At 37.4% G+C, this 144,179-nt stretch overlaps 2 protein-coding genes across 8 annotated transcripts; both read left to right on the top strand.

Annotated features, from left to right (window-relative positions):
• The first annotated feature begins 43,970 nt into the window (after positions 1-43,970).
• Positions 43,971-52,502, top strand: LOC132306130 (pleiotropic drug resistance protein 2-like). The gene is made up of 20 exons (XM_059803376.1): positions 43,971-44,598; positions 44,964-45,084; positions 45,340-45,428; positions 45,686-45,770; positions 46,001-46,291; positions 46,364-46,454; positions 46,779-47,679; positions 47,771-47,931; positions 48,057-48,160; positions 48,282-48,432; positions 48,523-48,603; positions 49,012-49,112; positions 49,381-49,713; positions 49,800-50,090; positions 50,177-50,260; positions 50,520-50,653; positions 50,748-50,975; positions 51,141-51,312; positions 51,409-51,663; positions 51,974-52,502. Exons 1-20 carry the CDS (start codon positions 44,225-44,227, stop codon positions 52,241-52,243), a joined length of 4,317 nt encoding a protein of 1,438 aa, XP_059659359.1. The 5' UTR covers positions 43,971-44,224; the 3' UTR covers positions 52,244-52,502.
• Positions 52,503-60,605: 8,103 nt separating this feature from the next.
• On the top strand, positions 60,606-134,111 carry LOC132306128 (tRNA dimethylallyltransferase 2). 7 transcript variants are annotated; one of them, XM_059803369.1, is made up of 12 exons: positions 60,610-60,956; positions 61,061-61,115; positions 61,229-61,308; positions 88,041-88,205; positions 96,727-96,795; positions 110,062-110,176; positions 110,265-110,386; positions 113,420-113,494; positions 114,119-114,541; positions 133,279-133,354; positions 133,473-133,639; positions 133,807-134,111. In XM_059803369.1, exons 1-12 carry the CDS (start codon positions 60,765-60,767, stop codon positions 133,924-133,926), a joined length of 1,659 nt encoding a protein of 552 aa, XP_059659352.1. In that variant the 5' UTR covers positions 60,610-60,764; the 3' UTR covers positions 133,927-134,111. The 7 variants fall into 7 exon arrangements, 6 of the variants coding, with proteins under 6 accessions (XP_059659352.1, XP_059659356.1, XP_059659353.1 ...); XM_059803370.1 differs by having other exon boundaries at positions 60,611-60,956; positions 110,104-110,176; XR_009481830.1 differs by lacking the exon at positions 133,279-133,354 and having other exon boundaries at positions 60,606-60,956; positions 133,807-133,944.
• Positions 134,112-144,179: the final 10,068 nt, after the last annotated feature.

The raw sequence follows: 144,179 nt of genomic DNA, 5'->3' as shown, positions 1-144,179 counted from the left end.
TAAGCCCCAAGTTTGTAATCTAAGCCTCTATCTTTTTCATACTTTTTGGGGAATATATCTTGTGATTAGTGCTTTGGCCTTGTGAATTTAATGAATCTTGGGTTCTCCTTTGATTTCTATGGATTAATTCTTTCTATTGATTCTCTATATGATTATATGTTGTCTTATGTGTGGTTATTTAGGAATTGATCTCTACACTAGTTTTTCTACATTAATTGCATGTCTATGTATAGTTGATTGAGAGTCTAGTGATGGCTAAACATGGTTTTTATTAGATGGGTTTGTCAATTAATTTGATGGATTATGTTTATACTTGATAGGTTGTTCTACAACTTAATTCATACTTGTAGGTAGGTAGACAATCTTTACTTGATTTGATATTCCATGACTTATTATTGCAAATTCCATGATTCTCTAGATTGATGTGTGCTACAATTGTGACTAGTTTGATGAGTCATGCTTAGAATTGATGGGTTGTGCTACACTTAGTTTATTTGTCGGTTAGGTAGACAATTCATATATAAATTTGATGGTCCATGTGTTGGGATTTATATGCCCTGTCATAGCAAATTCCTATTTGGATTATAGTAACATATGTTTCTGACATATCTGAAATATATATGATTTATAAAATTGGTGAATTCAATGTATTATGTTTCAATTCATTAAGGAATTGATAGTGTCCATTTGATTACAAGAGATATTTATATATATATGTGATGGCAATCAATATATGAATATAAATAGTAATCATAAAATTGTTCATAGTCAGTAATTTTGGATGGATTCATTATTAACTAAGACTTGAACTGGATCCGTGTTAAGTTGAGACATATTGCGAGAGCCGTCGTATGCAATTGCTCCCTATCACCGTCATGGCATTTGACTCTTAAGCATGAGAGAAGTATAGATCATTTTATTAATTAGTAATTATTTTGATTTGTTCGGCGGAATCTTCAAAATCCTTAGACCGACACTTTGGGTAATTATGTAATTAATAGTTAGAGGGTTATATTTTCAATATTTGTATCATTGCTACTTGTATTTATTTTGTATTGATTATGGTTGATCACAAAGTAAATTCGAAGGCCTTCGTGTGTTTTTAGACAAAATGATCTATTATATATTTATTTATTTAAATTATTATTTTTGTCAAACAAATGTTTTATTGTGATCGAGCCAGAAATAATCAATGGTACCAAAATAAATATATTAATTAAGTAGTCGGATTGATGGCTTTATTTATCCGATAACTAATTATGCATAAAGGGGTTAAAGTGCAATATTGACTTAGAGGTTATTTATTATTTAATTGGAGTTCAATTAATTTCTTTTAGTAGAGTAGAAATTAATTAATAAATTAATTGAATTGGGTCCATGGACCGGGCCAATTATTAATTCATTGTAACCAATAATATAATAAGCCCAAAGGATTCTCACTCATAGCCCAACTTGATATTGGAATCCTATTAGATTTGAGACATGTGAATTAGAGATTGAGAAGGATTTGTTGTTTCCTTTTCTTTATCTTTATGTTACCTATAAATATACATAGTCGATGTATATTTTAAAGGGAACTTTTTGGAAGAAGGAAAAAAGAATATATTTTCTCTCTCTAGAAAATTAGGGTTAATGTTCTCATCTAATGGAGGCTCCCACAAGCCTAGTTTTTCAAGGTCATTCATGGAGGCTTATGGGTGATTCCTAAAGGCAAAATTATTACCAAGAAGATGGAGATCCATGGAGATAGCATCTTGCTAAGGGATCTACAATAAGTGAGAACATTCACTTTAGATGAAAGATTTAAAGGTTTCCTCAGACCTTTGATGTAAGTATTCAATCTGTTAATTGAATGATACATCATATTTTATTTTTGCATAAAACTTGTCTCTATGTGATGAATCAAGATTTATAAATCAAAATCTCTCGAAAAGTTTTTAAAACTAGCACGTTTCCCAACAGTGGTATCAGAGCATGGTTTGATTCATTACTAGAGATCATGTTTTATCAAAATCATCATCATTGATCCAAATTATATATATATATTGATGTATGTTAATGTATGATTTAATATATTGATACATGATGATGTATGTTTGAGCCATGGATGAAGCTTATAGGTCAATTAAATGTAATTTTATCTTTGAATGAATGTAATTAAGACTTTGATTTAGCCGTTTGAAATTTCAATGATGTAATTTAATTTTTTCCGTTGTATTTCAAATTGTAAATGTTTTTAAAGCCATGTAATCTTTATCAAAGGATGCTATGAAGCTTTAAGAAGGTTCAAAAGGGTTAAATTAGGCTTCAGGAATTTTCTGGAATTTTTCTAGAATTTTTTGGGCTTAATTTATATTTTCTGGAATTTTTAAATGATTTTCTGGAATATTCGGCGATTTCTCGGCGACCGAAGTCTCGCTGGCGGCGAGGGCAGTGCCGGAAAAGAGGACAGCCGATCCCATGCATCACGGTGCACCATCAAACAATGCAACCGGATCCAAGACTGAAGGATCAAATCAGATTGTGGGTGCAGATCAGGCGCTTCGCACCAAAAGGTGAGCCTAGCGCGTGTGGAACACATACCAGGAGGTGCAGCTTTAGGAGACTTGCTGGCGCGTTCATCTCACGTGCCAGCCAAGGTAATTATCCCCTCCACGCGCGTGAAGGCGCGTGGAGGCGCGTCCCAGCGCGTGGGGCGTGTGTCTTGCACTGTTGCATGCCCCATGCGTGTGCAAGCGCGTATGGGGCCCTCCAGGCGCGTTCCAAGCGGTGTTTTGCTTCTCCAGACGCGTACCAGTTTCCTATACGTGTTTGCAAGTCGTTGGAGGACGCCCGTACAATAGTTAGAGCAATTAAATGTTAAAAGCTGAATCCATTAGCCATTTAAATTGCTTCTGTCTGTTATTTATTTATTTATTTGATACATGGAATAATTAATTGTTTATTATTATTATTCATGCATTGGATGCATGATATTTAATTAAATGACTTGATTTATATTAATTATATTATGAAAATTAATTGGATTTGATTACTAACTAATTTGAGAGCATTTATTGGGAAACGAAAAATTATTTTTGTAAATTATTTTTAAAGTGTGTCTCGAATTAAATATTAGTGAATCATTTAAAAGTCCAGTTATTTTCTAAATTTAATTAGATTAAAATCAAGACGTTTTGCATGCATTATATCATGTAAATGAATAAAATGAAAATCCTAATTATGAATGATTAAAAATTGAGTGGGAGCGGGGATTTTTATGCATTTCCCCATAGCATTCGTTTTTAAAACCATTGTAATTAGATCTCCAAAAATAAGGCCCCACGCATGATTTGAAGAGTCTTAATATTACAAGAATGGTTGTCTCATGAAAATAAAAATATTAAATGTTCATTGTAATTAGATATTTAAAAACAAGGCCCTACGCATGATTTAAAGAGTCTAGATTATAATGACAAGATATTTAATGTTTTATTTTTTCATTAGAGCATTAATAACGTTATACACTCAATCTAAAATCAATAGTGTTAGCTCCCTTACAGAGTGGTCTACACTAGGTAATTTTAGAAAGGCTAAATATAATCGGGAATCATTTCATATAGATAGACAAGGCATTGTCTTAAGAGATATGGAGATGATGGGATTTGCCCGCCAATAGCAATAATGAACCTCGCCAACCGAATAAGTTATTGACGTATTGGTTATCCGATTTTTCATGCAGTGGTTAAGGGACCTACATATTATTTTAATGGAAGTACTCGCCTAATAGCAAATGAATCTAAGTAATAGTAATAATGAACTCCTCCATCAGGATAAGTTATTGACGTCATCAGGATAAGTTATTGACGTATTGATTGTGTGATTTATTATACTACATAATTGAGGGACCCGCATTAATTAAAAGGGATTGTTCACCAATAATGATAATGATATCTTATTTTATTTGAGATTTATTATATTATGTGGTTAACAAACTCATTTTAATTTTAAATATGTATGATAGTATTAATAATTCACCTTGCATATTGTATGAATGCATTTATATTTAGATTAATTATGTTTAATCCAGTTTATCTGCTTGCTTACATATTCAACGTGACTAGACCTCATTTATATTGACTGAAAAATGAATTTAGATATTTTATTCACAACGTGGTGCTACAAAATGTATTTACTACTCCTAAACCTAATCTTTTTACTTTAAGATACCCAAAAAACATTAATGCTTTTAATAAGTGAAATAAGGCAAATGATATGACTTGGTGCAATATTCTAGAGTTTATCTCGAATACGCTCCAAAGCTAACATTTACATTATTTTCTTTTCTTCAAGCATCATGTTAAATATCAATAAGATGTTTTGGTAAGATTAGATAAAGAGTATGCCAAAGTACTATGTCAGACTTGAATACCATCAAGATAACCTAAGGAACTCCAGTATGAGATCGAATTTTGGAAAATGATTGTTTATTACTTAAAAATTAGTTGGAGATCAATAGGGCTAACTTGGGTGGTAAGTTTCAAGTTGACATGATTATTGCCTTGTTACCAAACTCGTTTGACTATTTTAGAATGAACTAAATAAGGAATCAGTTTGAGTTCACACTCGCTGATATTCTTATAGAATTGGTAACAAATGAAGGGATAATAAAAAATATAGGCATTCTATCAATCTAACCTAGTCTATACCGTCTTCTTCTAGGCCCAAGTGGAAGGGCAAAGGAAAGAGGAAGGATGATAATAGGACTAGGCTAGCACAAAACATGGGTATTCAAAAATGTTAAAGGGAATAAGGTAGTGTATGTTGAGGGCGAATGATACTGTTTCTTTTGCCGCTAACTAAGACACTAAAGGACGAACTGTCTAAGTAATGACGTGGCATAGGAAAATATATATTTAATCATTGAGCCATGTTATGTGGTTGTATCCATTAATTCCTGATGGATAGATTCTGGAGCCACTAAACATGTTTGCAATTCGTTGCAAGGATTTCAGGAATCCAGAAGCCTCGATGATATGGATATATTTGTACTTGACCTGATGTCAAAGTTGTAGTTAAGTCAGTGGGAGTATTACATCTGAAATTAGAGAGTATGAGGATATTAGTTTTAGAGAACAATCTTTATGCACAGATATTATATGCAATCTAATTCTTGTTTCACTTTTGGTTTTCTAAAACTGGTTTTATAAAATTGATTAGATGTGTGATTGCTTCTAGTGCATTGAAAGATGGTCAATATACTATAACCACAACCTCTTAATATTTGCAGAATGTAGAAACTAATATTGCATCTTCTAGATTGAATGTTAAGAAAAAATTTGTTATTCCTGACTCGTTGATTTTTAGTGTCTATTTTTGGGTTGTAATCAATCAAAATGAGATTCAAAGATTGGTCAAAGAAGGTTTATAACCTAGTGAGGCGGGGGAGCCTAAATCAACTTGTGAATCTTGTTTTAAAGGATAGATAACCCTAAGGGCTTTAATCAGCCAAATGAAATAGACATAAAGAACAATTGGAGTCGGTACACATTGACACGTGTGGTCTTATGAACATCCAAGCAAGATTACTCACGTTTTGGATAGATTTACCTGTTGCGACACAAGTCTTAAATTTTTGGTATATTCTGAGAGGGTCAAGACTGATGTGGAGCACAGATTAGGTAAACTTATCAAAACACTTCGATCTGATCAAGGATATGATTATTTCTTGGGATAGTGCAAAGACTATATGGTCAATGAGGGTGTTGTGCACCAGTTTTCCGCAATTGACGCTAAATTGATTTAGGTGTTAAATAGGAATAACAGAATTCTGCTTAACATGGTTAGATCTATGAACAGTTATGCTACATTATCTCTTTCATTTAAGAGTTTAGTGTTAATGATATCGATGCGCATTATGAACTGCATTCCATCTTAGTCTATCTCAAAGATATCTTTTGAGCTGTGTTTTTTACTAAATCTTTTGAATCACATGCATATATGGGGTAGTCTTGCATATGTGCGCTTGATATGGACAAGTAAGTTGGAAACAGATTATACGCATGATAGATTTGATAGCTACTCTAAAGTTACTAGGATGAATTATTTTATGATCTCAATGATAAAAGTTGATTGTTTACACTCACTGTTTATTTATAGGAGAATCATATTATGAATCACATACCTAGTAGCATAATGTTAGAGAATTTAGTATGAGTACCAAATGTACCACATGTGAACACACTTATTATAGAGATTGAGAATAATAAATGAATTCCCTATTGATGAGTCAGCATCATCTAGTACATAGATTCCTGCATCGGTACATTATTGTAGTGGGAGGATTATTATCCAAATCTGACAAAATCATGTTTTTAGGTGAAACCTTTACGGACATCCCTGTTAAACATGAGTTGGACCCAGTAAGCTACACGGAAGCGTGAACCGATATGGATACAGATCGTTTTGGCGAGTTGCTATGAAATTAAAGTTGGAATCTATATATTCTAATAAAATCTGGGATCTTGTAGAACTTTTTAGTAGGGTGATACCTATGGAAGGCAAGTTAATCTGCAAAAGGATACCAGAAGATTTTTTAGTAATTAAATCATGAGTGTATAAGGGAATGTCATTATTTTTCCTAATTCTATACATTGATGACATCCTACTCATTTATAATGACATGGAAGTTTTGTCATCAATAAAGAGGGAGTTGTTCAATTACTTTTAAATGGAGGATCTTCAAGATATAAGCTATTCCTAGGATTAAGCTTTTGCAAGATCAGGTTAAAAGGAAAATAGGCTTATTTTAATAATCCTACATTGATAAAGTTTTGACCAGGTTTGGTATACATAACTCAAAGAATGAGTTCTTGCTTGATTGACATGGATTGCTCTCTCTAGTAAGTAGTTTTCCAAGACTGTCAAAGGAGATTGAGCAAATGAGACTGAAACAATATGCTTCAGCATATGGGAGTCTCATATATGCCATGGTCTATACCAAACAGGACATCTGCTACATAATAGGGATAGTCAATAGATATCAGTCCAATCCTAGACTTGATAACTGGTTTGTTGTGAAAAATATCATTAAGTAACTAAGGAGAACCAATGATATCATACTCATTTATGGATGTGATGATATGGTCCACACTCGCTAAGTCAAGTATGCTAGTTCTGATTTTCAATCAGAAGTAGATACTATGAGGTTCATGACTTAGTGTATGTTCACTCAATGGAAGGGAAATTAGTTAGTAGATTATTAAGCAGATTTCAACTGCTGACTCAAACCTGCAGGGGAAGTACATTGCAGCCTTAAAGGTGGTAAAGGAAGCCTTTTGGTTTGATTTCACTGATTTAGAGGTTATGGAGCATATTACCCTACCTATCGAGCTATATTATGACAATAGTGCAGAAGTAATCCAAACCAATGACCCAGGTTCCATAAAGAAACAAGGTACACTGAGAGGAAGTATCATGTTCTACATGATATTGTCCGGCAAGAAAATGTACTCGTGGCTAGAACATTGCATTGGAACACAACTTTGTTAATCCATTAACAAAGGTGTCATTGATCAATAATTTTGATCGTCATCTGGATAACATTGGAGTTAAATGCAATTTGAATTGGCTATGAGGGCAAGTGGGAGCTGTTGGGATTTATATGCCCTGTCATAGCAAATTCCTATTTGGATTATAGTGACATGTGTTTCTGACATATCTGAAATATATATGATTTATATAATTGGTGAATTCAATGTATTATGTTTCAATTCATTAAGGAGGTCCATTTGATTACAAGAGATATTTATATATGTATGTGATGGCAATCAATACATGAATATAAATAGTAATCATAAAATTGTTCATAGTCAGTAATTTTGGATGGACTCATTATTAACTAAGACTTGAACTGGATCCGCGTTAAGTTGAGATATATTGCAAGAGCCGTCGTATGCAATTGCTCTCTATCACCGTCATGGCATTTGACTCTTAAGCATGAGAGAAGTATAGACCCTTTTATTAATTAGTAATTACTTTGATTTGTTCGGCGGAATCTTCGGAATCCTTAGACCGGCACTTTGGGTAATTATGTAATAAATAGTTAGAGAGTTATATTTTCAATATTTACATCATTGCTACTTATATTTATTTTGTATTGATTATGGTTGATCACAAAGTAAATTCGAAGGCCTTCGTGTGTTTTTAGACAAAATGATTTATTATATATTTATTTATTTAAATTATTATTTTTGTCAAACAAATGTTTTATTGTGATCAAGCTAGAAATAATCAATGGTACCAAAATAAATAAATTAATTAAGTAGTCGGATTGATGGTTTTATTTATCCGATAACTAATTATGCATAGAGGGGTCAAAGTGCAATATTGACCTAGAAGTTATTTATTATTAAATTGGAGTTCAATTAATTTCTTTTAGTGGAGTAGAAATTAATTAATGAATTAATTGAATTGGGTTCATGGACCGGACCAACTATTAATTCATTGTAGCCAATAATATAATAAGCCCAAAGGATTCTCACTCATAGCCCAACTTGATATTGGAATCCTATTAGATTTGAGACATGTGAATTAGAGATTGAGAAGGATTTGTTGTTTCCTTTTCTTTATCTTTATATTGCCTATAAATATACATGGTCGATGTATATTTTAAAGGGTGATTTTTGGAAGAAGGAAAAATGAATATATTTTCTCTCTCTAGAAAATTAGGGTTAATATTCTCATCTAATGGAGGCTCCCATAAGCTTAGTTTTTCAAGGTCATTCATGGAGGCTTATGGGTGATTCCGAAAGGCAAAATTATTACCAAGAAGATGGAGATCCATGGAGATAGCATCTTGTTAAGGGATCTACAATAAGTGAGAGCATTCACTTTAGATGAAAGATTTAAAGGTTTCCTCAGACCTTTGATGTAAGTATTCAATCTGTTAATTGAATGATACATCATATTTTATTTTTGCATAAAACTTGTCTCTATGTGATGAATCAAGATCTATAAATCAAAATCCCTCGAAAAGTTTTTAAAACTAGCACGTTTCCCAACACCTGCTTAATATTGCAATTGGTAGTCGCTTTTTTGTTCACAAGAATGTTTTCCCAAATTAGTTAAAAGTGTATGGTTTGGTGAATAAGCTTGGTGGCAATTCTAATGGACCCCAAGACCTCACTTCTCATCTCTTATATCCTTAATTCACCTTAGTTTATTTTAATTGCATTTTAATTAATTATTTTCTAGAGTAATCAATTAACCAACCCTCCTTTGCAATCATTTGGTACATTAGAGTTGAAGTTAAATTACAACACGTATAATCCCTACGGATGATCCCTACTTGCTATACTTCATTAGTTGTAGTAGTGATTTTTATAAATGTAAATTTGACTAGAAATGCTTCATAAACCATATTCATATTTTGACCTTGCGAAGCGACCTCTCATATTTCAAAGTCCGTTTTCTAAACACATAGAAAGGGGGCATCGTCAAATTTTGGCGCCGTTGCTAGGGATTAACGGTTTTGTTGGAATTAAACTAGACAATAGTGTTCATTTGATTGCTTCTATTTTTATTTCATTTTCCATTGTATATTCATTTCTCATTCTATATATTATTGGTCAATTAGGTACTTGACTACAAGAAAAGCAAACTTTAGAACTTGAAGCAATCATTGGAGCTTAAAGTTAACATTAAAATTTGAAGTTGTTTAAGGACCTTTGTGAGCAATTCTTGGAACTCTTGTATTTTAATTGTGCACTTCTTTGCATGCTTGTGATAACCCTTGTTGAGGCTCATTATATTGCTTAAATTTTTGTTCAAGCATCGGCCTGTGTGGAGGCTAAAATATTTTCTTGCATTTGGATTTTTAATTGTGAATGGAGGAATTGTTTGATCCAAGTTTGGGGGGAAATTACATCATTTCACCTTATGCCCCTCCATTTTATTTTAATCCTTATGAGATTGAGTCCAATATTCAACATGCATCATTTTACCATGGACTCGATCACTCTTTTAATCCTTCTTATGACTATTGCCCTCCCCCACCATTTTTTGATGAACCAACTCTACCACCTTCTAGGTACTCACCCAAATTTCAAGAAAAAGTGTTAGTTCTACTTGATGTGCTTAATTCACAAACTCGAGTTATTCTTTCACATTCTCAAATCTTAGCCAAGCTTAAAGCTCAAGTTGAGCAAATTGTAAGTACTCTTTCTCGTCAAGAGGAGGAGGAAGAGGCGAATGAAAAAATGGCAAGAACTTCAATTTATATAGATGAGGATGATGAAAGTGAAGAGGAAGAAGTAGCAAGTGAGCAATTTAAGGAATTAATGAGTCCACCAATGGCTAATCCAATAAAGCACAACATGATTAATGAGGACTTTCCTTGTTTTGATCATGATTTGATCTCAGCCTTTGATTATATAGAGAGTGAGGAGATGTTGACCACTATAGAGGTAGGAGAGGAGGAACTTGTTGAAGAGGGCCTTCCTTCTATTATCTCCAAAGACCCTCTTGAGACATGTCTTTTTGAAATGTACAAAAATTATGGTTTTAACCTTGAAAGCTCAAAAAATGAAATGAACTCTCTAATGGATTCCTTAGCTAACTTGGAAGGTGAGGAGATGGTGATTTTTAAGGAAGAGAAAAAAGATGAAGAGAAGGTGTTTCTTGATATTCCAATTGAGTCTTTGAAAGACATCGCCTTGCCAATTCACAAAGGGAGTGATTATTTGAATACACTTCAAGAGCACAAAAATGAGGCAAGGCCAACCATGATTGATTTTGTTCTCAAGACTGTGGATGAAAAAAACGAAATCATCTCTTTCATTTCTTTTCAAGTCATTCTTTTAGAGGATGATTTCATTGTCATAAGTGAGGCATTAAATAAGAAAATTGAAAAGAGGGTCAATAAGGATGTTTCATATCCGGTTTTTGATTCGTTCGACTAGTGAGTTGACCCAACGTCTTGCTAGACACGTTAAACACTAGCATTCGTAGAGTTTCGCAACTTTATTCTATTAGACCAAGAGAGGGGGGTGAATTGGTCTGATTCAACTTCTTTAAAATTAGTCAATTCAAACAAATCAAACACATATGATGCACATGACACAAGATATACAAGGAAACCCTCTGAATAGGGAAAAACCTTGGTTCTTGGCCTCAGCCAATAAAAGCCTCCACTAGTTGTATGTATCTTGTTACACACTCAGCTGTCTCACTCTCGGCACACACCCTTACACCAGAATAGACACTAGTTTTCGCAACTAATACACACACACTAGCTCATCAACAACACTTGTTGTCTGCAAATAGTTACTCACTCAGCTGCCCCACTTTCCAAACACCTTGTACTCACTAGGACACTGACTTTTACTCTCTCTACACATTCACAAGCTTCAACAATAAGTACATATGCACTCCCCCTGTCCAAAGCAACCCTGCTTGGACTTACAAGCTCTCAACAGCCAAATCAACAATAGAATGAGATGCCAATACACCAAGTACAAACTACTTCAGCTGCAACAATAACAATAAAAGAATGCAATACACAGCCTCAAGTAGAACAATATGAAACCCAAGTCTTCACTTCTCTGTAATCAAAGGATAGAACTATAAAAGTATAATGTAGCTTCACTTGATGCTTAAGCTAGGTTCCCATAGTCGTGTTTCAGTAAAATACACCTGCTTGAATGAATTCCTCAATAAGAAAAGCAAGGTAGAACAATGTAGATCACACTAGGCAAACACCCTAAATTCAAGGGTATAGTAGTCACTGCACAATGCAGCCATTAGAATGGCCTGCAAATGTCTTCCACAGCTGTCACAGGCTTAGATACACTTGCTTTAGAGAGAAACTCAATGAAATCAGCAAGATGAAGCAATAAAGAAATAGAATAGCCTTGACTCCTTTAAAAGCCCCAAATATAGCCTCTCAATAGTAATATTGTAATACAACCTCAATTGCACACCAAACTTTGCACCCTCAGTCAGTAATATATAAAGTACACTTACTCAGTTGATAAGAACAATTAAAACAGCAAGGTATGATATTTAAAATCTCAGAATGAACAAAACCCCAATTAAACCCTTGTTTTATAGCTTCAAAGGGTAATTTAGTAATGTAGCTTCAAGGACAACCCAACCTTCACTCCCCCAGTCTTCAATAGTCAAAATACACTTGTTCACATAATATTCTCAATTTCCACATCAAGATGAACACAATTCAGCACTAAAACAGTAACAAAACTCCTTGATACAGGGTCTGTTTTCAGGCTACTGTGAAGCCACTGTTCTGAGGGTACAGTGGATATCTTGAATTGTTTCAGGCCTGGAATAGACTCTCACATACCCATTTCATCTTCACACAAAAACTCAGGGGCAAAGCACATTAACAAGTATATCAATTACTGCCCTAAAAACTACTCAAAATCAGTTTCTGCAGAATTCTGCTGTCAAAGGGTATTTCTGGAAATTCGTGTATCTACAGCCTTGAACTCCACTCTATTAACCTCAAATCAGTTATATATATATGCTCAGAAGGTTTTCATAGCAGTGCTAGCAATATATATCAACTATAACTCTATGCAGACTGTTTTTGTTTCAATAAGGCTGTTAGGTTTGGTTTGTGAGCTCAAACTCAAATACACTCAAGTTTCAGTCCAAATCTTTGTACACACAGCTTTATAATGATAAATTATACTTGTTCAAAGAGTAGTCTCAACAACTATAACAAGTAATCAGCATTAAATCAGTCCATCAGAAGCTATGCATCAGAAAATCAAGTTTAAGGTAGGTTTGAGATATGAAAACTGATACCAGCCATTATGTGGTTGATTAGATGCCCTCTGCAAATGTGAATACCTCAAAGAAACATGCTCAGCCCTTGTTCTAGCCCCAGACACCACCACAGGTAATTCTCCACCTTCACAGCCTCTTGTTTACACCAGAAAATCAAGCTGCTCACAGGTCCTTATGTTCTTCAGTAAATTAGCACAAACTTCATACTGATTTCAGAGAACAAATTTAGCTCAAAACCTTAAGTATTTCTTTGAAAGTCACTCAAACATTTTTAGCTCTCGAGTCTCTCATACACACCCTCACAATGTAGCTCAAAGGACTCTATTTTTTTGTGCTCTCCTTTTTGCAGCTGCTATAACATCATACTTATACCCTTACACTGTTACCCTAGTATGGATAAGTATATTCCATCATTGGCCAATCATAGATAAGGAAATATTCTGACCTTACATACTGTAAATGGACCAAGATACCCCTTGTACAGCCCTAGCTTGTCACTAAAAGGCAACTTTTCTGCAGCCCTCATCAGACATTTGTACAATGCTGAAACATACAGCTAAGAATTGCAATTTTGTGCACATTCTTCTTTCACTAGGACCACTGTGCACGTGACACACTATAGAGAATTCATCATAGCACACTGAAATTCCAGAATTGCCCTCACAATGGCTATGTAATTGCTGCAGCACTTATCTATGTGTGTAAGTGCTTGAATGTAAACTCTGTAATGTATTTCAGCATATAGAAGGAGAAAAACACATACACACACAAGAGTATAATGACTGAAATACCCCTATGACTAAAATACCCTTGTGATACCAATATAGAGAGAATGGCCATGAACACTTTTGACTTCCATTTGACATTAAAAGGGCAAACCTCAACTAACATATTCTTTCCCTATGTCTTTTTATTTTTTACTTCTTGCAGCGTCTAGATATGTTCCACTGCACTTCATTGTCAAAAATTAGGTTTTTAGACCATAGTCATGCATTTTGGGGGGGCCTTAGAAAAATTTCTGCCTTTGAAATTTTTTTGAAATTTAGTATTTTGTGCCCAGGCAGCGCCCAATTTGATCGATTGAAGACTTTCTCGATCGATCAACGCTTATTCCGATCGATCGAAAATGATCTCAATCGATCGAAAATAATTTTGATCGATCGGAATTGCGTCAGAAATTTTTGTTCCCAGGGCATCATTCTATAAGCTTTTTGATCGATTGTGTCTCATCTCGATCGATTGTAGGAATTTCGATCGATCGAGCACTGTTCATTAAAAAAAAAATTGCATCCCTTATTTCCTTACATTTTCATTCCCTACATGTTTATTTGTTTTATTTTTGAGTGTGTGTTCATACTTGCTATGTCTAAAAAAATAAAAAAATAAATTTTTTTTTTTTTTTTTTTTCATTATGTTGTTCTTGTATCCTTTCTTACTTTTTGTTTTTCATTTCTTGTATTGTACATATTCTTTCATTACATTTTACCTTCTTTATTTTTCTTTTTGTATTTTGTTTACACATTTTATTCTTTGATTTTCTTACATTTTTTATATACTTGCTTTCATTAAATGAAAAATATAAAAAATAAAATAAAATTCACCATTGTGCCCTTATATGTAGTCATGCTACTTTCATATTTTCTATTAGACTTGATCTCATATCTCTCTTTCATCTTGTGCCATATTGCCTTAGAATACTTGATTTGTTTATTCTTATCCCATTTAATATTTGATGTGAGTTTGCTAGTATGGTTATTCAAGTAGGTTGTTGATTCCAAGTTTGGGGGTGCACTCTTTCCCAATTGATCACTACCAGGCTTCATGTCTTTTCCACCACGGTATATTCTTTCCATCTTTTCCATTGTTCTCATTGGACATTGAGGACAATGTGCGATATAAGTTTGGGGGTAAGGTGACTTCGTTGCATTCTACTTAAGTTTGAGACTTAATTGCATAATTGAGATTTGAGATCGATGTTTGCGATGATTTTAATCTTTAAGGACCATGATACTTAGAATTTAAAAATTGATTGACTTGAGAGTCCAACCTTGTATGCCTTGTGGATGTCATTTAGGAGTAAATTTTTCGAAAGATTGATATCTTGTTTGAATTTGTGGTCCACATCATCTTGATCTTGTGATTATTTTGAGATTCACTCTAGGATTTTACACCAGCACAGGCGCACACTAGCATTCATTTGTGGGGTATATGCGTTGTTGACTATTGGTTTGATTATATCCCAATCGAGCTAGTAGTGCATCGAAAGCTTCCATTCTAGACAAAGGTAGATAACAAACCCTTTTCACTAAGTAGCCGGGATTCTGGCCTTATCAATCACTGAATTTCTCGCGTCAAAAGGTGGAGGGCCCGAACTCTAGGTTAAGAAAAAAAAAATTGTAAAAGCAAATAAAAAAGTGAGGACTTCTCCCAAAAGGTGAGACGTGGGAAATGATTAAATGGCACTTGTTTTGGTTTGTAGCCTAGTTGATTTGAGCTTGTAAGTCCTTAGGGGTGTTTAAACACCTAATGCCCTAAAGCCATCCGGTTTGGGAGTCATTGACCTAATGCTCGACCTCATGGATCGCTAGAAAGTTTAATAAATCAACAATGATTCCCGAACCGGGCGGCTTTAGAGCATTAGGTATAAAGACACCCCTAAGGACTTACAAGCTCGAATCAACTAGATTACAAATCAAAACAACTCTCATCTAATCATTTCCTACTTCCACCTTTGGTGAGAAGCGCTCACCTTATTTGCTTTTGCAAATATCATTATCATTATCATTATTATTATTATTATTATTATTATTATTATTATTATTATTATTATCAACTATTATGTGGGCCTTTACTTTTCATATGAGAGTTCGGTGATTAATGAGGCACGAATCTCGGTTACTTGGTAAAAGGTTTGTTATTAAGCATGTAAGGTCATCTTGTTAAGAATGAGAGCTTTCAAAGTAATACTAGCTTAATAGGGATATAACCAAATCAATGATCAACTAAGTATGTACCCCACAAATGAATACTAGTGTGCGTATGTGCAAATGTAGAACTCTAGAGATGAATCTCAAAACAATCTCATAAACATGATAATGTGGACCACAAAAGCAAGCAAAATGTCAAACTTTTGAAAAAAATTTCCCCAAAATGACTTCCAAAAGACATACAAGGAGTATTGAACTCACAAGTCAAGAAATTTTTAAATTCTAAGTATCATGGTTCTCAAAAGATCAAAATCATTGCTAACCATAGACCGAGCAAAATAAATCTCAACCGCACAAGTCATGAATGTAAATAACACATATTACCCCCAAACTTAAACCGCACATTGTCCTCAATGTGCAATGAGAACAAAGGAGAGAAGAAAGAGTATACTATGTAGCTTTGGTGAGGAATGATTGGGACTCAAGGATCCAAAGTGGGTGGTACAAGCCCCCCAAACTTGGGATCAACCGTGGTCTTGAAAAGATGATACTGGGATAAAACCTCATCAAATAACCAATGGGACAAGTAATGGTGCACAGTGGGCATACAAGTGCAAGTGTGAGAATAAATGAAAGAGAATGGTAAAAGTGGTCCTGAAAAATGGAGACCTCTCAAAGAAGTCACTGTAATGTACATGATATTAGAGTCAATATGATTAGACATATATCAAAATATGATCAAAATTCGAAATATCCCTAAAAGTAACAGTATAAGGTACATCACAGAATACCAGGGTAATAGACTGGCCGTAAAAATAGAATACAAATATCACAAGTAACAGTCAAAAGTCACATATATATATCTGAGATAGAGAAAGAGAGAGATCAGGCAGATGATGATGGTCTAGAGGGATGTGAACCCCGGATCTGTCTGGATATGTCTGCCATCGATGCTCTTAGCTCATCATGTAGGCTGCCGATACTCTCCTGTAGTGCGGTCATGACATCCGTACGGAGAGTAGCCATATTGGCATGGAGCGTAAGAACTGAGTCTTAAACAGTAATGAATCTATCATGTAATGCCTGATAGTGCTCCTCTGGCATGTCAGACTAAGCCTGTGTGTCAAGAATGACTGGGTCATCCTGACTCTGCAATCTTGAGTCAACACTAGACTGTTCATCGTCTCGGCTGTTGTGGTCCTGAGAGTGGGATTATGATCCAACTGGGGGATCCTGCTATGAATCAATCCTAACTCCTTATGTTGCTGTTGCCTCAGCCTTTGCCTCCTCTGCTGCTGCTATTGCTACCTCCTCCTGTATACTCTTAATCAGAGCATTGTAGCTCTTTTTCCAATCAGTCCATCTGTACTGGTAATATCCAAGCTCAGTCCTCTCACGTGGATCAATAGTGTAACGCTAATCTCTGAGGAGCTGGGTAATGAGGTGAGCATATGGAAGGAACTTTGGCCGCTTGGGGTTCGCCTTGCTGATGTACTTACCATACAACTTCATCATGACGCTTTAGATAAGCGTAAGAACTGAAAACCACAGCCCTGTATGGATGACAAATAATGCTGCAAGGTAGTCGGCCCGCTGTTGGGTCTTGTGCCCAGCCATATATACATTTCGGTACAAGACCGAATCAAAGAACCATATATGCTCAGAGAGGTGAGTCCAAATAACAAAAGTATATGTGGCTGTAATAGTGCCATGCAAAGCTGTGGCCATGTCTGCAAAAGATGGCCTCTATAAAACTAGGTAATCAACCCCCGGAGGACATGTATATGGGTAGTGTGAGGCTGTCGCTAATGTCTCGACAGTGATAATAATGGTATGCCTGTCAATAGTAGTCCGTAGCTTAGCCAACTTACTTGGACTCGGCCTCAGATTCTGGTAGAACACCCGAACCAATCTCGGCTAAATAGGGTCTGCCACTGGAGTGAAAATGGGAGAGAGACGCCGATAGTAGATCTCGTCACAAGACCACTTGGTCATCTCCTTATGTACGAATGCCTCCTTATCAAATCTGGACTTATGCACCACACTCAGGCGCGTAAACTTGCTAGTGACCCTGTCTCAGACGATAGTGGGGCCAGCAGGCTGTACAGGTGGTGGTCTAGGAGCTGGAGGTGGCTCGGAAGGAGCACTCTCTGAAGAAGAAGAAGTGGAAGGTTCAGGCTGGGCCTAAACTGGCTCCACAATCCTCAGCCTAACCCACCTACCATGAACCCAGTTGGCTGTGGTCTTGAACCTAGTCATGGCCTGCAAAAAGAGAGAACACTTGCATTATAAGTCAATAACATAATAGTGGTATATAAGATTCAGAAATGAACACATAATGGATACAAACATGCTTGTCAAATAAAGATAGACAAAACAACTCTGAAATAATACATGAGGCAAATATCACAGTAGGAAACACATTAATCTATATATGCAAGTGGAGATGCAAGCCACATTTAGACAATTAACAAACAAAAAACATGTTTTTGTAACATCAATACAATATGAAACATGCTAGAGAATATAAGCATAAGATGCATCCAATGTGAAAAACACAGGCATTGGGTATGAATATAATAGTATAAAACACAGGGCAAGGGAAAAAGGCATACATGTGCAATGCAGTGAGGTTCGATCGATCATGAAAAAACTGTGAACGATTATGAATGGTATTGGATCGATCGTGCTCTAATCGATCAGAGCACTGGTGTGATCAATTGAACCTGTTGGAAATTGAAAAGTCACCCATTCATGTCGTGGAAGATACAGGGCAAAGGCAAATGGTCACTTAAAGGCTCGTGACCCCCTATACACCTCAAAATAGCATGAATGGTCACTTAAAATGCGCACATGACCCTCGATCTATATTCGGAAACAAAATCAATATATACATATATCAACATGCTCAAAAGCCAAAAATAGAAACATGAAATCCTATATGTAAATAAATCTAACATGCTAAAATCAAAATCAAAACAAAACAAAACACAAAACGAAAAGAAAAGGGGAGGAACTGACCTCGGCCAAGGAGAGAAGGGAGATGAGAGTGAAGATGGAGGCTCAAAGTTTCGAGATCCTCGCCGGAGACTCGACCAGAGGTGGAGAAGATGGTGGTAAGCTTGGAGAGAAGAGGAGAGGGCTTGGATCGATCGTTAGAACAATCAAAATGACCCTTAGATTAATTTTTAAAAACTGTTCCCGACATTTGTGATCGATCACATAGTCAATTTGATCAATGTAATCTCGATTGATCATGAAGGTGCTCAGATCGATCGAACTGCAAAATGACAAAATGTTTTTGAAATTTTTGAATTTTTGTAATTTGAAAATCTTTTTGAATTTTTCAAAAATTTTTTTTTTTTCGAAAAGTTAAAGTTAACAAAAAGTCAAAATGATACTTTGAATGGTCAGGGCTTGGATCGATCGAAGTTTGATCGATCCAAATGTTTGCACGATGGGACCGAGGCTCAACTTTTAAATCCAAACTTCGCACGATGGTACCGAGGCATGACATTTTTGGGGTTTTCAAAATTTTTCTAAGTATGGAAATGAGATCGATTACAAAGGCACTTGGATTGATCGAATAGGACTTGAAACGATCGAACAGAGATGCTTACACGATGTAATCGAGAGCTGAAATTTTTCAATGAAGTTTGTACGATTGGGCCGAGAGTTGAAATATTGCCACGGGTTGACCATAAGGCACTTCGATCTATCAAAGGCACATTTAGATCGATCAAACTTACCCCAAATGTCTCATTATGAAATGAAAGTGCAAGGAATCTCGTGCAAAGCCTTAAAACAATAATGGGTAACCTTGAACCCTATCTAGAAAATGCAAGAATGAAAATTAAAAAGAAATGAGAAAGATATAGGGTTTGAGAAACCCTACGAATGCTAGTATTTAGCGTCTCTAGCAAGACGTTGGGCTATTTAGCTCAGATCAAAGATCTTATTACACATCCCTTTCTCAATGGGGTAAAATGAACTTTGAACCCCACCTGAACAAATCATTCCTGAAGGAAAGTGTTGGATTTGATTTAAGTATGATTGATGGTTTTTGGTCAAAACTCACAAACGGACTCTTGGGCTTCCATGCCCTTTCAAAATTGGATTTCAAAATAACACATTGAGAAGACTCTTTAGAAGGCAAAACTTTAGATTTTTGAACATCAACAAGAGAAAGACTTTCAATTTTTTCAACATTTCTTTCAACAATTTTATCCACAATAAGAACCTCTTCATGTTTGTCAATTGAATTAGGGATTGGATTGAATATATTCAACTTCACTTTCACATGGCCAAAGGAAATCTTCATTACCACCGTCCTATAATTAATGTTGCCATTAGCGATAACCAAGAGAGTACGGCCAAGGATAATGGGGATTTGGCCTTTCGGATTAGCAACCGGCTCCGTGTTAATTACCATGAAATCAACCGGGAAGAAGAATTTATCAATTTTTATCGAGACATCCTCAATTATACCCCGGAGCTTTTTGATAGATCAGTCAGCTTGTTGTAAAACTACCGATGTTGGCTTTAAATCGCCCAAACCCAATTGGACATACACCGAGTATGGAAGAAGATTTACGCTCGCCCCTAAATCCAAAAAAGCCTGAGTAATGACATGGTCATCTATACTGCAAGATGTAGTGGGTAAACCAGGATCTTTGAACTTAGGTATAGTGTTATGTTACAAAATTGAACAAACTTGTTCAGTGAGAACAACTTTCTTTGGTGCTTGGTGCTTGGCTCTTGTTCTTCCACTTAAGAGTGCATAAGTCTTTTAAAAACTTTACATAAGCCGGAATTTATCTAAGGGCATCTAAGAAAGGAAGATTGATTTTGACTTGCCAAAACACTTCAATCATTTCATTTACTTTCCCTTGTTATTTTTCAAAAAATGAAAAAAACTTTCAAAGCATCTAGGAATGGAGCCTTGGCTCAAAAGATTTTTCAAAAACATTTAATGAAGACTTCTCCACAATGGGGTCCTCTTGCCTAAGTGAATGAGAAATAGAATGTGAAACAGAACGGGTGCCAACATTAAGTTGCACCGGTTCACTCTCTTCATTTGAAATACTCATTTAATTATCAATCACACTTCTACTTCTCAAAATGGTCACCACATTAACTTGTTCATGTTGGGGAGGGCATCCTGATGAAGGAGTTGTCTCCACCACAAATTGTTGCTTAAGTGCGGGATTAAAAGGTATTTTCCCTTTCTCACTTGTATTCAATGTGCTAGCTATTTGCCCTACTTGGGTTTATAGCTTGGCAATTGATTGGGAATGAGAATGAAGCAACTGAGTGTTGACCTCCAAACTTCCCAAAGCCGAAAAAACTTTTTCCTCAAAAGCGGGACTTCTAGATGGACCTTGAGAATATGATGGTTGATTGGAACCTTAGGAATTTGAATATTGATTCACATTTGAAGGGCAAGATGGATGAAAGCCTTGAACATTTTGATTTTGCATGTGGGAAAAAACATATTTAGCGTGGAAACCACATTGGGGAGGGTTTGCACCTTCTCCTTGGCTTTTCTAAGAAAATTTTAGGTTATTTCTCCACCCGGGATTATAATGATTACCATATGGGTTGTTCCCTTGATTCACAAAAGCGGCATTGACTTGTTCATGTTCCTCATTTTGCATATATCCATAAGGACAATTGGAAGTAGTATGAAGCACACTTGAACATGTCATGCAAGACTCACTAGAATGATGATGATGAGGAGAGGAAGATGCTTTTTGAGCCGAATTTTGATTGGCCAAGAATTGGTTAAATCTTTGAGTTAAATTCTTTACCTCGGCAGCTATGTCATTAGAATTCTCCACTTGTCGTAAGTGAGAGCTCTTCTTCTCTCCTATGGAATTTCTACCATTGCGAGAGGATAATGATCGATACATAGAGTTTTCACTCATGCTTTCAAATAATTGCCAAACATCATCCTCATGCTTATCCAAATAAGACCCTCCCACTGAAGCATCTACCATGCCTTTGTGGGTCTCCAATAAACTTTCATAAAAATGTTGAACAATTTGCCACTTAGGAATGTCATGATGAGGACACTTCCTAAGCAAGTCATTTAATCTTTCCCAAGCCTCATGAAGAAGCTCCCTATCCCCATGTGCAAATTCACGAAATAAAGTTCGTATGGAGTTGGTTTTAGAGGTGGGATAATACTTTTTCAAAAACTCTTGTAGCATTTCCATCTAAGAATTTATGGAAAGAGGCCTCAAGTTGGCAAACCAATACTTATCCTTACCTTTGAGAGTAAATGGGAAGAGTTTCAACCTTAGAATCTCTTCCAGCATATCCATGTACTTCACGGTGGAACATACGTCAAGAAACTCATCTAAGTGCTTGTGTGGTTCCTCATTGCTTAAGCCGTAAAAGTTCGGAAGCATTTGGATGGTTTGTTGCTTAATTTCATAATGACAGGCTCTAAATGAAGGAAGACGAATGTATATGGGTGCATTATATTCATTGGGCACATAGTGATCTTTTAAAACCATAGAAGGATTTAGGATTGGTTGCTCTACATGAGCTCCATGATTAACTTGAACGATGGGAGGTGGTGCAAAGAAAGGCCTTGGCATTCCAAGTGGAACTTGGCCAATTGGTGGTTGTGGAGCAAGAGGTGGTTGTGGATCGTGCATATTATCATGTTGTTGCACATTGGGATGTAACATATCTTGTTGGTCTACATAACCAAGGTCTTCAATGTGATCATCCATTGATGAAATGGATGTACTAGAATTACCTCTACCCCTTGGATTATGCAAAATGGATTCAAGATTAAGTTTTAAAGGAAGAAGAGGAGGATTTAAAGACTTACGACCATGCATGCACAAAACAAACCCTTAACAACAAATCAATCAACAATAAGCCTCCACATACAATGTTTCCATACTCTTACGCTTTAAACAATGCAAAAAATTTAAAGGCCTCCACACGGGCATATGATTAATTAAGCAAGAGGAGTTTAGGATACGCTCACAACGGTCCTTAAGCAACTTGAAGAATTTTTATGCCTTGTTGCTTTGTTTTTTTTTTAATATATTTTTTTTATGCTTTGTTTGCTTACTTTAAGGCTCCTTTGCTTGTTTCCTTTAGCTCTAAGTACCTAATCAAAGAGTTGCAAAGTGAGAAACAAAATAAAATAAAACAAAAACAAAGATCGAAAGAGTACTAATTCCTATTCAATTCCAAATGCGACGTTACTAATCCCCGGCAACGGTGCAAAAAAAGTGGTGTGTCCTTGATGGAGTGCTCAAAATTATGTAAGAAGTGTGAGTGTGTGAAGTGGCCACCACGTTTAAAAATTTATAAAGCCACTAAACACTTATACTAATTAGTATGAAGTGAGTAAGGATCGTCCTAAGGTATTTGCAAGGTATTTTGGAATCAAAGTTGGATTAGTATGTCGAATGATCAAAAGAGTAGTTTGTTGGTTGAATTAAACTACAATTCAATTAGAAGCAATATGTGATATCCCTCGGATCCGAGACACGGGTTGATCAGGCCCAAACCCGAGGGAATATCAAACAATCAATATGTAACCGAACACAGAATACAAAGTGAAATAAGAAATAAAAATAATAAACTGAAGGAATGCTTATTTAAAATCCTCAAAATATAATTATTAAAATCCGATACTCCAAAACTCCATAAGTTTAACAACTCGGGAATCCATCCAGTGGACCCCTTATTAAAAATCTCAATAGAAATTAAAACATTAGAAATAGAATCTAAAGCTAAACATAGAAAGGATTCCTACGTAGTCAGAGTAATGATTGTCTGTATCTGCACTGCATATCCAAGCTCTAACCCTGGAACTGACGAACACTTAAAAAATAAGAGAGTGGGTCAGGCCCACATGCAAGTCCTATCCTACTACAATCCATATAGTAATCCGATATGCAGATACATCCTAGATAGCATAACAATATCTAGAGTAGTTCATATGTATATATAGTACACAATATAGGATGCTCGCTAGTCCAATAGGTCTGTCTCAGCCTGAGTAGAGATACCATGCAAATCGCATATTACATGGTCATGTGTACCTAGACCTACCAGGGAACAACACCGATGTCCAGTTATCCATCCTAGGCGATATACGTGCTTAACCATGGTCATGAGACTCAAGCTCATACCATAACACCATATAATAAATATATAAAGTCCGTACTCCTCCTAATACAAAATACCATCCATCTGTGTAGTGGTCTGATATATGTATAATCATCCGTCCTGAAATCACATTAAGTCATTCAACTATTTTGTTGACAAAACACCAGTAGGTGATGGACTTAACCTATATGGTTAATCCATACCTTAATCCAAATTAAGTAGGACTTAGTGTTTGAACTAGTCCATACCTAGTATGTCACCGTCCCATACTGGTACATACAATCCTCCGGTTAACAAAGTTGACAATACAGTAATAGATACTTATCAACCATACTCCAGAATCAGCATAAATATAGTCTAACATGTGTATGATAAATTATGCATCCCATATAAGATTTAGAAATCCTGTTCCAGTTTTTTATATAAATGAAGTAAGACTACACATTTAATTCCTCCAAACAGTACCATAATTGATGCAAACAAACAGTAGAAATAAACATCAATTAAGTCCATCTAAGCATACTTATTTTTTTCTAGATAAATAACTATATGCTTATAACACAACTAAGACATCATTAACAATATTAAATCATGCGAAGAAACTAAATTGCTTTAGAAAAACAGTAAGCAGTTTCAATTGATTATCCAACTTTCCACATAAAGGTTTATTGTTTAACCTTCTAATTTTTCATGCTTTAACATATAAGCATTAACATGCTTCTAAAGAGTTTTTATAAGTCTATAACGGGTCTATCCTTCATTCACAGCATCTGGAAACACTTAGAACCAACCCCTACTGTCCAAACCAAACCCAGAACACGGAAAAACCAAGAAAATAGGGTAGAGTCGCCTCCTAAAACAAAGGATCCGGCTCTATGCCTTGTAGAGCCGGCTCTACAAGCCCTAAAGCCGGCTCCCTCTTTTGGTAAGCCGGCTCTCCTCCTTTGAGAGCCGTATCCCCTAACCTGTTCGTCTTCTTAGCCTCCGGCGAAGTTCAGAGCCACTGTACAGTTTTTATAACTTATTTCAGGGTTCAATTGATGTCCTAGAATTAATTATAAGTATGCATCCAATCCCAAATATACCAAGGTTAAGCAAGATTAAAACCAATGCAAACAGATTCTTAAGCGAGAACAACTTTCAATACAAAACAGATTTATGGAACGATTTAAAAGTTGATTCAAACATGCTTACAAGATTAATATTAACTTCAATTTACTCTGTTTTAATACTTAATTAATCCCTGGAGTCTAACTAGGCATGCACAGAACACGAATTAAAGGGAAGGAATAGAACAGAGACTTGCCTTGAGTTTCAGTTTTGAAACTCTAAACCACCGTCTCTAAAGCTTCTGTCCATGTCCGAGACTCCTGTTTTACACCTCCGGTGCTCTTGGTTCAACCCAAAAGCACTCCGTCCAATTATCCTCGAACCTCTTTGGAAATCTCTCAAAGTTCTCTCTGTCTCACCGTAGTGAATAGGGATTTGTCTGTAACCCTAAACCAACGTATAATACTGTATTTATAGGCTTCAGCACAACCCTCATCTTATACAAAACCAACCCTAAGTCGGCTAAATCCCTCATATGATTAATTAAAAACTAAAACAAAACCCTACATCTAATATACATAGCAACCAAAACACAGACAACAGTTAATTTAGAAAAACAATGTATTTAAATAGCCACATAAGTACATAATTAAACCAGTCACAAATTAAACAAAATGCCAGTTAAATAAAATAAATAAAAACAAATAAAAAAAACACACACAATTCAATTCAATGAAAAATAAACAAATAAACAATTAAACAAATAATTTAGGAAAAACGCACTTAAATAATTAAATTAAATACCAGGATTGTCCTTTTAAAATTAGGAGTATTACATTCTTCCCCCCTAACAAAAGGAATTCCGTCCTCAGAATTCGCTCTGACCTTCTTCCCATAACTCAGGAAACTTCGAGTGAATGCCATCCTCCTGTTCCCAAATGGACTCAGCCTCATTATGATGACTCCACTGAACACGCACCAAAGGGATAACCTTATTACGAAGGATTTGATCCCTATGGTCAATTATACGACATGGTGCCTCCAAATACGTTGCATCCGGCTGCAACTCAATCTCCCCTACATCGATATGCTGATACCGATCATCATCTCGTAAAAATTTCTGCAACATGGAAACATGGAACACATTATGCACACGATCCAAAGTATCCGGAAGTGCCAACTGATAAGCGACAGCTCCAACTCGATCCGTAATCATGAATGGACCGACAAACCGCGGTGACAACTTCCCTTTCTTCCCAAAACGCATTACACCCTTCATAGGCGACACTTTGAGTAAAACCTGATCCCCAACCTGAAACTCCAAAGCACGTGTGCGACGATCCGCATAACTTTTCTGCCTACTCTAGGCGGTATGCATGCGATCCCTAATAAGAAAAATTTTCTCAGAAGTATCCTTGATGAACTCAGGACCCAAGAATCTGCTCTCGCCAACCTCCATCCAACAAACAGGCCATCGACATGGTCGGTAGTATAACACCTCAAATGGTGCCATCCCAATAGTCTTCTGAAAACTATTGTTATAAGCAAATTCCACAAGCAGTAAGTAATCCTCCCAGTGGCCCTTGAAATCAAGAACACACGACCTAAGCATATCATTCATGATCTGATTCACCCTCTCAGTCTGTCTATCAGTCTGAGGATGATAAGCAGTACTAAGGTGTAATTCTGTACCCAAAGCCTGCTGAAAACTCTTCTAAAATCCTGACACAAAGCTCGAATCCCTGTCCGATATAATAGACAATAGAATACCATGCAACTTTACAATCTCTGAAATATAAAGTTTCGCCAACTGCTCCGAAGTGAAGTCAGTGCGAATAGGTAAAAAATGAGCTGATTTCGTCAATCTGTCCATGATACCCCAAATAGAGTTGTGATCCATGAAAGAGTTTGGCAATCCCTCCACAAAATCCATGGAAATGCTCTCCTATTTCCACTCTGGTATCGGCAGTGGCTGAAGAGCTCCTAGCGGCCTCTGATGATCAATCTTGACCATCTGACAAGTACTACATTGAGAGACAAAAATAGCAATGTCCCTCTTCATACCTGCCCACCAAAACTGCCGCTTCATATCCTGATACATCTTGTCACCTCCGGAATGAACAGAAAACTCAGAATGGTGAGTCTCAGTCATCACATCCTTCCTCAAATCATCAGCAGAAGGTACCACTAACCGTCCCTTGTACCGCAAACCTCCATCACTCCCAACATGGTGGAATAGAACCTCTGCGGAAGCTATCTCTGTAATTTTGTCAATGTACTGCTGATCTGTGAGTTGTGCATGCAGAACTTTGCGAATGATGGAAGGTGTAACCACCAAACAAGCCATAAAAGCATCCAACAACTCATCCACATTCCTCAAAGCATTCCACTCAGAGGTGAATAAAGCAGAAAGCTACCAATAGGTCGGCGACTGAGTGCATCTGCCACCACATTCATTTTCCCTGGATGATACTGTATAGAAAAGTGATAGTCTTTTACAAACTCCAACCACCTGCGCTGTCTCATATTCACCTCCCGCTGAGTGAATGTAATGACCCGGTCATTTTCTTCATTTCCTTTTTCCTCAAATTTTGTGGATAAATTTGTTTAATTGTCGTTTCTCTTCCGTGGTTGGTTTTTTCGTCACGTAGTGTCATCTCGGGTGCTTGGAAATGGTTTCTAAGACTCTTTCATTTGGATTGACAACTTCTTTTGAGGACCGAGTCATTTCCGTATTTTCACTTTTCGGATACTATGCACTATTTCGTCCTTTTCCCTATTTCGTTTTTTCCCCGTTTGTCACTTTGTTGGCAAAACCTCACTTCTCATGCTTGGAGTTGGTTTTTGACTTCACGTATCTTTATCGTGAGTGGTTTCCACGAAATACGTATCTTTACTTTTTCAGAAAAGTACTCTGGTTGCTCCCGGTGTCCATAGGGGCATGGATGCATAAATCTTTGGAATTATTTTCTTTTCTTGGGGTGTTTTTCGTAAATATCTTTTGAAGATATTTTATTTCAGGGTTATCTAAGAAAATATCTTTTGGAAGATATTTTCATTCTAGGGCAATTTTGTAGTTAACCCTTTTTGTAGGGGCCATTGTGCAATTAATGAAAGTTATTTCAAATTATCTTGTTTTGACCCTGGATCCTCATACGGGATTCATTTTCACTTTTCGTTGAGTTGTGTACTTATAGAATTTCCTTCTGGTCGATGTTTTCCAGTTTCAGGGTTTCTAGCCCCGGTTGCTGCCGAACTTGTTCAAGGCATAACTTTCTGCTCGGGACTCAGTTTTTGACGTCATTTCCTCCGTTGTCCATATTTTCTCATTTTGAATCTTTTTCATTCACGGAGTTTTGTCATTTGAGCGCTTCTGCTCAAATTTCACTTTTTCGGACCCGGTAGGGCCCATTCGGGGCACTTTTTGAGATTTTCTATAAAAGGGGAATGAGATATTTTAATTTTCATCTTCCCCACTACGCGCTTCTTTCACCCTTATTAGAACCCATTTCTAGCCAAATTTTGAGTTTGGGTTTGAGGTCAAGTTGTGTTTTTCATGGGTCCTTTTTGGAGTTAATCGTTCACGACGTTGTCCCGGACAAAACCCCGAAGTATCGTCGGATTTGGAGCCGTTTCATTTTGGTGGCTTTTGAGATTTTCATGTCAAATTGAGGTAGGGGTGTCTTAGTATTATATTTATGTTGTATTGATTGTTATATGAGCATACACAACTTGTGAGCATGTTTTGTTCAAGATTTAGAATTTAATTTAATTAATTTCTATATTTGAGATTTAATTCATATGGTTGTGTGTAACTTGGAAATTAAATTGTGACATGCTAGGAAATTATGCTTTGGTATGTTGATTAACATATATTAAAATTTGGAGCATTTGGATAAGAATTGCAAAACTTGTTTAATATTTATCTTTGATAAAAGTTTAATTCACATGGTTGTAGTAAGCATAAAATCAAGTTGTAATGTGGTATTTAAATAGGCCTTGGCATGTTCTCTAACATATGTTAATTTGAGGGCATTTGGAATTGTTTGAAAATCTAGAGGAAATTAATTAATTAGCTTAATTAATTTTGTTTTAAGTGTTTTAATCACTTAATTAGTTATTTGGTGATATATATGTGATGACCATGACATGTCATTCAACATATATTAAATTGAGATTATTTGGAATAAAAATTGGAATCTAGGGGAATTTAATTATTTTTTTGTTTAATTAAATTATATCTAATTGTTCCATGGATTTAATTACGTCTTAGAAATTGTTTCTATGTTTAAATCAAGGAATTGGACTTAGCATAATATTGAATGTCATTGACTTGCATGACTTGTTTTAATATATTTTGTGTAGGTATATAACTTGTTAGAACACTACAATTGTTTACCATGGATGCTAGTTACTAAATTGGGACTTATTTAGTACTTGTGGCATAGGATGGTAATGTGGCTCAATTGTTGTAAAATAATCTTGATATGTGTATAAATTGCATATTGAGGGCATGATATGTCATATGTTATTTAGACTTGAACTCTAGGACACGGTTTGTGTGAATTCAACCTTACTTGTGCATGAAACGTGAGAACTTGCATTTGATTTTGTATAAGTTTTGAACTTATTGATTTTGGAAAGCTTGTGAGGACATAAATTATGTGATGGCTAGGGTTTGGCTCTAGTACGTGGACAAGTGTCCTCTAAGTCATAAGTGCGCACTAGGTAGTACCTTGTGGGTCGTAATTACCCGAAAATACTTGCTTGGTCTAATGATCGCATGTCCTAGTCTTTCCACTATTTGATTTCACATTTAATTTCAAGTTGTTAATCATGGATTACTTGTAGCTTAAGAATTGATGCTTACTTTGGGTATTTGAATCCTATTTAGTATACTTGAACTTGTATGCTTGTTTCATGAGTTTAGATTTCATATGGTATACTTGTGCCGTGTATACTTGTCTTATGCATATTTTGTTTAGCTTAGTATACTTATGTTGTATACATGAATTATGAGTACCTTATAATCATATCGAATACTTGTGTATGTATATTGGATATTGCCTTTCTTGTTTAACCTGATTTAGGGTACTTGAACGTGTATGCTTATATGTCGTGTATCACATTTTAATACGGTTTAGTATACCTGAGCATGTATACTTGTATGCCTTTGGTCACTTTAAGTTGCATGAGTAGCTTAGGATGATCCCTGAGTCTCATCTTGACATAGATGTTAGGTGGCATGAGCCACTTTAGCATGTATCACCTTAAGGTAATGAAATTGTAAAACGTAGATCGATGCATGCTCATTTCTTACTAGTAGCTTTATGTTGCCCACCCCTTACTAGGGCATATTTCAGGTACAGGATTCGTGATTGAAGATTTGTACTTGCTTTAGGTGATTTGCAGTATTGAAGTTTCTATAGAAACGTTCTTGTTCACATGCAAGTTCTAGTATACTTGAATTTTGCCTATGAAATGTAATTTTTCTAAATTGGAGGTTTGACATGTCAAATATTGTAAATGAATTGTAATAAGGCCGTAGGCCATTGTAGCATGTTTAAATGTTATTTTTACACTTTTGTGTATGTTCATATCATCATTTAATAGCTTATAATCCATTTTGATCATGCTATGGGGGATTCAAGTATAACTTAGGAAGTTTTCTTCATCTTGATGCATAACAGGTTCATTCTCAGCGTTTCACCTCATTTCGGTCGACCGGTGGGTTGTTTCGGTTGTCCGAACCTCCTCGAATTTCAATTGAACAGTAAATGTTCAATTTCAGTAGCCTTTTTTACTGTAGAGGCTTATTTCAGTCGACCGTTTGGTCATTTCGGTCGACCGAAGTGAAGGCTCCTCTCCTTCTTCTTTTGGTCCATTTCGGTAGATCGATGCTCCATTTCGGTCGACCGAAATGGAGCTGCCTTGTAGGTTTTGTTTGGTTGGTTGTTCTTCAAGCCTTTATCATTTGCTCATTCCTTTTAGCTTTTGTTTAATCTTGTTTGAGCCATTTGATGGTGCTCTTGGTCTAGTTTGAGCTGAATTTTGTTCCCTTGGTTGTCATTGGTACTATGGGGTACCATTTGTCCTTTCATTTTAGTTTTTGCTTCCACATTTTGGATCTGTTCTCGGCTCGACTTCCGATTCGTCACTGACGCACCAGGTTGAAAAACTTGGGCCGTCACAGTTAACAAATACTGCAGACTCTTGTGATTATTGAATAATCTGAAGGACTCACCCAACAGATAATGCCTCCAAATACGTAAAGCAAAGACCACAGCTGCCAACTCCAAATCATGTGTTGGATAATTAAGCTCATGTGGTTTAAGCTTCCGAGATTCATAAGAAATCAGTCACTCCTCCTGCATCAAAACATATCCAAAGCCCTACAAGGAAGCATCTGTGTAAACAAGATACTCTATCCCGTTCTGTGGTGTAGACAGAACAGGTGCAGAAGTCAACTTCCTTTTGAGCTCATCGAAAGCTCGCTGACAATGCTTATCCCACACAAACTGTACTCCCTTTTTAGTTAGGTGCGTGAGTGGTCCAGCTATCTTAAAGAACCCTTGGATGAGTCTCCGATAATATCCTACCAATTCGAGAAAACTCTGAATCTCAGTAGGTGAAGTAGGTTGTCCCTACTCAACCACTGCTGAAACCTTGGCTGGATCCACTGCTATTCCCCTTTCTGACACCACGTGACCCAGAAATTTCACTTCCCGCTGCCAAAATTCACATTTCTCGAACTTGACATACAACTGGTGCTCACGAAGCGTTTGCAACATAATCTGAAGATGTCTAACATGATCATCCTCTGACCTAGAATAGATCAAGATATCATCAATGAAAACAATGACAAACTGATCCAAATAAGCCTTGAAGACTCGGTTCATCAGGTCCATGAAAACTGGTGGTGCGTTAGTCGTCCCAAACGGCATGACACGAAACTCATAAAATCCATTTCTTGTAAGAAATGCTGTCTTAGGAATATCCTGTTCCCTAACCCTCAACTGATGATATCTAGAACGCAGACCAATCTTGGAGAAGTATGTGGCTCCCCTTAACTGATCAAATAGATCATCAATCCTGGGTAAAAGATATTTGTTACGAATAGTAACCTTGTTCAACTCCCTGTAATCTATATACAGGTGAAGCAAACCATCTTTCTTCTTCACAAACAAGACCGGTGTTCCCCAGGGTGACATACTCCTACGAATAAAACCCTGGCTGAGTAATTGCTGAATCTGATCCCTCAGCTCTTTCATTTTCACTGGTGCCATCCTATAAGGTGACTTAGCAATAGGCGTAGTGCCTGGAGCTAAGTCTATCATAAAGTCAATCTCACGACTAGGCGACAACCCTGGAATCTCCTGAAAAACATCCGAAAAATCCTGTACAATCGGTATATGATCCAATGACACAATAACCTCCTCCTCCGTTTCCTCCTCCGCATTGAACAAATAAGTGCTACCACACCCCTTAGAACGAGGCATAGCTACAACGTACATATCTGACCAGGTATGGTAAATATAATAGACCTATCAAAACAATTAACTTAAGCATGGTAGTGATAACCAATCCATCCCAAGTATCACGTCATAAGTGTGCATGTCTAGGACCAATAGATTGGCTAGAAATCTGATTCTGTCGATATCTAGTGTCACAAGCCCATCACTCTCATGTAGAATGGCTGTGTCGCCCAATGGTGTAGAAATACCCTGAGGTCTAGTGCATACCCTCGTCCTCATCCTAAATATAGTAACAAAAGTCCTAACTACAAATGAGTATGTAGCACCCGTATCAAATAAAACACGTCCATGCAAACCATGAATTGGAAACTTACCCTCAACAGCCTGAGGTGCCTGAACATCCTGTGGCATGGGGTTGTACACCCTGCCATAGTGTAGCTGCTGTGGTGTCTGTCCCTGAGGCTGCGGCGGTGCCGGTAAAGCTGGATATGTCTGTCCCTGAATCCGTGGAACCTGTGGAGCTGGTAAAGGCACTGGCGCCCTCTGCCCCTGCTGCATATGCTGACCCTATCCCTGTCTTGCTCTAGGACACTTTTTGGAAGTATGACCATACTTTCCACAAGTGTAGCAATTACCCTGGAAAGTATCAAATGGCCTCCGTTGTCGGTTAGCCTGTAGCTGACCCTGTCCTACCTGTGGTCCCCCATTCTGCTGTCGCTGAATAGGTGCCACATCCCTGGGAACATCTGAACCACCCTTGTGCTTCTTCCAAGGCTGCTGTCCGTGGAACTTGCCTTTGTCATTCTGTCGGTGTCCATTCCCATTCCCTTTCTCAGCTGACTGGTTAACAGAATCTCTATCACCCCGCTTCTCACCCTTGGCATGTCTGAAGTCCACGGTTAACTGATACTGCTGTAGAGCGGCGTCTACCACCTGAGCATACGTAGTATAGGCTGGACTACTTATAATAGCTCTCTTGATAGACCACATCAGTCCCTTGACGAAACTGTTGCGCTTCTTCTCCTCTTTATCCACCTCCTCCGGTGCAAAAAGAGACGAGCGTGTGAACTGCTGCTCATACTCTGCCATTGTCATGTTCCCCTGCTGCAGATTAAGAAACTCAATCCTCATAGCTGCCTGGACTGCATAAGGGAAATACTTCTCATTAAAACGTGCACTGAACTGATCATATGTCAATGCCATCCTCTCCTCTGTGGTGGTAACTGACTCCCACCACTGTAGTGCATCTCCAACTAGCTTGAAGGTAGCAAGGGTCTGCTTCTGCACCTCCGTGCACTGAACAAAGCGAAGATGTCACTCGATGTCCTGTTTCCACTGGTGAGTTGCTTTCGCATTGGTGGAGCCTGTGAACTCAGGTGGGCTCCCCTTTGTGAAAGAACTTCTGGCCTTCTCTGTAATGACCCGGTTTTTTTTTTCTTCCTTTCCTTTCTCAGATTTTTACAGATATTTTTTTTTCGTTGATCTTTTCCTTCTCTGAGTTTGGTTTCTTGTCACTTAGTGTCATCTTGAGTGCTCGGGGATGGTTTCCGAGACTCTTTTCCTTGGATTGACGACTTCCTTTGAGGACTGAGTCATTTTCACATTTTCACTTTTGTGACATTATCCACTTTCGTCATTTTCTCGTTTGTCACTTTGTTGGCACAACCTCACTTTTCGTGTTCGGATTTGACTCCGGTTTTGCATGCATCCATGATATTTAAATTCCATGCTATGTGTATTTTTGTTTTCCTTGAAATGCATGCCATTTGAGTTCTTTCTTCCTTAGGGGTGTGGATGCACACTTCTTTGAAATTTCTCTTTCTTTTGGGCCATTTGTGTAATTACTGTAAAGTAATTATTTTTCGTCTTAGGGACCATTTTGCAATTTAATTTGGAAGATATTTTCAAAAAAGACTTTTTTGAAATTTTCAAAAAGTGTGACAAGTGTCACACTCTCATTGGTCCACTTGTTGACATTTGTGTGGAAACACTTTGATGCCTTGGATAATGACATGTGGAGGGTGGAGATTCAACCACTTGTTGGCTTAGGATTAGTGCACTTGTTGGCTTGGATGGTTGACAAGTGTAGGCTTGAGATTAAGCCTAGGATTGAGCCTTAGATGAGTGACAAGTGTATGCTCCAAATTAAGTCTTGCAATTAATTTTTGGGCCACTTTGGAATTATGTTGTTAAGAGGGGTTTTTGTGCAATTGACCAAAGCATGTGTGTGTTGAACTTGGTGTAAGACCACATAGTGAGTGGAGGATTTATATTTCCTCCACTCACATTCTTTCACACTTAATTTTTATCTCTTCCCTCTCTTGTAAAGAAAACCCTAGCCTCCATGGATGGAGCTTGAAACCTTAGGCCTTGACCTTGATTTTTGATGGTCTTCCACTATTTGATTTCACATTCAATTCCAAGTTGACGATCATGTTTAATTGTGACTTGTGGTTTTGGCTATTGGCGATTGATGTTGTTAAGTACATCCATACTAAATTGTTATATTTAGCAGTTTTCACACTTTTAGATTTCAAGTTGATAACTTTGAGAATCTATGTCTTGATGTGTGGTATTAGAATTCTAATTGTACTAAATTGTTATATTTAGTTATTTTCGTACTTGTAGATTTTAAGTTGATAACTTTGAGAATCTATATCTAGTTGCTTTGTATAGCATGCTTCTATGTTGGTTAAATTGCATAAATGTTGTGATTTGTGATTTATTATTCAAATGTGACTTAGGAATAATCCTATAGATTCATTTGGAACATAGACGTTAGGTGGCATGACCCACTTTGGTTATTCTAGCATTTTAGATTTCAAGTTGATAACCTTGAGAATCTACATTTTGTTGCTTTGTGTAAGCATGTTCTTATGTTACTAGAATTGCATGAATGATGTGATTTGATGCTAGAAATGATCTAGGGTAGCTTAGGATGCTCCCTGAGTCTCATCTTGACATAGACGTTAGGTGGCATGAGCCTCTTCATCATGTTTCACCTTAAGGTGATATAATTGTAAAAAGTTAGGTCAATGCATGCTCATCTCCTACGAGTATCTTTATGTTACTCACCCACATTGTGGGGATATTTTTTAGGTATAGGAATTAAAGATGATACTCTCATTATGCTTGGATGGTTTGTGGACTTAGAGGTTTTTATCTTTGTGAAGTTTGGCTTGGAATGCCATTTGTAACCTTATTTATCAAATGTGTATATTTGACTCTAAACTTCTAGTGTGTGCCTAAGCACACTTTTTGATTCTCATTTTATTTATTTTGCAACGAAGTGTGCACTGTGTATGAGATTCATCCATTAGCATTCATTAATCATGTGTGAAGTGTGGCCAAGGGCCAAACGGTCATTTGAAGTCATTTGTTAACTTTGGTTTTCAAAGTTTCCATTTTAAGTTCATTTTCGCCTTTTTTGGCCGTTGGGGGGTCGGATTTTGACTCGGCCATTTCCGGGAGCCGCAGACCATTCCCGCGTGCTCAAAATCACTATTTACATTTATGTGAATGATCGTTTATATGAAAAACCCTTTCGTTTGTGTTTTGAGCTTCCTATGGACTCATTTCACCTTTTTGTTGAAAAATTCAGCTTAAAGGTATTTTGGGAAATTCCTTTGGGAAATAAATTCCGTTCTCAACTCCGTCACATAGAAAATGTGATTTTAGGGGGAGTTTCTTCACGACATTTTTCTGAAAAATGTCATCTTGACCTCGAAAACCATGTCGCAAACTCATTTTTCTGCTAAAACACTATTTCTACTGCATTTTGGGTGTTCTGTTCAAGTTGAACCGGTTCAAGAATAGTTGAACCGGTTCAAGGTGTCATTTTGTTCAATGTTGAGCATTCTACCAATGTTGACTGGTTCAAGAATGTTGAACTGGTTCAAGTCCTCCAGAGATTTTTCTTCAGGTTCAGTTTTGGACTTCCGACTTTGAATTGTTGTAACTTCTTTATTTTAACTCCGAATTGGTCCATTCTTGAGTCTAAACTGACCGTATCGAAATCAGATTTCCAATGGTACCAATTTTAGTTTCATATTCCTTTCCTAGCTCAAGATATCATTGTTTTAGTGAGAGGGTGTCGGATTTGGTTCAAACCGGGATAGGGTTCGTGTGGGATTTCACTTCCTTTGGCCTTGGGACTTCATGTGAAGTTACCAAAGGATGTTTTTAGATGTTTTTGATCTCATTTGACTTGTTGGAAGTCAAATTCCTTCCTCTTTGGGTAAAATGACCATTTTACCCTTTGGTTCTTCTTTTGTGGCGTTTTGATACCCTTGTCTTCGTTTGCTTCCGTTGAGTCTCGATTTTTGTCGAAGGGCCATTCTTGAGTCTTAGAGATGTCGTACATCTCTAGGAACTTGTTTTTGTTTTGCTCCTGCATTTTGGATCCGCTTCGGGTCATCACAGGACACACTGGGTTAAAAAATCCAAGGTCGTCACATTCTCCCAGGTATCAGTCTGAACAACTGGTACTGGTAATGGTATTGGTTGTACCTATACCTGAGGCTGATTCTGGAGTGCAGCTATTACCCCTGTTTCTATAGCCCGAGCAATAAGGTCATTGATGTGAGGAGGATACTCTGGATCTCCTCCCTGATCCCGAGTTTGTTGAACTTCCTCCTGCTCCTCATAGAACTGACCCTCATCCTCCTGACACTGCCTACGGGCCACCTCCCTTCGTCGCTGATTGTTCCGTCTGGTTCTTACGTTAACCATTCTGTCAACATAGAAAGACAGACATCAATACGATTAAATCGAACCGTAAAGAATATAATGAATCCTAAACTTAAGCTCTAATCAAGAGAAAATGCTACGCGGAAGTCTTATATGATAGAATCCTAGAGACACTTGAACCTGGAGTGCTCTGATACCAACTGTGATACCCCTCGGATCCAATACACGGGTTGATTAGGCCCAAGCGACCCAAACCCGAGGGAATATCAAACAATCAATATGTAACTGAACACAGAATACAAAGTGAAATAAGAAATAAAAATAATAAACTGAAGGAATGCTAATTTAAAATCCTCAAAATATAATTATTAAAATTCGATACTCCAAAACTACGTAAGTTTAACAACTCGGGAATCCATCCAGTGGACGCCTTATTAAAAATCTCAATAAAAACTAAAACATCATAAATAGAATCTAAAGCTGAACATAGGAAGGATTCCAACGTAGTCAGAGGAATGAATGTCTGTATCTGCACTGCACGTCCAAGCTCTGACCCTGGAACTGACGAACACCTGAAAAATAAGAGAGTGGGTCAGGCCCACATGCAAGTCCTATCTTACTACAATCCATACAGTAATCCGATACACAAATACATCCTAGATAGCCCAACAATATCTAGAGTACTCCATATGTATATATAGTACACACTATAGGACGCTCGCTAGTCCAATAGGTCTGTCTCAGCCTGAGTAGAGATACCTTGCAAATCGCACATTACGTGGTCATGTGTACCTAGACCTACCAGGGAACAACACATATGTCTAGTTATCCATCCTAGGTGATATACGTGCCCTAACCATGGTCCTGAGACTCAAGGTCATACCATGGCACCATATAATAAATATATAAAGTCCGTACTCCTCCTAATACAAAATACCATCCATCTGTGTAGTGGTCTGATATATGTATAATCATCCGTCCTGAAATCACATTAAGTCATTCAACTATTTTGTTGACATAACACCAGTAGGTGATGGACTTAACCTATATGATTAATCCATACCTTAATCCAAATTAAGTAGGACTTAGTGTTTGAACTAGTCCATACCTAGTATGTCACCGTCCCATACCGGTACATACAATCCTCCGGTTAACAAAGTTGACAATACAGTAATCGATACTTATCAACCATACTCCAGAATCAGCATAAATATAGTCTAACACGTGTATGACAAATTATGCATCCCATATAAGATTTAGAAATCCTGTTTTAGTCTTTTATATAAATGAAGTAAGATTACACATTTAATTCCTCCAAACAGTACCATAATTGATGCAAACAAATAGTAGAAATAAACATCAATTTATTCCATCTAAGCATACTTATTTTTTTCCAGATAAATAACTATATGCTTATAACACAACTAAGACATGATTAACAATATTAAATTATGCGAAGAAACTAAATTGCTTTAGAAAAACAATAAGCAGTTCCAATTGATTATCTAACTTTCCACATAAAGGTTTATTGTTTAACCTATAAATTTTTCATGCTTCAACATATAAGCATTAACATGTTTCTTAAGAGTTTTTACAAGTCTATAATGGGCCTATCCTTCATTCACAGCATCTGGAAACACTTAGAACCAACCCCTTCTGTCCAAACCAAACCCAGAACACGGAAAAACCAAGAAAATAGGGTAGAGCCACCTCCTAAAACAAAGGAGCCGGCTATCCCCTTGGTGGAGCCACCTCCACCTCATGTGGAGCCGGCTCTACCCCTTGTAGAGCTGGGTCCCCCTTTTGGTGAGCCGGCTCTCCTCCTTTGAGAGCCGTATCCCCTAACCTGTTCGTCTTCTTCGCCTCCGGCAAAGTTCAAAGTCACTGTACAGTTTTTATAACTTATTTTAGGGTTCAATTGATGTCCTAGAATTAATTATAAGCATGCATCCAATCCCAAATATACCAAGGTTAAGCAAGATTAAAAGCAAAGCAAACAGATTCTTAAACGAGAACAACTTTCAATACAAAACAGATTTATGCAACGATTTAAAAGTTGATTAAAACATGCTTACAAGGCATGCACAGAACATGAATTAAAGGGAAGGAATAGAACAGAGACTTGCCTTGAGTTTCAGTTTTGAAACTCTAAACCACTGTCTCTGAAGCTTCCGTCCATGTCCGAGACTCCTGTTCTACACCTCCGGTGCTCTTGGTTCAACCCAGAAGCACTCCGTCCAGTTATCCTTGAACCTCTCTGGAAATCTCTCAAAATTCTCTCTGTCTCACCGTAGTGAATAGGGTTTTGTCTGTAACCCTAAACCAACGTATAATACTGTATTTATAGGCTTCAGCACAACCCTCATTCTAATACAAAACCAACCCTAAGTTGGCTAAATCCGTCATATGATTAATTAAAAACTAAAACATAACCCTACATCTAATATACATAGCAACCAAAACACGGACAACAGTTAATTTAGAAAAACAATTTATTTAAATAGCCACATAAGCACATAATTAAACCAGTCACAAATTAAACAAAATGCCAGTTAAATAAAATAAATAAAAACAAATAAATAAAACACACAATTCAATTCAATGAAAAATAAACAAATAATTTAGGAAAAACAAACTTAAATAATTAAATTAAATACCAGGACTGTCCTTTTAAAATTAGGGGTATTACACAATACAAATGAGAGCAAAGTAAAGTAAATGAGGTGTAGAGAATGAGAGAGAGGTCTTGGGACATAGAGGTTACCACTAAGCTTTACCTTACCAAACAACTAGTATTTGTCAATTAAGGGGGATTTAATGTTGCAAAACAAGTATGTGTGTGCGCGCACGCGCTAACAATTGGAATAATAAACATGGAGGACAAACAAGCATAAATTGTCTGCCTAAACTAATGTGTAGTACAACTCATCAAGTCAATCCATTAATCCATTCAATAAACCAACAATTGTGGCACACAATAATTCTAGAGAAATAAACATTTTGCAATATAAGCATGGATTATCAAACACAAGCATGAATTGTCTACATATCTAGGAATTCAAAGTAATTACACTACAATTATACTAATGAAAAGAAAATTAAACTAATTAAGCTAAGGTTGTAGTACAATCCATCTAGTAATGAGCATAATCTATTAAATAAATCACAAGTGTAGCCAATAAACACCATGCCTTGACCATCGCTAGACCCACACCTCTAATACACATAGACATGTATTAAATGTATAGAATCTAATGGAAAAACATAATCAACCATTCCATCCCACATAGACATGCAAATGAAATTAAAGGATTAATTGGAAGCATTAAATCACACAAATCATGTAGAAATAAAATTTATATAAACATAAGGTCATTACAATATTTACAACATAAATCCCCAATAATTACAAAATATTAGAGTTTAAGAGGCAAACCTAGGGCTATCTCTAGCCCCAAGAGGATGATCTAGACACTCATGGTAGTTGTCTTCCAACCCTCAAGGGCTCTCTTCATGGTTGAATTCATTTTCCTCCTCTTGGTATTCTTAATAGAAACCTTAGAAAAATGGATAGAGAATTCTCCTAAAAATTGTGTCTAATCTCCTCCAATCTCTAGCCAAAAGTCTCCAATTAACTAACCTCTTTTACTAAAAATAGCCAATTTCCTTATATAGGTATCTCAAATGACACCCCAAATGGTCAGACCTCGTGCACTAGGACCTCCAAATGATTGCACCATGAGCAGACCTTTAATTGGGCTTGAAATTTATTCTGCACGGTTTTTGAGACAGTTCGATCAATCACACTGTTGTTTCGATCGATCGAAGCATGGCGGCACATTTATTTGGATAAGGACAAAAGTTGAGATATTTATGAGGAATGGGACAAAAGTGGTTATGAGGATAAGATCAAAGGGTTCGATCAATTGAGGAAAAGGTTGGATCGATCGAAGAGGAAATTTTCCTGAGGATAAGGACAAAAGCTCGATCCATCAAGGCAAGGTTGGAACGATCACAGTGTGCTCGATCATAGCATGGTTCGATCGATTGAATATGGGCGATTTTCATCTTTTTGCTTCCACTTTGCTCCTTCTCTTCGCTAGACTTTAAATTGCTTCCTCCAATGCTCTAATTCAATTGATTTGGCTTATTTTTTTATTAAACACCTATAAAGGAGAAAAACATAAATTAAGACTAATGCGGGAAAATAAGATAAAATAAGGTCCTAGTGTACTCAAGATCAAGGGTTTAAATGCGAACTTTTAGTGCTTATCAATCTTTGGTTTTGACCTATCAAAACACTTATTCTTCATTATGAAGCTCTTGTCAAGGCCTTATTGATATTGTATTGTGATTCACATGCTATACTTATCTTGTTTATCATCTGAGCATGTTTATAATGGTGATATAAGGCTGTGGGATTGATCTCAGAATTTTGGGGACATGAATTTCCAATTTTACCCTTCAAACCCCAGTTTCAGTAGAAAGTGTTCTAGAGGGTACATATTGTTGTTTTGAGTTGCACAACCACTCTTGTCTTTTGTGTATGCTTGAATATTGTTGATATTCATACTTCTTATTATATTTGGTAAGCTATGAGAGCTTACAGGCTCCAAGCAAGGGTGTTTGGGACAAGGGGAGTGTTTGTGAGCATATGTTGAGCTAGTATGTGTGTAGAGGCTGTGAAAAGTAGTTTTTCAACTTGTACAAGGGTGTGTGCAGAGATAGCTGAATGTGTTAACTATTTGCATATAGCTAGTGGATCTTGTATTGGCTAAGGCCAAGAACCAAGGTTTTTCCCTATTGAGAGAGTTTTCCTTGTAAACCTTGTGTTCCATGTATTTGTTGTCAACTGTGTTCATTGATATGTTGAAGAAGGATTTGAAATTGACCAATTCATCCCCCCTCTTGGTCCAACAAGTATTAGAGCTTTGGTCAGCATAAAAAGGTTCTAACAAGCCTATAGTTGATCCTTGCAATGGAAGAAGATCAAGTCACCAACAAGGCACCAGGGTCTGATGGTTCCAACTATGATTCTTGGAAGATTAGGATGAAAGCTTTTCTAATGTCTCAATCCTATGATGTTTGGCACACCACTGTGTTTTGCATTGTTGTTCTTAATTCAATAATCCTTCTGTAGATGACATAACTGTTTTGGCTAATGATGGAAGGGCAAAACATGTCCTCTTTTGTGCTCTTAAACAACAAGAGTTCACAAGGATTAAAAATTGCAAGACAACTAAGAAAATGTGGTATTCTTTTAAGGCTGCTCATGAAGAAAACAATATAATTAAAGAGAACAAGATACAACTTCTAAAAGTTCAATATGAAAGCTGAAAGATGGAGGAGATGGAAGCTTTAACAGATTACCTATTCAGAATCAATAAGATGGTTAACAAAAAGAAGGCTCTTGGTGAAGATATCAAAGATTCTAAATTTTGTAAGAAGATTCTGAGGTCTCTAACCTTGAGATTCAATGCCAAAGTCACCAATCTTGAACACAAAGATCTGTCACTGATGAAGATTGATGATCTTCAAGCCTCTCTCACAGCATATGAGATGAGAATTGGTGCCCTTACTTGATAAGTGTCAAATATTGCATATTCAAGCGCCCTTAATTGTATGGTTCAGTCTATTTAGCATGTTAATAAAGTGTGTTTTATAGGCTTTCTTGTATATTTGTTATTTTTAGGGATTATTTCAATGGCATAAAAATGGATTTTTATGGACTTTTAATGAATAAGATGCATGGCGAGCAATAGAACCCGGCAAAATGGACCTAAGTGTAAAGCATACTCAGCCTGAGAAAGAAATCAAACCCGTGAAGTTGAACAAGAAAGAATAAGTCAACCTTGGAACCTAAGGCTTGGCGTCTGGACGTAATCTCCATGACCAATTCTGGCGTCCGGAAGCCCTTTTGTAATTAAGGACAGCAATAGCAGTTGCAAAGAAATGAAATTCCAGTAGATAAGCAAAATTGCGTTAGGACGCTCAGCCTTGCGTCTGGACGCCAAGTGCCACAAGCCATGCCAACCAGCACCAGTACACACCTTGACAAGCCATCTTGACACCTAGCATTCGGACACCAGTCTTGGCGTCCGGACACCCACAGAACAAACTTTCTTTGTTTGGTAGGGTGAAAAAGGATAATGAGATGAATGAGTCATCCTTTGTCGTTCACAAATTTTCAACCCTCCAAATAAGTTTAAAATTAAAATATCATTCTTCATAAACTACGGTACTTTAGATAGTTGTGGATATAATGATAAAGAAAAATTAAAATTCTTTATTCTTTTTTACTAACAACCACTGTACGTACATTATTAGCTTCTTCTTTACTCTATCATCTAATAAAAAAATAATAATAATAATAAAGAATGACACAACTATAGGGACATTTCACTTCTCCCTCTCCGTCAAAAAAAATTTCGTACGGAATAATAAATAAGTTAATTAAACATGATTTGCATCACTATTTATTGTTGCATTATTATTTGACTTAGGCATCTAGATGATGGTGACCTTCGTAGAAAATTAGTACCATCTTTTAATTTAATTAAACTACTTAAATCCGATGATTAAAAATAAAAGTACTTAAAATCCGATACATGAACAAATTTTGACGGGCACGGCGTACATTAGCTTATGTAAACAGTCAAGCATCATCCGCCGCCACAAGCCCCACAACAACTATTGTTATTCGTCGTACAATACAGCTAATAATAATAATAATGGCATATATAACCCATCTAGACGGTCAACAAGCTTCAACGTTTAAGTAACATTGTTCTGCGCGGGAACAACCACCTCGTTTTTTTTTTTTTTTTTTAATATATTTTCTCAAAGACAACAGCCTCATTTTGACCGACTGACTTTGAAGAGAGAGAAGGAAGTTTAGAGAGAGAGAAAGGTGTACTCAATCTTGGTCCTTCTCTTACTTCTGTACCTCTATATAAACCATCTGCTTTGTCCTCCTCCAAAATATCTAAAGCCAAGCGACTTAAGAGAATCGTTTGGCCATTGAAATTGTCTCTGTATAGATCAATTCATTGATTCAAATTGTGTTCACTTATTGTAGTCCATGATATCTTTTATCATCATCTGAGTGAAGAAGAAATTAAATCGAGGAGGAGAAATTAAGTGAGCCAGAAAATGGCGGTGGCTTTGGCCGGCGGCGATCTTTCTCGGACGGTGAGTACTAGTAGTAGCAAGAGGAGTTGGGGGTCGCACAGTATCCGAGAGGTATGGCAGGGACAGCCGGACGTTTTCCAGCAGACCAGCCGGCGGCAGGTGGTGGACGACGAGGAGGAGCTGAAATGGGCCGCCATAGAGAGGCTGCCCACCTACGACAGGATGAGAAAGGGGATGTTGAAACAAGTGATGAGTAATGGTAGAGTAGTCCATGGTGAAATTGATGTTGCCAACCTCGGAATTGAGGACAAGAAGCAGTTGATGGATAGTATTCTCAAGGTTGTCGAGGAAGATAACGAGAAATTCCTAAGAAGGCTTAGGGATCGAACCGACAGGTTAATTTTCTTGATTCTCATAAAACTTGGAACTAAATTTTCTTTAATTTCAAATCCAAAACACCTATATTTTTTTTTTTCTTCTTCTTCTTCGTTGGTACTCACACACTTGGTTCTTTTAAGACTTTAAACCTAACATTCCTTTGGTAAGAGTTTGATACAGCTAGACCACTGACCTGTTAGTAAAGTGCTCCCAATAATATTTTCATTATTACGAGTTTTAGAATTAAGATGAAAATTTAAGAGTCTAAATCCAATGAAGAGTATAGGTTCAGAATTTTTGATTTATTGTTTTTGGTGTTTTGTTTATTTATTATATTTTTATTTTTGAATGAAAATTGACTGTTGGTTATTCATGGAAACAGGGTTGGAATTGAAATTCCAAAAATTGAAATCAGATTCCAGAATTTATCTGTGGAGGGAGATGCATATGTTGGGACAAGAGCACTTCCCACTCTTCTCAATTCCACCCTTAATACAATTGAGGTAATCTTTTCTGTTTCTTGGCAATGGAAAATGACACACAAGTTTCAATTATTCATTTCAGCAAATTATATAAGATGTTCTTTAACCACAACGCAAATTGTTGAAGCTACTGATTTGGAAATTTTTTATGACACATAACTCTTTTCATTTTTTCTTTCTTTCTTCCTTTTTGTTTAAAAAAAAAATGTTTTTATCTTTTCTTGTTTGCATTATCTAATGGTGGTGCTCTCTCAATTTTGATTTGTATGTGAACAGGGATTTCTTGGAATGATTAAGCTTTCTCCATCAAAGAAAAGGGTTATCAAAATTCTTCAGGATATTAGTGGAATTATAAAACCATCAAGGTATTTAGATTAAAGCCTGTACAATTAACTTTATTCTTACATCAATATTACATGTGCTATATCAAGGAAATCTTTCTTAATAAACAAATCTTTTATTAAAGATCATTATAGGTAGTGGCATTTAACTTATATGTGGATAATGGATTTTCTTGATTAAGCTACTCATGTCACTGCATATGAATTTTTTTTAAATCTTTTAGTCCTTGAACTTCCTTTGTGTTCCATTTATCGATTTACCGACTAATTTGTTCTTTCAGAATGACACTGCTCCTAGGGCCTCCTGCTTCAGGAAAAACAACTTTCCTACAGTCACTTGCAGGGAAGCCTGATGATAATCTAAGGGTTTGTCATCCTATCTTATTTTCTTTTTCCTATGTGTTTCTGTCAGTCTCTCATATACACATGATTATACACCATTTGTTGCTAATGTGCGAAAAGAATAGAATCCTCGGAAGCTCACAATAAACATTTCTAAGCTTTCATTTATTTTCCAATGTCTTCATGGCAATCAAACTGATCATTATTCTATTATTTTTTTCATATACTTATTTATAATTTGGGATTATGAACAGGTAACAGGGAAAATCACCTACTGTGGCCATGAATTCAAGGAATTTGTTCCTCAGAGAACATGTGCTTATATTAGCCAGCATGATCTTCACCACGGTGAGATGACAGTTCGAGAGACATTGGATTTCTCCGGGCGTTCTTTGGGAGTTGGAACCAGGTATGAAATGTTGGCAGAGTTGTCAAGACGGGAGAAAGAAGCAGGTATTAAACCAGATCCTGAGATCGATGCATACATGAAAGCCACAGCCATGGTTGGCCAGGAAACCAGTTTGATCACAGATTATGTTCTCAAGGTATGTTGCTTCCATATCAAGCTCGTATTTTGTGTTCCTTTTAACAAGCCTAACATCTTATGATTCTAACAGCTTCTTGGATTGGATATTTGTGCTGATACTATGGTGGGTGATGATATGAGAAGGGGAATATCTGGAGGACAGAAGAAACGTGTTACTACTGGTATGTGTAAATTACGTATATAATTTTGGGAAATGTTACTGAAGGGAATCATTTTGTTAAAAAAAAAAAATTTAGTATATTATGTTACAACATAAAATTTCTAACCCATGTTTGAGAACAATCCCACACTTGGTAGTGTACGACCTTGCTGCTTTCTTTAACTGTATACAAAAAGCATATGTCAAAAGCTAAATTCTATTTTCTATGATATAAACATACTCTTGTGATTTGTAAGTGTTCAAGAGGGCATCTGCATCCTTGTTTGTACTTTAATTTGTTACCACTTCATGATGTTCTAACTAGTACTAATTTTACTCGATGCAGGGGAAATGTTTGTTGGTCCAGCAAAAGCTTTTTTCATGGATGAAATATCAACAGGGCTGGACAGTTCCACTACTTTTCAGATTGTGAAATATATGAGGCAGATGGTTCATATTATGGATGTAACCATGGTCATCTCTCTATTGCAGCCTGCACCTGAGACATTTGATCTTTTTGACGATGTTATCCTACTTTCGGATAGTCAGATTGTCTATCAGGGTCCGCGAGAGAATATTCTAGAGTTCTTTGAGTACATGGGATTCAAATGCCCAGAAAGGAAAGGAATTGCAGACTTCCTTCAGGAAGTAACTTCCAAGAAGGACCAAGAACAATATTGGTTCAAAAAGAACCAACCTTACCGATATGTCTCAGTACCTGATTTCGCACAGGCCTTCAACTCTTTTCACATTGGTCAACAACTTTTAGAAGAACTTAGAATTCCATACGACAAGTCTAAAGCCCATCCTGCTGCATTGGTGACTGAAAAGTATGGTATCTCCAATATGGAGCTCTTCAAGGCAGGCTTCTCAAGGGAATGGCTGTTGATGAAGCGGAGCTCTTTTGTCTACATATTCAAAACTACCCAGATAACAATCATGGCAACAATTGCCCTTACCGTGTTCCTAAGAACGGAAATGAAAACTGGTGAAACAAAGGATGCTGCAAAATTTTGGGGAGCGTTGTTTTTCAGTCTCATTAATGTGATGTTTAACGGAATGCAGGAGCTTGCGATGACTGTATTTAGACTTCCTGTGTTTTTTAAACAGAGAGATTTCTTGTTCTATCCTGCATGGGCTTTTGCCTTGCCTATTTGGGTCCTCCGTATTCCCGTTTCATTTTTGGAATCTGGGATATGGATAATTCTAACTTATTACACCATTGGATTTGCACCTGCTCCCAGTAGGTAAGTACAAATTCATATACTTCAGTCAAGTTGAATTTGAAGGTCTTTCTGATGAGACTTCTGTTTATTGACATATTTCCAACATGTGCAGGTTTTTCAAACAGTTGTTGGCTTTCTTAGGTATACATCAGATGGCTCTCTCTCTCTTTCGTTTCATTGCAGCAGTTGGAAGAACACAGGTTGTTGCAAATACACTTGGTACCTTCACCTTGTTATTGGTTTTTGTGCTTGGAGGCTTCATCGTTGCCAAAGGTTAGAAATCCACATGTTCTGGGAATTATTACAAATTCAGTTCGATAATTGACAACCTGCCACTTTCGTCCTTCAAGATATTTGTATTAAACGATGAATATAAACATTTGGTTCTCGGTGTGCAGATGCCATTCAATCATGGATGATATGGGGCTACTATATATCTCCTATGATGTATGGCCAAAATGCCATTGCCATGAATGAGTATCTTTCTGAGAGATGGAGCAATGTAAGATCTCCAACTATTTTACAGTGATTTTAGCATTCACTTTAGGAGAAGCAAACTCAATACATATTTGAAATTATTATATCATGTGTGTTTAATATTATTATTCTCTCTTTCGGAACAGCCCTTGGCCAATTCTACAGTTGGAAAGCTTCTTTTAAAGGATAGGGGCCTATATGTGGATGAGTATATGTATTGGGTTTGTGTTGCAGCGCTTTTCGGGTGGTCTGTTCTTTTTAATGTTCTTTTCGTTTTGGCCTTGACATACTTGAACCGTAAGTCAATATTTATCATTTATTCTTTCAAATTTTTATGATGTTAATAAGATCCATTTTCTGATTTTCTATTACCAAATTCAATCTCAGCTCTTGGGGATTCTAAAGCTGTAATCACAGAAGTGGATGATAATAACAATAATAGGCGGCAGAGGACATCGAATGCTGAAGGTTTCTGATTTTTCAACTTAATACTCGGACTCTAATTTGGTTATTGATTCTAATTTGGTTGTTGATTAAACTTGATAAGTGTCAAATGAGGGCACCAGAGAGAGAGAGACTTAAAGAAGCAAGAATACATGACTTGGATCTTCCAAAACGGAACTAGTTATGGATTCATGTACCATTAACAAATATTAAGAAATTGACACTAAAGTTTGATGTTACTTGAGGCACTAAAGTTGAGATCTGACGTGATATAGCTAGATATTAATACTTGAAAAGCCTTCATCTAATACTTTCTATTCGCCAGGAGTATCCTTAGTTCATGTCATCTTGTTTACAACAAACATTGCAACTAACATGGTTTAGTATGCTATCTTGTTAATCTACTTATCTAACATTTGTCAATCATTACAGGTATTAATCCTCAAGGGAATACTGGAAGAGGAATGGTGTTGCCCTTCCAGCCACTCTCACTTTCGTTCAACCATGTGAATTACTATGTCGATATGCCTGTGGTGAGTCTTTCTCTGATGATTTATATTTCAAGTATGTACAAAGCAATGATTCAAGGGATGAAAATAATAATAATAATAATAAATAAATAAATAAGAAAGAAATCCACAGTATTAATTTAGAACTTGTCCCTAATCAAATTGTTTTAGATTTAAGACTACAAAACATAATTTCAATTTAACTATATAATTGGGGACTCATATAAAATTAAGTGTAGATCGTGATTCCAATATAATATTTATATAATATACGTATGGTTTTACATATCAGGAAATGAAGACTCAAGGGGTTGACGAAACCCGATTACAACTGCTACGAGATGTAAGCGGGGCCTTTAGGCCAGGTGTTCTGACGGCATTAGTTGGTGTTAGTGGTGCTGGAAAGACCACTTTGATGGATGTGTTGGCAGGGAGAAAGACCGGTGGTTATATTGAAGGAAGCATAAACATTTCAGGTTACCCAAAGAACCAAGAGACATTTGCTCGAGTCAGTGGTTACTGTGAACAGAATGATATCCATTCTCCATATGTCACTGTTTATGAGTCTGTCTTATACTCTGCCTGGCTGCGTCTTGCTAAGGATGTAAACACAGAAACGCGAAAGGTATGTCACTTGATCGCCAGAAATATGATTTTTTTTCTCTACCATTTCACTATAATTTGACTGGAGTTATTTATTTCTTATTGTAGATGTTTGTTGAGGAAGTTATGGATTTGGTTGAGCTTAATCCTTTGAGGAATGCATTAGTTGGACTTCCAGGTGTAGATGGTCTTTCAACTGAACAAAGAAAAAGACTCACTATCGCCGTTGAGTTGGTTGCTAATCCTTCAATCATCTTTATGGATGAGCCCACATCTGGACTAGATGCCAGAGCTGCTGCAATTGTCATGCGTACTGTGAGGAACACAGTGGATACAGGGAGAACTGTTGTGTGCACAATTCACCAACCGAGCATTGATATTTTTGAAGCTTTTGATGAGGTATGGTCTGTTCCATGTATCTTATTCGTTATAAAGTCATCATTTTATGTGCTCTGTTTGATATTGATATTGTTGTTTCCTTGCAGCTGCTGTTGATGAAGAGAGGAGGACAAGTGATTTATGCTGGATCTCTTGGTCGTCAATCTCACAAACTTGTAGAATATTTTGAGGTGAGAACTATTTTTTGAAATTTTTTTTTTTTGCTGACTACATAAATAAATTTGGACATTAATTAATTCCAATGTGTTTTATAGTAATCCCAATGTCTTTTCCTCCATATCTTTCTATGTAGGATGTACTTTGTTGCTAATAAACTATAATTGATTCCTAAACTGTCACTTCGATTAGAAAATATTGAAAAAAGCAGAATGTGTTAAACTTGCAACCATCAATTATGCAAGTTTGATTAATATACAACTCCTTTTGCAGGCTGTCCCAGGGGTTACTAAGATTAAAGATGGTTATAATCCAGCTACCTGGATGCTTGAGGTCAGCTCTTCTCAAGTCGAGAGTCAACTTGATGTTGATTTTGCACAAATTTACGCCAATTCCAGCCTCTATCAGTAAGCATTATCCTAGACGACATTTATTTCCCTCTCTCTCTCTCTCTTAGTGTGTACTAATCTTTTTATTGTTTTTGACCTTTTCTTTTTCCAGGAGAAATCAGGATCTTATCAAGGAGCTAAGCACTCCAGAACCAGGTTCCAAGGACCTCTACTTCCCCACTAAATACTCACAATCCTTCATAACTCAATGCAAGGCTTGTTTCTGGAAACAACATTGGTCATACTGGAGGAACTCACAGTATAATGCCATTAGATTCTTCATGACAATCGTTATTGGTGTTATCTTTGGTGTTATCTTCTGGGGCAAAGGAGACGAAATGTAAGTATAAAATTTCACTATTATTATTATCTGCATGATTTACCTAGTCATGTAATCAAAACATATAGAAGAGAGATGGGCTAATTGTTGTAAACCTGTTTTACTATTGTAAAATGAAACAAAAATGCTAAAGCGAAGTTCAATTGCATCCTTTTTTGTCAACAGACACAAGCAACAAGACCTGCTTAATCTGCTGGGAGCTACCTACGCGGCTGTCCTTTTCCTTGGAGCCACCAATGCTTCCGCTGTGCAATCTATTGTAGGAATTGAAAGAACAGTCTTCTACCGTGAAAGAGCCGCTGGAATGTATTCAGAGTTGCCTTACGCATTTTCTCAGGTAAAAAAGATAATAGTTACTTCAAATTATTCTTTTCATTGAGAACATAGTATCTTTTAACACTTCTAATATGCTTCTGTTTTTTTTCTGCTGCAGGTGGCCATAGAGACTATTTATGTTTTAGTTCAAACTTTCTTCTATTCTCTTCTTCTTTACTCCATGATTGGATTCCAATGGAAGTTAGATAAAGTTTTGTACTTCTATTACTTCATATTCATGTGCTTTACCTACTTCACAATGTACGGGATGATGGTGGTTGCTTTGACTCCTGGTTATCAAATTGCTGCTATCGTCATGTCCTTCTTCCTGAGCTTCTGGAACTTATTCTCTGGTTTCCTTATCCCCAGGCCGGTATGTATCCTAAATGTTGAATGTATTGAAAAAATTTCGACAAAAATTCCACAATTACTCATAAAAACAGTAGAACACTGGAAAGATTCTTTAACAAATTGTTTCAAAAATATATAGGACTTCATTGGTGTCTCTAGAAATATACTTGATATTCATGATTAAGTAAAATGCATTCAATTTTGAGCATAAAAACATCACATGGGCTTGTCAAATTTATTTCATGTGTTTTGACACAGTGCATGTACATATCACTTGAAAGCATCTCCTTTTGTAATCAAAATTATGACACTTCTGCTCAAAATATTTGCAGCTTATTCCCATCTGGTGGAGGTGGTACTACTGGGCTTCTCCAGTTGCTTGGACAATCTATGGCATCTTCACATCTCAAGTGGGTGACAAGAAGACTCAGATCGAACTAACCGATGGAACTAGGGTGCAAGTGGACGAATTCCTCAAAGATTACTTGGGTTTCGAGCATGACTTCCTTGTACCTGTGGTTTTTGCCCATGTTGGTTGGGTTGCCCTCTTCTTCTTGGTCTTTGCTTATGGCATCAAGTTCCTTAACTTCCAAAGAAGATAGAGAAATTTCATTACACTCTGGAGGATCTTTAGAATGTTCACATTTATTTCCCTGAGATGATTGTATTTTAGCGTAGTTAAACGGAGGAGAGAAAAGAAACTGTTGCCTCTCTAATTTGTATTCTCTTTTTTCTTTTTTTAAATTTGGCTTGGGTTGTTTTTGTTATCAATATGTATAATTAATATTTTGTAATACTTTTTCCACAGTACTTCATGATTACTTCTGTACAATATTAGATCAAGTGCCTTTGGAAACACAACCAATATGCTCTCTTTTATTTGTGAATTGATTAGGCAAATTAAAGTAATCTATACTTTTCTCTCAATAACTCCATTCCATTTTGTTGAGGGTCCTATGTGCCAAATTATACAATTTCTCCTATGTGCCAAAATTATACAATTTCTATATGTCTAGGTTGTAAGACTTTCTATTCCTATAAACTCCCAAGGGACTAAAAATCCTTCTCATTTTGCACCCTCCTACACAATTTAACGAACACCTTGTGTGCCTCATTTTTGTGTGCATGATTTGACAACCAAGTGAATTTAGAGTAATTATCTATAACCCCAAAGACATATGACTTACCTTCTAGACTAGCTACTCTATTAAAACCAAAGAAATCTATATACTCTATAATCCTAAATTTAGTTATATCCTTTTTCTTTTTGAAATAAGACTTAACTTGTTTACTTAGTAGTTAAATTTTATCTTTCCCAGATTTAGAAGTTAAATTATTTGGGAAATTTAGAAATAAAGTCCATACTAGCATGTTCAAGTTTTTTATGCCATAAGAAGTTACTTTCATTCATTAATAACAAAACACCGAGCATGCAAATTATAAAAATCTATAACATAAGCATTTTCATATGAATATGCAACATTAATGTTGCGTTCAATAGGAAGGAAAGATGAGGGGTGGAGAGAAAATAGGAAGGAAGAAACGATTTTTCTTTGTTCGGTAAAGATGATGTAAGGAAAGAAATGAGAATAGGAGAATAGGAAGGATAACCCATCCTCCTTCCTTTACAAATTTTCATCCGCCCAAAAATGGACAAAGAAAGGAGGGAAGACAAAAGGACTATCATACAAGTTTTAAATTAAATATTATCCTAAATTATACCAATTTTAAATTATTGTACTGTTATAAATAGTATTGGATATAATGGTAAAATAATTAAAACTTTGTGTTTCCTTCTCTCCTAACAAGTATAGTAAATTATGAGCTTATTATCTTCTCTTATATCCAACCGAATTAAAAGAAGAAAATACACAATTTGTAATGTTTCCCTTTTTTCATTTTTCATTTTTCATTTTTCAACATGCATAATTGTCTTGGAATGAATTATTACACGTGTTGCTTAGAAAGTAATTAAATCATGTATCTTATACTTGTGATATATTTACTTCAATGAACTCCATGCGTTATATATCTTGGTTGTTGTCTATATAGTTGCATACTATGATTTCTTGACATTTCACATGCCATTATAGTTGAGTACTTAGGGCATGACTTGCGTGTTCCAAAATCTTGGTTGTGTTTGAAACGTGGTTAATGCATTTCTTGTATATTTATACAATCTTGACTTGCACAACTTGTTGATTTTGGGACTTGGGATATCAATCAAGAATAGGGGAAGGTACCCTTGGGTTGATAATCCCTAAAGTGATCCCAAGAATAGGGGAAGGTACCCTTGGGTTGATAATCCCTAAAGTGATCCCAAGACTAGGGGAAGGTACCCTTGGGTTGGTAACCCTAAAGTGATCCCAAGAGTACGGTTTTAATCCGGACGATATCCAAGTTTCCACATTGGTTGATTTCACTCTTTAAATTTCAAGTTGTTATTTCTTGAGGATTTAAACTTCGTCATTTCATGTGAAATGCTTCAATCTTGTCATTTGCATAGATATTATGCCTCATTCGTGATTTCAAGTATACTTACCATCGTGTTATATGGATTATCCCATTCTTGTTGAATTGCATAGATTTTATGCCTTGTCCTTGCTTAGGTTTTATGCCTTGTCCTTGCATAGACATTATGTCTTGTTCTTGATTCATGTTTAACTCTTGTCTTGCTAATGAGAATGTCCCAATCTTGTTTACTTGCATAGATATTATGCCTTGTCTTTGAACTTATGTATAAATCTTGTCTTGTTAAATGGAAATGCTCCAATCGTGCTAAATATTGCATAGATATTATGCCTTGTCCTCGATTCCATATATCACTTCTTGTCGTGTTCCTTGGGTTATCCCAACCTTGACTTGTTTCATATGTGTATACATATCATGATTTTTTTTGTAGATATTACACTACGGTAGCTTAGGATGATCCTTGAGTCAAATCTTGACATAGACGTTAGGTGGCATGATTCATTTGAACTATTGCATGTCAGTCTAAAAATCTTAAAGAAATCAAGTCATGCATGCTCATTCTCTACGAGTAAACTTGTTAGTCTTGTTTACTCACCCCGAAGTTACTGGGGGTTTTGATCAGGTACCAGATTCAAGCTTCGGAGATTTGCACTTGCCTTGGGTGGTTTGGAGATTTGAAGTTTCCTTCAATGCATTCTTGTTCACATGCAAGTGTTAGCATGCTTGATTTTTACTTTTTAAGTTGTAATTCATAGTTAGGTCAAAAATATTATTTTTGCCTTGAGACTTGTAGCATGTGCCTAAGAACACTTTTGATGTCTACTTGATGTATATGAAATGTGGCCAAGGGCCAAACTTCATTTGAAATCCAAGTATATTGAAAAATGTTGAATTTTGCCCTTAATGAGAAAAGTATGAAAATTAGGGTTTTAACATGTCATTTTTGCACCGGCGTGTACATTGTGTATGAAATTCATTATTTGTCATTCATTTACCATGTATGAGGTGTGGCCAAGGGCCAAACACCATTTTGTTTTAGGTTTTACATTTTGGTTTAACATTTTACATTTTGGGCAAAAATAGTGAAATTCTAGCCTTTAAGGGTTCATTTTCAAATTGGGTGGTGCAAAGTGTGTTCCGGCACCTCCACTAGGTCTCATTTATTCTTGTATGAAGTGTGGCCAAGGGCCAAACGGTAATTTGAAACCATTTGTTGATTTTAGTTTTCAAGTTTTCCATTTTAAGTTCATTTTTGCCTTTTTTGCCGTTGGGGGGTCGGATTTTGACTCGGCCATTTCAGGGAGTCACGGACCATTCCCGCGCGCTCAAAATTACTATTTACGTTTGCATGCATGATCGTTTTCACGAAAAACCCTTTCGTATGCTTTTTGAGCCTCCTACGGATTCATTTCACTTATTTGTTGAAAATTCTAGCTTAAGGGCATTTTGGGTATTTCCTTTGGGAAATAAATTCCGTTTTTGACTCTGTTACATAGAAAATGTGATTTTAGGGGGAGTTTCTTCTTCGTGTTTTTCTGAAAAATGTCATCTTGGCCTCGAAAACCGCGTCGCAAACTCGTTTTTCTGCTAAAACACTGTTTCTGCAATTGACCCAGGGTTCTGCCCATTTGAGCGGGCCCCCGCCAAGCACAGGGCTGCTCCGCACCATTTCCCACGGTTCTGCCCATTTGGGCGGGCGCCTGCGGGTTTTGGGCGGGCGCCCGGGAGTACTGTTCCTGCTCCAGACATCTTTCTTCAACAGGTCATATCTCACTCGTTTTAACTCGGAATTGGTCCGTTCTTGTGTCTAAACTGACCGCGTCGAAATAACTCGGAATTGGTCCGTTCTTGAGGGTTTTGGGCGGGCGCCCGGGAGTACTGTTCCTGCTCCAGACATCTTTCTTCAACAGGTCATATCTCACTCGTTTTAACTCGGAATTGGTCCGTTCTTGTGTCTAAACTGACCGCGTTGAAATAAGATTTCCAATGGTACCAATTAGAGATTCAGATTCCATTTTTAGCTCAAGTTATTAAAGTTTTAGTTTGATAATATCGGTTTTTGGTTCGAACCGGGATAGGGTTTCCGTCCCTTCGACTTCAGGACTTGATATCTTTGCCATCCGGACTCCGAATCATGCGATTCTTGAGTCTAACTTTGTTAATTTTTCATTTTCTTTCCAATGGTATGCTTGGTAGCATCCATTTCTCTGTGAAATGACCATTTTGCCCCTGAAGCTTAATTGTTACCTTTCCGATCTCTTACTTCCGCACTTATCCCTTTGGGTTCCGAGACCTCATGGAAGGTCACCTTAGGGTCTTAGAGGTGTGTTATGCCTTGGGAGACAGTTGTCTTATCTTTTGCTTCCGCATCTGGATCTGCTATCGGGTCAATCTTCGGTTCATCACTGTAGTACCGGGTTGAATCAAACCCAGGTCGTTACATCAAGTCCATATGAAAATGGTGATTCTTGTAGCACATTGGACTCAATTTCAAAAGGATCAAAATATGATGGAGGGTCATAAAGAGAAGGGATGTAGTGGTCCCCATAACTTGGTTCTAAAGGCAGACCTATGCTTAGACAACATATGAACAATGTGATAGCCTCAACAAGGACTATCTCGCAAGCATAAAGTAATGAACAATTAAGCTGTAAGAGTTTCAAGAATTGCTTACAAAGGTCACAAGGAATTTAAAGCTCGTTTTCTTTGTAGTCAAGTACCTAATTGAACATAGAAGAGAAAGTGAGAAAGTAATAAAAATAAGAAGCAATCAAATGAACACTATTGTCTAATTTAATTCCAACAAAACCGTTAATCCCCAGCAACGACGCTAAAAACTTGATGGTTCTTTGGCGTGGATTTACGGTTTAATTCAAAACAATGTGATTTAATCCTTGACAACGACGCCAAAAACTTGATGCTTCCTTGTGTGTTGCACAATAACGTGTTAATTTTAGAATATTAAGAAATGTGCTAAATGAGTATCAACTTTTACAATTTATAAAAGCCATTTAACACTTATACAATGAAGTATAGTGAGAAGAGATCGTCCTCAAGGATTAAACACATAGTTGGAATCTAACTTGACTTTAGTGAATCAAAACATTGAAAGAGATGGTTTGGTTTGGGTTGGTTGATTACTCTAAAATTCACTTAATAAAACATGCAATGGAAATTAAACTAAATGAATTGTGTTTAAATGATAAGAAGAGAGGTCTTAGGGCATAAGAATCACCACTAAACTCATTCACTAAACCACATACTTTCAATTAATTGGGGAAAACATTCTTGTAATCTAGATACAACTACGAATTGCAATAATAAGCATGGACCTTCAAATTCAAGTATGAATTGTCTACCTAACTACAATTACTTTAATGTGTAGCACAACCCATCAAGCCTAAGCAAAATCTATCAAACCAATTAACAATTGTAACACACATCAATCTAGAGAATAATGCAATTTACAATAATAAGACATGGACTATCAATTCAAGAATAAATTGTCTACTTAACAAGAAGTAAACTAAGGTGTAGCACAACCTATCAAGTCTAAGCCATAATCCATCAAATTAATTTACAATTGCATCTAATAAAAACCATACATAGCCATCACTAAATACAATGAGTAAAAATATTTAGTGTAGAGAATAATCCTCAAATAATTACACATAAGATAACATGTAATCGCATAGAAAATCAATAGGAAGAATTAATCATAGAAACTATAGGAAAAACCAAGTTTCATTATATACACAAGACTATGGCACAAATCACAAGATATAAATCCCTGAAAAGATGAAAGACAGGGGTTTAGATTACAAGCTTAGGGTCCATCCAAGCCCTAAGGAGAAGTCTAGCCAATTATGGAGGAGGTGGATGTGGTCAATAAGCCCTTAAGAGCAATCCCTAAACATGGCTTCATATTCTTCCTCTTCTTCTTCTTTGTCTTGAAACCCTAGAAAGAGAAAGTGTGTAAATCTAGAGATATTTTCCTTGCCTCCACTTTTCTCTCCTCACAAACCCTAATTCTCTCTTTAACTTTCTCACTCTAAAAATAAAACTATCTATGTAAAATGAAAGCTTAACATTTACAAATGGTTCAATTCCCTTTTTATACAAGACCCTAAGAGCCCAAAATAGGTCAGAAATATATGCCCTAAAATGATGCAATCCCGTGGTCCCTTAGTAGGTGAAGATCCGGCAAAACTGCGCACAAAAATATCTGCTACCAGGCAAGTTGCGATCGATCACAACTTGGCTGCGATCGATCGCAGCTAGCTGGCATATTCATCCTTATCCTGGCAACGTGGCAGCGAACGATAACATGGCAGTGCGAACGATCACGATTTGCATGAATGATCGCAATTTTGGCTGCGAACGATGACGTTGCTTGCCTGACTTGCAAACTATCGCGGATTCGCTACGATCGATCGCAGAACTTGCGAACGATGGGCTGCTTGCTTGACTCTAAAAAGGTTTTAATGAATTGTTTTTAGCTCGTTTAAACCTTATTGACTTGAAATTGATAAAAACAATAAAACGAAAAAATAAAGATAAATTAAGGTCCTAAAATACCGGTTGGAATGTGCATATTTCAACCTTTATCACAAACCAAAAAGGTTTTAATGAATTGTTTTTAACCCATTTGAACTTTATTGACCTGAAATTAATAAAAACACAAATTAGAACTAAAGTAGGGAAATAAAGATAGATTAAGGTCCTAAAATACTAGTTGGAATGTGCATATTTCAGCACTTATCACAAACCACTTCAATTTTAGAGCAGCCACGAAAACGAGAGAGGAAGGGCGAACCAAGCCTCAGATGCAACACCAACCTTCTCCTTCGTTGAGATCCGAGACCTAAAGGGCATGACATCAAACTAGGAGGAAAAATGAAGTAAGGGCTAAATTGATAATTCCAATATTAATCCGTGTCCACCATCTGTATTATTATAACTTATACGGTATTTGTTATATAATGTTTAATGTTTGGGCCTCAACTATTAGTCAGTTGCGAAAAACCCCCTTTATAAATATTTTTGCCAAAAAACTCTCCTCAACTATCCTACGGGGGTGTTTTTAACTGATATCCGTTTAAGTGATTGTTTGAGGGAATTTTTCAGATAAAATTACCCTCTTAACAAGTTATTCTTTAGACAATTTATTTATTTATTTTTTTTCTCTCCGTCAAGCAAGGTATGTGAAGCAGCAAAGAAACATACCTAAAAAAATAAAAAAATGAAAAGCCAATAAAATCATATTTAAGTTATGTATAATTAATAAAATCAAATTGAGTACAACCGTACAGGAGAGAGAATATCCACAATTGCATTGGAATAGAAGATGGAAAAATTAAGCAGCTCAAGAACTCCTTCAGTGTATTTGATCTTTACCAGCCATTATAACAGTTAATTATTTTAAGGAAAATAATTAATAATTTGCCATGTTTCCTTAGTTCAATTTATTTATTTTCCTTAATTGAATTATACTACTGCAAGGTGAGTTGGACTAAAATTGGCAATTAAAAAGTAACATAACTTCTTTTTCAAATCTGATTTTTTTTTTTAATTACTTACTTGGAGAACACAAAATATCCCAATGTAACTTTTTGAAACGAAATTGTTGTAGTCGATGTACTCAAGTTAAAGACCTAAAAATATGAAAGTTTTTAATGTGAAAAGATATCGTTGCCCTCTATTCAATTCACAATAATCTAATTATAAAGGATATTTAAGTAATTTAGTTTAAGAGAAATGCATTTATCATCTCATCATATATTGTTTTGATTCCACCACCTGCTACTTGAAAATTGTTGTGATTTCATAATTGGGTTTCTCAATCTGCTGTTAGTTTTGTGTGTGAAGGAATGAGAAGACTTGCTTGACGCGGAGAGAGAAGAGAGAGAGAGAGAAAAATAAATAAATTGTCTAAAGAATAATACGTTAAGGAGTAATCTCATCCAAAAAATTCATTCAGACAACCACTTAAATGGACATTAGTTAAAAATACCCCTTGGAATTTTTTGCAATTTGCTCTTAAAGTTTTTATGCCAATGTAACGCTGAAAGAGGGTCTTTAAAATTTTGTTTACCCAATATATTTAGTGACATGGACTACTGTAACAAGTGTCATTTGTCTCATATTGAAATCGGATGAGAAAGTGATTGGGTATAAATAGGTGGACATTTAGTACTACTCAATAGTTCGAGCTTTTGGGTAAATAGATAAACACCTACCTGTTACAGTTGGTATTAGAGTCGGACCTAGTTTTTAATCGGTGTCACGCCAAGCGCTAAGTCTAAATACCCCGAGTAGGCAGATGATCCGAGTCATAATGAAGGCGTTGCGAGTTTGAGTGGGGGAAAATGTAATAAGATTTATTTATTTCCATATAAAAGTGATTAAGTATATAAATAAATAAGTGGGTATATATTTGAATTTACGAGTAAATGGTCAAGCGCCCACAGTTACATCTACATCTACCGTGATCCACTTATTACTCGGAGAAAACCAGGCACTGTGCAACAGGAGGGAATTTTGCAGTGGATATAGATTTTGCGACTGCCGGAGTTCACACCACCCCAATTCAGTTTCGCAGTTCGCTTTAGCTACGCCTCACCGGACACCCGTCTAGAAAGAGAGCAAGAGATGGAGAGTGGCAGTGAAACACAGTTTCTCTTAAACCCTAAGAGTGGAAGCGCGGAGGAAGAAAACCCTAAACCAAAAGCAAAGCCGAAGGTAGTGGTCGTCATGGGGCCAACTGGTTCTGGCAAATCTCGACTCTCCGTTGACCTAGCTTCCCACTTCCCAATCGAGATTATCAATTCTGATTCTATGCAGGTTTTGTGTTTCTATAGTTATTATACATATATTTGGGGGCTCACTCTTGTGTCTCGTTGTAGCATCTTCGGCGCTTTCAAAATTTTGTCTGTTTCATTTGATAGGTTTACAAAGGATTAGATGTTCTCACCAATAAAATTCCCCTTGAAGACCAGAAAGGTTACATTTATTTTTCTATCTCCGTCTACGCGCGCACACATATTTATGTATGTATATATGTAAATTTGTGCCATTTATTTGGTCTTATATATATTATGGGGTTTTGACTGTAGGAGTGCCGCATCATCTTTTGGGCATAGTTAGCCCAGACATTGAATTCACAGCAAAGGATTTTAGGGATGCTGCTATTCCTGTGAGTCTCTCTCCCTCTCTCTCTCACATTGAATTCCACATCATCTTTCAACTAGCTAATTTACCTGTCCCTGACTCTAATTAAAATTTTGATGGAATTGCTTCATTGATTGTGAATTTTTGATGTACCAAGCATAACACTTACTTGGATTGGGTTTTGGCCTTTTTGGTTATTGAAGTTCTGGTTATTCATGGTGTTTTGTCTATGTCTGTAATCCGTGTGCTGGGTATCTGTTATATGTTCTTGGCTGCATTTCATTTTGGATGAAACGAGGAATTGGTTTGTAATATTATTTCCTTTGTTGCCTATCGAATGGGTAAGAGAAAGGGATTGGGAAGGATTATAATGGTAAGCCATACAGATTCATAATGGATAGATTTGATGGGAAAAGAGATTTGATTATGGGAGGGGTCCCTACAAATTCTTCATGCTTCTTTCTATCAATCCCTTTTCTTTCTACAATGACTTCCTTCCCCTACAACAGTTCTATTCTTGCTTTGCAGTTGTTCTCTTATCTCCTTCTCTTTCTCTCTCACACACACAGACACACACACTCTTATCTGTTCTCTCTATTTCTCTTATGTGTTTGTATTTAACTGATTTATCTCTTTTCACCCCCATGCTGAAAAGTGATAGCCAATATTGTTGACCTTGGAAGTTTGTAGGATTGGATCTTAGGCTTTTTGATAGAGAGTTGCGCACGGTCCACTGATCTAGACCTAGATATGGTGAAGAGGTCTTGTAGAATTAATTAATTGTTTTAACTGATTTTAAAATTAAAACAAATTTAACAAAAAATTAATCTTAAAATATAGCTTATAATAAAATTTTTAGTAATCCACAATAATAGAAAGGAGTACAAGCATAAGTAGTAGATACCAGATTTTTATGTGAAAAACAGTAACAAAGGGAAAAAACATGGGACCTAGTCCAGACAAACCAAATTCACTATCAACAAAGAAGGTTTGCAGCCTAAGTTAATAGACTCTGTTCCAAGAATCTTCTAGTTACCAACTTACCTCTCGACCAAAAGGACCCCAAACTTTTTCCTCAAAAAGTCTCCAGGCAGTGCCTAAGCTCGTCAACAGTGTTTGCTCCTCACACACCTGATTCTCTATCGATTTGGTCTCAGCCACTAGTCGTCCAGGCATTAATTTGGTTGTGAATTGAACGGCAGTTTTGAACTTGTCTTAGAAGTACACATCAAAGATTGTCAACACAGATAAACTACACTCACCAACTAAATGCAGATGATGAGTGTAAAAGAAAAAAGATGCACTCTTAAAACTCATAAAAGTATGCCTTCAATACCATATTTTGTGTATGTGATTTGTCCTAGTGTTATGTATTTATAGGCAACATAGAGGTAGATTAGGTTTTTTTGGTGAGTTTGAAACTGAGTTGGAAACTACTATTCTGAACAGCTCGATTAACAGAGTTGGTAACCCACTAACACAATAAAGGTCATGCATGATGGATGTGTGGCTGTAGGCTGAACGATTGGTGGAAACATGTGAATTTTCATTTACTGTATGCTTACATCAAGTTTCAACACTAAGCCCATATCTTTTTGCCTTAGTTGTAAATGAACTGAGAAGACACAGCCAGGCTACGATTCAATGGTGTATGTTAATTTCTGATAATATTGTTTTGATCAATGAAACTAGAGAAGTAAAGTGCCAAATTAAAGGTTTGGAAGGAAGCCCTAAAATCACAAGGAATTACACCAAAAAGGGTCTCTAAACACTCAAAAGAGTCCAAAAAAATCAACTATCTCTGCCATGGAATTACAATTTCTCCCTAGAACCCAACAAAAAAAGAGTGGTAATAATGGAGAACTTCAACCCACCAGTAGAATTCTCCTTTCCTTCAAAGGATCTCCAATTTCTTTCAAGCTATAATCACCACCAAACGCACAAAGCTGTAACCTTTAAGAAATCACAGCTTGGGCCCTCACTATACAACCTCTCCAAGCCTTCACCAAGTCTTTGGAGGAGCTAGGTATCAGCCAGAACTCCTACCACGCCCAACAACATGACCTAGCAGTCCCAAGCCATTGGGCAATGCAGAAGAAGGTGATCAACCGTTTCTTCATCTCTCTTATACATGTAGCAACAATTTACCTCCACTTATCTCCTTCTCTTTAGATTATCTTGAGTTAAGATCTTCCCTAACACAGAGGTCCAATAAAAAAAAAGGGGGGGCCTTTGAGCGCCAAATAGTATTCCCCAGGAAAGAATCTCTAAGAACATCTGAAAGACATCTGAAGAAGGATTGAACATCAAAACGTCCCTGGGAAGAGGGAACCCACACCTAGGAGTCAGAGACTCCACCTACAATCTCCTGGTGGTACAAGATCTCCAACAAGCCAATGCGAGTTTATGACACACATTTTGAGAATCATCATCTAGTTGTGTGAATGGGATCTTACTTTATTCCAGAAATCTGAAGAATTCCCATCCCTGGAGGATAACTTGCGGTGAATCAATCAGTTGCTTGTTGAACACACTTAATCATTGTAGAGTATGTCGCATTGGCATAAGGGGTTCCTGGTGTGCCCGTCGCCGACGCGACCAAATTTGTGTGCAAGTGAGTGTGGCCAAGGTTTACATTTATAAATGCCACTATTACCGCTAACTAAAAATATAGCAAGGGTGAATAGGGATCGTCCCAAGGGATGGAGGGTCGTACTAGGTTGTGGAACCGAGATTAGGGTTAGTAGGTCGAGTGATCAAAAGATTGGTTGGTGGTTGAATTATGCTAAGATGTAAGTTAAACTAAACTAGACAATTAAATGCAATAGAGGTAAAATAAGAGAGAGAGAGATCTTGGGGTTTAGAGATCACCACTAAGCATAGCTCTTCTACACTCTTAATGAATGATTAATGAGGGGAAAGGCATGTATTGTAACAATGGTGTGTGTGTGTGGTTGTTTCAATAAGTATGGATGACTAATTAAGCATATATTGTCTAGACAACACAATGAATAGCACAATATATCAAACTAAGCCGTTAATTCCTCTTTAAGCTCATAATCCAAACATATCACAAAATTAGAGAAATATGCCACTTGCATTCATAAGTATGGAACATCAAACAACAAGCATGGATTGTCCTTCCATTTAACATCTAAACTATCACTACACTACAATTAAGCTAATGACATGAAATTAAACTAATTAAACTAAGGGAGAGGTACAATCCATCAAGGAATGAATATGAACCATCAAATAAAGTACAAGAACATTCCATTAAGCACTATGTCTTGACAATCTTTAAATTTATAGCATTAATACACATAGACATGCATTAATAGCACAAGAAATAGAGACAAATACATGAACATCTATTCTAGTATACGTAGACATATGGATAGAATGAAATGATCAATTGGAAGCATTAAACCATACAAATTATTGAATAAACAAGATTTATATATATAAAGGTGTCAAAACATGTATCACAATACAAATCCCCTAAAAAATACATAAATCAAGATGTAGAAAGCATGCTTAGGGCTAACTCTAGCCCCAAGAGGATGTCTAGCCACTCATGGATGATGTCTTCCAACCCTCAAGGGCTAACTCCATGGTAGATATTGCTCCTCTTCTTGGTTGATGGAAGATCTCCAAGCTTGTGTCTCTAGCCTCCTCATCCTCCTCTAATTATCTAAGCCTCCAAGTATATGAGTATATGTCAAAAAGTGGCTCATATTCTTTATATAGGTAGGTCAAAAATCACCCAAAATGAGCTGGGCTCGTACACTAAATATTCCTCCAATGATTGGATATGAGACAACTTTTAATGAGCTGGAATTTGGATTTTCTCAGGATTTGGGAAGTTTGATCGATCGAACTTGTGGTGAGATCGATCGATCATGGATGAGATCTATCGAACTGAAGTTGGATCGATCCTCTATGGCGGCGCCTTTTTGGATAAAAACAAATCTGAGATATTTGGGAAAAGCACAAAAGTGGTTGGTAGGGTGGTATAGTCTGGATAAGATCAATCATTTGGATAAGGACAAGATGGTTCGATTGATCAGAGATTGAAGTTGGATCGATCGAACTTTGAGATCTTTGAATAGGGACAAACATGGCTAAGATCCATCTTGAAGTGCTGAGATCGATGAAAGTTGGATCGATTGAACTTTTCTTGAGATCGATCGAAGTTGATGAAATTCCACCATTTGCTTCCTTTTGCTCTACTTTGCTCATTTCTTTGATTCATCCCATAATTGCTTCATTTCTGCTCTTATTTGGCCGAGTTAGCTTATTTTGGGGATAAGTACCTGAAAATGGAAATAATACGAAATCAATCTAAAGCAGGAATATAAGATAGATAAAGGTCCTAGAACACCTAAGCTTAAGGGGTTTAAATGCGCACTTTTCAGAGCTCATCACATCCCCAAACTTAAATATTGCTAGTCCCTACCAATGAACTAGAAAGTAAAGGAATGAAATGAACAACTATACAAGTATGAACTAGAAAATAATAAATGGATAGCGCCACTTTCGTAGGGAACACGATTGCATTTAGCATATGCAACAAGCCTTTTAAACCCCTAGTGGACGAGTGAAGTCTAGTGAGGGTTTCCAGAAATGATACCCACAAACATTAAGCTCATTCTTTCAAAAGAGGTACCAATATTGCAAACAAGTATTGAGAGAAAACTATCTCAAGTATGCAATTTTTCAACCATTCCCAAGCATTCTCTCAAAATTTCAACATCAAACAAGCAAATATGGTCCTCCACGCATCAAGAAATGATCATGCAAATTAAAACAACACTATAATCCTTTTTGAGTGGACCGGCATCAAGTGTGTTGCTATCTTAGCCAACTAAAGAATTAATCACATCCTTACCCTCAAACTAGTACACAAATCTAGTCCCAATCATCAAAACAAAGAGTGGACCTTTTATTAAAATTTTATTGTTCTAGGTACGCTTATTCTTTTTACTCGATTTTTTATTTTATTTTATTATTTTTATTTATTTATTTATTTTTTTGGGATCAAAGATGGAAGCATAGTGCAATGTGTTGATCTATTAAGCTTTCTAGTGATCCACGAGGTCGAGCGTTAGGTCAATGACTCCCAAACTGGACGACTTTATGGCATTAGGTGTTCAAACACCCCTACGGACTTACAAACTCAAATCAACTAAGTTACAAATCAAGACAACCTCCATCTAATCATTTCCCACTTCTCACCTTTTAGGAGAAGTTCTCACTTTTTATTACTTTTGCAACTTTTTTTTTTTTTTCAATTATTAACCTAGAGTTTGGGCCCTCCACCTTTCGGCGCGAGAAATTCAGTGCTTGATGAGGCTAGAATTCCGGCTACTCAATGAAAAGGGTTTGTTATCCACCTTTATCAAGAATGAAAGCTTTCAATACATTACTAACCTAATTGGGATATAACCAATTCAATAATCAACAAAGCATGCATCCCACAAATAAATGCTAGTGTGCCCCTGTGCTAGTGTAGAATCTTAGAGTGAATCTCAAAACAATCACAAAATCAGGATGATGTGGACCACAAATGTAAGCAAGATATCAATCTTTCAAAAAATTTACTCCTAAATGGCATCCACAAGGCATACAAGGAGTATTGGAATCTCAAGTCAAGCAATTTTTAAATTTTAAGCAATATAGTTCTCAAAAGATCAAAGTCATAGCTAATCATGGACCAATCATAGAAAATCCCTCAAATACACAAGTCATGCTCAAAATTTTGAATTTTAAAACAAAGACTGCAAAACACCATTATCCCCAAACTTAAATGGCACAGTGTTCTCAGTGTGCAAAGAGAACAAGGGAAAGAGTATACCAGTGCAACTATAGCAAAGAATAGCCGGAACAGAAGTATCCAAAGTAGGTGGCATAGCCTCCCCAAACTTGGGATTAACTGTGGTCATGAAATTTTGGCACTTGGATAAAACTCATCAGATAACAAAAGGGATAATCACAGTGCACAGTGGACATGCAAGTGTAAATAGGATAGCAACTGAAAATAGAGAGATGTATAAGGGTGGTCCTGAAAATTTTGGGCAGTACTCTCTCTCACTGAAGTTACTGGGATGCACCTGATGGAGTCAATCACAAATAGATATATCAATAGAAGAATATGACATCCAAAAGAAAGCATAAATAAAACAGGATAAAGTGCATAGTACATCATAAAATCAAAGCCGATAGGCTGGCTATAAAAATAATATACAGTGACAAAAATGTAGCAAGTATCACAAAGATCAAGTATATAAAAGAGGAAGAATTGGGAATATCAGGTGGATGAGGCAGGACGGGCAGGGTGGGCTCCGCGGATGTCTCTGGATAGATCTCTAAATGCGGTCATGACATCCGTGCGGAGAGAAGCAATGTCAGCTCTAATGGAGACAGTCTCTGCTCGGATAGATGCCACTGAGTCCTCCAGAGTTTGAAGACGCTCTCCAAAGCTGAGTATGTGGTCTGGAGCCTCAGGTGATGGATCTAAAGAATAATGATCCTGAGTCTGCTCCTGAAAGTGTATGGGCGACCCAACTAGAGAGTGCTGCTCTGTGGCATCTGCACGCACGGCAGCCGGACCGACTGGTACGTCGTCCGCTGCCGAGTTTGTTGCTGCTACCGCCGCTGCTGCCGCCTCCTCAGCCTCTAACTCCTTCGCTGCCACTACCGTGTCATCCTGTAGTCTGCCAATAATAGCATTGTAGTTCTTAGCCCAGTCCTTCTTCTTGAAGGAACAAGATTCTCTCTCAGGGCGCTCCTGTGGTTGGAAGGGATAGCGCTGATCGCGTAAAATCTGGGTGATGAGGTGGCCGAATGGAAGGAACTTGGCCCGCTCCCTGCTAATATAATCATCATAGAACTTCCTCATCACGCACCGGATAAGGGAAGGAATAGATAGCCAGTGCCCTGAATAGAAGGCGTATAGAGCTGTAAGATAGTCGCCTCTCCGCTGAATCTTGTGGCCGGCCATAAAGACGTTGCGGAACAGGACAGAGTCGAAGAACCACAAGTCGTCTGGCAAATGAGTACGGGTGGCAAAGGTCTCGCCAGCGGCATAGTGACCTGTAAGAAAAACGGCCATGTCGGCATATGTAGGCCTGTAAAGAGTAGGATAGGCCTCTTGAAGATCGGGAGGACAGAGATGTGGACACTGGCAGGATCTGGATAATGTATCCACGGTAATGCTGATCGGGTAGCCGTCAATGGTGGTCCGCAGCTCCTCCGGGTTACGCGGGGCAGGCCGGAGGTTCTGGTAGAACATTCGGACGAGCCTCGGGTATACCGGGTAAGTGACGGGCGAGGATAGCTGAGATGCCCCTGCGGAAGATATCATCATAGGCTGATCGGGTAAGCACAGACTGGGAAAAGTAATCGAGGTCGAAGACCGACTCGTGCGCCACCTGAAGGCGTGAGTATCTCGGCAATGGCCGGTCTAGATCGTGAGTTGGCTGAGCTGGTGGTGGTGATGGAGATGGAATATGTGCAGTCTCAGCATCAACCTGTGGGGAAGGAGATGCCTCAACAGATGAATGTAGTCTGCTGTCAGATATAGGAGACTGAGGTGGAGTGGGCTCATGTGAGGGCTCTGCTGGCTCCTCTGTCCTCTATCGGACTCTCCTCTGAGTGTCCTCAGGAATGGGATCTCGGACACGAGATGGGCCTGCCTGGTCGTCCGATCTCTGTCTAGCTCCGCGGTGATAGTGTCCGCGAGCTACGGTCTTGACTCTAACCATGGTCTGCAAAAAGAAAATTCAAAGGGAAGTCAGTGCTGGGGTAAAGAATTTAAAGCACAGGTTATAGAATCATGCATGTCAAATAAGATAGACAAAACAAATAAGGCACATGAATTTATGCAAGTGACGAGGAATGGTGTGAAGCATGCTAGATAGTATAAGTATGAGATGCGTCCAATGTGGAAAACACAGGCATTGGGCAAGTATGAGATAGCATGGCACACAATAGATGACATATGAAGTATATGAAACAAGTCTATGAGGTTCGATCGGTCACAAAAATGTGAGATCGATCTGACTTCGATTGATCGAACTTGAGTGAGATCGATCTCACTCAGATCGATCTGAGAAAAAGTTCGATCGATCGAACTGAGTGGGATCGTGGACAGTCACAGATTTGTGACGTGGATGGCATGGGGGCCTCACAAATGGGTTTGTGGGTCCCTCTACACAACAAATCATCAAAAATGGTCACTTGATTTGCCCCGTGACCCCCAAAATCGAATCAAAATCAAGAAAAATATAAACATATATATACACACATATACAAAGCTTCAAATCGGCAACAAATCATCATCATAATAGCCTAGATCTAACATTTAACACATGTATTCATGAAATCTAAGCTTGAATAAAAGGAATGAGGTCTCGGATCTTACCTCAAGTCGAGTGAAGATGAGAGGAAGATGGAATGAAGATCCAAGAGGAGAGAGAGTGATTCGGGATGAGTGAGATGTCACCGGAGTCTCGCCGAAGATGGAGAAGAGTGGTGCGGTGGTTAGGGACGAAGGGAGGGTGTTAGACCGATCTTTAGGGATCGATCTAATAACCCTAGATCTATTTTTTAAAACACCCCCGAACCAGTTCGATCGATCGAACTGAAGTCTCAGATCGATCGAACTGAAGTCGATCTCTCCTTTGATTTTTTGATTTTTTTGATTTTTAATATATATATATATATATATATATATATATTTTTTTTTTTGAATAATCAAAATTTAAAAATTAAAAATTAAAAACTAAAAATTTAAAAGTTGAAAATATTTTTGGATTTTTAAAATAATGAAAGTCAAAACAAAGTTAAACTAAGGAATTCCAGAATTGAGATCGATCTGAATAAATGTTCGATTGATCTGACAGAGAGCAAAAATATGTAGGTTTTTGGTTCAAAATTTTTCTTAGTGTTGGCACTGCAGATCGATCCAAGATGAAGTTGGATCGATCAAAGAACTAAAGATCAATCTAGGAATGAGTTCGAATGATGGGACAGAGAGTTGAAATATGCAGGTTGGATGCAGGTCCAAAATTTTTCTAAGTGTTGAGACAGCAGATCGATCCAAGATGAAGTTGGATTGATCGAAGAACTAAAGATCGATCTAGGAATGTCTTCGAACGATTGGACAGAGAGTGATTTGGATGCAGGTTTGGAGTTCGATCGATCGAACCTCCTTGGAGATCGATCGAACTTGGACAAAATTCTCAATTTCAACATGAAAGTGCATGCAATCCTAATCACAATTCCTAGCAATGCATATGAACCTAAAACCAATATCTAGACTTCGCAAGAAATGAAATTAAAGATAGAAATGAGGGAGGAATAGGGTTTTGACACCCTACGAAATGCCTTGCTAGTCTTTAACGTCTCTAGCAAGACGTTGGGCTCTTTTAGCTCGGATCAAACATCTTGTAGTGCATCCCTTCCTTAATGGGGTGATGGATGCCTTGAGCTCCTCCCAACAAATGGTTCTCTAGAGAACTTTCTGGATTAGGCTCAAAGGAACTTCTTGGTCCTTGGTCAAAACAATCTTTGGGCTTCCATGCCCTTTCAAAACAAAACTTTGAAACAACTTTCTTTGGTTTCAAGGTTGAAGATGGACTTTTCGAAACTTTGGTCTCACACAAACACTCAATTCCTTCACATGTATGGTTATGACATTTCTCCTCAACATTAACTTCTTCATGCTTGTCAAATGAATTGGGGGTTGGATTGAAAATATTCAACTTCACCTTCATGTGGCCAAATGAAATCTTCATTATCCTCGTCCTACAATTAATGTTGGCATTTGCGGTTGCCAAGAAAGGACGGCCAAGGATAACGGGAATTTGGCTCTTAGGATTTGGGACCGGTTTTGTGTCAACGACAACAAAATCAACGAGAAAGAAGAATTTATCAATCTTAATCAAAACATCCTCAATGATACCCCAAGGCTTCTTGATGGATCGGTCGGCAAGTTGCAAAACCACCGACGTCGGTTTCAAGTCTCCTAAGCCTAATTTGACATACACCGAGTATGGAAGAAGATTAACACTTGCTTCTAGGTCAAGAAGAGCCCAATTAATGATATGATCACCAATGATGCATGAAGTGGTAGGTGAACCGGGTCCATAAACTTTGGAAGAGTGTTATGTTTCAAAATTGAGCTTACTCGCTCGGTTAAGACCACTTTCCTAGGTGCTTGGCTTTTATTCTTCCTCTTTTGGGTGCATAAGTCTTTTAAGAACTTGGCATAAGCCGGAATTTGCTTGATTGCATCCAAAAGTGGAAGATTGACTTTCACTTGCCTAAACACATCCATAATTTCATTTGCTTTGGCCTTTTGCTTGTCATTTGAAATGGATCATTTTAAGGCATTCGGAAATGGAGCTTTTGGTTCAAAAATCTTTTCAAAATTTTTCTTTGAAGTTTTTTCAACACAAGAAGTTTCGAAATCATGTTGCTAATCTTTCTTTTCAAAATCACTTTTCAAATCACTTTTCAACACCTTCTCATTCGAAAAATCATGCATATGCAATGAAGGAGGAAAAGGGTGTGAAACGGGATGGTGTCAACTTTGGGTTGCACCGGTTCACTCTCTTCATTGGACATACCCACTTGGTTGTCCACAATCTTCCCACTTCTCAAGGTAGTCACCGCATTGATATGCTCTATTGTGTGACCTTCCGATGAGGAATGAGTCTCCACAACACATTGTTGCTTTTGTGGGGCATTCAAAAGCATTTTCCCTTTTTCTCTAGCATTCAAAGTACTAGCTATTTGCCCTACTTGGGTTTCTAGCTTAGCAATAGATTGAGAATGAGAATGAAGCAATTGAGTGTTAGCCTCTAGAGTGCCAAGAGCGGTCAAAACTTTCTCTTCAAAGGCGGGACTCCTAGAATTTCCTTGCGAATATGACGGTTGATTTGGAAAATGAGAATTAGAGAATTGGTTTCCTTGTGATTGAAATGGTCTATATCCTTGGGAACCTTGGCTTTGCATCGGAGGTGGAACATATTTTCCTTGGAAACCGCCTTGGGGAGGGTTTGAGCCTTCCCCTTGGTTTTTCCAAGAAAAGTTCGGGTGATTCCTCCAACTTGGATTATAGTGATTGCCATAAGGATTGTTCCCTTGATTAACAAATGTTGCATTGACTTGTTCATGATGCTCACTTTGCACATGTCCATGGGGACAATTGGAAGTAGAATGTAAAACACTTGAACAAGTCATACATGTCTCATTAGATGCATGATGGGAATGGTTTGGGATGAAAGATACTTGATTTGCCGTGTTTTGGTTGATCAAGAATTGATCAAACCTTTGAGATAAGGATTTCATCTCGGCATCTATTTCATTGGAATGGTCGACTTGATGTAAGCCAACACTCTTTCTTCCACTTGAATTCTTACCATTCTTGGAAGATAAAGTTTGATGCAAAGAATTCTCACTCATGCTCTCATAAAGACGCCACACGTCATCCTCACGCCTATCAATGTAGAGCCACCCATGGAAGCATCAACCATGCCCTTGTGATTGTTCGATAAGCTCTTAAAGAAATATTGAACTAATTGCTATTTGGGCATGTCATGATGTGGACACTTCCTAAGCAATTTATTAAAGCGTTCCCATGCCTCATGGAACGTTTCCCCATTCCCGTGTGAAAACTCTCGAATTAAGGTTCGCATGGCATTGGTCTTAGAAACCGGATAGTACTTTTCAAGAACTCTAGTTGCATTTCCGCCCAAGAAGTTATTGAAAAAGGCCTAAGATTGTTAAATCAATATTTTGCCTTGTCTTTAAGGGTGAATGGAAAAAGTTTAAGCCTTAAGACCTCTTCCGGCATGTCCGTATATCTCACGTTGGAACATACTTCAAGAAACTCATCCAAATGCTTGTAAGATTCTTCACTTGGAAGTCCATGATAGTTAGGAAGCATTTGAATGGTTTGTGGTTTGATTTCATATTGATGTGCTCTAAATGGTGGCAATTGAATGCATGTGGGTGCATTATATTCATTAGGCACATAGTGATCTCTTAAAGCAAGGGGAGGATTAACAATTGGAGGTGCAACATGGGCACCTTGATTGCCTTGAACAATGGGAGATTGTGGAGCATAGATTGGCCTTGGCATTCCCAATGGAACTTGGCCTTGTTGTTGTGGTGGATGAATGAATGGCCTTGGCATGCCTAATGGTACTTGCATGTTATCATGATGCACATTGGGGTGGAGGATACCTTGTTGGTCTATGTGACCAAGGTCCTCCACATAGTCGTCATTCAAATTCTCCATTGGCGAAATGGAGTGATGAGAATTACCTCTTCCCCTAGGATTATGAATAACCGATTCAAGATGCAAATTAGAAGGGACAAGAGTAGGATTTAATGACCTACGACCATGCATGCACAATGCAACACAACAAGCAATAATGACAAACACTTCACCTTCACAACAAATCAACAATCAACAAACTTCTTCCGCATACAATGATCCTATACTCCTAGGCTATCAACAATATGCAAAGAAAAGTAATTTGCCTCCACGTGGGCTCACGATTTATCTGAGAATTGAAATACAAGCCTCCACGCGGGCTGACGATTTAACTAGAGATTGAGTTAGAAAGATCTCACAAAGGTCTTATAGCACTTTAACTCCAATTTTTTTTTAGTTTTTAGCTTAACAATTTTTTTAGAATTTAGCCTTTTTCCTTGCTTTTGCTTAGCTCCTTTGCTTGGATGCTCCTTTGCTCACCTTCTTGCTCAATGTTCCTAGTCAAACAAGAACTAACACAATAAGTAACCAAAATGAAAATGAAAATAAAGTAAAGACACGATCAAAAGAGTACTAATTCCTAATTAATTCCACAAATACGACGTTGCAGTCAATCAATCCCCAGCAATGGCGCCAAAAACTTGGTTTGCCCGTCGCCGATGCGACCAACTTTGTGTGCAAGTGAGTGTGGCCAAGTTTTATATTTATAAATGCCACTACTACCGCTAACTAAAAATATAGCAAGGGTGAGTAGGGATCGTCCCAAGGGATTGGAGGGTCGTATTAGGTTGTGGAACCGAGATTAGGGTTAGTTGGTCGAGTGATCAAAAGATTGGTTTGTGGTTGAATTATGCTAAGACGTAAGTTAAACTAAAGTAGACAATTAAATGCAATAGAGGTAAAATAAGCGAGAGAGAGATCTTGTGGTTTACAGATCACCACTAAGCATAGCTCTTCTACACCCTTAATGAATGATTAATGAGGGGAAAGGCATATATTGTAACAATGGTGTGTGTGTGGTTGTTTCAACAAGCATGGATGGCCAATTAAGCATATATTGTCTAGACAACACAATAAATAGCACAATATATCAAACTAAGCCATTAATTCCTCTTTAAGCCCACAATCCAAACACATCACAAAAGTAGAAAAATATGTCACTTGCATTCATAAGTATGGAACGTCAAACAACAAGCATGGATTGTCCTCCCATTTAACATCTAAACTACCACTACACTACAGTTAAACTAATGACATGAAATTAAACTAATTAAACTAAGGGAGAGGTACAATCCATCAAGGAATGAGTATGACCCATCAAATAAACCACAAGAACATTCCATTAAGCACTATGTCTTGACAATTTCTAGATCTATAACATTAATACACATAGACATGCATCAATAGCACAAGAAATAGAGACAAACACATGAATATCTATTCTAGCATACATAGACATATGGATAGAATGAAATGATCAATTGGAAGCATTAAACCATACAAATCATTGAATAAACAAGATCTATATATATAAAAGTGTCAAAAGATGTATCACAATACAAATCCCCTAAAAAATATATAAATCAAGATGTAGAAAGCATGCTTAGGGCTAACTCTAGCCCTAAGAGGATGTCTAGCCGCTCATGGATGATGTCTTCCAACCCTGAAGGGCTAACTCCATGATAGAGATTGCTCCTCTTTTTGATTGATGGAAGATCTCTAAGCTTGTGTCTCTAGCCTCCTCCTCCTCTAATTATCTAAACCTCCAAGTATATGAGTATATGTCAAAAAGTAACTCATATTCCTTATATAGGTAGGTCAAAAATCACCCAAAATGAGCTGGGCTCGTACACCAAATATTTCTCCAATGATTGGATATGAGACAACTTTTAATAAGCTGGAATTTGGATTTTCTCAGGATTTGGGAAGTTCGATCGATCGAACTTGTGGTGAGATCGATCAAACATGGCTGAGATCTATCAAACTGAAGTTGGATCGATCCTTTATGGCAGCGCCTTTTTGGATAAAAACAAATCTGAGATATTTTGAAGATATTTTGGGAAAAGGACAAAAGTGGTTGGTAGGGTGGTACAGTTTGGATAAGATCAATCATTTGGATAAGGGCAAGATGGTTCGATCGATCAGAGATTGAAGTTGGATCGATCGAACTTTGAGATCTTTGAATAGGGACAAACATGGCTCAGATTCATCTTGAAGTGCTGAGATCAATGAAAGTTGGATCGATCGAATTTTTCTTGAGATCGATCGAAGTTGCTGAAATTCTACCCTTTGTTTCCTTTTGCTCTACTTTGCTCATTTCTTTGATTTATCCCAGAATTGCTTCATTTCTGCTCTTATTTGGCTGAGTTAGCTTATTTTGGAGATAAGTGCCTGAAAATGGAAATAATACGAAATCAATCTAAAGCGAGAAAATAAGATAGATAAAGGTCCTAGAACATCTAAGCTTAAGGGGTTTAAATGCGCACTTTTCAGCGCTCATCAGTTCCTCAATCAACAATAGCAGGGTACAAAGTAGAATGTCTAACATAAGTTAGGATTAGAAATGTCTAGATGATTATATTGGTTTGTAAAATCTAATACCTAAATTTATACACCTTTATTCACAGTGAAGTGGTTTTAATCTGGATGTTGTCCCCTGTGATTGTTGCCTTGCTTTTTGCTAAGGCTTGTCCATGTAAATCCATCGTGTTTGAATGGTTAATTGCATTCACCTAATCGATTTTGTCAGTTCATTGTGTTTATCAAATTGGATAATATTTGTAACCATATAAATTAAATAATACAATTTTTTTTTTTTGATAAGTAATAGTGAAATAAAAAGGCGTTCAAAAGGGGAACGCGTCCCTTATACAATAGTGGAACCGGGGCTAAGGCCCCAAAGAATCCAAAAAAATAATTAAATCATCAGAAGAGGAGCAAGAACTCCTCTTCACATAATTGAAGAGAGAACGAAGAATATTAAGTTTCAGCGTCGCCATAGAGGACTCCTCTCCTTCGAACATTCTATTATTTTTTTCCTTCCAAATGCACCATCAAACGCAATGTGGGACAATTCTCCAATAATCGCGTATATCCCTTCTCACACGACATCCTCTCCAGATATGAATCAAATCCTTAGTAGAACGTGGCATTACCCAACACATACCAAACAACCCAAGAATAAGATTCCAATAGTCATGTGCCACTAGGCAATGCATAAGGAGGGTGATCAACTGACTCCCCATCTTTCTTGCATGGGCAACACCAATTAACAAAACAATAACAACTCTTCCTCAAGTTATCAATTGTCAGTATCTTACCCCATACAACAGTCCATACAAAGAAAGCCACCCTAGTTGGAGCCATGGAACGCCAAATGGTCTTCCACGGGAAGTCACGGTTATCAAAATTAGACAGACATGAGAACTAAGATCTTACTTAGAAACGACCGTGGGAAGAGGGAACCTATGTCAAATCATCATGACCTCTGCTAACTCCCTCATGCCAATACAATTGAACCAGAAAAACATGTACCTTGTCCAACTCCCAATCCCGATATGAACGCCGAAAATGCACGTCCCATGTAATCCCACTACCATCAAGCCGATAATAGTTAGCTACGTAAGCGTGTTTATCAACCGCAATACTATATAATCTAAGAAATGTATGAGATAATGGTTGATCAGCATACCAAAGATCTTCCTAAAAACAAACGCGGCTGCCATCACGAACTTTGAATTTGACATGAGCGGAAAAAAAATCCCATCCCTTCCAAATGAATTTCCGCACCCCGACTCCTCCCACAAGAGAAATCGGACGGGTAGACGAGCCGCCAACCTCTTCCCCAAACCGATATGAGACTAGCCTTCGCCAAGGACGATGCCTTTCCCTCATGTATCTCCATAACCATTTACCTAGGAGAGCTTGATTAAAAGGAACCAATCGTCTAATACCTAGACCACCCAACTTCATGGGCTTACAAACTTGCTCCCATTTGACAAGGTACTTAAACTCGTCACCCCTTCCGCCCCATAGGAAATCCCTTTGAATTTTTTTAATCTTATCAGCAACGGAGCATGGAATTTGAAATATAGATAGAAAATAAGTGGGGAGGCTTGATAAAGTACTCTTAATAAGAGTAACTTTACCCCTCTTAGACAAGTATTGCTTCTTCCATCCTGCCAATCTCTTTGCATACCTGTCAATCACTGAATCCCAGCTCCCCACTATCCTTGAAGAGACCCCTAGGGGCAAACCCAAATAAGGAATAGGAAAAGAACTATCCCTGCACCCAAGAACTGCAGCTAAAGAAGAAATATCCTGAACATTCCCTACCAGGACAAGCACACTCTTAGCCACGTTTACCTTTAGCCCGGAAACCGCCTGAAAACAAGCCAGGATGCACCTCAAATATTGAAGTTGAGACACATCGGCATCACAAAAAATCAGGGTATCGTCTGCAAAAAGTAAATGAGAGATCTCCACCTGATGGACTAGATCTCTATCCACCTGAAGCCCTTAATAAGACCAAGATGCTCTGCCTTGCGCATAAGTCTGCTTAAGCCCTCCATAACAATTAGAAAAAGGAAAGACAACAAAGGATCACCTTGTCTTAAACCCCGAGTACACCCAAAGAAGCCAGCGGGAGATCCATTCACAAGAATTGAAAACTTGACAGACGAAAGACATGTCTTAATCCACTTCCTCCATATACTTCCAAACCCCATTCTTTGTAACAAATAAAGTAGGAAATTCCAGTTCACAGGATCATACGCTTTAATACTCCACGTACACCACTACACAATCTGTAGATCACACATTCGCTTGCAATAAGTATTGAATCAAGAATTTGCCGTCCAGCAAAAGCATTCTAGGAATCCGAGATAATCCCATCCATCACTTCCCTCATCCTTAGAGCAAGCACCTTAGTTATGAGTTTGTAAATACAGCCCACTAAGCTAATTGGACGAAAATCCTTAATGTCAGAAGTGCCTCCTTTCTTAGGGATAAGTGCAATAAATGAAGCATTGAGCGACTTCTCAAAGACACCAGTAGAATGAAACTCTTGAAATGTACCCATCACTTCATTTCTCACTACCGCCCAACTTTCCAACAGAAAACGTATAGTAAACCCATCAGGCCCCAGAGCTTTGTCCCCATTACAACTTGACAAAGCCTTTAGAACTTCGTCTTCAGTAAAAGGACTCTCAAGCCCATCTCTATCCAACTCAGAAATAGCCTAAAAAAGGAGACCATCAAGTTTGGGTCTCCAATCTAATGGCTCGGTATAAAGCTTCTGAAAAAAAGAAATGATCCCATTATGCACCTCTTCCTCCCTCCACAACTCCACATCTTCCACCCGAATTCGTCCTATATGATTACTCCTGTGAGCATTAGCTAGTCTATAAAAGAATTTAGTGTTATGATCTCCTTCTTTTAGCCAAAGAGCCCGGGATTTTTGTCGCCACAAAATCTCCTCCATACTAGCAATCTCGGCAAAAACAGCCTGGCAGGAAACTCTCCTAGAACGTAGAGACTTCACGTCCCCTCCCGCCTCTTCAAGTCGTTCAGCAAGGACTTTATTCTTCCTCCATTCCAGATTCCCAAAAACATCCTTGTTCCACTGCTTAAGATCGAATTTGAGAGCCCTTAGCTTCTTTGTTAATGTGAAGCTGGGCGAGCTTAAAACTATTGCTCCCTCCCACCAAGATCTAACTTTCCTTTGGAAGTCCTCCGCTCTCAATGACATGTTCTCAAATCAAAATGGGGATCTTCGAGAACACAAACCTCCACAATCCAAGACCAAAGGAACATGATCAGAAGTGACCCTTGATAAAACCGCCTGAACGACGTCCGGGAATTTCTCTTCCCACTACCCAGAAATTAAAAATCTGTCCAGTCTTGAAAGAGTGATTGGATCCCTGCCATTTGACCAGGTATAGGTTGCACCTTCCATTGGTAAATCAATAAGAAAATGCTCATCAATAAAATCAAAAAACTGATCCATATCTGAGGACCTCCTTCCCCCTGTAGACCTCTCTTACGGGGACCTTACAGAATTGAAATTCCCACCCAAACACCAAGGGAGAGACCACAATCCTTGATCATGGCGGAGCTCCTCTTATAAAACAGGTCGCTCATTATCAACAACCGGTCTATATACTGCAGAAAAAACCCATATGAAATTGTCCTTTTCTATCTTGAACTCACAGGACACAGAAAATCTCCCCATCCACACGTCCATTCTAGACAACCATCTACTATCCCACATAACTAAGATCCCACTCGAAGTACCTATAGCATTCAAGGCCTCCCATTCCACAAACCTTCCTCCCCACAGACTCTTACCACCCCTTCAGAAATGGATGCCAACTTGGGTTCTTGCAAACAAACAACCTGGGCCCCCCATTTCCTTAAAGTTACCTTTACCACCCTCCTCTTGTTCGGGTCGTTGAGACCACGAACATTCCATGTAATGATTCGTAGCTTCATTAAAAACCAGATAAAATTATCTCCCCTCCTCCCTTCCTTATACTCCTACTTCTGGTCCTTCCCCTTTCCTTCACCACCCCTCTCTTCCCTTCATAATTGACATCAGAGATGAGGTTCTTGACCTCCTGTGCCCCTTTCCAGGACGAGAGGGGTTTAAATAACACATTAACGAGAGGGGTTTAAACTAGGGGTGCGCACAGTTCGGATTGGATCTTCAAATAAATTGAAACAAATCCGATCTCATCAATTTAAAAAAAAATTAAAATCGATTAAACCATCTAAACCGAACAAATCCGAACCATTGGAGAATTGATTGGATCGATAAAGATGCAAAAGTTAACTAAACCAAATACTTTAGTTCAATAGTCAACATACTAACATAAAGATGCAAAAGTCAACTAATGAAATAAAAACTAAAACAACATAGAAATGTTCACTTCTTCCAAGAAGACAAGTAGACAACACCAAAGGATCTAAATATCATCCTCATCATCAATAAGCATAACATCCTCTTCTGTCTCATCTGATTTTGCCTCTTCCTCATCCTTATTTATAAGTTGAACTAAAGAGGAGCTTCCTACTGCCTTCATCGTTGGTCGCAAACTAGATTTTGATCTAGACTGGTGCTTGTTATTCTCTCTAATACCAGTAGCACTAACAATAGCACCCCATGTTAAGGAATCATCACCAAAGATTGGATCATCTTAGCATCCATCCTCCCAATCAACCAATCGTTGCTCTTATTAAATAGAGTAAAATGGGATTAAGAGTGTCAAGTATATTATATCGGCAAATCAATGCCCTATTGTATGTGCTGAGCACTAAATCATTCAATGTTGTTTGAAAGAGCCTATTTCTTTTCTTGCTATATGTTAGAATGTTATATACATATATATGTTGGGCCATTATGTAATTACATACTTGTTTCATTTATATAAGCCTATGTAGGCTTATTTGTTTGTTAGTGTGAAAATATATGAGAAAGAGGGCTGCGCCTCTCTTAGAAGTTTTCTCTCTCTCTCTCTCTCTCTCTCTCTCTCTCTCTCTCTCTCATCTACTCTCTCATCACTCTCTCTATAATCTATAAAGAAAACATGGTATCAGAGCTTAGATCCGGCTATTAACGTTGCTACCACGGTGCGAGGGTGTGTACTAGCTCATGAAGGGATCGTTTTTCGTCGTCAATCTGGCCTCTCGCTGTTCGCTGTTCTCCGTTTCCTGACGCCGGTGGTTGTCGTGAGTAGTCACCGCTGAAACTGAGTGTGGTTCCTTGTTGCAGTCGAGTTTTTTTTTGGTTGGGGCTTCGCCTTGTGGAGGTGAGGATCCTTGCTCGTTGTTGACGGCAGCAGATTATTGCTCTCGCCGGCGTTGATTGAGAAGGAGAAGGTTAGTGTTTGGTTGCAGGCGCAAAGCTATCTCGATCCAGATCCGGTTCAAGATCAACCCAGATCAGTAGATCCGACCCGGTTGACCCAGATCCGGACCGATTGGCCAGATCCGGCCCCGTTTGACCAGATCCGGCCCGTTTTCCAGGTTCGGTCAGAATACAAATTCTGCGTTTTTTTTTCTTTTCTGTTTTTGCTGGGTTCACCATGGCGAGTTCAGATTTATTCTCTCCCACATCTGGTCTTCATTCTCCCATGACTTCAGTTAAACTCAATGGGAAGAATTACATATTGTGGGCTAAATTTGTTAAAATTTTTCTTAAAGGCAGAGGCCTTGGTACTCATCTGACTAAAGAGAAACTAAAGGAAACTGATGCTTCTTTTGATGCATGGGAAAAGGAAGATGCTCAGATCATCTTTGTGATGATAAATAGTATTGAACCCCAAATCAGTTCAACTTTACTTTATTTGGATACTGCCAAGGAGATATGGGACAGATTGCAACAACTGTATTCTGGGACAGGTAATATCACTCGTGTTTATGAGCTTTGTAAGTAGTACTTCAATCTTGAACAAGGTAATCACAGTATAGAAGAGTATTAGTCCAAAGTTATGGGAGTCTGTGAGAAGCTGAATATGTATCAGCCCATTACTGTTGATGTTCGAAGTATGCAACAACAACGTGAAGACTTTAATGTTGTCCGTTTTCTTACTGGTCTGTCATCAGCATATGAGTTTTTTCGTTCACAGATTATGGGCAGTCCCACACTTCCATCTCTTGCTGATGTATTTTCTCGACTTCAGCGTGCTACACTTACAAGGATACCTCAACTTTGAATACTGGGCAAAGTGGTGAGCGTTCAGCATTAATAATTTCAAAGGGTGACAATACTACTTACCATGGAGGTCGTGGGGGACGCTCTACACGTGGCGGTCGTGATTCACGAAGAGGACATGGCCGTGGCAGGGAATCACGGAAATGTACTCACTGTGGCCTTTCTAATCATACAGTGAATTTTTGTTGGGACCTTTATGGCAAACCATCTAGTTATGCAAATCAAGTTTCATCCTCTCCGAATGATGTTGCTTCTGGATCTCATAACGTAGCTGAATCATATACGGTCCCTGTTCCACGTGATGAGTATACTCAGTTTTTGTCTTATAAGCAAGCATCTAATTCATCTTCCAGGGCTACCTTTGCCCAGTCAGCTACTGCACACACATGTCTATTGTCTTCCACTCGCAATCCTTGGATCATAGACACTGGAGCATCCGATCATATGACTGGATGTTCTTATCTTCTATTTGATTTTAATTCTGTACCTCCCTCTCAAAGAGTTACTCTTGCTAATGGTTCATCCACTAAGGTTTCAGGTTTGGGGATAACTCAACTTAGTGATTCCTTGTCTCTCTCGTCTGTTTTATATGTTCCTCAGTTTCCCTTTAATTTAATGTCTATCAGTAAGCTTACTAAAGCTCTTCAGTGCTCTGTTACATTTTATCCTACTTGTGTGTTTTAGGATCTCAAGACGAAGAAGAAGATTGGTACGGGGTATGAAGTTGGTGGCTTATATTACTTTGATGTGGCACCTGATCTCGTGGCTCTTTAGTCTTCTCTGTCTCCATTCCAGTGGCACTGTCGTCTTGGTCACCCGTCACTTCATGTTTTGAAGCGTCAAGTTCCTAGTCTTAGTCATTTGAAATTCTTGTCATGTGAAGTTTGTCAACTTAGTAAGCACCATCGCATGTCTTTCAAGTTTAGGGTTAATAATCGTGTCTCTAGTCTTTTTCATTTGGTTCATTCAGATGTATGGGGTCCAATAAAGCATTCTTCAATCAATCAATTCCATTATTTTGTGACATTTGTGGATGATTATTCTCACCTGACTTGGTTATTTTTGATGAGAGATCGTTCTAAGTTATTTTTAATTTTTCAAAAATTTCGAAAAGAAATCAAAACTCAGTTTGGATGCCCAATTCGTATTCTACGTTCTGATAATGTTAAGGAATATTCTTCAACCCCCTTTGATACATATCTTAGTGATAAAGGAATTATTCATCAAAATTCATGCGTTTATACTCCTCAACAAAATGGAGTTGCAGAACGTAAGAATCGACACCTCTTAGAAGTAACCCTTGCTCTTTTGTTTCATATGCGCATGCCTAAACGGTTTTGGGGTGTTGCTGTTCTTACTGCTTGTCATCTTATTAACCGTATGCTGTCATCTGTGTTAGATGGTAAATCTCCATATTTTATTTTATTTCTTGATTCTCCTTTGTTCTCTTACTCCTAGAGTTTTTGGATGTGTATGTTATGTCCACAATCTTGGTCCTGGTTTTGATAAACTCGACCTACGTGCCACAAAGTGTGTATTTCTTGGATACTCTTGTTCTCATAAAGGTTATCGCTGCTATAGTCCTGTTTCTCAACGGTACTTTATTAGCGTAGATGTCACCTTTTGTGAGTCCATTCCATATTTTTCAGATAGTGATTCAATTCTTGATATTACTCCTGAGTCGCCTCTTCCTGCGATCCCTCTTCCCTCACTTTCTCTTCAACCGAGATCTCCTTTGCCTGCCCCGTTACAGGTGTACACTCGAAGACCAAAGCCATCTGCTGTCGTGCCTCCTCCATTGTCTTCAGAGTCTTTGGATCCAACACAGTCCACTGTGTCTGATTTCTTGCCTATTGCACTTCGTAAAGGTACTTGCTCGTGTGTCACTAATCATCCCATTGCTCATTATGTCTCTTATAATTCTTTATCGCCAACCTTCTCATGTTTTTCCTCTCAGTTGTCTACTACATTTGTTCCTAAGACTGTGCAGGATGCTTTGTTTGATTCGGGCTGGAGGAAAGCAATGCAAGATGTAATGGATGCTTTGCATCAGAATGGTACATGGAATCTTGTTCCATTACCTCCAGGTGTAAAACCTGTTGGTTGTCGCTGGGTATATACTGTGAAGTATCTTCCAGATGGGTCCGTTGAGCATTTAAAAGCCCGTCTTGTTGCCAAAGGTTATACCCTGACTTATGGTGTTGACTATGCTGAGACATTTGCCCTTGTTGCTAAGATTTCTTCTATTTGTGTTTTGATTTCTCTTACTGCTAATAGACATTGGCCTCTGTTTCAGTTAGACGTTAAAAATGCCTTTTTGCATGGTGACTTAGTAGAAGAGGTTTCTATGGAGCAACCACCTGGGTTTGCTGCTCAGGGGGAGTATCTTCACACTGTTTGTCGCCTTAAAAAGGCCTTGTATGGATTGAAACAATTTCCACGGGTTTGGTTTGGAAAATTCTCCGAGGCTGCATTAAAATTTGGTCTTAACAGATGTCAGACCGACTATTCGGTATTTCACCAGCGCACTAAAGCTGGCTTCATATTTCTTGTGGTGTATGTAGATGATATTGTGATTATAGGTGATGATTCTGAAGCATTGCTAAGTTGAAGTTGTTTCTGCAATATCGATTCCACACTAAAGACTTGGGTAAACTTAGGTATTTCTTGGGTATTGAAGTTGCTAGATCCAAGAAGGGTATAAGTTTATCCCAACGAAAATATGTGTTGGACTTATTAGAAGAAACAGGTATGTTGGGTGGTCGCCCAGTTGATGCTCCTATGGATTCGACTACAAAACTTGTGTCTGATGAGGGTGATCTATTTAATGACCCGGGCAGATTTCGTCGCCTTGTTGGAAAATTAATTTATCTCACTATCACTTGACCTGATATTTCATTTGCAGTTAGTGTGGTAAGTCAGTTCATGGGAGCTCCTAGAATGCCACATTAGATTGCTGTTCTTCGAATTATCTGATATCCAAGCAAGCTTCAGGTTTTAGGTTACTATATAAATCAAATGGTCATCTCAGAGTGGAAGGTTTTACAGATGCCGACTGGGCTAGTTCTCCTTCAGATAGGAGATCTACTACAGGCTACTGCACATTTGTAGGAGGAAATCTTGTTACATGGCGAAGTAAAAAGCAAATGGTGGTAGCTCGGTCTAGTGCTGAAGCTGAGTATAGGGCAATGGCTCATACTACTAGTAAGTTGACCTGGATATAACATTTTCTAACAGAACTTGGGTTGACAGTTGAAGCTCCTACTCCATTTTTCTATGATAATCAAGCATCAGTTCACATTGCTTCAAATCCTGTGCTTTATGAGAGAACCAAGCATATTGAAGTTGATTGCCACTTCATTCGGGAAAAAATATTACGTGGGAGCATCTCTACTCCATTGGTGAAGTCTGAAGATCAATTAGCTGATATGTTTACCAAAGCATTGGGTCATAATCGGTTAAGAATTATCTGTTCCAAGTTGGGATTATCTGATATATATTCTCCAGCTTGAGGGGGAATGTTAGAATGTTATATACATATATATGTTGGGCCACTGTGTAATTGCATACAATAGTGGCCCTTGTATTCTTTGGTTGACTTGTTTCATTTATATAAGCCTATGTAGGCTTATTTGTTTGTTAGTGTGAAAATATATGAGAAAGAGGGCTGCGCCTCTCTTAAAAGTTCTCTCTCTCTCTCTCTCTCTCATCTACTCTCTCATCACACTCTCTATAATCTATAAAGAAAACACTATAAAGGTACAATAAATTCAACTTTAACTAGTAAGTAAATAAATTTAAGAATTTAATTTTCAATAATTAGATTACCTGTAATCAGTTCTTTTGATTGTGAGGAGGCTCTTATTAGGGCATTGGAATTCTCTATAATTAGTTCTCTTTTTTGTTTGGTCATTGGGAGGAATTGTAAATCAATAGGGGAAATTGTTGATACCCTGGATATTATTGAGGGCCCCATCTGGACCTTATGTAGCTTTTGCGGGTTGCGTTCCCCGTTTGATGAGGAGCGCAGGAGAGTTGGGCTTTATTTGAGGCTTCTTGGTAGGGAATAGTCCCAATTAGTTGGTTATCTCTCAATTGCTTTTGGCGTAAGACACTATCATTTTTTTGTGATGCGAGGGTGGACCAATTTAGGTTCTTGAGATATGTTCGGGCTTGTTTCCAACTCGTTTCAACAGGGGCTTGCGCACACAGCAGAGGGTAACCTTCTGTTTTGACTCCTTTTTAAAGAGAATTCCCTTAGGTTGTTCATGACCTAAGGGTCCTTCTGGTGTTTTTTTTTCCCTTTGTGGGCTGCCGATGTTTGTTCAACAGCATATTTGGAGGAAAGCGTTGATTTTTTCGGCCTTGTTTTTCTCTTTCCTCCCTGTTTGACGTGTGGACCAGCCTTATTTTGGTACTATGAGTGATTCTAGTAGCCAAAAGGACACTTTATCTTCGGTACAACATACTTCGGTGCAGCGGGTTACTAGTGTGCTCTTTAAATGGGCGCAACTTAGTATCTTGGTCCCGTTCTCTTAAACTCTATATTAGAGGGAAAGGGAAAACTGGTTGGCTTTTGGATCTAGTTAAGGAACCGAAAAAGACGGATACTAAATATATTGTATGGGACATGGACAGATGCATCATTCTGGGTTGGATTTTCAACTCAATAGAGGAGCCTATCTATAATATGTTCATGTTTCACACTTTCGTTTTTCGTCTGTGGTAAGCCCTTAACAAGATGTATGCCCACTCCCATAATGATGCTCGTATCTTTGAACTTTATCAAGAGATTGCTCATGCATCTCAAGAGACACTCAAGCTGTCAATATAGAGTATTTTGGGTACCTCCAGTCTAGGTGGGAAGAATTAGCACAATATAAACCTCTCCCTGATTTCTCTGAAGAAGCTGCAACTCTTTTGGTGGACTGCTAGCATACCTACCAGTTTTTGATGGGTTTACGATTTGAGGATGAAGCTCTTTGAACTCAGATCATAAACACCTCTCCTATGCATGATTTATATGATGCTTTCGCTACTGTTGACCATGAGGAGCATTGACGTCAGATCTCTCAGCCAGTAGCTTTACTAGAGACTCCAAATGGCTCTTGCCGCTAATTCTAGACTTTCAGAGGGAAAGGTTATTTGTCAATATTGTGAAGCCACAGGTCATGTTAAGGATCGCTGTTTTAAGCTTCATCCCGAGCTAAATCAGAAATTTTCTCACAATAGTCCTTCTGGCCGTGGCTGCATTGCCGCAGTAGCCGATACTATTGGTGGGTATACTACTCCACAGATGGTTGCCCCTCCTGCTTTAACTCCTCCCAAACCATCTTTTCAGGACTTCAATTAATTACAGTCCCAGATTGGTCAGCTTCAGGAGCAGTTAGGAGCTTTATCTACTAGGGTTGACTCTTCTACTCCAACAGCTACTATAGCTACATGTACTCCTTCTGCTTTTCATGTTAAAGCAGGAAAACCTACTTGGGTTCTTGATTTCGAAGCCAATAATCACATGACTGGTGAGTTGTCATTATTTTCTACTCCCGTTACCCCTGTTAATTAGGCTATTAGTCTACCTAATGGGTCAACCACCATTATTCGTAGTAAAGGAGATGTTTATCTGTCCCCTAATATTATTTTGCCGTATGTTCGTCATGTTCCTAACTTTGCATTTAATCTTCTATCTGTTAGCAAACTTGCCAAATCACTATACTGCGCAGTGATTTTCTTTCCTCATTATTGTGTTTTACAGGACCTGTGTTCGAAGAGGACTTTTGGCAGGGGATATGAGCACGATGGCCTCTACTACTTTAGGGATCCTCCACCGACACCTCCTCCACTTGCATCAAGCTTCCTTCAAGCCTCTGTTCTTCCAATTTATAGGTCTTATGATTTTTCTTTTCAGACTAAGTTTATGGTATGCTCGCCTTGGGTATGTAAACTTTTAGTATTTATGTTTGCTTTTCTCTTCATTAATAATGGCTTGTAAGGATAATAAGTTTCAATGTGAGATTTGTGAGCTTTCTAAACATACTAAAACTAGTTATATTTCTCATATGCATCATGCACCTAGTATGTTTGATATCATATATTCTGATGTGTGGGGTCCTTCTCCTGTTTTTGCTTTTTCGGGGTATCGTTATTATGTCACATTCATTGATGATTATTCCTGCTGCACATGGGTATATTTACTTAAAAAGAAATTTGAAGTTTTTCACTTGTTCACTCAATTCATCCAAATGATCAAAACTCAATATAAAACTATTGTTAGGAATATTAGGTCTGACAATGGTCGTGAATATGTTTCCAATGAGTTTCGGTCTCAACTTAATCAACAGGTATTCTTCATTAGCTTGTTCATATACCCCTGAACAGAATCGTGTGGCAGAGTGTAAAGACCGCCAACTAATGTCAGTTGTTCGATGTCTTTTAAGTGGTATGAATGTGCCAAAGTTGTACGGCACATGGCGGTTCTTACAACTACTTTTCTCATTAATCGTACCCTTAGTAGTCTTAAATGGTAAGGCCCCCTTACAAGTGCTTCAGCCCGATATTACTCTTTTTCCCATCATGCCTCGGGTGTTTGGATGTATATGTTTTGTTCAGAATCGTAGCCCTTCTTGTACTAAACTCGTTGACAAGGCCAAGCTGGGCTGGATTGATATCTTCACTTCAGCTCGAGGGGGTGTGTTGAAATATATTTATTATTATTATTTTTATTTTTATTAGTTGTTTTAGCCCAGCTTGGTAAGGCCATTAATCGTATCTTTTTAGGACACTCTTCCATGTCAAAAGGTTATCGATGTTATGATCCTGTACACAAATACATGTATCACTTTCGTGATGTCACCTTCCACGAGCATACCCCTTTTTATGGTTCTAACACTATCTTGTATGAATCTTCTACTATCGATCAAGAGGCTTCTCCCCTTGCTCGTCCTCTTCATATTTTTTAAGAAGAGTCTTCTCTTGTGGTTTCCTCACCCCCTTTGCAGGTTTATTCTCGCCGCCCTCATGCTGCGCCTCTATTGCCTTCATCCTCTTCAGATTCAGGTTCAGGTACATCTCTCTCTCCTTTACATTTCCCTAACCCTGTTTCTGAGTACTGATCATCCTATTTCACAGTATATCTCTTATAATGGTCGTTCAGGGTCTTACCGAGCCTTTCTAGGCAAACTTAATTCCATTTCCATTCCCAGAAATGTGTCTGAGGCTCTCCGGAATCCCAATTGAATGTCTACTATGAAGGTAGAAATGGATGCTTTGTAGCATATTAAAACATGGGAGCTTGTATCCCTCCCACCTGGTGAAAAGACTGTTGGTTGCAAATGGGTATTCAGTGTTAAACATCTGGCTGATGGCTCTATTGATCGGTTTAAGGCCCGTTTGGTGGCCAAAGGGTTTACTTGGATTCCTGGTAAAGACTTTAATGTTACCTTCGCTCCAGTGGCTAAATTGACCTCAGTTCGTTTGCTTGTCTCCTTGGTTGCCTCTCACAATTGGCCTCTTCATTAGCTTGATGTGAAAAATGATTTCCTTAACGATGATCTTCTTGAGACTATTTACATGGATCCTCCACCCAGTTTTCGGTTTGAGGGGGAGTATACTGGAAAGGTCTGTCAATTGCGGAAGTCTTTGTATGGATTAAAGCAATCTCCCAGAGCTTGGTTTAGCCGCTTAAGTGATGTAATTCTATCCATAGAGTTAGTTAGATGCCATTCTGACCATACATGTTTTATCCACCGTTCGATGTATCATTCTTCTTGTCTCTGTTGATGATATTATCATTATTGGCAATGACATCCCTGGGATTGCTCAAATAAAGCTTCATTTGGCTAAAGCTTTTGACGTGAAAGACCTTGGACAGCTCAGATATTTCTTGGGAATTGAGGTTGCTAGATCTAAGCAGGTTATCTCTTTGTCGCAAAAGAAGTATGTCTTGGATCTTCTTCGAGACACGGGGATGCTTGGGGGGTGTAACCTGCTTCCACTCCTATGGATCCTACTCTAAAGATCTTGGCTGAGTCTGGAGATCTCCTTTCTGATCCCTCGCAGTATCAACGCTTGGTAGGAAGATTGATTTATCTTAACAACACCCGTCCTGATTTGGCTTTTGCTGTTAGTATTGCGAGCTAGTTTATGCACGCTCCTCGTACAACTCATATGGATGCGGTATATCATATTCTTCGATATCTTAAGTTATGTACTGGACTTGGATTATTCTATTCTTCTAGTAGGCAGGTTGGGCTATCTTGTTTCAGTGATGTAGACTATGCTGGGTCTAAGACTGACAGACGTTCCATATCTGGCTTCTGTACTTTCTATGGAGACCATCTTATATCCTGGAAAAGTAAGAAGCAACCTGTAGTTTCGAGATCTTCAACAGAGGCTGAGTAGCGTGCAATGGCTCAGGGTACTTATGAGATTCTCTGAATTTGATCTTTTTTGGAAGAGCTAGGGCTAGGTGAAAAATAGTCCTCCGACTTGTTTGTGATAAAAGTCAGCCATCATGCTTTCTTCAGATTTTGTTATTCACGAGAGGACTAAACATATGAGGGTGGACATTCATTTTATCAGAGAGAAGGTTTGTTCGGGAATTATCAAGTCGTGCTTTGTTCGGTCCTCTAATTAGTCGGTCGATGTGTCACCAAATCTGTTGGTCCATCTTTGCTTCATTCCTCGATTACCAAGCTGGGCTGGATTGATATCTTCACTTCAGCTTGAGGGGGAGTGTTAAAATATATTTGTTATTATTATTAGCTGTTTTAGCCTTTTATTAGGTGTTTTATATAAGATCTCAACAATCATGGGATCACGTAGATAAGATCCCCATAATCATGGGATCACGTCGATATTGGCATATTTTCTGTTTTTCTTTGATTTGGCTTCCTTTCTTTGTTCCCTATTTTTGTATATAAATATAGCTCTTGGCTCTCAGTTTGAGTAAGCCAAAATCCAAAATTTCTTCTTTTAGATCAACATTGGGAAAAGTGAGTTGGTTCTAGTTTGGGATAGTTGATGGAATTCATAACTTAGCAGACATTCTTGGATTTGGTGTTAGCTTTTTTCCAATCTCCTATTTGGGGCTACCCTTGGGAGGCTTGTCGAGGAGGACTTCAGTTTGGGATCCCGTGGTTGAGTGTTTCGAGAGGAGGCTCGCAGGTTGGAACAAGCAGTTTCTATCGAAAGTGGGGTAGCTTACTCTTTTGAAGAGTACCTTTTGAATTTTCCAACTTACTTCATGCCAGTTTTCGGGAGGATTGCTGGTGCAGGTACATTGTTTTGGCTCGTAGGTTCCCTCGTCTCTTTAGGATTTCTTCGAGTAGACATGCTTTGTTATCGGCTTGATGACGGGAGGATGACTTGGGATATGCATTTTCGTAGAGAGTTTCATAATTGGAACCTTACGAAAGTCGCTAAGTTCTTAGCTTTGCTCTACAACCAAGTGGTGGAGGGAGTGGGGATGGATGAGATGGTGTGGGTGGGCACCTCGAGAGGGGTATTTGAGGTTAGGTCTTTTTACCAGAGTCTAGCGGAGATCTTAGGTCCTACCTTCCCTTGGAAGGCAAATTGGAGGTCGAAAGCCCCCTTCAACTCGGAAGCATTCTCACTCTCGACAATCTCTGAAGAAGACGCCATATTGTGGTTAATTGGTGTCGTATGTGCAAGAACACTGAGGAAAAAGTGAATCACCTTCTTCATTACACTGTGGCGAGGGATGTTTGGTCTATGTTCTTGCGTTTGGCATTTCTTAGGTGTTTTCCGGATCAACGGTGGACATGACTAAGGCTTGGAGAGGGTGTTTAGTGGAGAGCTGAGCCAGAGATGCTTGGAGAGCCACTCTCCGTTGTTTATGGTGGGGTTTGTGCTTCGAGAGAAATAGGTGATCCTTTGATGGAATGGAGAGGAGACTCCTATTTTGTCTCTCAACTACAATATACTATCTAGTTTAATTTTTTTGGGTTAATGGACAAAATGGTAAATCTATGGGGCATATTTTGGATTTTGTGGATAGCTTGAAATTATAGTTGTTGCCTTTGGAGTCTTGTGTATTCTTTTGGGAGCGCTTCCCTCTTGAGCGCCTTTTATGAAACCTTACTTATAAAAAAAGAAAGGAAAGAATTTATCAATCTATTTAGTAGTTTCTTACCTGTCCTAACGTGCTCCAATTTTGTCCACAATCAGAAGCACTACAAGTGAAGCTGAGAACCTTTATTGCAAACTTTTGCACGAGTCTTGTTGGCTTGCAATATGCTTCCCACCAATTAGCTATTAAAAATATTATTAAATGATCTTTAGCTTCATGTTTGTAATGATTCTATTGTCGTAATAATTGTATAAATTAGTAAATGATATACCAACTTAGTATAGTTGACCTGTTTCACGTGTACATCTTTGTCTAATAGCAAAAGAAGTACCAAAGAGGCCCTCAGCTTTAGAATATAAGGTCAACTCCTCACTAATTTTGTCTTGCTCTTTAGTGTCTGGGACTAACCATGCTATACATTCATACAAACCCTTTGCAATCTCTTCATCTGCTTCAATATCTGGGTTTGAATAATAGAACTCTTAAGTTCAAATAATAACTTGCCGCATGCAAAGGGCGATGAAGTTGAACTTTCCCCCTCCTATCAAAAACTTTGCAATCGCTTCTTTGGCCCTTATCCATAACCTCATAAATGTATCCCATAAGAGGTTTTCTCTCACCATCGACTAATCTCAAAACATGAACCAGAGGTCCGGAAACCTTAAGGCTAAAGATGATGTTGTTTTAAAGGAAGGAATCAAAACAAAAGAAGCTACTCTTTTCCCGGTTTGCACTTCTGACCATTTACTACGACTCCATTCTTCCAAAGTATACATCTTTCTCAAGTTCTCCTTTTGCTTGTAAATACCTGGTAATTTTTTTTTTTTTTGATGAGTAACGATTGTATCAAAATCGTCCAAAAGGGGAATGCATCCCTCAAAAGCTACACAAGGCCAAATAGGGCCTTTATACCCTCAAAGGGTCCAAACAATCATGTTCAACTACCTTGAACGGGTATAATTATAAGCATTCAACTCGATTGACCTCTTCAATGTTCTATATAGATGGCCGGTAGCTTCCCGACGTCTTCCAAGATCAAGTCTAAGCAATGAGCAACACATGATGTCCGATACAAATGTGGGTGTGCGGTCTCTAACATCCTCCCTATTTGAAACCAAAAGGGAAAAAAAAAATTGATATAAAGAGAATGACTAAATCAAAACCATTGATTTTTAAAATGACTCACTAAAACAAGAATTCTAAATTATATATATTTCTAAACTCTAAAGTATATAAAACATTCTTACCGGCTTATACATTACTTGATTCACTATCAGTGACAACTTGGACAAGATTTGTTACTCCAATGCGCTTAACAAATTTATCAAATAGATCAAACATCTTATTACCATCCTCGGAATTAGAAGAAGTATCCACCGATTGAATAAACGTTGTTCCCCTTGGACTATTTACTGAGAAACTAATCAAAGTTCTCCCTCTCTTTTCTGTCCACCCATCTGCCAGTATTGAGCATCCAAATTTTGACGACTACTTTCTTTGGTCACTCATCAAAATTGTTGGTATCATTCTATCCTAAATCAAAGGAACTCTCACCTCATGATAACTAGGTTTCATGCCAGGATCATATTGTCTAGTTGCTTCAATCGCATAAGGAAAGCTATCATATTTAACATCATTGAATGAGATTCTTGCATCACATATCCTCATTGCTAAAGCAGTGCATGCTTGTCCCCTCAACTCTTTATTGGATGCATCGTTAATGGTGGTATGTTTTCCCTTTCCCTCCTTTCTTTTTTTTTTTTTGTAGACAGTTTCTGGTTTAGGAGTAAAATATAAATTGATCTATCCCTTCAGTGTTATTAAAGGCGTGCCCAAGCGCACGCCTAGGTGCACATAGGCACAAGTCTTATGCCCAGTGTAATGAAAGGCTCAAGGCACACTAAGGCACTAGAGGTCCTTTAGAGCCTAGGCGCGAGGCACACAGCGAGACGCACGCTTGAGTGAAGCGAGGCACACAATTGAAAATTTAAACTACCATATAAGCATTCATATCTCTTTAGTCATGTCATTATTCTAAAAACTAATATCAAACATTTATTAAATCCATCAACCATATAAGCATCCAAGAACCAAAAAAGTAAATCCATACATCCAATTCCAAAGACTTTCAAGCTGTAAAATCCAAATGAAACATGAGACATGAGAATTGAAGCAAGAATAGATCAATCTGCTAACACATGCACTCACTCGAGACAACCAGAACACAATTAAACCAATAAACCCCAGTAAGAAAAACTTCCATTATATGGAGCTTATGGTCTCATAGAAATAAGGTGTTAAATGGTGGAACTAATAATGCAGCTGAAGATATAGCTAGGGAAGCAAGTCTAGAAGGGATAACTTCTCTAGGCATCTCTTTAGCTGATCTACATGTACTGTTTTGAGTTCTTTTTGTGATTGCTTGTATTTTTCTAGTCTAGGATGTGTCATGGTCCTCATGGACTAGCTGTTTTCCTCTGTGATCTCTTATTAGTGGATCACTTCTTATCTTGTACTTTATTGTTTATTTGTATCAATAAAATTTCCAACATTCAAGAAAAATATATATATATATACATCGAGATGTCGTGTGACTTGATGAGTGCATCTTTATTTTCAACATTCATCATATGTATTAGTAGATTAGTGAACTGTTGTCATATGTGTTGATACATCCATTGCGGCGCTTATACAAGTATATTCAACACACCAGAGCAATCAACACCAGATTCTCAATTCAGACAACTAGTGTCTGATGATGATCACCAAAGAAGCATATTCACAATTGTGAAGGCTGTAGGAGGACGACTTGGAGATGTTCAAAGGACTGAAGGTTTGGTGTCCTATTGTGTGTAGAGATAGGTAGGAGTTCAAGGGTACTAATTTGTTAACCTAGGCTGTAAATCTCTTTATTGATAGTGGATTAGTTGCCTGGACTAGGTTCCATGATTTTTTCTCTCGATTGAGGTTTTTCCATGTAAAATTTGGTGTCCATAGGTTTACTACTTAACTGTGTATTTATTTATACTATGCATGCCCACCCCGCCAAACCCCCCCCCCCCCCCCCCCCCCCCCCCCCTCCCCATCCCGCTCCCACCTCCTTCCTTTCCTCCTCTGGGTCTAAATCCGTGGACCTTGCACAACTCTCTATTAGTGCCTCGGGTTTGGGTACTAACGTTTCATGCACGTTTTATCACAGTCCACCTTCTTAGGTGAAGCTACCTGTTATTGTTGTTGTTAACCAAGGGATTTATTTTCTTGATGATTATATGCTTTGTGCTCCTCAAGCATAATCTAGGGAGCTTCATTGCAAGACCATTATTTCATTTAGTCCCACGAACGTTTTAAACTGTCTCTGGTTTTCCCCTTCACTTTGAAAGTTTTCCATGTAAAGTTTGATGTTCTTGTATGGTTGGGATGCTGCTCGACTTTCTTTACCTTTTTCTAATTTTATATTTCACACATATTGTTATCTTTGTCTGACCCTTTGAAGAATTACAAGAAGTGAGCAGTGCAAATTTTATCTGACAGATAGGTTATCCATGTCATACATATGCGCGGAAAGAAACTATTTTCAGAAGTTTTTCAATCCCAACTCTCTGAAACCAGAACAGGTTTCTTCCACAATTAAATCTTCTTGGGTGCTTTTAAATCATATGTTGAGCTACCATTTGATCTATATATACTAAAAATTAAAATTAACAAGTTAACATGTAAAAACAAATAAATAGACGTATATGGGGTTTTCCCCTCCCATTTCTTGTCAAAGCTCTTCTACCTTTTGTTGATTATTTTATAATTTACATGATCTTATTATTATTATTTTTCCCTGAATGGATTTGAATTTTATTGATACAAGATATAACAATATAGTACATAGGAAGGGTGATCAAAAAACAGATCACAAAGGAAAATACATCAAGAGATGAAAGAAAGAGGTTAGGGCATAACCCTAAATCAACAAATATACCAAAAGGATAAGAAACTGCATCAGCATCAGATGAAGACTTATACACCAGCATCAACAAGTAAAGCACCTAGATCAGTTAGTTTTAATCCAACCGCATCTAGACCTTCAAAACATATTTTCATGGCCAACTGTTGAGGAGTGTGAGTATTACCACCATGAACCTTGCAGTTTCTTTCATTCCAAATGCACCATAAGGTTGCTTAGAAAAGACATCTTAACAGCTTATCCTTCACTGTATTTGCATGATCTTATATTTATCTGTTTAATTTTTTTAGTGATAATAATACCCTAAATGTGACAAATAAAAAATTCCTTGTCTCATCACGTATTGTTGTTTTTGTCTGTTCTTCTATCTCTTGATTTTAGTAATTAAATTTTCAGCTAATCAAGGACATATTGTCCCGCAATCGTGTGCCAGTCATTGTTGGAGGTACAAATTACTATATCCAGGTAATATTTTGTGTTCTTCTGTCACTTTGTGTTAAAGAAGATCAAGTTGGTTGCTATATTTACTGTGAATTTGTGTTTTACTCCTTGCATATGCATGCTTTTCTAATTCATATGTTGAATTTAGTTTGTGAACAACGATGATTTAAGCTAGGAACATTTCTGTGTTAGTAAGTTCTGCATCTGTATGCTGCATGAGAATTACTTTGGCAAATAAGTTTTAGTAAGAGAACATGATTACAACAGGGCTATAACAAGCGAAAATAAATGCAAAGCATAACCAATAGCTAGCAAGATTAAACAAACAAGAGAGAGCCACGACAACATCTAGCAAAAACCAAATACAAAGCAACCACCCAGCAGCCACAAACAACTACAAAAGTTTAACGACCCACCAGCCACTAACAATCCAACCAAGAAAGATCAAACCAAGCAGCATTCCTTTGAAAGCAGAGCTCCAACCTGAACAAGTTGCCCAGAAAACAGAAGATTGACAACAGAACTAAGAAGCAGAAACTAAAAAAACCTCCCGCTTTCAGAACCATTCAGCTAGCTTAATCAAGAATCAACTGAGCTGAAAATTGATTCTGAAAGATTCCAAAGATGCTGAAGATGTTTGTTTGAATCAGAAGAAGAAATGCCTCAGAGAAGAGACCCTAAATCTGATGGCATTAACAAGTTTAGAAAGAATAGAAAACTCATCGATAAAACAGTGGGAGAATTAGCCTAGCATTCATCTTCATCCATATGTAATAGGCCGAGTAGAAAGACAAAGTTTCAAATGAGTAGCCTTGAGGGACTTCCCTTTGAAAGTTAAAGCAGCCCAGCTAACAATATCCTCCCCACACACCATATTGGGTAGCATAGTAGTCTTTGGCTCATCTCCAGCCACTATTCTGACTATGCAACTCTATGTTCCCGTCAATATTAATTCGAACGAAATTCCTGCTCCAGCAGATCCAGATACCTGATTTGCCATGTTTGCAGAATGAGAAGGCCTGAGATTTTCTGTGGATTGTTCAGTCTAGAATGAATGGGTAACCACAGAATAAAGTCAAGTCCTGGTATATTTACTGGAGAGCCATAGAAGGTGAGCCCAATTATAAGTGGCTCGCCTCGCCTAGGATTTAACATTTTCCAGGCTGAAGTATTTGAAAAAGACCCTGAAAGGATCTATTTAACTAAATCAGGCTGCAAGGGGTCAAAGGAGTTTGGATCAGGAAGGTTACTAATAACAGAAAGCAGCTGAGGAGATCTTGGGACAGAAACAAGCCAAATCCAAGTCCTATTATTGAAAACATCTTTGATTTCTGCAGTCCTGGAAAGGCAGAACCATGAATAATACTATCTCCACATAGCTGATGAATTGATCCAGAAGGCAAGCAATAGTCAAACCATAAGAAAGTTTGATTGCCATCACCTATAATTGACGCAGCAGATCAATGAAAGCTAGCAAAATAATTAAGAATAGCAACGTATTCTTTAAACACTCGAATCCGTGAGAAGAAATTGAGAAAAGCTCTCAGTTTTCTGATATTAATAAAATATATAATTGATCCCTAAACTATTACAATAACATGCATTTATAGGCCTAAACAAATCCTAAACTATATGGGAAATTAAATTAATGAAAACTTTCCTAAAACATCAATGTCTTAAATAGCTAGCCGCAAACCATTATTGAACCGTGCAACTTGTTGTGCTTCAGTCTCTTAATAAATCATTGCATGATGATTATCGATAGAATTCTTCAGCATAAACACAAACCGAACGATTTCCTTAGCGACAATTCTGGTATTGTTGAAATAAAATCTGATCATAATTAGTCGGTTGAAATTGCTTCTTCATTAATTGTTTCATCCGAGACCAGGATCTAATCGGATCCTTCATCTATCGGGTTTGAGAACGTTGTAACTGATCCCACCATGCAGAAGCACCATCGCCCTTGGAGGAGGATTGTCTTAAGATGATAGGCATGTGGAAGTGCAAGCCTTTTAAGTTGGGTGGCCTAGGTATTAGGAGAATGGTCCCTTTTAACAAAGCTCTCATGGTTAAGTGGTTGTGGAGATTTGGTAAGGAGTGTCATCGCCCTTGGAGGAGGATTGTCTTTTGTAGATTCGAGGAAGAAAGAGGTGGGTGGTCTTCTTGCCCAGTTTCCATTGCTGGAGTGGGCACGTGGAAGTGCATTCGGAAGGGGTGGGATGTTTTCTCTTCTCATATTCATTTCAAAGTTCGGGATGGTAGATGTGTTTGGTTTTGGGAGGATCTTTGGTGTGGTTACCAGCCTTTGTCTTGTATCTTTCCTAAAATTTATGGAATCGCTACCGATAGACACGCCTCTGTTGCTGATTGCTATCGGCTTGATAGCAATGGGATTACGTGGAATGTGAGCTTTAGGTGCTCTTTCCAGGATTGGGAGATGGAGGTGTGTCTTATTGGATTTGTTGTATCAACAGGACGCAGTTGGCAGAGGTCAAGATGCTCTCTTGTGGGTTCCATCTTCCCATGGTAGATTCGATGTTCGGTCCATGTTCTTGTGCCTCTCCAACTTTGCTAGTTCTGATTTCCCTTGGAAGACAGTATGGCGCTCTAAGGCTCCCCTTAGAGTGGCATTCTTTGTATGGACAACCGTTTGGGGTAAAATTTTGACGCTGGACAATCTGAGGAGGAGAGGCAATATTATTGTTAACTGGTACTGCCTATGCAAAAATGATGGTGAGTTTGTGGATCATCCCCTTATGCACTGCCTTGTGGTGTCTGACTGTTGGAACATGATCTTTGGGTTATTTGGTATTTATTGGGTAATGCCACGGTCTTCAAGAGGTCTGATTAATGCATAGAGGGGATGCTATGTGGTCTTGCTCAAGACTAATGGAGGACAGTCCCGCATCGTGTGTTGTGGTGCACTTGGAGAGAGCGGAACAACAGACTATTTGAAGGAAAGGAATCGTCTACGGCGACTCTAAAACTTTTTATTCTTCGTTCCATTTTAAATTGGGTGAAGGGAAGTTATTGTTCTTCTAATGATGATTTCATAGATTTTTTGGACCTTCTGGGTCCTTGGGTTTCGGTTCTGTTTTTGTATATGGGACGCGTTCCCCTTTTGAACGCTTTTTTCGTTTCAATCCACATTTACTTATCAAAAAAAAAAAACTGATGATAGGTGACCAGTTTAACTTTCTTTTCCTCTGCGATACCCATATAATCAAAAAAATTGTCTACTTCTGAAAGCCAGTTCAGAAACCCTTCGATATCTAGTTGACCATTAAAAGACTGAAGGTCAATTTTCATTCGAAAATCTTGCTGATTTGTTTCGACCCCCCGTGATCTCCATATGCTAAAACGATACCTTCTCATCATCCCTTGAATTAGGCCAAACCTCTTGCTAAAACTGGCGTTGATTATTAGCACGTGAAAGATGACCACGTTGATTTCCTGCCCCTTGTCGTGGCTGATTCACACCATCAGGTTGGTCCCAGTCATGCCTATTCCGAACCTGCACACGATTCATGGCTTCAGTTAAACGTTCAACTACTGTCTGAATCTCTTGTTTCTGTTCCTGACGCAATTGTTGGAATTCTTCCACAGTCACTGCATGTTCTCCATGATCACTGTCCATAGAGAATGAAAATGCTCTCAGTTTTCTGATAGTAATAAAAGATATAATTGATCTCTAAACTATTACAATAACATGTATTTATAGGCCTAAGCAAATCCTAAACTATATAGGAAATTAAATCAATGAAAACTTTCCTAAAACAGACATCAAACTATTAGGAAACTAAAACAATGGAAAACTTTCCTAAAACAGAAACTAAACTATTAGGAAATTAAAACAATGAAAACTTTCCTAAAACAGAGAATAGAAAACACTGTTCCCGAGCACTGTTTATGCCTGCCCATTCATGTACTACATCAATAATGCATTGAATGCAAGGCCAGAAGATAAGTCTGATTTTCAGGAGCTTCCTCTATGCCCGAGAACAGTCTTGAGGAGGCTTAATATACCCGAGACACCTTCACTTAAGTAAGTTTGCTCTAGTTTAGGTGATGTAGAACAACTCGCTCATGATTATCTGAGCATACAAGATCATCGCAAATCAGGGAGGCTGAAAAGGTAAGGAAAATAGAATAAAAAAATAAATAAATAAGGAAAAGTCAAAAGGAGATTTGGTGTAGTTGCCAACAATAGAAAATATTATTCTCCATTGCAAGGATTAAGGAGGATTCAGAAAATAAATAAGAAGATTTGGTGTAGCTGCCAACAATAGAAGATTTTATTCTCCATTGCAAGATTTAAGGAGGATTCTGCTCCATTAAATCTCAGATTTCCCCTTTAATATCATTTCACACATGCTTTCTTTTTTTATTTTATTTTTGACTTGCCTATATAAAGACAAGAGATGTAAGTCTGTAGAAATCATTATTATCAATATAATTTCAGTTTCTCTCTTATGAGTGTGTTCTTTATGAATTCATGGGTTTAACCCAGTTTTTTATCGTTTCCGCTACATTAGTTGGTATCAGAGCAAGGTTCCAAATCCAAGATTTGCCTTTGTTTTCGATGGCCGGTTCACGAGATGGAAGCAACCCCTCCAGCGACAGTGATCGTGATGGAGTAGCTCTTTTGAGGGCTGAGTTTAGTGAGTTCTAGACCAACGTTAATTGAACCTTACTTGATTTGCATGAAACTATGCGTCAAGTATTGGCGAGATTGACAACAGTAGAACTTAACCACGAGAACAATAGGCTGCCCAACGACGGTGATCATGGACGTCGGTAATCACAACTCAAACCCTCCGAATAGGCAACTAACCTATGAGGAAAATGTTGGTTTTGGTAACAACCAAGCTGTACAGGTGTTTGGAGATAATCGAGGTCGATGGGAAATTGATGATTCCAGGGATTTTTGTATAAAGATTGACCAACCCACCTTTCAGGGTCATCTTCGGATTGAAGAATTCTTGGACTGGATTAGTGAAGTTAAACGTTTCTTTGACTATATGAAAATCCAGGGGTAGAAGCAAGTCAAACTCGTGGCTTATAAGTTGAAAGGCGGTGCATCAGCATGGTGGGATCAAGTGTAAACTACCCGCATACGTGAGGGTAAAGATTCGGTACGTACATGGGTTAAGATGAAGAAGTTGATGAAAGCTCGATTTTTACCCCCTGATTACGAACAGGTTCTTTATCAGAAATATCAGTCCTGCATGCAGGGAAGTAGAACGATTGCTGAATATGCTGAAGAATTTTATCGGTTGTCATCCCGTAACAACTTGGTGGAACCCGAATTTAGCATGGTGGCCCGTTTCAAAGGCGGGGTATAATGGGATATTGAAGAGAAAGTGGCGCTGCAACCACTATTCAAACTTTCTAGATTGTCACGACGGCAGAGAGAGCAGAATCGTTATTGGAGAAGTCGAATAATCGGTCTCGTGGCCTACACTTGACATAGGTAAACAGACCGCGGTAGCCCTTGTTCCAATGACATGGCAAGGCATTGGAGATGGTCCAACAAAAGAAAAGAGTATTTGAAGAAGGGGACCTGGTTATAATGTATCTAAGAAAATAGAGGTTTCCAGTGGGAACATACAACAAGCTGAAGGCCAAGAAATATGGTTCGAACCAGATTCTAAAGATAATCAATGACAACGCCTATGTGATTAAATTACTAACATGGCCATTTCTTCTACCTTCAATGCGGCTGACATACATGAATATTATCTACCAGATTCGGGTAACTCGGCAATGAGTTCTTTTTACGCAAGGGAGACTGATGTAGAACAGTTAACTCACGATTATTTGAGCATACAGGATCATCGCAAATCAGGGAGGCTAAAAAGGTAAGGAGAATAGAAGGAAAAAAAAAAAAATAATAACTAAGGAAAAGTCAAAAGGAGATTTGGTGTAGTTACCAAAAATAGAAGATTTTATTCTCCATTGCAAGAATTAAGGCGGATTCAGAAAATAAACCAGAAGATTTGGTGTAGTTGCCAACAATAGAAGATATTATTCTCCATTGCAAGATTTAAGGAGGATTCTGCTCATCAAATCTCAGATTTCCCCTTTAATATTATTTCACGCATGCTTTCTTTTTTTATTTTATTTTTGACTTACCTATATAAAGGCAACAGATGTAAGTCTGTAGAGATCATTATTATCAATATAATTTCAGTTTCTCTCTTGTGAGTGTGTTCTTTATGAATTCAAGGGTTTAACCCTGTTCTTTATCGTTTTCCCTACGTTATTAGATTATCCAATTAAAGAATTATTAGGACTGCAGACCCTCCAAAGGTGTTTTCCCATAATGGCTTTATTCAAGTCAGCTGAAGCTTTAATGCCCAAACCTCTCTCATGTTTTGCCTTGTAACAGTGTACCAAGCAATTTTACTGCATGTGAGCATTAGATCAGTGCCACTCCAAAGAAAATATCTGAGAAGCTGCGCAACTCTTTTGATTTTCTTCTTGGGAAGTAAAAGATAACCAATAAACTTGAATCCAAACAGGACATAATTGACCAGTTAAAGCCTTGTAGCATAAGAGAGATACTTGTCCTGGAAGAGATTTCAGGGTTAATTTTATCCACCAAAGACTAACAATCAGTGGATTTAAGCTGGGATGAAAGTAGAACGCAAGGCACCTTATATACATATTGATAAGTAAGGTTCCATTCAAAGGCACTCAAGAGTCCCAAGAACACACGAACAAAGCCAAAAGTGTCTGACTATGATATCAAACTATCAACAAGACAGCCGATCAACTGAAAAGCCAAGCAAATCAGTGATTTCTTCTCTAACTGAATCATCCACTGCAGCTAAGAAAACATTGTCCTTGAGGAATTTGGAATAAGCTATAAGCCTGAAAGAGCAGAAAATGATTGTGAAGGGATGCCTTCACCTTTTATTGTACTTGTTTAGTTTTTCTCTTTAATAAAAACACCCCATTCGCAGATTCTAATCCAGTTAATAAACAACCTAGGAAAGTGTAAAAGCTTTAAAGCATCTAGAAGGAAATCCCATTTCAAAGAGTCAAATGCTTTGTGAAGATCTAGGGTTTTGGGGGGTTTTGTTTGGGGGGGGGGGGTTTGTGGTTGGATTTGAAACATGGGGGAAGTAATGCAGATTCTAATTCAGTTAATAAACAAGCTAGGAAAGTGTAAAAGCATCAAGCAGGAAATCCCATCTTAAAGTGTCAAATTCTTTGTGAAGATTTAGGGTTTTGGTTGTTTGGGGGGGGGGGGGGGGGGGGGGGGGGGGAGGGGGGTGCTTTGTTGGGGTGTAGGATTTGAAACATGGGGGAAGTAATGCAGATTCTAATTCAGTTAATAAACAAGCTAGGAAAGTGTAAAAGCATCTAGCAGGAAATCCCATCTTAAAGTGTCAAATTCTTTGTGAAGATTTAGCTTAATAGCACATCTTCATTGGCCTTGGTTTTTGTGAGACTTTCACATAAGTTTTTGAGGCAAAAAAAATATTATTACTGATGCATCTATTATAAATGCACACTGAGCTTCTGAAATTAACCTTTTTAAGTCTAGAGACAAATTTTAGAGACACATTTGTAAACAGTGTAACAACATGCAATAGGTCTGAAATCTTTGAGCAACAAATTATTAGGGGCCTTTGGAATTAATCTTAAAGAAATGGCATTGACTTGTTTAAGAAGAGAGCATGAACTGAAAACTAATTGAACTACCTTGATGAAGTCATTACCAATAATATGTCATTTTTGTCTAAAATAGAACCCATCAAATTCATCAGGAGCCTTTGGTGGGGCTGATGGCTGAAAATGGCTACTCTAACCTCTTTTGCAGTAACTGGAGCAATCAAAATTTGAACATTTGAAGCAGGTAATTGCTTAGTAATAATTCCAGATAACTGATCTTGGATGGGAGCAAATAACTTCAACTTTTGGATGGGAGATCATTCTCCCATCCAATCAGAAGTAGGTAATTTCATTCAAACAACAGATCATTCTCCTATCATTGTTGGCTGCAAATAAGATGTCTTCATGTCTCCTCCTAGAAGCATTGGATGCGAGCTTTCTTAAAAGGTGTCTTTAGGAGCAGCTTTAACTAACTTCAACTTTTGACAATATAGAACGTTGGGTAGCCAACAATGGTAGTTCTCCAAGGTCTTTCAACTAGGGTTACAATTCCTCGTAGTTAATCCAAACATTGAAGAATTTAAATGGTTTCTTTGATGAGTTTTGTTCATTCCAGTATTCACAATGATGGATCTGAATGTCCATGAGGGAGAAAGGAAACTTTTGAAGAAGAAAAAGTTGAAAGCCAAGCCACATTCACAAGTGCTTATTCAGTTTTTTGGCTATAAAAGCTTGATCATTCCTTTTTTTTTTTTTTTTTTTTTCCTAGTTTGGTCATTCCTTCATTCTTCCAAGTAAGTTGTACACCAGTGTATTTAAACTCTTCTAGTTCATACTAAAGACAACAATTATTAAAATCAGCCAAATGAGGAATGAGGATGCCAGTTTGGATTCCCACCAAACCTCTCATAGGGAAATCTAACGTCATTAAAATCACCCAGTAATAGGCTGAATATTGTTCCAAAGGGGAACTCAGTCTGAGTAAAATTTAAACCATAAACAAATGAAGTGAAAAAATGCTCTTTAGATTCTACTGCAGTAAGGCTGCAATGAATTACCTGTTCACAAGGTACTTATGAGTTTGTGATCAATAGAGAGGATCATTATATTTCTGAATGTTAGACCTTCCCTTAATAAGATGCTGACATATTCCGTCCATGTTTTTAGATCTAATCTTTGTTTGTACAAAACTCATGCAAGCTAGATGATTCTTGTCACGCCCCGAATCCTAAAGACATGGTGCATGAGTGAAATAAAAATAAACTGGACCCGACACCCGGATCCCAATGCGGAAGCCACACCATACAGAACCCCATGACCTATGTGGCCATGGATGACATGCCAACCATGTCACAACAAACTCCCTTAAACCCCACGTGTAAGGAAGAAATGAATGGTGAATGAATGCAAGTAGTCGTATGCCCATCTACTTCATTATGACCATACGGGCACACATCATACCAATGCAAGGAAAGAGAGGAATTTGATCCGCAACAAGTCCAATGAAGTCATTTTATATCATATACACTAATGAAATCATTTAGAGAAGTTTAGGTTTCATTTTGAAAACGTTGCCAGGAAGTGTCCCCGGCTAGCCCTGGTTCGCACGTGTAGAAAGATACTAGGATTGAAAGGAAAGATCAAGTGAGTGAAATAGATTTACTTCCCACATCCCAAATAACTTCCATTTAAATCAAGTTTCATGAATAAAATCAATTGATGGCGATATAAACCCATTTTGGATATCTTTCTTGGAGGCCCTCTCGGATTTGCCTCCGTTTCGGACATGGAAAAGTAAGGAGATGAAAAGAGGGATCAAAGCAAGTTTTATCACATCTAATGCTTGGTTTAGGACCCTCAATAAGTCCCCAAAATAGCCTTAAAAAATCATCGATTAAGTTCCACAAACGATGCCCCTCAAATCAATCCTGAAAATGGGTGAACAATGAATACCCAGCAAGCACAACCGGTTGCGGTGAAATGCAACTGGTTGTGTTTTCGTTTGGGCAAAATGCGATATAAAGCTCCAAAACATCGCTTTTTTAATGTCAAAATGAGGTCTAAGCCTCTTCCACCCTAAATCAAACTTGGAGAACATGCAAAGGGTCATAAAATGAGCCAAGAATGATCCTCATCAAGCTACCTATATGGCACTTAGTAGAAATATAAAGAGGAGGAGAGAATTGTGTAAAGGATTGAATGAGATGACTTACTCATTCATAGCTCAAGTATTTATAGATAAAAAGAGCACATGATCATATTACAAGAAAGGAAACTAAATCAAATCATAGCATATTCTATATCATAAGCAAATCTTTGCTAATATGGTAAGTCATTCCATAAATCGTGGCTATCATATATGCTAACACTCCCCTTAAGTTGGTGCGTGGATATCTGAAACGCCCAACTTGGACAATGCATTCTCAAACACAATCTTGCTAATGCCCTTTGTAAGAATGTCTGCAAGCTGCTGAGAGTTTGTGACAAATGGAGTGCAAATTTGACTAGCGATGATTTTCTCTTAGATGAAGTGCCGATCAACAAATCAAAAATGTCTCCTCAGACGATAAACAATTAATAATGTCTCCTCAGACCATTTCCCTTCATACACATATTTAAAACATGTAGATGGAAGAATAAAAAAAAAAAAGAGATGAATTGGGATGTAAGATTGAGAGTGGGGTTGCAAAGTTAAGAACCCTAGAAGGAGTCCTATTAGGCTATTAATGATGTAAACCGCCATAAAAACTGCATCTCCCCAAAATGACTGGGAAACACGCCAATGCAGATTGCTCTAGCTAAGTCAAGGGTGTGGCGATTCTTTCTCTCAGAATGGCCATTCTATTGAGGAGTTTTAACATTAGCCATCTAATGCTCAATCTCAAATTCTGTACATAACCGTTGTACCTCCTTATAAGCGTTCTCCGTACCCTGTTCACATCTGAATTTTTTAATGGTATGACCATATTGAGTTTGAACCATTGTCATAAAATTTTTAAAAATGGTGTACACCTCAATTTTGGTTTTCATAAGATAAACACATGTAACATGACTATAATCATCAATTAACAACACGAAATATCGAAATCCAAGACTACAAGTAATTAGGCAAGGACCCCACACATCTGAATGAACAAGATCAAAAAGTGTTAAAACAGATTTATTACTACTAGCAGGATAATTCGAACGTACATGTTTAGCCATATGACATGTTCACTGGATAAATCTGACATTGCCACATTACAAAATAAGGACGGAAAAATCTGACACTGTCACATTTTTTTTTTGGACAACTATAAGTGTACTCCGTAACCTGGCTTTGATACCAAGAAGAAATACAATATAGAGCAAAGAGAAGAGAAATATGTAAAAGGTTTTAAATAACCAAAAGAAATATGTACTAAACGCATGTGCCAACGCATAAGCTGGGCTTTATTAGATGAAACAAATTTAGAAAATGAAGCTGAATGTGCTTGAGGTGACAAAGGAGCATCCAACAGATATAGACCGTCCACTTCACGCCCACTACCAATCGTCCGTTTCGACACCAAATCCTGAAAAATATAATGAGAGGGAAAGAATGTTACACTACAATTTAATTGTTTGGTAACTCTACTAACAGAAATAAGATTTGTAGTCAACTATGGAACATGAAGTGTATCTGATAAAGTTAACGAAAGAGTAACTGATATGTGACCCTTCCCAACAATGGAAGATGGAGAGCCATCCGCAAGGCATAATTTGTGATGGCCAGAGCAGATACTATAAGATTGGAAGAATAAGGACATACCAGTCATATTGTTTGAAGCACCAAAATCAATGATCTATGGTGTCGAAGATGTAGATTCACTATGTGCAGACACAATAGTACCTGAGTGGGCATAAGTGGAGGTTGGCTGAGATGATGCTTCCTTTTGGTTGAAGAATTGTTTGAACTTGTCCAAATCAGCTTGAGTCAAGGTAACTGTGGCATAAGATGTAGAGGCAAAGTTGTCAAGAGTTGACAATGAGACTGGTTATGTAACAGAATGTGCAGAGGATCGAGGTTGTTGTTTCTGTTATGGTGGGTGTCTATGTCAAGCATAACAACGAGATTTGATGTGACCAATTTTTCCGCAATGGTCACACCGTCAACGTTGTCGTCCTAGAGGAGGACCGGTGGTAGAGTTCTGAACTGACTGGGATGGTGCAGTTCCTGAAAGGTTGGGAACACGAACTGCCATAGCAGAATAATTAACATTAGCAACACCTAATAGATGAGTCTAACAGCTCTCATTTGACAACACATAGGAGCATGCATCCTCAAAAGTATGGAATGAAGATAAGCCCAATAAATGAACACAAGCATACTCGAAGTCGTCGTTCAACCCGGCAAGAAACTGAAACACTTGATTCTTCTCCACAATCCCTGTATATAAAATTGCATCATCTGGATCCTTCCAAGAGTGGAAGGAATCATAATATGACATCTCCTCCCAAATAGCACGAAACTTGGCGATATAACCTGAAATTGTCAAGTCACCCTGAGAAATTCTGGTGATATCTCGTCCCAGCTGGAAATTCCGTGCAGTGTCATATTTATAACGTGGCAGTGTCAGATTTATTTTGTGAGACATGTCATATGGCTAAACATATTCGTTCCAATTATCCTGCTAGTAGTAATAAATCCGATTTAACACCTTTTAATCTTGTTCATTCAGATGTGTGAAGTTCTTGCTCAGTTACTTCTAATCTTGGATTTCGATACTTCGTGTTGTTCGTTGATGATCATAGTTGTGTTACACTTATGGATAAATATGACATGTCTCGCTGGATAATTCTGACACTGTTAGATTTTTATTTATTTTTACCCAAGCCCTTCTAGGTGTTGGAGACCAGCTATCCAAATTTACCCACTCTAGAAGAGTAAAAAAGAAATTGTAAAACTTGAAAATGCCTGTTTTCGATCACAAAATAGCAACACAGAAAAACATATGTAGGCAACGTCACACGATGTCACAAACAACCTAAGGTAGCTGTCGCACAAGTAACAAGGCTGCTAAAAGGTGTGGAAAGGGGAGGGGGGGGGGGGGGGGGGGGTTTTGGGGGGGCGGCGCTTTGTGTGGGATATGTGATGTAGATGCCAATGCCAAGCTTTCTGGTGATATTTGGACCAATGAGACAAAAACTTCTGAGTAGTTACTGTATCGGAGGAGTGCAACATTTTGTATTCTTATTCTTAAACTCTTACTGGGTCCGAGGTTTAATATTATTATTTGCTTGAGTTCTGTCATGGGAAGTTTGTTGTTATGGCTAAATATAATGTCATTCCATGTTGCATGCTCTACACATTCTCTTGTTTTTGTTGCTGACCGTCTCAGTCTTTGAAGCATTTTGTTTGTGTTTTTATGACATTTTACTGGTGTTATCTTTTAGAAAAATATTCCCTTTGAATTTCGTTCTGCGTGGAGTAAATTCTTTTTATGCTCTAGTTTTCGTTGATTGTATGCATGCAGGTTTAGCTGTTCTAATTGTCCTTTCCACAAGTAGTAATATATATGTGAATCAATCTATTATTTGCACTGCAGATCATGAAGTTATATGTTCTTTATAAAGCATTAATTGTTTTATTCTATTAATTTGTTCTCAATTACAAGGTTGCCAAGTTTATATTTCCATTTGCAGCATGGTATGTATTTATGCTTTTCTTCTGTTTACCGCACTCAGGCTCTTCTGAGTCCATTCCTTCTGGATGATTCAGTAGAAGATATGGACAAAAACTGCTCAAGCAACCCTCCTGGTAAACAGCAACCTTTTTGGTTCAAATCTTAATATTTATTTATAACATATCACAATGTAATGCAAAGTAATTCACTTTCTGCTCACAGGAGATAAAATACCAGATTCTGTACTGGAATTAGGACCGACTAGTTTCAGTTATAATTATGACTGTCTTAAAGATCTTGATCCAATTGCGGCAAATAGAATTCATCCAAATGACCAAAGAAAGGTGGGAATTTAATCTAAATTATATTTATTCTTCCTTAACTTTCCATACAAGGTTTCCTTTTTATTATAAATTTAGTTGTGATTATCAATTTTTGTTGAAATATATAAATATTTCTATAAAATTGTGGAGAAAAATCCTCCACCAATCATGGTGCCTCCTTTGACTATTGTACATCTTCCATATATTCTTATCTTTACCATGCCTATATATAGGCTCCTTGTACTCAAGCAATATATAGATCTGAATAATAAAAATGTAACCCTTAGTGGCTCATCCATGGATGTAGGCCTTAGTGCTGAACCATGTATATGCTTGTGTTCTCCATCTTTCTCTCTTCCTTTTTCCTATTTGCATTTCTTATTTCCACATCCAATTTTAACACGGTATCAAAGCCAAGTTCTTCTTGTAATCCCATCTAAAATTTGAGGGGGAGTATTGGAATTATTATCATGGAGCATATTCTCTATGTCTTCATATTCCTTTCCCGGCATTGTTCCGGCATAGTTCCGGCCATTTCCCTTCGTTGTTCCGGCTTTTTTCCTAGCGCAGCTCCGGCCATTTCCCGGCGTTGTTCCCGGCTTTTACCCAGCATAATTCCAGCCATTTCCCGGCTTAATTCCGGCCATTTCCTGGCTTAGTTCCGACTTTTCCCTTCGTTGTTCCGGACACCTTTTCATCATCTTTCAAGGCGTTTCTTTAGCAACTTGGGCATTTATGATATTTATGCTCCAACTTGAGGGGGAGTGTTGAAATATATAAATATTTTTATAGAATTGTGGAGTAAAATCCTCCACCAATCATGGTGATCTGGTCAATTTCCTTCCAATTATAAATATTTCCATATGACGGTGGAGCAAAATCCTCCACCAATCATGGTGTCTCCTTTGACTATTGTACACTTTCCATACATTCTTATCTTTACCATGCCTATATATAGGCTCCTTTTACTCATGCAATATATAGATCTGAATAAGAAAAATGTAGCCCTTAGTGGCTCTTTGTCCATAGATGTAGGCCTTAGTGCGAACCATGTATATGCTTGTGTTCTCCATCTTTCTCTCTTCTCTTTTCCTATTTGCATTTCTTATTTCCGCATCCAATTTTAACAATTTTTATTCGGTCTTATAATTGAGCCATGTTGCCAAACTAATGTAGAAATCTGTTGTTTGTATGAAACATAGAGATAGTATAGGAAAAAGAACGTAAAAGATAAACATGGTTCCGCTCGTTGGAGAACTTGCGGTTGGGAAATTGTTAAATTAAGACTTTGTTGTACCTTTTTTTTTTTTTTGTTCTTTTTTCGATTAACCTGGGTTGTCTGGGGCTCCGCCCCGACTAATCCTTGGGGACCCAGGAAGGGCGCCTCCCCATCCTGGGCCGGGTAAGTCACGGAGTATAGCTACGGAGGCGTAGCCCCAAGGAATTGCTTACACCCAGTGGGAGTCGAACCTCAAACTTGAGGCTTCATGAGGCACCAAGGCAAGTGAGCTTGCCACTGGGCCAACCCTTTAGGGTTAGAATTTGTTGTACTTGTTGGTGGTACACTGCTATTTCAATTCCTCCATCAAATATTGAGCATGGCCTAGCTAGGTGAAGCGGCTGGGGTATCTTGTTTTGATTTATATTTTGAGAAACTCATTTTTCTTTTCTTTTTTCCCCTTGGGTAGGGTGTACACATAATCTAGTTTCAGGTTTTCTGATGTAGAACGAGGTGTGACCCAAAGCATGGGCAGCATGTAACTCCCCTCTAGTTCTGGAGAAGGGGCAAGTGGAGATAAATTTTGGTTTGAATGTTATTTTATTTTTATTTTATGCTACGAAGCACGGATATAGATATTGGATGCAGATACGATATGATACAGTTACTGCGTACGGCACATCTAAAAAAAAAAAGGATACGGGTATGGCATGATACAACAAAAAATAAATAATAAATAAATAAAAATCTCTACCCAAGTTAAAATTATTCAAAACCTAGTTCAAATTTGAGATTGTAAAGAAAATAAACAGTAAAAGATAGAATTGGTAACCCTAATCTGAGTAGGAAAAAGAAGAGAAAAACCCAAACCCTAGAATATGAAAGACCAAAAAACTATGTAACTGTACGTAGATGGCTGACGCGACCACTAGAGTTGCTTTCTTGCTGGTTGCCGATCTCTCTCTGCTATTCTTCCATCAAATATTGGGCATGGCCTAGCTAGGTGAAGTGGCTGGGGTATCTTGTTTTGGTTTATATTTTGAGAAACTCGTTTTTTATCAATTGTATCATCGTCTACATTTCCATTAAATTCTACTCCTATTAATATGCTTTCTTGATTGTGTATCAATTGTATCATTTCTGCTATCGAATCCCAAACGAGGCTTTTTGTAGTTTCATGTAATGCTATTTGAGGAGTGTCCCGTGTACTTTATTTAGAATATGTACTTCTAAAACAACTCTAATAGCTATTAGTCTTTTCCCCTGCTACTTTTACACTTTGGCAGCTTAGTGATTTGCATAATTCTCTCTGGAGACATGTTGAATTGCCCCCGTAGGCATCCCAAATTCATACCAAAGGAAGATGAACTTTCCATCAACTACAGAGAATTTAAAGCAATGTCTAAAAGATTGAGCTTCTATGTTTTAAAAGATTTGACTCACCCATTAAACACATCTCTCTCTCTCTCTCTCACACACACACACACAGACGCACGCGCACACACACGTGCATGCACACAGGACTTGTAGATTATGAACTTATGAAAATTAAACATTTCAAAATGATTGGCATCAATTTTATTTTTTATCTGTGTTTGGTGGTGCACATTGTTAATGCTTTCATATTATGGGAAACACTGTACTTGCCATGGTTTTTGAATTGGAGCTGAATTAGATTCTCTCTCGCAAAATGTCCCAAAATCTTGCATACTAGTCTTCTGTTGGAACTTGGATCAATTGTCTTCTGTGTACTTATATTATTGCAGTTGCATTTTCCTTGTGGAATATTTTATTTTGTATCATAGGTGTAACTCTAATTGGTACTGCTTATGCAGATCAATAAATACTTAAGCTTGTATGCTAGTTTTGGTGTTCTTCCCAGCAAACTACTTCAGGAGACGGCCATGGAGGTTTGTACTGCTTATTATATGTGGATAATTGGTTAATGTTAGAATAAGGCATCCTTTTCATTTTGATGAGTAGGATTGATTTTGGACACACTCTTAAGTGCTTAAATGCAGTGTGGCTAGGCTTTTTTCTTTCTAAAAGATGTTTTTTTCCTTGAGATTTGTTGTACTGAGACCATCTTTTAGATTGACATATTATATGTTTTCCATGATTTATGTACAGTCTAGGGCACTGTTCTATTTTTCTATTTTATTTATTTATTTAATTTTATATATTTTGTCAGTGGATACTCACATAGCATCTGAATACTGAAAAAAGTATTGAAAGCATAAAATTTAGTTATAAGCTGCATAATGGTAGCTGCAAATTTGGAGTTCCCCATTATTCTTGGGGAAAAAAGAAGAAGAAGAAGAAGAAGAAGAAAAAGAAGAAGAAGAAGTTTTAATATAATGTTATTTATTGGCTTTTACAGATTTATCCTATTCTATTTTGTGGGATGGAACAGTGCAAGTAGAACCAATAATTATTAATTAGTGGATAAAGCCATATTTTTTTTAAGGGCTACATATAACCAAGCTGACATGAATACTCTTGAATAATGTGCTAATTTGCATGTGGCAGGGCAGAACTGGGGTCGTGTTGATAATTGTAGATATAATTGCTGTTTTATATGTGTCGACGCATCTCTTCCTCTATTGGACCAATATGTGGAACAAAGGGTAGACCACATGGTTGATGCTGGTTTGCTTAATGAAGTCTACGACATTTACAACTTGAATGCAGATTATACTCGAGGTTTACGACAGGCTATTGGTGTCCGTGAGTTTGAGGATTTTCTGAGAGTTCACCTTTTTGAAGGTCAGAACTGTAAAGAAATTGATTCGACTGATGACAGACATTCCCAGATGTCAATAAACAAGGCTGGTAAGTTGTTGAAAGAAAATATGAAAGAGATCCTGAATTCTTCCGGTGAGAACCAGCTGAAACTTCTATTGGAAGAAGCCATTGACAGAGTAAAAGCCAACACAAGAAGACTTGTTCGTCGTCAAGTAAGCACATTATACTCATGTAACATAGTGTTTTACTTGGACATGGTTGCTCCTGGTGATAAATGTATTTATTTTACGTAATTTTTGAACTTTTCTCTTTGGAAAATTTATCATAAATTCAAGTGAAGCCCCCCTCTTTACCCATTAGGCACCATTAAGCATGTTGGACTATGCTTCATACTGTATTTTAAATCATTGTAGTTATTATTTACAGATAGTGTGAATGAGATCTTAATTATTCATAAATTTTTATGGAAAAATATCTTATATTTATATTCTATTTTAAGGTTGTGCAAAGGTATGCTCATATGGATTCTTAGATATACTTATTAAAAAAAAACATGGATTCTTAGATATGAAATAGATCTAGACGAGGAAGGGGGAGTGGGGTTGAATAGGTATCTTGTCATGCCCGCTCCCCCTGGCATGTGAAATAGCCACCATTCACCAAAATAAGGTTTACTTTCTTAAACCATTAACAACTCCAAGACTCAAATCCATCTCTAGCAACTTCAACTCAAATTAAAATTCAAGTCCACATAACTTCTCACCAATATGCTCCATTAGTCAAAAAGTGCTGAGGCAACAGTTTTTGGAGCAGGGGCACTCGTTTTTGGGAGGAGCTATGGTGTGGTGACCATCCATTGGCTTGTTCCTTCCCTAGGCTATTCAGGATTGCCGTTAATAGACACGGTTTGGTGGCCGACTGTTATTGACTTGATAGCGGGAGGATTACTTGGGATGTGCATGAACACAAAGGTGAAAAAGAATAAATTATGATATTCTGTTTTCATATTACAAATGTTAGTTTACAGGCCTATATATATAGAAGTGTATTACAAATTCTATCTAAGGAAAAGATATATACAAATCATAATTCCTATAATATAGGAACAACTTATGTAAAATTTAAAAAAGTCAACTATCTAACTATGGATAATTCCTAAAAATCCTTCCTAACTAATTTCCTAACAATTCAGCCTAGATCTTTCCACACTCCCCCTCAAGCTGGCTCGAAAAATATCTTGCATTCCCAGCTTGCATGTAAGATTGTCAAATTTCCCCTTAGGTAATCCTGTAGTGAGGATATTTGCTACCTGTTCTCTTGTAGGAATATAGGGCATACATATCACTCCTTCCAATTTCTCCTTAATAAAACGTGGATCAACTTCCACATGCTTAGTCCTATCATGTTGGACAGGATTGTGAGCTATGTTGATTGCAGCTTTATTATCACAGTAAAGCTTCATAGGCATCAGACTTGAGATTTTAAGATCTTCAAGTTGTCTTTTCATCCACAAAAGTTAACAAATTCCATGAGCAATTGCTCTGAACTCAGCTTCTGCACTACTCCTTGCTACAACAGTTTGCTTCTTGCTCCTCCAAGTAACCAAGTTGCCACCACATAAGTACAGTAACCTGAAGTAGACCTTCTATCCGTCACACTACCTGCCCAATCAACATCGGTACAGGCTTCAATCCTTAGATGGCCGTGGTTTTCAAACAACAAACCTCTTCCAGTTGATCCCTTTAGGTATTTGAGAATCCGCTAGACTACCTCAAAGTGTTCTTCTCCTAGTGAGTGCATAAATTGACTCGCTACACTCACTGCAAAGGCAATATCTGGCCAAGTGTGTGAAAGATAAATGAGTCTTCCAACCAGCCTTTGGAATTGCTCTTGGTTCACCACTTTTTCTGCACTTGCTGCCTGCAACTTTAAATTGGGCTCCATAGGTGTTTCCACCAGCCAAGTAAACCTGTCTCCATAAGTAATTTTTTTTTGATCAATAAATGTGGATTGAAATGAAAAAAGCGTTCAAAAGGGGAACGCGTCCCATATACAAAAACAGAACTGAAACCTAAGGACCCAGAAGGTCCAAAAAAATCTATGAAATCATCATTAGAAGGACAATAACTTCCCTATAAGTAAATCCAACACATACTTCCTTTGAGAGACAAATATCCCTCTCTTGGATCTGGAAAACTCCATTCCTAGGAAGTATTTCAAAGCTCCATGATCTTTTATCTCAAATTCCTTTGCAAGAAAAGACTTCAAATCCTCCAATTCTCTTTTATTATCTCTGGTCAAGATTATGTCATCCACATAAACAGTAAGTATGGCTATCTTACCATCAGTTGAATGTTTGTAGAACAGAGTGTGATCAGCCTATGACGATATCTATGACCCTTGATAGCTTTAGTGAATCGATCAAACCATGCTCTGGGTGATTGTTTCTAACCATATAGTGATTTCTTCAATTTACACACCTTTCCAGCTCCAAAATCAGTTTCAAATCCCGGTGGTAGATTTATAAACAGTATTTCTCTAGCTCACCATTTAAGAATGCATTCTTTACATCTAACTACTGCAATGGCTAACTCAAGCTTGCAGCACGAGACAACAGCACCCGTATAATTTACCTTTGCCACCGGGGCAAAGGTTTCCTGGTAATCTATTCCATATGTTTGGGTGCAGCCTTTAGCTACGAGTCTCGCCTTGTATCTCTCAATATTACCATCAGCCTTATATTTGACCATGAACACCCCATTTGCAGCCTACGGTCTTCTTCTCCATTGGCTACTCAACAATCTCCCAAGTTTTGTTCTTATCAATAGCCCTCATCTCTTCCATCACAGCTGCTTTCCACTCAGTATGATTTAAGGCCTCCTGTATAGTTCTAGGAATTGAAACACTAGAGAGATTAGTGGTAAAAGCTCTATAATTTTGAGTTACTCTATAATTTGGAGACAATCTATGGTAGGACACATATTTAGCAATAGGATGCATGGTACAAGAGCGAGTACCCTTCCTAAGTGCAATAAGAATGTCAAGGTCATGAGAAAGGCTCTCTTCATTGCTGGTTTCAGGAATTAAAGATGGATTAAAGACAGAAATACCTGTTTCATTCAAGTTGCCTTTATCTGGAGAATTTTCTTGGCAGGTAGTAGGTTGGTGCTCTTTTTTTTAATCCTTCCTTCTTCAAGAGTAAACACGGAGCTCAGATTGAGGTTGGATTCGAAGTGGTTCCCCCCTTGAAGTGTAGTCTATAATGTTTAACTCAATAGGCTTCGGAGAGGTTGAAATAGTGGGTTCAGTAGCTTTAGCAGGTAAGGTAGAGTTTGGTGAAACACTTGGCAATGGTAAAGAGACCAACACTACCCAAAAATGGTCTTCCCTCTCATTACTCTCCCCCTGAAGAGAATTTTTGGTGAAATAGGGTTGAGTGTCAAAAAAGGTCACATCCATATTCACAAAGAATTTTTTAGAGGTGAGGTTATAACATTTATACCCTTGTGTTTAGGAGAGTACCCAACAAACGCGCACTTTTTAGCCCTAGGATCAAGTTTTGAACGGTCCCGTGTATGAACATGTACAAAAGCAGTGCATCCAAACACTTTAAGAGGTAATGAGTTGAAGATTTTAATATGGGGAAAAACTGACAGCAGCTGTTTAGGGGCGTCTCAAATTTCAACACCTTAGTTGGCATTCTGTTGATCAAGTATGAAGCTGTATGAATAGCCTCACCCCATAGATATTTAGGAACCCCCATAGTGAACATTATTGCCCTTGCAACGTCAAGTAAATGGCGGTTTTTTCTCTCAGCTATCCTGTTTTGCTGTGGGGTATCAAAGCAAGTGGACTGATGGAAAATACCCTTTTCTTTCAAACAATCACCAAGAAAAGAGTTGAAGAATTCTTTTCTATTGTCGGTTCTAAATACTTAAATCCGGGTTTATTATGGCTTAGAACTCTTTAAACACTCTCGTAGCCTCAGACTTTCCTCTCAAAAGATATACCCAACACACTCTAGTATGGTCATCAATGAAAATTATGAACTACCTAGTTCCAGTCACATTAGTAACTCGAGAAGGCCCCCACACATCACTATGAATAAAATAAAATGGTTTGGATGCTTGATATAAATGAGAAGGATAAGAAACACAATGATGCTTTGATAATTGACAAGATTCACATTGAAATAACAAAGGATTTAAATTTTTGAACAGGGATGGAAACAAATGTTTTAAGTAAGAGAAACTGGGTCGACCTGACCTATAGTGCCATAACATTATTTGACTTTTAACAGAAATAGAAATATCACTACTACTTGCAGCTTGAGCTTGTCCACCCTCGAAGATTTCATTATCAAAATAATAGAGTCCATCAACCATCCTAGCACTGCCAATCATCTTCCCCGAATATAGTTCCCGAAATTCACAGTGAGAATCGAGAAATTTGACAACACAGTTAGAATCCTTGGTGAGTTTACTAACTGATAAAAGATTGCACAAAATGTTAGGTACATAGAGGACAGATTTTAAAACAAGGTTTTCTAAGACAACTATAGAACCTTTTCCTGCAACTGGAGACAAACTAACTTCAGCAATACGAATTTTTAAGTGACCAGAACTTGGAAAATATGTACTACACAAATGTGATAAACTAGTCATATCATCAGATGCACCAGAATCAATGATGCAAGGTGCCGGTTTTAAAGAACTAGTGAGAGCACTTAAAGAGCTACCTTTTTGGGCAAGAGAACCTGAGGAGACACTTGAAACCTGAGTTTGGTTCAGCAGTTTGGAGAGATGATCAAGCTGCTCCTTATTGAATGGGGATGTCTCGGTTTCAGTAGTAGCCTGCATTCCATGCCCATTCTTGTCTCCAAATCTGTCTACCTTCCAATTTGCTGGTTTTCATGTAGTTTCCAGCATGTTTTTCGTGTGTGCCTTGGTTTGTTATGGAAATCACATCAGATCGTGGTTTTCTCTTCAATCTTCCGCTGTGGGTGATTTGTTGGTTTTAGATTAACTGCAGCTACTGCCATTTCAGTGGCTGTTACATTGAGTGCAGAGTTCTCACTATGAGTGCTAGAGGATTTCTTTCCCATCATCACCAACCTGCTGCTTTCTTCCCTCCTAACTTCCGAGACTTCTTTAGTGGTAGGCAGCGGCTCTTTGCCTAGAATACGTCTTCTGACTTTGTCTAACTCAGCATTGAGTCCAGCCAAATATCCAAATACACAGTCCTTCTCAACTGTTTTCTTGAACTAGGCACTATCACCTGCACAATTCCATTCAAAATCATAAAAGAGGTCAAGTTCTTGCCACAAACCTTGTAATATGTTGTAATACTTTGTAACAGTCTGATCTCCGTGTCTTGTTTCTAGGATCCTTGTTTTAATTTCATTAACTTATGCGGAATTGCCTAAGTCTGAGTATGTCTCACTCACTGCGTCCCATAATTCTTTGGCAGTCGAGAGATACATAAATGTCTGGCCTATCTTCAATTCCATGGAGTTCACTAGCCATGACATAAGCATGGAATTTTCTGCATCCCAAATGGAATGCTGGATCATCTTCCTTTGGGGCCTGCTTTGCACTAGTTAAATAACCAATCTTCCCCCGCCCTCGGACGAACAACTTTACGGATTGAGACCACCATAGAAAATTCTGTCCATTCAGCTGATGAGTGGTAATTTGGAGGATTGGGTTGTCACCTGAACCGAATGAAGTGATCTAGGATTTCCGATCATTTGAAGAATCAACCAAAACTTTCTCAGTGGAGATTCCAGACATCGCGGATCTAACCAAAGAATTCGTCCAGAAACGACGAAGAGAAATAGAAGAATAAGTCTTCTATAATTTTGGTATAAACGACCAGAATTAACGATGAATGTTTGCTGATTTTATCGGATAAACAGTAGAACAATGGAGTAATTTACCGTCCTAGGGCGGCTCTGATAACATGAACACAAAGGTGAAAAAGAATAAATTCTGATATTCTGTTTTCATATCACATATGTTAGTTTACAGGCCTATATATATAGAAGTGTATTACAAATTCTATTTAAGGAAAAGATATATACAGATTATTATTCCTATAATATAGGAACTACTTATGTAAAATTTTAAAAAGTCAACTATCTAACTATGGATAATTCCTAAAAATCCTTCCTAACTAATTTCCTAACAATTCAGCCTAGATCTTTCCACAGTGCACTTCCTGCGACATTTCCAAGGTTGGGAGCTGGATGATGTTCTTGGTCTGTTGGAGCTTTTGTACAGACAGGAGGTTGTTGGTGGAGGTCCGGATACTCTTGTTTGGGTGCCTTCCCCTCAGGGGAGATTTGACGTACGTTCTTTGTTTAAATGCCTTTCGGACTTCTCAGGGGCTGTTTTCCCTTGGAAAACAGTCTGGTGCTCTAGGCTCCTCTAAAGGTTGTCTTTTTTGTTTGGACAGCAGGGCAAGTTCTTGACACTTGATAACCTGAGAAGGAGAAGACAGGTTACTGTCGCTTGGTGTTGCATTTGCACGAGGGATGAAAAGTCAGTTGATCACCTCCTTATGCATTGCCTGCTGGCTTATGACTGTTGGGTTCTTATCTTTGGCTTGTTTGGTGTTCAGTGGGTCCATGCCTTGGTCTTTGAGAGGCTTGACTGATGCTTGGAGAGGGTGTCACTTGGGATCATATAGCTCATGATTATTGAACAGGGATGTCTTTTTACATTTGGTGGTGCTTATGGAAGGAGTGGAATAGAAGATCCTTTGATGGAGAGGAATCTCCTATTGGGACTATTAAGTTTCTTATTATTAGCTCTATTTTTTTTTGGGTTATAGGGAGAAATTGTAAATCTATAGAGGAGATAGTCGATTTTTTAGGTTCAGATCCTTAGGGTCCCTCTTGACCTTGGTGTTTGTGTACGTCTTGGGATGCGTTCAGGTTGAGCGCCCTGCTTGAATCCAAACCGAAAGCCCAAGGCATAATGAATCTAACGAATCTTCTGTAACGTTTAAACATTTGCATCCCCCCAGTCTTACAAGTCCGTAGAATGGCATGGGAGGCAGTCAGCTCAAGGTCAAGCTCGGCTGCCTTGGACTCAGTCCTCGGCCCGATTGGCAAAGTACTCGAGGGACTTCTGTTTCTCCTTGAGCTTCTTCTCAGTGGCCTCAAGGTTCTCAATCGTCTTTTGCTGATTTTCAGTCTGAGTCATTTTTAAGGACTCTGCTTCTAAAGCCTTGCAAAGGGAAAACACGTAGAAGACGCTCTGCAAAGGAAGATTTCCAGAACATCAGTTGAGGAAAATAAGCATCAAGTTAATCCACAAGTGAACTTATCAATTACCTCCATAATGGAATGGGGAGCATTGGCAAGCAAATCATCACAATTGATGTGCTGCTGTAGAATTTCATCTCTGGGAGGCCAGAGCCCCCAAATAAGTGCCATCATGACACTGGGATTAAGAACGACAGAATCTCCCTGAATGATCTGGGAGCCATCAGCATTCTTAAAATCTGGGACGCAAGGATCTTTGGACCCAGCAAGACCATGACCAAGAATTGCCTCATCAAGCCCAGCGGGGATTATGCTAGCAGAAAAAGCGCTTTTGTCCTTAAAAGCGCCATCCATCAAATTTTGTTGTTTGGCTGGTGGCGCACCTTTAGCTGGAGACTTGGAGAGCAGTGGATTGACCACTATTCCCTTCTGCTTATCGAGCGACACACTGTGTCCGGCCTTACATAGCCAATCTGCTGCCTTCTGTTTGTCCTTCTTGGTAGCTCTTGACTTGGCAGGAAGAAGCTCCATGGTCGACTCTGAGTGTGTTTGTTGGGGAGCCTGATCTTGAGCTAAAGGTTCCACCCCAGGAGGAGTTTCAATCGATGCACCTTTGCAAGGGAGATTGGACGCAATAGCTTGCAGACGAGCAGAAGTAAGAATTGTCTTCACTAAGGGAATATCACCCTAGACATTCTTCCTTAAGTATTTAAACCTCTCCACTACAAATCGAGAAGGAAAGAAATCTGTTACGTGACCAAGAAATATATATATAGAATTGAAAAGCATGACTTCACAAATGAAGCAAGGGCACTTGCTGTAAAGATATAAATCAGCCACCTTGATTCTAGGTTGATTTATGGAGCTTGATTCCTTGATTCTAGGTTGATTGCAGGGATTATTATTCTTTCCTAATGTATAGTTGAATATAGAAAATAATGTCAGTAAGATCACCATGCAAAAATGCATTTTTAACATCCAACTGGCGAAGAGGCCAAGAGAAAGTACAAGCCAATAATAAAATGAGGCGAATTGTGGGGTGTTTGACAGCTGGACTAAAGGTTTCATCAAAGTCAACCCCGGGTTGTTGATGAAAACCTTTAGCAACCAATCGGACCTTACATCGTTCAGTAGTACCATCTAGTTTCTGTTTGGTACGAAACATCCATTTACACCCGAGAACATTCATGTGAGGTTGGCGAGGAACAAGAGTCCATATATGATTTTTTAAGAAGAGCATTAAACTCTTCAGTCATAGCCTCACGCCAATGAGCATGTTTAACAGCAACCGTAAAAGATGTGGGATCCGGGGGAATGTCGGATAAAGTTGAAAGAAGGCAATAGGGCAGCGGGTGTTTGGTAGCTAGCAAAGCTTTTGGTTTCCGGATGCCCAACTTAGATCGGGTGATCATGGGATGTGTAGAGGTAGTATGAGGGGGATGAGGTTCCAAAATGGGAGAAGGTGGTGGAGAGGCATGTTCGATAGATGATGGAGACAGATTGTGATGAGACGTGGGAGAGGAAGAAAGCTCAATGCAAGGAGAGAGAGACTCGAGCGAGGGAGGTGGCACAAGTGGATTAGAAGCCACGATAGAGGAATTAGACAATGAGTTCGGGGATAACCATTGAAGATAGACCGGCGGAGAGACCAGAGAAGACGAGACTAAGTTGGTAAGGGAAGGATATGGAAAGAGAGTCTCATCAAAATCCGCATGACGAGAGATGTAGAGACGATTTGTGAGAGTATTAAAACATTTATATCCTTTATAACGAGTGCTATATCCCAAAAGACACATTGGCTAGTGCGAGGCTGAAATTTATGAGTGTTATAGGAGGCTAAATAAGGGTAACATGCACAACCAAACACACGCAAATTATCGTAAGTGGGTGAAGAGCCAAACAAAACTTCATGGGAGATTTATTGTCAAGAACTTTGGTGGGAAGCCAATTAATGATATAAATTGATGCTTGAAATTTCTCAACCTAAAAGGTTTTGGGAAGTCACGCTTGGTTTAAAAAGGCAAGACCCATGTGAACAACATGGCGATGCTTTCGTTCCGCAACACCATTTTGCTAAGGGGTTTTTGGGCAAGAGAATTGGTGTTGTATTCCATTTAAATTTTGTTACAACATTTATATGAAGATATATATTTATGTTGGGGTTAGATTGTAATTATATATAGAGTTTGTGGCCATTATGCAAATAGGCCTTTCTTGTGTTTGTATATATACCCTTTTATGTTTAGGGTTGATATAATAAGATAAACTGATGGCTGCGTCTCTTATGCATTTTCTCTCTCTCATTGCACTGTAACTATTTCACAAATTTAATAAATGAACAAAAATTTTGCCGGTGTATTCTCCGCCACTGTCAGATTGGAGAGTTTTGGTTTTGGCAGATAATGCATTCTCAATCATGGATTTAAAATGCACGGAAAAACTTCACTCTTACAAGTTAATGGATATAACCAACTGAAACGAGAAAATCCATCAATTAATAAGAGATAATAACGATAGCCATCACGAGACATAATAGGAGCAGTGCTCCATAAAGCAGTATATAAAATCTCTAGAGGGAATGAAAATTTAGCGTCTGAAAAAACTAAAGGGAAGTTTAGACATTTTGCCAACTAAACAACTAGGACAAATAAATTTAGTTGAGCAACATCTGTCAATGGTGACGTCGGAGGATTTGATAATGGGGATGGCCTAATCGCATATGCTAGACATCTCCAGATGTGCGACGGCTGATAAGAGCGGTATGAGGAGGAGACACATATGGACCAGAGGGATACTGAGAGAGGGTAAAGACCACCTTCACATAGATCGTGGAGTAGGATTTTCCCCGTTGCGCAATTTTTATAACAAAACCACGAGAATGAAAAACAAAATAACAATTAAGATCATGAGTGAGTTGAGCGACAGAGATAAGATTTTTCTGAATATAAGGACCACAAAAGACATTTTTAAGAGTTAAAGAGGAAGGAGTAGTGAGAGTAATTTTACCAGTATGAGTTATAGGTATAGTTTGTCCATTACCCACACTTATGGAGTCGCTGCCAAGATACTCACTGGGTGACTCAAAGGACTTAACATTAGCAGTCAAATGATTGGTGGCGATTGGTGGTGCCAGTGTCTAGGTACCACTGATGATCTTGAGAATGGAGATGCATCACAACAAAGGCCGATGGTAAGTCATCAGCCTGATAAGTCTGATCAAAATGGTTATAGCAGCGGAGTGCAGTATGATCGCGACCACCACAAATCTGGCAAATGTTCGAAGGAGCAGAGCCAAGAATGCCACTGTTGGAACGAGGGCCAGAAGAGGCATAGGAGGAGCAACCATGACCACTGGAAGTTGGCCAGAGGGGTTTGAAGAAAAATTAGAAGAATTTGGAGAGTTTCGACCACGGCCACCTCGATAACCATGACCACCGCAACCACCACGGCCGCCACATGTTGCTACAAAGGCCGTGTTTTGAATAGTTTGCTGAGACATATTTGTGGTATGAGAGAGATGGAGCTCATAAGAGAGGAGAAGAGATTGTAATTCAACAAAGGAAATGGGGTCAGAGTGAACCACAATCGCCATACAAAAAGACTCAGTCAGGGCCAAGACCGGTGAGGACATGTAAAACAAGATCAGATTCGGAGAGAGGTTGTTGGATGGCTGCAAGAGTATCCGAAATGCCCTTAATTTCATGTAGATAGTCAGTGATAGAACAAGTCCCTCGTTTGAGGTTTTGAAGATGAAAGCGCAAGGAGAGAGAGCGTTGGCTAGAGGAGGCAGAGAAAGCTTTTTCCAAAGCAAGCCAGACGTCACGAGAAGTGGGTAGCCCAATAACTTGAGCAAGAACAGCTTCGGTAAGGGTGGCATTGATCCAGCTTAAGAGAAGTTGATCAGCGCAAGCCCAAGATGTAAACGCGGGATTACGAACATTAATAACAACACCTTTATCATCGGTTTTCTGAATGTTGTCAGACGGTGGAGAGAGAGAGCCATCAACATGACAGAGGAGATCATGAGAACGAAGAATAGGAAGAAACTGACTTTTCCATAGGAGATAGTTGGAGCGGTCAAGTTTAATGGAGACTAGATGGGAGATATGGTGAAGCGGGGTGGGAGTAGACAGAGGTGCAGCCAAGAGAGATGAATATGAAGTGGTGAAGTTGGAGGCAGGAGAGGGAGATGAGGGCGTTGTGCTGTCAGAAGAAGACATGCTGCTGGTTTGGAGAAGAGAAAAAAAAAAAAAAAAAAGAATGATTAATTCCTGGAGAAGAGAATGATTATGGCTCTGATACCATGTAATTTGATATGTTTTGCATATCCCAATAGGACTACTGTCCCTTGTATTTATAGAAGAGATATACAGAATATTGGATTACAAAGGAAATAATATAATCCCTATAATCAAGCTATACAGTAGGAAAGAATAATATAATCTCTATATTCAACTATACATTAAGAAAGAATAATAATCCCTGCAATCAAGCTACATAAATCAACCTAGAATCAAGGAATCATGCTCCATAAATCAACCTAGAATAAAGGTGGTTGATTTATATCTTTACATTTGCCACTATCGTTTAAGGAAGGAACTTTGGCTATCCCAAATTTCATTGGGATCGGGAAGTTTTTGGATGCGGAAGTTTGTCAGAGACCCTTCACCAGAATAATTCGCTCCTTTCTGAGCTTCCCAGAGGAAGAGGTGCCCTCACAATTGGCCTTATTTGGTCTAGGGTGAAGGTGATATCGGCCATCTTCCTGCCAAATTCAATTAACCTTGTAGCAAGACAACAGATAGGCAAGCCCGAAATCCAAGTTCTTGGTTTGGTTCAAAGCAAACAGACAGGCAATGATCCTGAAAAAGTTGGGATTGACTTGAAGGGGAGCCAACCCAGGGGTTTAGAGGACACAAAGGTAAAAGGGATTGAGAGGAAACCTAAATGTAGATAGGTGATGAGAGGAGGCATCACCAACACCTTCCCAATACTGAAATCAAGACGGTGAGGATATTCCTCTACCATAACGTCCTCTGGGATCTTACAAGATGGAGACAGGCTTTCTTTCTCTCTCTTCTACATTGATTACTATGGTATTTTTGTTGGAAGATATATATTATTTCCCTTGATTTTAGGGATTTGATTGATTTCTGACTATTGTAGATTAGAACAAGATTTTAGGACAGATTGATTGCAGTAAAATAGGATAAATTGGTTGCTTTAAATTAGGAACAGATTTGTAGGAATATTTTTTATTCGTTTCCTTGTATAGCTTTCCCTCTTTCCTATATATACTTGTACTAGATGTTAATGTTAATATATGAGGCAGAATATTTTACACAGAGAATTTCTACATAGTATCAGAGCAATAGTGTGAGAAAGAGAGAAAAGTTTCACAAGTCCGAGCGATTACCGCTGACCTATCCTCTTTGTACTCCTATTCTTGTTGTGTTGGTGTGCAATTGTCTTGGACAACACCCTAAAGCCTTGATTCTAAACATCATAGACATCGAAATCTTCTGATTCTAGTACAGCACTGCCCATTCCTTCGATTGTGACAAATCAACTTGATAATATGAGTGTGCAGATGTCTTCTTACAAATTTGATGGGATGAATTATTCTGCCTGGTCTCAGTTTGTGAAGTTGTACATCACAAGAAAGGGAAAGTTGGGGTACTTGACTAGAGTGAAGAAACAACCGGCGGATACTGAACCTTCCTTCTCTACTTGGTTGGAGGAGAATGCCATCTTAATGTCATGGCTTCTTAACTCAATGACTCCAGATATTAGCGCTAGTTTTCTTCGACTTCCAACAGCTCATGATATTTGGGAAGCCGTGGCTCAAACCTATTTTGATGGTAGTGATGCTTCTCAGAGTTATGAACTGAGGTGCAGGGAAAATAAGACTTGACGGCCAGGGACGACATTGGCTAGCTATTTTTCTGCTTTGCAGGCCATTTGGCAGGAGCTGGATTTTCTCCAGCCATGTAATATGGAGTGTGTTGGGGATACAACAAAGCTAAAGAAGAGAATTGAGAATGAAAGGGTCTACGATTTCCTAGCCAGCCTCAACCCAGGTTTTGATCAGATCAGAGTACAGTTTTTAGGGCATGATCCTCTTCCTAATCTTCACGGTGCATATGCCTATGTTCGACGTGAGGAGCTCCGTCGGGCCACCATGCTTACAGGTGTCTCACAGGAAAGTTCAGCCTTGGCTACTATGCAGACTCCAGCTGTACTGGTTACCTCTCGCTCGAGGAAACCTGAGAACAAAGAGTCTTTGTTCTGTACACACTGTAATAAGGCTGGACATACTCGAGAGACTTGTTTTAAGCTAGAATGTTATCCAGATTGGTTCCATAAGAAAAGTGGAAACAAGGGGGATAATTCAAATTCTAGACCTTTGATGTGCAGTCTGATGCACAATCTTCTTTTGCAGCCCAGCCACAATATTCTCAAGCTCAGGTAAGATAAAATGATGCAAGAGTATGCTCAGAAGCTATCCTCAAAAGAGGCTTCATGTAACTCAGCCAATACGAACACTTCTGGTCGTGTTGAGTCATCTTGGATTATTGATTCAGGTACTGCTAATCATATGACACGTGAATCTAGAATTTTTTCTTCTTATAACACTCATCCTAGTACAAAGAGTGTTATAACAAGAAGTGGATCTACTTCTATCGTGTCTAGGGAAGGTTCCATTCCAATTACTTCTTCGATGTCTCTTTCTAGTGTCTTACATATTCCATGTTTATCTGATAACCTATTGTCCATTAGTCAGATTACCAAGGCTCTTAAATGTTCTGGAACATTCTTCGATACTCATTGTGTCTTTCAAGACCTTCTTATGGGAGCAAAGATTGGTCTTGGTAGAGAAAGAGGTGGTTTGTACTACTTAGCTATGAACTGGGCTTCGAATGGAAAAACAAATCAAATAGTTGGCATGTCAGCATCAGAAGCATCAGAAGAGCAGATTTGGTTATGGCACGAAAGATTAGGACACCCCTCATTTAGCTACTTGAATAAGTTGTTTCCATCTTTATTCTCCAGAATTGATGTTTCTAATTTTCATTGTGATAGTTGTGTGTTAGCCAAACACCATTGCACTTCTTTTCCTTCAAGTTTTAATAAAAAATTTCTGCCTTTCTCAATTGTTCGGAGTGATGTGTGGGGGCCATCCCGTGTTCCTAATCATTTAGGTTCTAAATGGTTTGTTTCCTTTATTGATGATTGCACTTGTGTTTCATGGATCTATTTGTTGAAAGAAAAAAGTAATGTTTTTTCCACCTTCCAATCCTTTCACTAAATGGTTTTGACCCAGTTTAACACGAGAGTACAGGTTACACGATCAGATGATGGAGGGGAGTATATTAAGAGAGGGCTTAGTGTCTATTTTTAGGCTCATGACATCATTCATCAAACTTCGTGTGGTGATACACCCCATCATAATGGAGTAGCAGAGCGTAACAATCGCCATCTCTTAGAGGTTGAGGTTGCTACGTCATTACTCTTTGCTATGAACGTTCCTAAAACTTTCTGGGGAGATGCTGTTGTTACCGCAACGTATGTCATTAATAGAATGCCTTCAAAAGTCCTTCAGTTTCAAACTCCTCTTTAGACATTATCCAAAACACATGCTATTCCAACTCTTCTTCACATTCCACCCAAAGTGTTTGGCTGTGTTTGTTATACTCATATCCACAAACAACACCGGAGTAAGCTGGACCTGAGAGCACTCAAGTGTATTTTCTTGGGGTATTCTGCCACACAAAAGGGATCCAAATGCTATCACCCTCCTTCAGCAAAGATGATTGTTTCCATGGATGTTACTTTTGTTGAAAATTAGGCTTACTATTCTGGGGGAGATTCAAATGCTTCTCTTTAGGGGGAGAATTTGGGAAATGAAGAGAAGTCTTGGGAGGTGTTGCCACTACCATTAACCAGTATATCATCATCTATTGAAACTTCTGCATCGACTTAGAAGGAATCTTCTGAAAATTCTGCACCGACTTCAAAGAAATTCCTTGAGCCACACAGATTTGTATACTCAAGAAGGGAGAAAAAACAGACAACTCAGCCTCCTTTTAATCGACCCAATGGCCAATTAAGTGCTCCTATGACTGGTAATCCTGAGGTAGTTCCTTCCTCTAAACGCTTTATTTATACTTCTATTAATGAGTCCGCTCATTTACCTATGGATCAACTTGATCAACCACATGATGCTACTGAATTAGTTATTGAGAATCAGGCACGTTATCCCACTCGAGAAAGAAAACCTCCCTCCCGTTTTGGTTTTTCAGCTGTAAAATATCCTATCTCTCATTATGTGTCTTCACATTGTTTATCTTCATCTTATAAAATATTTGCAAACCAGTTATCATCCGTGTTTGTCCCTAATAAGTTAGAGGAAGCTCTTCACAACCCCAAGTGGAAAGCTGCCATGATTGAAGAAATGGAAGCTTTATAGAACAATTCTACATGGGAACTTGTTGAGCTACCAAAGGGAAAGAAGACGGTTGCAAATGGGTATTCACAGTGAAGCATAAGGTAGATGGTTCAGTGGAGAGGTTCAAAGCAAGATTGGTAGCTAAAGGTTATACCCAAACCTATGGGATAGATTATCAGGAAACATTTGCACTGGTGGTGAAGATAAATACAATAAAGGTCCTCTTATCATTGGCTGCAAATTTAGAGTGGCCTCTTCAGCAATTTGATGTGAAGAATGCATTTCTTCACAGCGATCTAGAGGAAGAAGTATACATGGACTTTCCTCCAAGCTTTGTTAATTAAGCTACGCAGATTGAGGAAATCCTTGTATGGACTCAAGCAGTCACCTAGAGCTTGGTTTGGCAACTTTACTCAAGCCATGAAGAAATATGGATACCACCAGAGCCGGTCGGATCACACTCTCTTTCTCAAACATTCACTTGGAGGTAAGATTATTGCCTTAATCGTGTATGTGGATGATATTGTGGTGATTGGTAGTGATGGTGAGGAGATGGGTAAGCTGAAAGCATATCTAGCAAAAAAATTTGAGATCAAAGACCTTGGATCTTTACGATATTTTTTGGGTATTGAAGTTGCTAGGTCAAAGAAGGGGATCTTTGTTTCCTAACTTAAATATGTCTTAGACTAATGTTGGCTTGCAAACCTTTTGATACTCCAATTGAACAAAATCACAGGTTAGGTAAATGCACAAATGATACACCTATAGACAGATAGAGATACCTAAGGTTGGTTGGAAAGCTAATATGTTTGGCACATACTCGCCCTGACATAGCCTATGCAGTGAGTGTAGTAAGTCAGTTCATGCATCCTCCTTACGAAACACACATGTTGGCTGTACAAGGGATTCTCAGGTGGTATTTAAAATCAGCTCTTGGGAAAGGTCTGCTATTCTCCTACGATGGTCATCTCGAAGTGGAAGGATATACAGATGCTGATTGGGCAGGATGTGTAATAGATAGAATATCAACTTCAGGATACTGCACCTTTGTGGGAGGGAATTTAGTTACTTGGCGTAGTAAGAAACAATCTGTTGTGGCCAGATCTAGTGCTGAAGCAGGATTTAGAGCCATGTCTCATGGTATATACAAGATGTTGTGGCTGAAGGCTTTGTTAAAGGAGCTGGGCTTTAATTCTAGGGATCTAATGAAGCTTTCCTGTGATAACAAAGCTGCCATTAGCATTGCTCACAATCCAATTCAGCATGATCGTACTAAACATGTTGAAGTGGATAGACACTTTATCAAGGAGAAGTTGATAGGTGGATTAATTTGCACTCTGTTTGTGAAGACAGAACATCAGCTTGCAGATTTTTTGACAAAGGGAGTGTCAAGTACGACTTTTAATTTGGCAATTGGCAAGCTGGACATTCGAGACATCTATTAGTTCCCTTGATTTTATGGATTTGATTGATTTATGACTATTGTAAATTAGAACAAGATTGTAGGACAGATTGATTACAGTAAAATAGGATAGATTGGTTGTTTTAAATTAGGAACAGATTTGGAGGAATATTTTTTATTCGTTTCCTTGTATAGCTTTCCCTCTTTCCTATATATACTTGTACAAGATGTTAATGTATATATATGAGGCAGAATATTTTACAGAGAATTTCTACAATTTTCATCACCCACTACTTCCTCAACCCCTTCGACCTCTTCTCCCCTCCATTTGTTCTTGGAGATCGGTACCAGCAACTTCATCCTAATCGCACGACTATTATCTTCCTGACTCATATTCAAAAGAGAAGAAACAGAAATTGTAGAGGAAGAGGAGAGAAAGAACTGACCTCACAAATCAAGTCACACGAAGATCTTGAGACTGAAAAGGCAACGCACAAAACTTCTGTGAAATAAAGGAAGATACCAGATTAGGAGTTCTACACATAGTAGGGGTGTGTCTATATAAGGACAATAGTGATGATAATGGCGGCTGGAAAAAAATCACACAGCGCGAGTTTCGAGGGACACGATCATAGTTACGAACCACGAAAACCATTCCACTTCTATGGCAATTTAAATTCCCTCCTCTCCATACTAAGAAGGAATTGGGGGCAAAGTGTGGAGGGAAAAATTCCATCCAATCAAGGCTCGACATGTGTACAAGTGGGAAGCATAGGAGGATGGGCAGTGTGTAGGGGTGGCAATTCGTGTTGGCGGGTCATATTCGTGTCATGTCAAGACTTGGGTATCCTGTTAAAAGGATCGACACGAACACGACACGATTATTATTCGTGTCAAGGTACGACACAATTATTACACGGGTAACCCGACACAGCACGTGTAACCCATTTAATAAATAAGTCAAGACTTGACATGACACGATAAGACATGCTTAAGTTATTTTTGACACGAACACAACACGTTTAACTAAATGGGTCATTTTTAACATGAACACGACACGATTAGTTAAACAGGTTAATCGGGTTATAAACGGGTTGGTGGGTCAAACAGGAATACAACACGTTTAATTACCGTGTCAATTCGGATCGACATGATTACGACCTGAACACCATTAAGCCAAACGCAAATCCACTTATTCTGTGTTGTATTCAAGTCATGTTAGCGTGTCGCGTCAAATATTGCCACATTTTTTTTTTTTTTTTGACAAGTAATCAAATATTGCCACCCCTAGGTGTTTGTTAGAAGCCATATCTAGTACTGGAAAAGCCCAAGGGGAGAACCAATTACAGCTGGACCAGTCCACTAGAGAAGAACGGAGGGGCCCGGGCCCATCGGCCCAAATGAAATTACTCCATACCCGCTAGAGTTCCACTCCTAGTAGGAGAAGGATTCAATGAGATTAGGAAAGAAAGATAAAAGAAGGAAAAAACTTGTATAGCAAGAAAATAGTCCACAAACGACTCACCTAGGGTTTTACCCGTATAAACAAGGGCAAGAGGCCCCACAAAATCTCAAGCAATTTTCTGCATGTGTATTCCTCTCTATTTTTCTTCAAGTCTTTCATTGTTTTTCTCCAGTGTTTGAGGCGAGTAGTGCTGCTCAACTGATTAATTTGGTCAGCAATAGTTTTTGCACCTACATGTATGTTGTGTGCCTTTTTTTCTTCTTTAACAAAAACATAAGAGTTTATTATGTGTCTTAAACCCTAAAAAGAAAACGATACATTTGTTTGGAAGTTAACTTGTACCAACATTGTCTTTTTTTACAGAAGAGGAGGCTTAGTAGACTACAAACGTTGTTTGGGTGGAACATACATTATGTTGATGCAACGGAATCCTTATTATGTATGTCTATGAATTCTATCATTTTCTTTTTAGTTTAGACTCGGTATGATTTTGTTGCTGCATGATAAGACATCTTTTCCAAGTGAGTTTGAATCTGACGAAATGTTCCACATTTTAGGTGTTTCTAATGATTCATGGACAGCACATGTGGTTGAACCCTCGGTGAAAATAATTAGATCTTACCTAAATGAGGATGCAAGCTTAGTGCCTGATTCAAAGACCAGATCCGGTACCGAAGGATTGAAATTGATTCAAAGGGACTTGTGGACTCGATATGAATGCAAGGTAAAAAGTGATAGTTGTAGTACAGTATTGACTTTTTCCTTTGTCCTCTCTTTGTTTGGCTGTTTGTGTGTGCGTGCATGCATGATTGTGTTTATGTGAGTGGCATGCTTTTATGCCAAAATTATCGCTTTTGATGTCGGCGTGTTACTGACTTTGTTCACTGCCAGGCTTGTGGAAATAGGGTGCTTAGAGGGGCACATGAGTGGGAACAGCATAAACAATGCCGAGGCCATCGAAAACGAATATCTTCACTCAGGAAGTCTGGAAATTTTTGTTCTGTAGAATAGCCAGCCCTTGAAGCATAACCCTTTCTTCTGATAGAGAATGATTGTGTTGTTTCATTACCATGCGAGGCCAACTTATTTGATAGAAAGAATGCTAGGGTTTATATCAGGTGTCTGTGTTTTCAGGATTCTACTTGCAGTGAAATTTAAAAGGCTTTTGAAGTATTGCAATTGCTGGTTTCTTTTTCTCTTTTCTTTGTTTTTTTAAATTTTTTTTTCCTTCTTCCCCTTTTGCCTTTCTTCTGATAGAAACAACGGGTGGGATTTGTTTGGTTCGGTTTAGAGGATAAACTTGAACCGGTCTGAACCAAACCAATCAGAATTGTAAATAAATTATTTAGATCTGCTTGATTTTATGGATTAAACTTATTTTTAAATAGTTTAATAATGATGTCTAATGGAGTAATAATTAAATTAAAGCTTTGGAATTGGAATTAAAGTTTTGGAGAAAAATAACTCACAAAATTGAATCAAATTTTTTTCCAATTCCAAAACTCTAATTCCATGCAACTGAATTGTTTAAATCAAACATGTCTTTTGACTGAATTTCTAGTTCCTACAATGTACCGGTAACATAGTAATAGTGCAATATGGCAACAAGAGCTAGAATATAATTTCTTATATATCTATATCTATACTATTATTAAATGTACAAAGTGTTTTAGTATTTATTTATTAATATAAAAAAATATTTATTAATGGATATAAAATTTTAAAAATTAACTAATAAAATTCAAATTATCTATATTTATTAATTGATATGAAACTCGAAAAATTAACTAATAAAATTCAAATTATCTATTTATTTATTTGTTTCTAAAAAAAATTACCCGGCTTTCAAATTATTTAATAAAATTTAAATTACAAATTATCTAATAAATTTATATTATTATTAAAAGAGTTTCTATAAGTTCAAATTACAAATTTCCTAATAAATCTATATTAAAAGAGTTTATATAAAATTGTAACACAATTTATATCTATACTATTATTATAAAAGATAATGACATTCATTCGGTTCGCCGATTATGTCCTTATAAGAGGAGGACACATGTCAACAGCCTATAAATAGAGGCATCGAAGAAAGAGGAAGGGTACAAAAATTGAGAATTCTAGAAATTCAAGGGGGCAAAAATTCAGAGACTCATAATTTCAGAATAAAATACATTCAAAGTCAAGCAAGCACATCCAAAGTGTTCTTCCACAAATTCTCTGAAGACAAAAAACAACAAGCACATCTAAAATTGTACAGTTCTTTCTCAAATTCAACTTCAACAAAGGACAAGCACATCTAAAATCGTGTTGTTCGAGATCAAGATTTGTCAGAACATAGATCCAACCAACAAAGGATCAAAGGATTGTACTCAATTTTTATAAATTAATAAACTAAATTTTTATAAATTAATTATTATTTGCTTCTTAAAAAAAAAATGTTAATGCATAATAAAATATTTAATAAATTAATTGGTACATAAAATATTGAAATAAATCAATTGGTACATAAATAATTAATTCACCACATATTATCCTCATACTTTTTCCTTTTGCTTTTTTTTGTTTTTTTTACAACCTCATGATAAGGTTGGGCAGTGGATTAGACATTACATCACGCCTCATGATTTAAGTAATACTGTAGTGCATTGTATACAAAACAATTAACAATTAAAATTAAATAGGTAAAATAAAATAATTTCTCTAAAACTCTAACACAAATTACCTTTTATTGTGAGTTTTTAAATAAAGAAAATCTAAATAGAGAAGGATATATTTAAAGAAAATAAATAAAACAAATTAGACAAGAATATATTTAAAGAGTTTCTATAAAACTTTAACACAAATTACCTATTTATCTATTTATTATCAATTTTTTAATAAAAGAAAATCTAATTAGTCAAGATATTATTAATATAAAAAATATTTATTAATTGATATAGAAAATAAAATAATTTCTCTAAAACACTGCCACAAATTATCTTATAATATGATTTTTTTTAATAAAAGGAAATTTAATTAGATAAGGATATATTTAAAGAAAATAAAATAATTTATTTAAAACTATAGCACAAATTACCCATTTTATTTTCAATAAAACTCTAGCACAATAGACAAGGATATATTTAAAGAGTTTTTATAAAACTCTAACATAAATTACATATTTATCTATTTATTATTTTGAGTTAAAATAAAAGAAAATCTAATTAGACAAGAATTGTTAATATAAAAAAAAAATTATTAATTGATATATAAACTAATATAATTTTTCTAAAATTTTACCACTAATTAGATAAGGATATATTTAAAGAAAATAAAATAATTTCTATAAAACTCTACCACAAATTACTTATTTTTTTTTCAATAAAACTCTGTTACATTAGATAAAGATATATTTAAAGAGTTTCTATAAAACTCTAACACAAATTACCTATTTATCTACTTATTATGAGTTTTTTTAATAGAAGAAAATATAATTATACGAATATTATTAATATTAAAAAATATTTATTAATTGATATAAAAAAGAGGTTTTAAAAGAGTTTCTATAAAACTCTAACACAATTTACCTATTTATCTATTTTTTATGAGTTTTTTTAATAAAAAGAAATCTAAATAGACAAGAATTACTAATAAAAAAAATATTTATTAATTGATTTAAAAAGAGTTTTTAAAAGAGTTTCTATATAAAACTTTAACACAAATTACCTATTTATTTATTTATTTATTATGAGTTTTTATTAAAAGAAAATCTAATTAGACAAGAATTATTAATATAAAAAATATTTATTAATTAATATAAAAAATAAAATAATTTTTCTAAAACTTTACCACAAATTATCTTTTGTTTTGAGTTTTCTTTAATAAAAGGTAATCAAATTAGACAAGAATTATTAATATAAAAAAATATTTATTAATTGATATAAAAAGAGTTTTTAAAATATTTACTCTAACACATATTACCTATTTATCTATTTATTATGAGTTTTTTTAATAAAAGAAAATATAATTAAACAATAATATATTTAAAGAAAATAAAATGATTCCTATAAAATCTACCACAAATTAGCGGTTTATTTTCTATAAAACTCTATCACATTATATATTTATTATGAACGAAAATCTAATTAGACAATAAATTATTAATTTAAAAAATACTTATCAATTGATATAGAAAATAAAATAATTTATCTAAAACTCTGCCACAAATTATCTTTTATTATGAGTTTTTCAAGAAAAGGAAATTTAATTAGACAAAGATATATTTAAAGAAAATAAAATAATTTCTTTAAAACTCTACCGCAAATTACCCATTTTATTTTCAATAAAACTCTCTCACATATTTATTTATTATTTTGAGTTAAAATAAAAGAAAATCTAATTAGACAAGAATTTTTAATATAAAAAAAATTATTAGATGATATATAAAATAAAATAATTTTTCTAAAATTCTACCCCAAAGTACCTTTTATCGTAATTTTTAATTAAAAGAAGTCTAATTAGACAAGGATATATTTAAAGAAAATAAAATACTTTTTATAAAACTCTGACACAAATTATCTATTTTTTTTCAATAAAACTCTGTCACATTAGACAAAGATATATTTAAAGAGTTTCTATAAAACTCTAACACAAATTACATATTTATTTATTTATTATGAGTTTTTTTTAATAAAAGGAAATCTAATTATACGAGTATTATTAATATAAAAAAATATTTATTAATTGATATAAAAAAAGAGGTTTTAAAAGAGTTTCTATAAAACTCTAACACAATTTACCTATTTATCTATTTATTATGAGTTTTTTAATATAAAGAAATCTAATTAGACAAGAATTATTAATATAAGAAAATATTTATTAATTGATGTAAAAAGAGTTTTTAAAAGAGTTTCTATATAAAACTTTAAAACAAATTACCTATTTATTTATTTATTATGAGATTTTAATCAAAGAAAATCTAATTAGACAAGAATTATTAATATAAAAAATATTTATTAATTAATATAAAAAATAAAATAATTTTTCTAAAACTCTATCACAAATTACCTTTTATTTTGAGATTTTTTAATAAAAGGTAATCCAATTAGACAAGAATTATTAATAAAAAAAATATATTTATTAATTGATATAAAAAGAGTTTTTAATATATTTACTCTAACACATATTACATATTTATCTATTTATTATGAGTTTTTTTTTTTGTAATGACTCGATCATTTTTCTTCCTTTCTTTTTTCCCCAAATTTTACGGATAAGTTTTTTTCATTGTCTTTTCTTTTCTGTGTTCGGTTTTTCATCACTTAGAGTCATCACGAGTGCTCGAAAATGGTTTCCAAGACTCTTTTCTTTGAATTGACAACTTCCTTTAAGAATCGAGTCATTTCCACATTTTATTTTTTTAGACACTATTCACTTTTTGTCATTTTCCTGTTTGTCACTTCTTCGGCGTAACCTCACTTTTTGTGATCAGAGTTGATTTCTGACTTCACATGCTTTCATTCTATGTGGTTTCCATAAAATACATATCTTTACTTTTGTAGAAAAGTACTCTGGCTGTTCCCCGTGTCCATAGGTGCATGAATGTATTGTTTTTTCAGAAACATTAATGTTTCTTGGGGTATTTTTCGTAAATATCCTTTCAAGATATTTATTTCAGGCGTTTTTAAGAAAATATCTTCCTAAAGATATTTTCATTCGAGCCAGTTTTGCAGTTATCCTTTTTTGTACGGGTCATTGTGTAATTAACAAAAGTTATTGCAAAATACCTCGTTTTGAGCTTGGATCCTAGTACGGGAGATATTTTCACTTTTCATCGAGTCGCGTACTTTTATAATTGTCTTCTGGTCGTTTTTCCCAATTTTAGGGTTTCTAACCCTTGTTGCCGCCGAACTTGTTCAGGGCATATCTCTTTACTCGGGAATCGGTTTACGATGCCATTTCTTCCGTTGTTCATTTTTTTTTTTTTCATTTCAGTTCTTTTTCATTCACGGTGTTCTGCCATTTGAGCGTGTCTGCTCAAATTCTACTTTTTCGAACCTGGCGGGACCCGTTCGGGGTACTTTTAGGGTTTTTCTATAAATAGATGGTTAGTAAGTGAAAAATAAGATTTTTCTCATCTTTCTCCCCTCTTAGCCGGCAGCCATGGTAGCCTAAGGGCCTGTCACCCTTCTTCCTTCTTTTCCGGCCACTTCCTTTAAGTAAAATGTCGTAGTGCCTTAGTGTTTATCGTAAGCCTTGGTGAGACAGTCCTTTCCCCCTTATTAGAATCCGGTTTCGACCATTTTTCGAGTTCGGGTATGAAGCCAAGTTTGAATTTTTGTGTGACATCCTTAGGGTTTAATGTTCACTTTGTTGTCCCCGACAAAACCCCGAAGTATCTTAGGATTCAGAGCGGTTTTCTTTTTGTGGCTTTTGAGATTTTCATCTCAAATTGAGGTAGGGAATGTTATAGGTTTATATATGTGTTGTATTGATAGTTTTATAAGCATATACAACTTGTGAGCATGCTTTTTTATTAATTCTAGAATTTAATTTAATTATTTTCATGTATAAGATTTAATTCACATAATTGTATATAGCTTAAAATCAAATTGTGGCATGCTATTAAATTAAACCTTGATATGTTCATTAACATATACTAAATTGGGTGGATTTGAATAAGTATTGAGACTTTTATTTAATAATTTTCTTTTATGAAAATTTAATTCACATGGTTGTAACTAGCATGAAATTAACTTATAATGCGATATTAAAATAGACTTTGGTATGTTCTTCAACCTATGTTAATTTGAGGACATTTGGAATTGTTTAAAAATCTAGACGAAATTAATTAATTAGTTTAATTAATTTTATTTTAAGTATTCTAATCACTTAATTTGATATTTGATGTGATATATGTAATGACCATGCTATGTCCTTTAACATATATCGATTTGAGGTTATTTGGAATTGATTTGAAATCTAGAGAATTTAATTATTTTATTTAATTAAATTCTATCTAATTGTTCTATGGACTCAATTATGTTTTAGAAGTTGATTCTATGTTTAAATCTTGGACTTGGACTTGTTGTATATTCACCTGGTTATGTTTTGGTGTATTGCAAAACATTGTTGTTATATTTATATTCATAAGAACATGTTTCCCTTATTGAATATGTTGTTGTCTCGTGTAATGAGTTGCACACTTAGTATTTGAAATTTTTCATGCTATAGTTGTTGTGGACTTAAAGCATGTATTGTATGTGTTTCCAAATTTCGTTGTGCATGGTAGATAGTTTATTACCTTCTATATTTGTTGCATAATTTGTTGATTTTAGAAACTTGGGACGTCGTTGTATGACTACGGCTAGGGCATGGTTCTAGTACGGGGGATTGTCCCCCTGTAAGTCTAGTGAGCACATAGGGAGGTTACCCGTGGGCTAGTAACCCTAAAGTAACCACGTTGTCGGTCTAATCCAGCGTGATGTCCGAGTATCCACTTTTGTTTGATTTCGCACTTTAAATTCCAAGTTGATAACTTTGTGAGTTTATATTTTATTGCGTTGTGTTAGGAGTTCCAATGTCGGTTAAACATTATGGATATAGTTTATTACTTTTAACTTGTGCTTTGGTGCATGATAGTTCATTTTTATCTAGTATACCTGTGTTTTGTATACTTGTATATCGAATATCTTGTTGCGTTGTACCGCATGCTTCTATATTGTTTGAATTGCATGAATGACATGGTTTATGCTAGAAATGATCTAAGGTAGCTTAGGATGCTCCTTGAGTCTCACCTTAGACATAGACGTTAGGTGGTATGAACCATATGAATTGATTGTATCAACTAAATAAATTTGTAAAACGTTAGGTCTTTACATGTTTATTCCCTATGAGTAACTTGTTTACTCACCCCAAAGTTATCGAGTTATTTTTCAGATACGGATACATTGGTTTGGGGTGCACAATATCCCTAAGTCAATTCGTTGAATTGAAGTACTTTTAATGTATTCTTATTAACATGCAAGTGTTAGCATGTTTAAGTTATACTTATAAAGATGTAATGCTTAGCTAGGTTCAATATGTCGTTTTTGCCTTATGGTATGTAAAGTGTACTTAGATGCACTATTTGGAACCTATTTAATATGTATAACATGAAACCAAGGGCCACAAACTTTAAAGTTCAAGTGTACGCATTTAAATTTCAAGTCTTGCCTTTGAAATGTAATTTTTCTAACTTTGGACATTTGGCAAGTGATTTGGAGTAAATGATATATAATGAGGCCATGGGCCATTATAACACATTTTAAAATGCAAATTACATTTATTGGCATGCATATACAGCTTTAGGTGTTGTTTCTGGACAAATTCATGTTGGGGTTTGAGGCTTGGGTGAAGCCTCAACATTTCTTGTGCATAGCAGGACTTTTTGCTCTTTCTCGGGTCATTTCGGCCGATCGAAATGTTGTTTCGGTCGACCGATGGCTTTACAGTTTTAATTGAACAGTAAAAAGTCATTTTTTATTCGTTTTCGCACTGTTTGGGTCACAATCAATCGACCTAAATGATTTTCCTTCATTTTATAGATTTTGGGCCATTCTGGGTTCATTTCGGTCGACTGAAATTGTGACGACCCTGGATTTTATAAACCTAGTGTGCCCCGTGATGTCCCAAAATGGATCCAAAATGAGGAAGCCTAACATAAATGAGTCTATAGAGATGTACATCATCCCTAAGACACGAGAGTGGCCTTCCGAGGAGTCCCGTGACTCAATAGAAGTAAAACCGGAGTTAGGGTTTCAAAACCTCCAAGGAATGGACCAAGGGTAAAATGGTCATTCCAAACTAAAATTTTTTACATCATGTACACCATTGGAAAGACAATGAAAAATGAACAAAGATAGACTCAAGAATCACCTGATTCAAAGTTCGGACGGAAAAGATATGAAAATAAAACAAAGTGGCATTCTCCGATTAAGAGATACCACGACCCTATCTCACTAAAACTATCAAAACTCTCACTATGGTTGGAGTTTTTGTGTGTGGTTGGTACCATTGGCAATCTAACTTCAAGCTCTTCAATTTAGACTCAAGAATCACTTAATTTGGTTTAGAAATAAATGAGATATGACCCTCTGAAGTTGACTCATGAAAGCTGTCCAAGAAACTGACAAGATATCAAGCTTCAAGGAGGATCAGCTGACCGACGGTAAGGATCAACCAGACGAAACTCAATCATCAGCCGGCTAATGGCAAGGATCAGCTTGCCGAAACGCCCTTTCACACATGAAAACTCACTGGAATTGGTTACGAATGGCTATCAGCCGGCTAACGGAAGTTGTCAGCCAACCGATGCACCAGATAGTAGCAAAATCTGCTGCTGTCAAGTGTGGGGATGGTGCTCTGTCCAAACCTAATGCTATGCATGCATCCTATATGTCCTAAAACAAGTTTAAAAACATTCAATAGCCTCACACAAGCATCCACAACATGATAAACCAAGAGGAAACTTTAATTCATACTCCGATGCATGGATTTTGCATAAAAACTCATAAATCACCCTATGAAAGTTCCAAATCCAAAATTTAAAGGTTTTGCAAGATGTGAACATGCATGCAAATGTAAAAAGACATTTAAGATGCGTCCCAATGGCCCATGGCCTCAAAATACCCCCAATGACCTCTCAAACCTCAATTTTTCATGAAATTGCCTAAAAATGTGAAATACAACACCATAGCATATAAATAAAAATGAAATGGTGTTCGGCCCTTGGCCACACCTCATATATATCAAATGAGTCCTAATGAATGTGTTCATGCACACTTAATACCACCCGATTTGGAAATGAACCCTTAAAGGCTCGGATTTTCCTTTTTCAACTCAAAAATGCAATGTATAGAACTATAATGCAAAACCTAAAATAAAATGATATTTGGCCCTTGGCCATATCTCATACATGGTAAATAAATGCCAAATGATAAATCACATACGTAATGCACACTATGGTACAAGAATGACATGTTTAAAACCCTAGTTTTTCATATTATTCATATTAAAGGCGAAATTTTACATTTATGAATATACATGGATTTCAAATGAAGTTTGGCCCTTGGCCACATATAAAATATATAGAATGAGTGTCAAAAAGTGTGCTTAGTCACACATTACAAGTCTCAAGATAAAAAAAATGACATTTTGATCAAACTATGCATTATAACTTAAAATAACAAAACGATGCATGCTAACACTTGCATGCTCGTTAAAATACATTTAAAAGAGCTTCAGTCCAACGAAACGACCTAGGGATATTGTGCATCCCGAAACCACATCTTCTTGCCTGAAATGGGTCGCATTCAGCGAGGGGTGAGTAAACCGTATTACTCGTAGGGAATGAGCATACATAGACCTTACTTTTTACAAAGTTATTACATTAACATGAAACAATTCAAAAGGATCATGCCACCTAACGTCTATGTCATAAGTGAGACTCAGGAATCATTCTAAGCTACTTTAAAGCATTTCAAGCGTAAACTATAATATTTATACAATTAAACAATATAGAAGCATACTATACAATGCAACAAGATATAGATTCACAAGGTTATCATCTTGGAATTTAAAATATGAAATCGAACAAATGTGGTTCATCTTAATTACACCAGTTATTGAAATGATAAATCCAAAGCATACAAGTATACAAGCACTAGTATACAAAACCATAAGGAGGCTTTATACATCAAATCACAAATGACAAATAAGTCATGAATAACAACTTGGAATTGAATACGAAATCAAGTAGTGGAAAAACTTGGATATCAAATTGGATCAAACCAACAACTATAGCTATTTCGGGTTACTAGCCCGCCGGAAACTACCCTAGTGCTCACGTGTTGGAAGAGCTAATCTTCTGCCCTAGAGCCATACTCTAGTTTTATCAAACAAACAATATTTCATGTTTCCAAATAAACAAATTGTGCTAAAAGGTATATATCATTATATACATATAAGGTAATAAACTAACTACCATGCACAAACCAATTTTAGAAACACACAATATATGCTCTAAGTCTACAACTACTATGACATGACAAATGTCGAATCTTCAAAGTGCGATTCGTTTCACGTTACAATAACATTACGTGTCGAATCTTTGGTGTGCGATTCATTACACGCTATGACAATACTATTCAATATGCAAAGCTTAATCTTGTGAATCTAATAGAAGTCCAAAATCATGATTTAAACATACAACCAATGTCAAATACATGATTAAATCATTAATG

Source organism: Cornus florida, unplaced genomic scaffold (assembly GCF_030987335.1).
Source record: "Cornus florida cultivar Cherokee Brave unplaced genomic scaffold, ASM3098733v1 CherokeeBrave_3.0.0_Hap2_Chr05, whole genome shotgun sequence".
Classification (NCBI taxonomy): domain Eukaryota; kingdom Viridiplantae; phylum Streptophyta; class Magnoliopsida; order Cornales; family Cornaceae; genus Cornus; species Cornus florida.
Note: the sequence above shows the minus strand (reverse complement) of the source record. Positions and strands in the feature narration are given on the sequence as shown.

What these genes read in the sequence shown, in the direction of transcription:
- LOC132306128 (XM_059803369.1), top strand. Translation starts at nt 60,765, where the DNA reads ATGGAGAGTGGCAGTGAAACACAGTTTCTCTTAAACCCTAAGAGTGGA. An exon ending in TCAATTCTGATTCTATGCAG is followed by an intron (nt 60,957 to 61,060) that starts GTTTTGTGTTTC and finishes TTCATTTGATAG; the next exon opens with GTTTACAAAGGATTAGATGT. An exon ending in TTAGGGATGCTGCTATTCCT is followed by an intron (nt 61,309 to 88,040) that starts GTGAGTCTCTCT and finishes TGTGTTTTACAG; the next exon opens with GACCTGTGTTCGAAGAGGAC.
- LOC132306130 (XM_059803376.1), top strand. Translation starts at nt 44,225, where the DNA reads ATGGCGGTGGCTTTGGCCGGCGGCGATCTTTCTCGGACGGTGAGTACT. An exon ending in ACTATGTCGATATGCCTGTG is followed by an intron (nt 49,113 to 49,380) that starts GTGAGTCTTTCT and finishes TTTACATATCAG; the next exon opens with GAAATGAAGACTCAAGGGGT. An exon ending in TGCCTTACGCATTTTCTCAG is followed by an intron (nt 51,313 to 51,408) that starts GTAAAAAAGATA and finishes TTTCTGCTGCAG; the next exon opens with GTGGCCATAGAGACTATTTA.